The sequence below is a fragment of the Amblyomma mixtum genome, chromosome 9 (assembly GCF_055824585.1).
Source record: "Amblyomma mixtum isolate Tamu chromosome 9, ASM5582458v1, whole genome shotgun sequence".
Taxonomy (NCBI): domain Eukaryota; kingdom Metazoa; phylum Arthropoda; class Arachnida; order Ixodida; family Ixodidae; genus Amblyomma; species Amblyomma mixtum.
In genome coordinates, this window is record NC_143020.1 from 55,507,191 (window position 1) to 55,640,502 (window position 133,312).

At 46.8% G+C, this 133,312-nt stretch overlaps 2 protein-coding genes across 4 annotated transcripts; one reads left to right on the forward strand and one right to left on the reverse strand.

Moving 5' to 3' along the window:
- Nucleotides 1-29,741: 29,741 nt before the first annotated feature.
- Nucleotides 29,742-31,390, reverse strand: LOC149329105 (DNA repair protein RAD51 homolog 4-like). The gene has a single exon (XM_089560110.1). The coding sequence runs from the start codon at nt 31,230-31,232 to the stop codon at nt 30,204-30,206; it is 1,029 nt and encodes a 342-aa protein (XP_089416236.1). The 5' UTR covers nt 31,233-31,390; the 3' UTR covers nt 29,742-30,203.
- Nucleotides 31,391-32,260: 870 nt separating this feature from the next.
- Nucleotides 32,261-94,903, forward strand: LOC149329106 (uncharacterized). 3 transcript variants are annotated; one of them, XM_089560106.1, is made up of 21 exons: nt 32,262-32,434; nt 35,012-35,125; nt 47,307-47,375; nt 49,607-49,700; nt 51,630-51,709; nt 53,016-53,126; nt 55,354-55,637; nt 62,618-62,921; nt 65,055-65,127; nt 67,204-67,399; nt 68,696-68,843; nt 69,964-70,218; nt 71,749-72,039; nt 72,999-73,054; nt 74,341-74,604; nt 80,262-80,340; nt 81,268-81,288; nt 84,447-87,372; nt 88,100-88,243; nt 89,515-89,652; nt 90,190-94,903. In XM_089560106.1, the coding sequence occupies exons 1-21, from the start codon at nt 32,432-32,434 to the stop codon at nt 90,303-90,305; spliced, it is 5,766 nt and encodes a 1,921-aa protein (XP_089416232.1). In that variant the 5' UTR covers nt 32,262-32,431; the 3' UTR covers nt 90,306-94,903. The 3 variants fall into 3 exon arrangements, with proteins under 3 accessions (XP_089416235.1, XP_089416232.1, XP_089416233.1); XM_089560107.1 differs by having other exon boundaries at nt 69,967-70,218; XM_089560109.1 differs by lacking the exon at nt 74,341-74,604 and having other exon boundaries at nt 32,261-32,434.
- The last annotated feature ends 38,409 nt before the right edge of the window (nt 94,904-133,312 follow it).

Here is a 133,312-nt window from a genome sequence, read left to right on the forward strand (position 1 = left end):
ATGACGTCTTTAGCTAACAAGTGTCAAATGAGCGAACACAATGACGCATTTGACGTATGCGTAAAAAAAACAGAAGTAAATTGGAGTGCAGCCTCTCTGATTGCTTATTTGCTCCCCCACCTCATTTCGTCACTACTGACGTCACGGTCAAAAGAAAGAAGGATAAAAGAAATGTTACGAAATAGGGTCACTGAAATTGACACGCAGTCAATTGAAATCTTCCCTCAGCAACAGACTGGTTGCTGTTGTCACGTGTGCAAAGCAGACTCAGTTGTCGATGCAACAACAACTCTTAAAGAGGTGAGACATGAACCTCGCGCTGTTGCTGTATAACGAATAGCGCTTTCGACCACCTGCCACATCCTGTCGTTGAGGAAGCATCCGACAACATTGGTGTTGTCCGCTGCCACAATTCTTCATTACCCCATTTTTGAATGGACGAAATATGGGAGTACATATTGGATACTGCCATTTTGTTTTCATCATTGAACCCTTAAAGACCCTTGGGTGGTGGGGCATTACATAAGGGGGGGGGGGGGGGGGCGTTACATCACAATAATACAACAGGTCACAATCAGTGCCATATACATGTACTGGCAGGATATAAAGAAAAATGGCCTGGCTTAGCTTATGGTTAAGCCTAGGCGGCTATGGCCTAGGATGCGAAGCATTGTTTTGTGGTCTGGCGAGCCGCCCTCTCCCTGGCCGACATCTAGCTGCTCAACTGACTCAACGAGTGCGTCGCCTTTCGCGTGACGTCAGTATCTCCTAGCGGTAGGAGCGGGAGTTAGGCCGCCGGCGGAGGCTGCGCGTCCGCAAGCGAGCGCACGAGGCCCCAGCTTTCACAGCTGTTCTGACGTCATATCACGTGGTGCGCCGATGAAGGTCAAGTGGTAGCTCCGCGGCCGTGCGCGGCGCAGCAAGGAAGAGCTCGGTTGTGCGAGTAATATGCTTCGCATAAAAAATGTACTGAACCCATCACAGAGAATGGCCAAACATATATGAAAGGGTAGTGAAACACAAAGAGAAGAATAATCAACATCAGGGTTTTAGGTGTGACAGCAGCAATTTGCGGAACTTACATAGATCGCGTTCGATGACAGTAACGGAAAGAATTTCCGGTATTACGTTTGCTAGTGTTCGTGGTACGTTACTCGTCGGACGAGGGCATGACTCGCGGACCTCCCTAACGTGGGAAGTTCTCTCAACTTACACTATTCTATGACGACATGAAAATTCGGATGAAGGAAATGAGCGCGTGAGGTTAGGGCGCCACCTTCAAGGAAAGCGGGTGCGATGCAGTACACCTGTCCCTACGTCAAGACCTATGGGAGCACTACAGACAAGCTAGGTTGAAATTAGTTTTGTACATTGCAAGTGTTCGATCAAATAATCTTGCGCAGTAGAAATAAGTGCGAGTTATTAGTATTTGACAGGCATGCGACTTCAGTTTCTGGCTTGCATGTGTACTTTGAACACCCACATTAGGTGAAAATACATTCCCACAAGTAGCGCCGGTGTTACAATGTTGGAGGGGGGGGGGATGAATAGGCGTGAAACCATGAGAGGAGGTAGGAAGAAATGAAGCATCCTGTCTTTACTTCTCGCCATGTGGCGCTAGAATAGGGCGACAAAGCACAGGCGGGGGGGGGGGGGGGAGGCAGTGTCGTGCTGCCGTGCTTGTAGTGTGTGATGATTTGATATGTAGAAAAGACCGATATCACCACTTGCATAGGTTCACCACTCTGGCCGCCGTCCAGAAATGGCTAATGTACCAGGCCCCACATAAAGTTTACGCGTGTTGACTTCTGGACCAGTAGACCACCCAGGCGGTCTTTCCTTTTCCATTCATCCTTCATGACCAGTAAAACTATTTGAGGGCTGTGATTTTTCTCCTACCCCCTGCAGGTATAGTGAGGCTCGGGTATTGTAAATTCCGCGCTACATGACTCAAAAGCAGACTCTGTGGCCGGGGAACTTTTGAAGCAACCTGTACCATTCAAAGACCCTCTGTGCTTTTTTCTTTGCACTTGGCTCTCACAATCCCCTCTTTGATTTAACGCGAACAGTGTCTCACTGTTTCAGTCTGTGCAATCGTTAAGATTAATCGCATATCAATGGACCCTTTCAGGCGGGGTCTAATTTATCTCCCCTTATCTATGTTTGCTCAAGACCCGTTTTTAGCTTGGCCTTCGCCATCTTTCACGGGGCCTTACAGCTATATAGAGCTCTTCTTGCGACTCAACACCAGTTAACAGCACCGGTACATGGCGAATCGGGCGATACTTACACCAAGATTGAGTGAATATATATATATATATATAAAACAAATTGTTCGACTGGGAGATATCGCCCAATCTCGTACGCGCGTCGTCAACACATCTGCAGACGACAGGACACAAACGGAACTGCTGTCTCTGTATATAGGCCTGAGTCAATATATATATCTGTTGTCGCTGTGCATACATTGCCCCCCGGTGATGCCAGCAACCGGGACGTGTGTGGGTTTCTTTGCGTGGGATGTGTACGAAGCGGGGGACACTGAATCGATGAGAAAGGTTGCGTAACAACGCCGGGTATTTCGGCCCGCACAGAGAGCATATATAGCGGCGTGGGCGAGGTACGGCTGGTGAAAGCGTCTCTGGAGGAAACTTGTCTTCGGTCGTCTGCCTGGTGCAAAGTTAGTGCGCAACTGGCGTAGCAGCAAAATATCGACTGAGGCACAAAAGGTGCATAACTTATCGGGGCTTTGTATGTTCTGTCTGCCGTTGCCACATTGCTGGCTATATTGGACTACGCAGTCAGAAGCGGAACTATATGGTCCCGTAGAGGCCGCAACTTCAAAGTGCACGTCATTACTTGCCATACAGCCTCATTTTGCCATTTACTCCTCTCGTATAGTTTGGTTTGGTTACAGGGAAGCTAGAAGTAAACGCAAACACACACACACACACACACACACACATACACACACACACACACACACACATATATATATATATATATATATATATATATATATATATATATATATATATATATATATATATATATAAATTATGAGAGCATGAAGACCTTGACTGCTTAAAAGAGTATATAGCGAAGTGTGCGCTTCGTTAAAGTAAACATGTTTATTTGACTTTACGTTTCGATCGGCGGGCCGACCTTTTTTCATCTTGATCCTGAGATCATCAATCTTATTCAGGATCGGTCCTCCGATCGAAACGTCGAGTCAAATAAACATGTTTCCTCATTTAACGAAGCGTGTACTTCGCTATATATATATATATATAGAGAGAGAGAGACAAGGGAAGGGGGATGAGGGGCTCGTTATACATATGAGAGAAGCCAACAGCCACACAAACCAAGGAAACACAGGGTTTTTTTTTTTAATATTTATCTACTTTGTGGTGTTCACCAATGAGGAGTATTACTGAATATGTTATCGTTTAAATATAATTGATTGGTAGGGCACCGGACGCGTAATTCGGAGGTCGTGGGTTCGGTTACCCCCGGTGGCATGTGGTTGTTTTTTCATCTAGCAACCTGCCCACCCTGTCGGGATGCTGCTCGCGAGAAGCTGCTCGGGAAGTGCAACCTGGATGGCAACCCAACCCAAGGAAACCAAGTTAAAAAAGGCATCGCTTGACCGCTGCACCACTGTGCCAGGCATGGTATGAGACCTCCCATGGACCTATGAATGTAAAGGAGAGAATGAGCTAAATGGACATGAACCTATTATCGCTAACCGAACAACTGCCATCCGGGAACGCTGGATCTGAACACCGGAACGGAACTGAGGACCGAATTGCATCTAATACGCATTTGTCCTAACTACCGAAAACGACCATAATTTTTTTGTATTTCGTCGTTATCGAAACACGGCCTGCACGGCCGGGATCGAACCCGCGACCTTGGGATCAGCAGCCTATCTAAAGCCACTGAGCCACCGCGGCGAGTCTGCCGGAGTAACCAAGTAATCAATTAATAATTATGATTGATTGATTAGTTAGTTAGTTAGTTAGTTAGTTAGTTAGTTAGTTAGTTGGTTAGTTAGTTAGTTAGTTAGTTAGTTAGTTAGTTAGTTAGTTAGTTAGTTAGTTAGTTAGTTAGTTAGTTAGTTAGTTAGTTAGTTAGTTAGTTAGTTAGTTAGTTAGTTTACTGGAAGAGGTAGTTTAGAGTGAGACCCATTTTCAGCATCTCGATAGCCTTGAAGTGCCACTTGAGCTCCTCTCACCTGCGGGTCGTTTTTCTCGCTGCCGATGGCCAAACAATGAGGCGAAGAACTCATTTACTGGCCGCACGTAATTAGCTTCCCGGAATAAACTTGACGCACGAAGACGACCGGGGAGGCCTTGGCACCGAAAGCTGCTCCTGCCGCTCACTGATTGGCTCAGTCGCCGCCGAAAACAGAGACCCTTGATGTTGTAAAACTGACCTGCTTTGCGGGGCTATTTATAGCGACTCCTTTGTCCGAGGACGAACGAGTGTCTGAGCGTTTTCTTATTGTTGTTTTAGGCATGCTAATACCGCTTTCACTTCCAGCTCCCTCCTTCGTATACTTTCCGTCGACGACTTCACCGAGGCCTCTCTTCTGTGTCCCGCACCGAGGCTGATCGGGAAGTCGCCCCCATTGAAATGCAGACAGCTCGTGCCGACGACCAGGTGCGACTAATCTAAGTTTTGCTCATTGAGTTCCTCCGGGACATGCCATGCCTTTGCTTCAGGTGGCTTGAAGCATCAGAACGTCAGCATTTTAATACAGGAAAGAAAAAACTTTTTTGCCGTACACAGCAGTCAGGAACTGCTATCGATAGCACCAGAGACGTGCACAACCACATTAGACGTTTTTAGCATACCAGAGACCCGTTAGCGGAGACGTATACTCATTTACCATAGAGTTTCTTACTATTACCTAGAGGGAAAGCTGGCAGCCCGTCTATGGGAGTTTGCATGGCGACCCCTCGAGACCACTTCAGCCACCATGGGCGCTCAAAGCATCATGGGGCGGTGAGCTACTTGTTGCGGAACTGCAACTTTTGGCCAAAAAATAATAGAAAAATAAAGCTGTTTGATAACTACAAACGTCCTAACATTCAATATCTTGTCTAATGATTGCAACAAACGAGCAGAAAAGCATTTAAGTGCAAAGTTTGCCCAAAATAAGAGACGACTCGCTCTCCTATTGGCCGAGTGTTGAACACTATAAAAACTAATATTTCGTAATTAACAGGCGCACTTTTAAAAGTAAATATGTTTTCAAAAAAATGTTGTTGCTTAAACACTATAAAAGTGTTTTTAATGACATTTCGAAAAAGTGAAACCTTTTATTGGCGTCGTGTGCTATTGCGGTTTCTTTACTATGGTTTTTGCACACTGCGTTCGCGCCAAAGTCGTCTGCGCACACACGAACAGCGTTTTTGGAATGAAACGTCTTAGTAGTGCCACTCCGTGTTCCTGAAAAACTACGACTGTTCCGCAACAAGTAGCTCACCGCCCCATGATGCTTTGGGCGTCCACGGTGGCTGAAGGGCAGCGCCGCCAGCTTTCCCTCTAGGTAATAGTAAGAAACTCTATGTCATTTACGGATGCCACCAGCTCAGTCGCAGTGACCCCGCCTGGCCGCACCCATGTCGCTGCGCATGCACTGGTGGAGTACGGTAAACCGGTGTACGTCTTCAGTACGCTCAAAATAATTGCAGGAGGTACATAAGCTCCATCTTAAAGGGACTATGCAGTAAATTAATTGCGATTACGTAAACCATACGAGAGATAGGCATTCCTTCACTCGTCACCACAGCGCAAGAATTTTTTAGCTACCATCAATAAGACCGAAGTTACAGACGATTAAAAAAAATTACCGACGATTACGTTACTTCCTAATGCGAAATTTGAGCGCAGCAAATAAGCTGTTTCACCTTTTCGATAGATTGAGGCCAATTCGGCTGTACGCCTTGCTGGACGGTAAATTTATTTTTTGAGGAAAGGAAATGTATCTCTCTCGCATATCTGGGTGGACACCTGCACCTCGCCGTAAGGGAAAGGGGGAAGATGGGAGTGAACGAAGACGCCGTATTAGCTAGACGCGCCTTTGTTCATTCCAAACCATTCAGCTGGCATTACGGAGTGGCTAGCGTGCTCGTATCGCACTCCGGAGACCCTGGTTCGATTCCCCAACTCGACCAATTTCGTTCTCGGTTTTATTGATTTATGCGGTCTAACTAGAAAGGTTAATTAGGCTTTTCATATTTATATTCTTGTATTTCTATCCATCGTGTTCTGTCATTAACCTGTCAATTGTTGGAACTGTCTAGGATGTTCGACACAACGTATATGAAACGAGCAACGTCTTACTGAGTGGGGAAGTGCGTGGTGGTGGAGGGAACGCGGCTTCGTACTTATCAGTTTTTATCAGCAGCGTCTCCTTCCGCGGACGCTGTTGTCGCTGCGGCGCGCGTCTTTCTTTTCTTTTCTTCTGACCTCTTCATTCTCCTCTATATTAATTAGGCTAATTGATTAATTAAGCAATTAACTAAACTCAGTCCAACTTAGTTGCAGCATCACTATACGATCCCTTTGATTGGTTGCATGGTTACTAGCCAAAGTACAGTCGGGGACGAAAGTCTCCGGACCACGTGTTCCTCAAACGAAGCTTATAACTCTACTATCAGGCAGCGGCTGGAGACCGCACTTATGGAGATGAAAGAACAAAAAATTAATTTTTACCTCCACAAGTGTGGTCTCCAGCCGCCGACTGATAGCAGAGCTGTCGGCTTCGTTAGAGGAGCACGTGGTCCGGAGACTTTTGTCCCCGACTGTACAATTGGCCCCATTTGAAATTCGCGCACTGTGACGTCACGAGCATTTCGACCAATTGAAAAGCGTGACATTGGGGGCGGAGCTGGTTACGAGGCCGACGACGACGCGAAACCCAGGAACGGACGCCAAAGAGCTGCGCTCTAAAATCACGCTCCTCCTCTCCCCCCTCAATTCGTACGCGCGGAGCACCAAGAAAAAATAAAGAAAACAGCTCTGGGACTGGGTCCTGTCCATAAATACGTCATTCGCTGACGTTAAGTTTGCGACTTCCGGTTGTCGCACCCAGCACCCCTGCAGCAGTCGGCAGCGTCTCTCCGGTCTCTCTCCGCCTTCCTGGATCGCGGCGCACGTCGGATTTCTTTGCTTGTCACTGCGACAAAGGCACTGCGAGTGGTTCCCGAACTCCCGACCGAAAGAGGCGGCAGAGGTAAACTGAAAACGTATGCGTGAAGGCAATGCCCTGGCTCGCGCTTGCCCGAGGGGGTCGCGTGGCGGCACGAACAGACGATCTTCACGGCTACAGGAAGCGTACACGTGACGTGTCCCGGCTGCCGTGGCTCCAGCGAATGACAACGTGTGGTGGCCTGCCGACGTCACGGGACTATTGACGTCTATTTTCTCGATTTTAGTTTCAAAGTCGATCCCTACGAAGACACCAACAGGCCCGCGAATTTTAAAAAATGTGGTTTTTATAAATTCATAATAAATTGCCGGCTCAGTTCCGAAGAATCATACTTGGTGTGAATGCTTCTTAGCATCATTTCTAAGTATTGAAAACATTTGCCAGTGACTTTTAATTCCCTACATAGTCCCTTTAAGGGTATGACGGCCACCGCGGTGGCTCAGTGGTTATGGTGCTCGGCTGCTGACCCGAAAGACGCGGGTTCGATCCCGGCGCGGCGGTCGAATTTCTTTGGAGGAGAAATTCTAGAGGCCCGTGTACTGTGCGATGTCAGTGCACGTTAAAGAACCCCAGGTGGTCGAAATTTCCGGAGCCCTTCACTACGGCGTCCCTCATAGCCTGAGTCGCTTTGGGACGTTAAACCCTATAAACTAAACTAAGGTTATGACGTGACAGCGTATTGGGTTAATTGCCATGTATGCAGAAGATCATTATTCACTGTACATTCATAGATCCCTGAGAGTCGCCACAGCCCTCCTGGCGCAGTGGTGCAGCGGTTAAGTGATGTGCCACTCCCTTCGATCGCAGGTGCGCCCAGGAGTGGACCTTGTGCGGCGCAAGTTGCTCTTCCCAAAAGACCAATCGTTAATTTAACTGCCACCTGCAACAGAGGGCAGCTTGTTCACTATCCGGTGGGCAGGTTGTGATGATGCCGTAAGGTCACGTGACATAGATGGCCCACTTGTTCCCATGGTTGCTCTCTGCGCACCACCTATCAGAGTAATGCTCGTAATTTTTCGCTCTCAACACTGAAACGACGACGCCAGTTTTTCTGGGTAGCGAGGCCTTTAACACTGTCGCGTTAAAATGTCCATTATCTGCCCACTGCCCGTATCCTCCACAGCATTTTGTACACCTTGCATGATAACGGCGAATGCCTGTCAAAGCAAGCTCTCCAACTAGTGGCGTCGACCTATTTCCATGACGTCATGACCACCATCCTGCACCTTCCAGCAGGAGCACACTAGCAGGTGTTGCAAAACAGCTGACAGCAACGTCATAATAAAACGTCGACGCCATTGCCTGGAAGGCCTGCTTTGAGGGGAATTCGCCGCTTCATTATTGAGTTGTAACCGACTTTATACAGCAGAGCAAGTTACAAGCATACTTTACCGTACATATCACAATCGGCAGATGCTCTTACCGACAAGTTTCTTCCCCCTCGCACCATGCTGTCCCTTCTCAACCTGCTGCATTGGTAGGCCGTAGCCAGCAGCGAATACTTTTCTTATTAAGCTTTTCCGTTTTGCAGGCTCCAGAATTACAGCGCTCTGTCTTTCTCTTCTACAACGATAGCTAAGGCACTTTCTGCAGAGTAAAAACCATCGGCGTCGTAGGATGTCGTCCACAAAAACTACCCACGTTCCGTTTCTGGGTCTAAAGAAAGTGCTTTCCGTATAGGTCCGCCCTGGGACTCTGCGAACACTGCGAGCTTTCCTTCTCAATAAATGCCTATCCCCCATTGTCACCATATGAAATCTCAACGCGTCCACGTGACCACTCCAGGTAAAACACTCTTTTAGGCTCTTGAAAGCCACGCCCCCCTAGCTCGTTCCTTGTCGAACCAATGGTAGTATTTAAAAAAAAATTGTAGGCGGTCACGCGATAGACGCGGTAGCTCATGCGTTAGCATTAAAGCTCTCCATAGACGGAGCAGCCTCTGCCACTGGCGGATTCAGACCGTGCGAGCAGGTTGCGTGATCCAGTCCTTCAGTCACAGTGCGACACACGGTATCCCCTCTATTTTCCCTCACCCTGTCGTCTCCCACCCTCTCCCCTGCAAGCCACCCGACACTGGTCGCTTCCCACCCTCTTTTCGTCTTCTCTATCCTTCTTCATCCCCCTCTCAGCAAGTGGAGAGGAGAATTCCCTCTCTCTCCACTTTACCACCTACCATCCGAGGCTTCAGACAGACGTACAGATTTTTACAACATGTTACTAATGTTAACGCATTGAAAAGAAAAAATATTGGTGCTTGACACAGTTATCAACATTAAATCACTTTTGGGTTTGGTTTATGGGGTTTAACGTCCCAAAGCGACTCAGGCTATGAGAGACGCCGTAGTGAAGGGCTCCGGAAATTTCGACCCCCTGGGGTTCTTTAACGTGCACTGACATCGCACAGTACACGGGCCTCTAGAATTTCTCGTTCATAGAAATTCAACCGCCGCGGCCGGGATCGAACCCGCGTCTTTTGGGTCAGCAGCCGAGCACCATAACCACTGAGCCACCGCGGTGGCTTTTTAAACCATGTCAAGATGGTCTTGGAAACCTATTTTCAAGAAAAATGCAGCTCTTAATCTTCACTGATATGTTGGTTTTGATAATGGCTGCACTGTACGAATTTGTTATCATTTTTAAAATGTCTTTGACTCACCATTTTCTCATATTTGGTCTGAATTAACTTAGCTTTCACTAAAGTGTATTAAATTGGGCTAGAAGATTTCCTTCCAATCTGACGCTAAAATCTGCACCTCTCTCCAAGGTACTTCAAAGGTCATGTCTGAGGCCACTTCTCTTGCTAAAGGGGTTGAAATACCAGAATTTGAGGCTATAAAAAGCTTGTTATGATCTTCCTCTGTGTGGAAGGTCATCCATGGCAAATTATTAGATGCAAAAATGCTTAAAATGTATTTTAGCTCAGCTTCAGAGAGTCCTTAATTGCTCTTTCTCATGATCAAGACCCATCGCTAGCGCGGTAGTTGGTGACGTATAACCCTAGGGATATCAGCTAATATTAGTGACATCACAGCACAGTAACGTGATGTACCATATGACCGGCGGCATCGGCCAGGCGCTGCGTCGACGACTCTAGGCTGATAGGCAAATATATGCCGTCGTTGACGCACCAGCCGGCACCAGTATCGGCGACCGATCGAAACCTTCACGTCGATGAGACGACGACCTGACTAGTTGCTCATGTCTGTACCTTATCCGTATTAGAAATAAGCAAAACGAGCGACTACATATCATATTCACCCTTCGGCACTCACCAGCAGTACAAGTAGGCCTAGCGAGTCCGCAGGGTTTGTATGTGCAATGTCAACTACTGTGGAGAGTGAGTTAGCAAGGTTTAGCGAATAAAATGGTCGTCGAGCATAGTTTTCACAACAGTGGCCTGAAATCGACGATTACTTACATCTTGCTTAGGACACATACATTCATCGGGAAGCGTCACTGCTAAGCGGTGTGTGCCCCAGTCTGCTGACCAATGCTGCAGGCGCCCGGTAGCTAGCAGTCGTCGACGTCGCTTGTGGACAGCAAATTAAGCCATTTTATTTACTGCAAATGGGCGTAAAAAGCAGTTACAACGAGCGAGAAACACTGCATGGTCCTGCACGGTACGCGTCAACAACCCATGTTCAGTATGAAGCGTTCCCCAGGCTGGCGCTCGCATTCATCGGCGATTCTTGAAGAGTTTTCGCACTAAGTAAACAGGTAAACGTACAACTGGCGAAAATGAGAAGAGATTGTTCCTCCTAAGTAGAATGTAGCTTTCATTTCATGCCGAACGAACGCGAAGTTGCTGCCATATATGCAAACAAAAGCATCGCTGAGGTGGAGTCGTCGTTATGGACGCATTCCTGGGGGAATTACGTCCCTTGCATGTTCAAATGCCGAATCATATAGAATTAGCTTGAAGCATTCAATTATTAGGACAACCTATACCTGCTTGGCATAAAGTGCAAAAGAGTGGCAGCACAATGCAGGGAACTGTATCATTGTGGTACCTTCGTGGTGGAAAGCTTTTCCAATATTTGGCTATGTTTGGCAGCTTTGCCATATATTCGCTATGTCAAGCCAACTATAGCCCAAAATGCCACCTTAAAGAACGTTCAATATTACTTCGCGAAGTGCGATAGATGCAGTTTTTTAAGGGAGCATAGACATCTAATTTTGGTTGCATGTCTTCTTGTTTGTAATTATTCTTATTTGCAATGATCAGGACGCGGTATTCGCCTACGACCGCTGAATAATTTATAATCGAATTTTTTGTCTCATGCTGTTTCGGGTTCAAATGGAGTATGGGGTTAAAGGGATCCGTATAGGTCACGTTAGGTATGAAAAAAAAGGGCTATAAGCGCAGCTCCTCCATTCGTTGCCATTCCGCCTCGCGCTTTCTCTCCTCTTCACCCTTAACAATTTTTCTGCACCTCTCCTCCACCCTGCCGAGGTGTCTCAGAGGCTTTGGCGTTCGACTGCTGATCTCAAGGTAGCGAGATCGAATGCCGGCCACTGCGGCCTCATTTTCGATGGAGATGAAATGAAGGAACGCCGTCGTGCTGTGCGTTGTCAATACGGGTTAAAGAAGCTCAGGTGGCTTAAATTACGGTGTCCCAGTCGCTTCAGGACGTTAAACTTCATTGTTCACAGTTACATGTACCGTTCCTCCCTCTCTCCAGCGCGTAAGGTTGAGAAGGTGCTGGTGTTTGAGCTTTCTCATGCAGCCCTCACTGGCGGGCATTTGTATCGTTTGCCCCAGTTTACCGGAATCAAAGCGACTTCGTCGAGTCCGACCATGCGCTATAACCATCGAGTGTCGCCACCTGGTGAGGGTGGAATGAACGCTGCAAGTGCCCGGTTCTTTCGATTTCAATTCAAGCAGCGCTTTCTTGAAATGGTAGAGACAGCTGAGCGAGGTAATAAACGCACATTTCAAAGGCCGCAGACTGACGATAACAACTCAAGGGGCGCCTCCAGTGTGTATAATCCTCAGTATCCTATCTGCTTCGACCTGTCCGTGAACCTGTATCATATTCCACACCTCGGAGAGCGTGCTGTCTTTCTACGGAAAAGGGTTCCGAAATATGCTTTGATATCGAACCCTCTCCGTTGTCTCGTTTTGAACGTTTGAAATCCGAGGTTTCATCCTAAGTCGTATCGCTTTCATCGCGGTCAGTCAATCCCCTATAGCCCATGACAAATGCCACTTCCACTGATCACTCATGCCCTTCGCCCTCACCGGTCAGCTGACAGCCCCTCAATTAGAGCTAATTTCCTGATATCCTACCTGAATCTCTGCACAGCTCCCCTGCTAAGTTTTACTTCTCTTGGGATCCACTTTGTCACCATAACAGACTATCCACCGTGGCAGGTGACATTTCAGCTAGTGATTGGTCGCGAGAAGTTGCTCGGGAAGAGCAATCCGGGTCGCACCAGCCCCATCGGGGGCAGCACCTGCCAACGTAGGGCAGTGGCGCATCGCCTAGCCACCGCACTACTGCACCGGGAATGATATGAAGACTCCCAAGGATCAATAAATGTAAAGTAGAGAAAACCCATTAACTCTATCACGTCACACACTTAAAGGATTGTAGATGTTAATTCTGGTGACATGTTTTCTTCTTTGCAGTGATGAGTAAGACATAAATAGACCGCCAAGACGTACCGCTTGGCGGTGTAGGTGTACCAAGCCCACGACCGCTTAATAATTCATAATCGAATTTTTCTCTCATGCTGTTTCAGTTTCAACAGCTTTGTGACGTCAAAGCTGCGTTTACGTCATGTGAAGCAAGCCAGAACTATAATATAATCGCTGCTTCTTCATTCGTTGAAAATTAAAATTGGTTTTGAGGAAAGGAAATCACGCAGTAACTGTCTCACTATCTCGGTGAACACCCGAACCGCGCCGTAAGGGAAGGGATAAAGGAAGGAGAGAAAGAAGAAAGGAAGGAAGAGGTGCCGTAGTGGAGGTCTCCGGAATAATTTCGACCACCTTGGGATTTTTATAACGTGCACTGACATCGCACAGCACACGGGCGCCTTTTTCGCGTTGTCATTCCAGCTTTTGAGGTAGGCTGGCTGCAACGTCGAAATGAATTAAAACGACGAGGCAGCGATTATATCCCCGTTTCTTCATGCCTCGCGTGACCTATACGCAGCTTTGACGTCACAGCCACTGTTCGGCTCTTGAAACCCGAACAGTATGGGAGAGAAATTCGATTAAAAATTATGCAGTAGTTGTAGGCGAACGCCACGTGGCAATTCATGTACACGAATGCCTTGCAGACACTGAATTTTTCTGAGTGTATTTCTAATTCAGAATTATGCGTAAGACAAGCGTAAAAAATTCAGGGGGGCACTTTGTTGACCTAAAGTGCGGTGAGGCGGAAGCCTTAAGCGCGGTGTTGCTGCTTGTGTCACTGATGTGTGGTAAAGATGTTAAGCTTCGCTTCTAAGAGTGGAATGTGACAGCGTCTTGCAGCGCCGCCAGAGGGTCCACAGAACGCCATCGCCCGTTCAGCTCTACGCCTTGCTCGTCGGTAAATTGGTTTTTGAGGAAAGGAAATGTATCTGTCTCGCATATCTCGGTGAACACCTGAACCTCGCCGTGAGAGAAGTGAGGAAGATGGGAGTGAACGAAGACACTGTATTCACTAGACGCCCCTTTGTTTATTCGAAACCATCGAGCTAGCATGGCGGAGTGGTTAGCGTGCTGGTCTCGCACTCCGGAGACCCTGGTTCGATTGCCCAACTCGACCAATTTCCTATCCGGTTTTGTTTATTTATCTCATCTGGCTAGAAAGGTTAATTAGGCTAATTGGTAAATTACCTAATTGACTAAACTCAGTCCCACTTACTTGGAGCATCACTATACCATCCCTATAATTGGTTGCATGGTTACTAGCCATAGTACAATTGGCCCCGTTTGAAATTCGCGCACTGTGATGTCCCGACCATTTCGACAAATTGAAAAGCGTGACATATCTGTCGACAACTCCTGCTTACAATGAAGAGGCATTAAAGGCTTCCGCCTTAAAACATGGATCAGCGCGAGCAATGCTCCTAAGCATAATAAACAAATTATCATGGAATTACTGATCTATGCAGTTTCGGTTTCAGTCGCCGAGCGTTGGTTGCGATCGACGTAACAGATCCCGTGAGGCACGCAGAAATTTGAATAAAACAGGTATTCGTCCAGTCGCTGTCATTCCGGCTTCTGAAGCCGTTTAGAGAAATGGTTTGCGTGAATTAAAACGACAAAAAAGTGATTATATTGCACAGCTTTTGTATACCTCACATGATCTCATACTCACCTGTGACATCGCAACTATCGCTCGGCAACCTGAAGCAGAAACTGAAATCAGGGTAAAATACAATTTTATCACAAATTGTTTAGTAAGCTCTGGCGAATGCAATGTAGTGATTCGTTTTTACTACGCGTCATTCAAAAGGGTAAACGTACTATGTCCTGTGTTATTCCGCTTACCAATCGCTCCAGTAAGCGGAATCAGCTTTCTAATGTTTAAACGTAAAAAAGTTACGTTCTTGATTGGGTAAAAAAGCTTCTTGATTGGGTAAAAAAGTTCTAACGGACTACTGTTTTGTTGTGGAGGAATCCTATGCGGCGGTCCTGAATGTGTTCGGATCTTTACTGCAGTAGAATGTTTAGTCTCCACCCCTTTAAATGAACCATGAAACGATCTTTACTAAGGTATGCAAAAACGTACGAACGATTGGTATATTCCACCACTTAAAGCAGGCGAGTGCGTGCTTTCGACATTGTAATGAGGCGTAGGGCATTATTATACACGGATTACCACGTGGTATCTCCCTACGACCATACATAATTTATAATCGATTTTTTTTTTGTTCCGGTTTCGACAGCCGAGCGATGGCTGTGACGTCAAAGAGATAGGTCACGTGAGGCACAAAAACTGCAATATAATTGATGCTTCTACGTACGTTGTCATTTTGGCTCTTGAAGAAGGCTAGTTTCGGCACTGTAGTGAATTATAACTATGAAGAAGCAATTATATTTGTTTTTCTATGCCTCCCGTGACCTACAACCTCCCTCTGACGTCGCAGCCTTCGTTCGGCTGTCCAAACCGAAACCGAAACAACATGACAAAAAAAAATCGATTATAAATTATTTAGCGGCCATAGGCGAATACCACACGCTGATTCATGCATAGTAGTGTCTTCCGCATCATAATAGAGAACATGTCACCAAAATTAGGTGTTATATACTTCTTTAACAACCGAAAATGTTAAGGGTTAAAAATGATGCTCTTCCTCTCCCCTTCATCTCATAAATGTCGACGCTTCTGAAAAATAAAGATCGATCTATTCCTGCCTGCCAGCGTCACTTAGGAACGCCCACGAAATTTGCCCAAATTTCCCGCTCGACGTGAGAGGGGGAGCGGCGCGGCCAAGCATGGCTAAAACTCACTTTAGCGTTGCGGAGTCTCGCTTTAATCGGTTCCGAGGAGCAATTTCTGAAATTTATTTGGAAATTATAGTGTCCAATCAGAATCTTTAAATTTGACTCGAATACTCACCAAGCCCGCCTTGGCAGATTTGTTGCATTACAACATGATCGACTATCAAAATTATTTCGCGGTCCCCTGAAGCGCCCATAACCGATGGTACAGCTGTACATGCGGCCGTTTTGGTCGTAGAACGGCAGTTGCAAATTGTCACATTGGTCGAAAAGCAACAGTCGCAGACCATGATTGCGAGTTGCTAACCACTAACCAATATCAGCGGCGCCGTGGAAGTGAAGGGAAACTTGTTGAAGAATTGAAAAATGGTTTTTGAGAAAGGAAATGACGCGCAGTATCTGTCTATAGCATCATGACGGACACGTGAACCACGCCGTAAGGGGAGGGATATAAGCATGGAGTGAGAGAATAAGGGAAGAAAGAGGTGCCGGAGGGGAGGGTGCTCCAAAATAATTTCGATACCTGACGATCTCTAATGTGCACTCACATCACACAGCACACGGGCGCATTTTGCGTTTCGTCTCCATCGAAACGCGGCCGCCGTGGTCGCGGTTTCGAACTCGGTAACTCTAGATAAGTAGTCTGTAACTGAGCCACGGTAGCGGGTGGAAACGTGTTCCAGATCCCGCTTCTCGTCAAGGTCGACAACGCGGCACGCAGGTCTCTTTCAACGTTTGGTCTCTTTCTCAAAATGGTCTCGCTCCTGAAACGTGTTCCAGAACCAACTTCTCGTCAGGATCGACAGCTCTCGTTTGGAACGAGATCAGTTCGAGAAAGAGAGCTAGACGTGCCGCCCTTGCAAGCAACGTTAATGGAACTAAACTAAGTTGCCAAACTCTCCGCCTTCTCCATGCGGCTGAAGCGGCTCGCAAATTTTAGCGCGAGGGGGCGCTGCCGTCGAAACAGGCTCCCGCTGGCCGCCGCTAGCAGACGCCGCAGGCCCGGCCGCCCAGCGTCGTAGCATGCAGCCTTCAGGAATGTTGAGCAACTGGCGTCCCAAATATCGCACTTACCGATGTTTATCGTAAAGACACCAGTCAGTTCTGAACCCTGTGCGGCGAGTATGCCACATATCTTTGCTGCAGCAACTGGAGTGATAGATCATCGCTGCCTAGCCAATGCCACCGTTGGCCGAAACTGCGGGTGGTCATGATTTTTGAAAGGAGCGTGGTTATTAGAGTTTCTTCACCAAAGTAGCATATTAGACATCTACTTTAAAGGTGGAGATCAGATCATCGCAAGGCTCATCGTAAGTTCACCTAACAGCTTATCTAAACGCGAATCCTGCTACTGTGCGCGCATGTCGTAGAGTGCTTTCGCGACGCGATTGCTGCTGTGATCGTTGTCTCTGTGCTACGTGCGCTTGCATGCAGAGTTTCAGGTGCTGTATCTGCCATGCCGACGTGCTGTGCGCCGGGCTGCACAAGCGGCTACAGAAAAAACAAGACTGCGAGGAATTTTTTCGCGGCTCCTCGTGACGCGGATCTCCGTGCGGCATGGGATCGAGCCATTGCCCCGTGTTGTAAGAAAACTCTCCGAAAAATCACGGGTGTGCGACCTTCATTTTCACGAAGAAGACATACTGAAGACGTACACCCATGTTATTAATGGGGAAGCAGCAAAAATCGAGAGGAGTAAGTGGAGCCTCGTCGAGGGGTGCGTGCGCAAAATGTGTTGGGAACAAAATGTAAAAGTATTTCTGTATTTGTGTCCACCTGTAGTGCACTGCGTGAAGGATCGAAAAATATTGTTGGAACGGTAGCGCACGCTAGGATCAATACACGGAGAGCGGTAAACTCAAAATACTGAAATTGCTTTTCTGGAGTTGGCGTCAGGCATCCTCGCTGTTGCAGGGAAAGAGAAACTGACGACTCAGGAACCCGAGGAAGTTCACTGCCTTCGCAGCTCGGGTTGTGAGCAGCGCGCGGAGTCATTCACGAAGTGAACGCTGTGCGTAAAATCTGCTTATTTCGGAAAACTGCGCCACAGAAATCGTAGGTACTTGTGGTCTGCTTTCGAGTGCCATAAATGCGGGGCTTTGCGCTCTAAAGCTATTGTTAATTTATGTTTAAAACACACTGCACCAATGTCTGCCAGGCATTCGCGTTTAGATAAGCTGGTAAGTGAACTTACGATGAGCCTTGCGATGATCTGATCTCCACCTTTAAAGAATTGTCTAATATGCTTCTTTGGTGAAGAAACTCATATAACCACGCTCCTTTCAAAATGGAAATAAGATCGCACACGCGTGATTTGTCGGAGAGTTTTCTGTCAACACGGAATGGCTCGATCCCATGCCGCACGGAGATCCGCGAAAAAATGCCTCGCAGTCGTGTTGTTTCTGTAACCGCTCGTGCAGCCCGGCGCACAGCACGTCGGCATGGCAGATACAGCACCTGAAACTCTGCATGCAAGCTCACGAAACACAAAGACAACGATCACAGCAGCAATCGCGTCGCGAAAGCACTCTACGACATGCGCGCAGTACAGCAACTGATCGGACCGGCTGAAGCCTGGTACGACTGCAGCGCCACTCAAAGCAGCCAGTGGTGGCGGCGCCGCGAAACCGCTCTCGGTTTGGCAACTGAGTTTAGTTCCATGAACGTTGCTTGCAAGAGTGAACATAGTCGAGCCGCTGCCTGGTTGCAGTGACAGACGGTCGCACACCCTCATCAGCAGCCTTCAGCAACTTGAAAGTTTACAAATCATTTAATCATCTCGCACCACCGATAATATATGTGTGATTATGACGTCACCATTACGTGAGCAGTCACTGGCGTCATAGGACCGCAACATCACCGGATACAAGGAGCCGTCAGCTAGGGTGCGCTCCGCTCAGTTGTCGAGGGCTTTTCATCAGCGCCGTTGCTGAACCCTATCACATGACCACCTGTCTTTAGTCGCGGAGGCACTGGCCCCCGTCCCTTGAGCCTACACGCCGGGGGCAGGGAGTAGGAGGCCTTGGTGGAAAATAGAGTTCTTCTTCTCCTTCAGCGGTTAAAGCGCGTTTCGTTCACTGATCAGCGAACTGTACCCATATAAAAAAATTAGAAAAGGCAAATCAAAAAGGCATTCTATGATAACTCAAGAGGCGCCGCCCTACGCTTTGAAGCTAGGTCAAGATGTCTCAGGCTACAAAAAGAAATTTAATCAAGAAGATGACAAGTGTGCAGTAAATCTGCAGAAACAGTAGCACTTCTTATATGGAATGGGGCGCAGTATCCATACGGATGTTGTTGCAGGCACAGTGACTCTCCCTGAGGCTTTGGGATTTAGAGCTAGATAACGATAGTCATGTGAATGAATATGTGCAATACTAGATAGAAAAATGTGATTGGGAGATTGGTTGCTCAAAAGCAGGGTGGTGATATGAGGTTACAAGTCCATGATGAAAAATTGTATTTAAAGAAATGTAGTGAATTCACAGATAACACTGTTGACGGATACCTTAAAAAATATATAAAAAAAAGTCCGAGCATGATGGCAGCTGCCAATATAAAGTTTAAAAGGGGATGCTCCTATCTTCCACCCATCCATCGGCATGACTCGACGCTTCTGATTGGCCAACTATGACTGCCAACAATGAATTTAGTCATGATGATGACAGAAGGGGTCAGAACACACTAAAGGCGTTGGGCGTAATGGATGCCAGGATGACCCGACACATTTCACGCCACAAAAGCAAAATTGCTGAGGTATGCACCAGCTGTGCTGAACACTCATTAAAAGCATATAATCTAAGATGTGTTTTTCTTTCAACTGGTGCCTAAGACAGTTTTTTTTTTTTTTCCCGTGTAGTGTCAGTCTCAGTAGTTGAACGGTGGCTATACGATGTCGCACTGGGGTCAAAAGTAGCTGTTTATTTACTTGGTCATTCCAATTCCTAGGATAGCCTAGCACGACAGTCGGAGCAAATTTAAATTATGTAGTGACTATATTGAAATTTTTTTAAGCCTTATGTGAGCTAGCTCTACTCCTTACTTGCGTCTTCACAGCGATTGTTCATCTGCTGATCATAAATTATTTACCAGGCACAGGAGAACCTCACAAGGTGATCAATGTTCAAAAGAAAACAAAACAAAAAACCGTTGTCTCTACTTGAAGCACTGCGCGCTCATAGTCTTCGTATTTTACAAGCAAATTGCCGGTAAAGGATGGAGGAAGCAAGTTCTGCTACAGGCAATTATGAGCCACTAGTTGAAACAGCGTCGTGAGGGGTTGTGTTCTGGCCCATAGCCACTGTCGTGGCCGTAAAGATTGCGTGGAGTTCCAAATGACATCAATGGCTGTCTCTGCCTCCCCATCTACTGGATGCGGCACCATGTAGAGATTTTGTTGCGCTTTATTCCATATTTCATTTACAAAAAATGGCGGAAGAAACGACACATGCCATAGGTTCCATCCATCGCAATCAACGATGGCTAAACTCTTTCTATGATGGCTTCTTAATTTGGCCAGCTACATCAAGCAAGGCGTATAGTTCTATACAGCACCCTTCAGCTATACCTGGCTGGCATATGTCATGAAAATTACGGATGTGGCCCTTGTTGGGTGAGTTGGTGATTCATGACGGTAAAACAGCGCGTAACAAGACAGGACAAAAAAGGAACAACACTGGTGTCATCATGTGTTCCTTCTTTGTCCCATCTTGTTATGTACTGTTTCACCATAAAAACTATGAAGCGCCGTAACTCTGCCCTATTTCCTCCCACCCTTCACTTTTGGGTGTGAACTCCATCACTCAGCACCTGCACCACATTTTAGAGGTGAAGCATAATGGAAGCATTCCTGTATGAAAAATGCTGACTACATAGGGTAACTGGAGTAGCTAACAAATGGCCCAGTAACGCAATTTAACAATACTTTTATGCGAAGCATATTAACGTAGGTTTCAGGCCTTCGCGCGACGCCCGGCGGTGGCCACCATTGACCTTCAAGTGACCTTCAAGTAGGCCACGTGATATGATGTCACGTGATGACGTCACACCGGCTGCAGATGGGGCCTCATATCGCGCCGTCGGACGTCGCCCGGCGGAGGCCTCCACGCTTCGGTTCGCGCCGTCGCGCGCGACGGCGGCGCCACCATCGCTGCATCACGTGATATGTGACGTCACATGCTTCGCATCCACTGGGGCTTAACCTTGATAAGCCTCCAATTTTTTCTTTAGTTGGTGGACACTGCCTCATACTGTACACTATTTCTTACTAGTAGTATAATCTATCTCTGGCGCCATTGAAGCAGAGACACATGGTGAACGCCACCAATAAAAGACAACGTTGCCAGCTGAGGTATCAAACAGAAAGAATTTATTCAGTCATGACAACTATTAAATCCTTGCATAAAACACAAGCCTAACAATGATAAATATTCAATTTCTATTCAAAACATTAAACATTGGTTCACCCCTGCTATGCAGTCTGATAATACTTTCCATGAAAGTGATTTTGCAGGCAGTTCACCGAGTATTGCTACAAATTACACAAGTTTTGCGACTTCATGAACTAGAAGCAGTTAATTAAGCATGTTTCTACCATAAACTGCAATAAGTTGCCTGCAACTAAAACAAGTGACTAAGGTGCCGCAATCATGCTCCTAGCAAGACAACAGCACTATTCCAATATGTCCACTACCCCTTTCTTTATTGTATAGTAATAGACAATGTGCAACCAGGAAGCACACGAATCAAATATGGTGTTTTACACTATGTTACATCATGTATGCTTTTTTACATAAAATGTAAAAAAAGCATACATGATGTTCTATAGTTTTCTATGAATTGTGCTTTTTTTATTTTTCTTGTTATCAACTGCCCTTCCCCTCTGAAATGTACTCTGTACCCTGAGGGTATCACAAATAAATAAATAAATAAAATAAATAAAATGAGAAAAACAAATTTCTCACGTTCTCAAATTTCAAATCATGCTTTGGTCATTTGTTTAGGGTGCTAAGCAAGAAGGAGAATAGCAAGTAATGAGAAAAAAATAAAAGAGCAGAGCCAGTTGATGCATCCATGCAGTTTGATATATGAAAGAGGTCTAAGGGTAAATAAATACGAATGGCACATTGCTAACAAATACCAAAATCAGGATTTCTGTAGACTGAATAATGGTCCAGTTATAGTTCTCAAAAACATTATTCATCACACAGTGTAAGTCAAGACTAACTATACACTGTGTAACTGTCAACAACTAATGCATAACTGTGGGTGAACAAAATATGTATGAGATGATAAAAACGAACATAAAATTGAGAAGCCTAGCTTTACTTTATGTGGTTCAAAAAAATGTCATGGTTTCTGTTAACTTAAGGCGTTGCTTAGCCTATATGGACTGAAATTTTTCTACTATATTTACTCGCATAATGAACACACTTTCTCTCTCCAAACATCCCTAAAGGTTTGTGTGGCATGCATTCATTATCTGGGCAAAATGTTCAGAAAAAATCTGAAGAACTACAAACGGGACAAGGATTAGGGTGGTGGAATAAATACTTCATCCGGTACAACTCACCTTCAAAGTAAAACAAAACTTAGTCTTCAGCACAGTTAAGTGCTTCGATAGCAGTCAACAACTTACCTTAAATCCGCACTTATGACTTGCGTACCAGCCCACAATTGCACCCAAAGAGCACACAATGAATTTTCGCTGTAGCACAACTCACAGCAAGTTGCCACAATCCTCAACAAAGAAGAATAAAAAGAGAAACTCTTTGTGACTAGGTTTGGTTTCTACTGGTCCTGAGATCCCTCCGCTGAACATTCTTACTGTCTGTTAGTTCAGTGGGTGGGGTATGGCAATCATGACATTTGACAGACAGCGCTTATATTATCATGAAGTTGTTTTGTGTTGAAACAAATAACCTGCTAGCAATCAGTATCATTATCAGCAGATACAGATCCAAAAGAAAGGGGTATATTAATTAAGCAAGGGAAAAAAGATTGCACTTTCTGACAATCAAAACAAGAGGGTGCGTTCATTATGCAGGTAACTACGGCATATTTGTATATGTGTCCTAGTTGTTTAGTTGGCACTGTACCTGGCTATGGCAGCAATTCACAGCACAATTTCAAAAACCAACTGTGCCTCACATATTATGCTTTGAAGAGGTTAAACAAACAGAACAAAGCAAATAAGAACAGAAAAGCTACTTCGAAAGATTTCAGTTGATGCAGGTTGAATATTGGTGCAGCTAGCCGTTATTACTCTGTCTATAACAGCTTGAAGCACCAGTATTTAACCTCCATAGCCAATGTCCCTCCAATTTCGTGCTTTCATCTATGCTGTCACAATCATGTTTAACCAATCCGTGCCAACATATAGCCCACTATTTGAGCATGGCTGAGCGAAAGGCCGTAGTCATAAAAAGTAAGAAGGTTATCCATGAGCTATTCATTCACATCGCACAGACCATAAATGACTCAATGCAGCTTAAATTACCTAATACATGTTTTCATCACACAGCCACAAAAAGTTATCAGTAAATTCATTACACAACGCAAGGTACCAACCACTATACGACACCGCTGCCCTTCCACCTTCCTCCCTTCCCTTACAGCGTGGTTGAGGTGTCCGCCGAGATATGCGGGACAGATACTGCGCCATTTGCTTTCCTCAAAAACCAATTTACCAATTTTAAATTCATTACACTACATGGTGGCATTACAAGAATCAAGGTTCTGGCCGTAATTTGCCAACACTAAATGCTGAAATTCCATTTTCGAGCTGTTTAATATGGATAACAAACAACTCGCCCAACTTTCTGTTCTTTAAATCAAATCAAGCCAATTTTCTTCTTTACAGATATACAACAAATCCTGGAAGTCCTCTGAGGTAATAAAAGCTATGACCACCAGCTTGTAAAACGCAAAGAAGCCACAGCAAAATTAAACTGTATTCATTAGTTCATTTGCAAGAGAAATGACTGTATACAGGGAGGGGGTATTAGTTTCAATTCATCAGTGCAAGCGGCTTGAAAGCGCTTGGCTGTTAGCATAGAAATTTCTTCAATAGTTGCTGTACAGTATGCTAAATAAATGCAATCGCAGTATTCAGGCAAGTTGTTCTGGGGGGGGGGGGTTATGTCACTCTCATGCGACCCACCCTTTGGAACATGATCACACTGCCCATGCATGCAAAAATCAATTGATTATGCTCGAGAAGATGCGTCTACTGTGTTTACTGAAGAAAAGCAAGGGGTTGCTTCAGGTAAGAAACTTAAGGTTTGACAAATTGTTGCCTGGTCTGAGTGGTCTGCAGTAAATTTGTGTCACAACAGGTAAAAGGAATGGCAACCAAAGGTCGGGGTAAAAAAATATTTAGAGATTTTGGGTTCTGTTGGGAAGCCACCTTCCTGATGAAGGGAACAAGGCTTTTTTATACAAGCCAAAACATTTTAAAATTTTTGACACCAAGTTTTGGCTGGCACTCCATTTTTCTGTTGTGACATTGTTTCAGGTAAGCCATAAAAAGTGAAACCACATCACTAATGTATGCTGCATGCCTGCTATCAAATGAAACAAGTTGCAGTCATTAAAGTGACGAACAGATAGAGCGCCTTTTAAGATGTGTGACAAACGGTATATTCGTGTTTCTTTTGAGTAAAGAATACAATGTTGCATGAGACCAGTCTCGCTACAGACTTCTTGCTATGAGTGCAAGAGACATGAAGTCGGAGAATCTGTTCACTCTGAGACAAGGACAAAGACATCTGAGCTGTCGAGTCAAAGAATAGCAATCATGTTGGTATTGAATTCATTTCATTTCATTTATTTATGCTGTCATCCCTGATCACGGGCTATAACAATATCTATATCTATAACTTCAATATCGCAGAAAATCGAGGGTAACATGAATCCTCATGCAGAGATGATACTTGAGGATGATCAATCCAGGACACCCAGGTGAATTAAGCGAACAAAAGATGGATGGCAGCAAGTACCAGACATCTCTTTTTAGTCAATATGGACAGCTACCTGGATGAAACTGCTGCAAGCGAGATTATAAACAAGAATGTCAGAGAAACGTGAAATTTGTTGCAACAAGTGCTTGAAATTCAACCCCTTGCATTATCTTTGCACGTTTCGTGGGAGCTGCATAGTAACGACTAAATATAAGTTAGGTTAGGTGAGCCAATTAGCCAGAATATATGCTGTACGTAATGTTATTTCTAGTTCATCAGGCTTCTACATGCCTTCTACCACTTCACGCCCTGTTAGTCCTTTCCCTACCTATAATTAATCGTCACCACGCAGCACAATGCTTCCTTGGTCACAATTAACCCAAACGTAAAGTATACTTGATACACTTTGCCTCATGAAAGTTTTTTGTTGACATAAAAACATAGAGAGACCAGACAGTGAATGGACTGACATAAGATAAGTAGAAGATGTCAAATGCAAGGCAACCATTTACTGAAAGAGAAGTTGCAGCAGGGACATTACTGGAGATTCTACTCACCTAAAAGCTACTCATTGCAGATTTCTGCATTTTCGTGCGGTCACACTACACCACTAGCAATCCTGAAAAAGCCGATGGGTCTCTGAAGCCTCGACCTTTGAACCTCGACCTTTGAGATGAAATGACTTGAATACAGTGTGGCTAGGGGAAGCTCACATGGTACTAAAGTTTAAAAGAAGCGCTCTCGAAGAACAATGCAAGGCAATGTCTAGGCAAGGGTCAAGCACATTCAAAGGACAAGTTAAGGCAATGGTTAGGCAGTAGTCAAGCTAATTCAAAACTAAGTGTTTTCGCACATCATACTCAGTTGAACGGCATTAAAACTGTCATTTTTTTGCAGAACTGAGTGTTAGATTTCATGTTCATTATTCATGCTATTACTGTTAAGGACATCAATATGAATTATATTGGGAAAAAACTATTTTACTACAGTTATACGAATATAAAGCATGATGAAAATTTGAGAACTCAGGAGAATTTTAAAACAAATATTGTTACAGGTATAATGCAGTCTCAAACTATTCGAGCCAACCATAAGCCGAAGGTCCTCCAAAGAAATGTAGATGGCACGCTAAGGTACAGAAGCAGCGAATACAGTGATGTTATTTAAGAGGCAACGTTTCAGGTGTGCGCACCACAGTCAAGCAAAGCCAAGTCTCCGGTACTTTAACCCTTTCCGGCGTCACTTTTGTTTTGAGCGAAAACAGTTATTTTCCCACCGAAATAGTATATCAGTGCCTCAAGAACGAGAATTCGTTAGTTTTCCAGCTCGAAAACCAGGGTCGGATTGGTTAGGAACAGTAACATCGAAATGCCCAGATTTGTCGAGGAAGCCCCGTGGGATCGTGGAATCACTTCCGTGTTTCGAAAATGCACATTACTCTCGAAAGGGAGCGAAAACAGTCGACATTATCGCTCACAGCCAAATCTGTCTGCATCAAAACAATGACAACATGCTAACCAGCTCACTCTTTTGTGAAATATAATTTACTGCATTCAGCATATGTGGCAAAAAAGAGCTTATTAGCAAAAAGAATGCTAAAACTGAAACAATACAATCACTGCCAGGTGCAGCACACTCTCAAAAAAGCTGCATGTTAGTTGTGTATACAACTGTGTACAAAGTATCTGAAAGGGTTAATGCACTCAGCCTCCCCTGTGGAAACAGCCACTGTCTCCATCATGACCCCTTTACTCGATGTTAGACCTGGCTTCTCCTACTGGCTCCTAAGCCCGGTGGAGAAGGTTGTTTTAGCTACTTGGAAAGCTTTGTAAAAAAAAGAATAAAGAATTCAAACCACATCCGCATGTTGGTGCAGATTATGACGCAAGGTGTATTTTGAAGCATCATTGGATGTCTCACGCAGAATTTCACAGATTCCTTATTCTCAATTCACGAAATATAAAATACTTTGTCATAGGAAAGTTAAGGGCCTTAAACGTGTAATAGCGGGATGCTAGACATGAAGCTCATCCACCGATTAGCACTTTGGTTTGGGCGAGTTGGTCTATTCTAAAGAATGCATTTGTACTTCCGCAAAGAGAACACCTATATGCACACTTTAGTCTTTGTTAACAGAGCTCAAGGGGATTTGCTTCTGCTTCACGCCAAGTAGCTCGTTATGCACCAACACACAATTCCACATCTCTTGAATGTAAGAGGAGCTCTGGTTCTCCCCCCTCTCCGAAGGTAAGGATTTCCACAGATGTTGCTGGCGCCACACAGCACAAGTTAGAAGCAATCCCCCTTGAGCTCTAAACTTGTGACAAAGGCTCTACATGTTGTATGTGTTTCTTGTTTGTCCATGTCATCTTCGTACAAGTATGTGTTGTATCCATTGGTTTTGGTTTCGGATTGATGGACTGGCTATTTGCTTGTTTGTGTTTATGTGTACTTGTTGATTAGCTGTTTGTGTCCCGTGCTTGTTGTCTATAAATACTTGTATGTGTCCAATAAATTGAGTCTTGTCTCTTCGTACGGCCACCTCGGCTGATACTACAGTCTGTACTTTAAGAATGATCCACTGACCGCTACACTCCATCTCACAACTCGTTTGTAGCACTTTGGAAGGTGTGTGTCTCGTCCAATCAGGGCTGCCAGAACACAACCAACAGTTCCTCACGTATCTCAACAGTGTTGAGACAATTTTACAAACAATTATTGCAGTAACTGAAAAGGTGGTGTAGGATAGTGCTTTCAAAGTAGGGCAACTGTTTTGTTTACTGCCTAAATTAGCAGAGAAAGCCCGCATGAACACACCACTGTGAACGTCCGCTGCGAAGCGGTGCCCTGCCAATCGTAAGCATGATGCCCGCCGAGCTGGCCGACCCTTAACTGTGCAGCAGATGGACACTGGTGCTTTCTTTCACAGTGATGGAACCACCAGACTTGAAACGATGAAAGCGGAGGAACATAAAAGGACCACGTATTGTACCGATAGGCTAAGATTGCCATAGCCACCGCAGCACTGCAAACAACAACTTGTGAGATGGAGTATAGACCATAAGGCCAGAACCCTACCAACTGTATTATGAGCCCACTTTTGCCGCCATTTGTTCAAAGCAGTTGAGCTTCTAAAGTTGTCAAGAGAACAGAAATGTTTTTGAACATGTCTGTGAGGCAGAAGAGACACACAACTGGTCCTGGTGATAACTAAAACTGTTTGTGAGCTTTTCATGCTATTTTATTTGTGGCTAGAAAATAAGCTGAGTTTTTAGTATCTTGAAGACAAGGTAAGGGCAATTTCACACTGCTGAAAATATTTTGGACCCCCAAAGGATATGGTTTTGTGTACAAACCTAATATCTGGCTCCAAGTTTCAGTGTTGTCTTGAAATTTGAGCTCTGCTTACAAAAGACCAGCTAAACTACGGTCGGCTGGGATCCAGTTACAAAGCGTGGAAATTCAGGCAATAAGGGTAGTCATGATAAAAAAAACAGTGCAAAGCTCATGCACTGGACAATCTAACAACAACTTCCATACCGAGGCCTTGGGAAACACTGACCCAAGTGATTGTCTCTTGTCATCGATATGACGAACCGTTCCAGATGGTATAAATGTTCAGCAAAAATCCCAGCAAATTAACTAGCCCAACAGCCTCTAAACTGCAACAAATATCCCCCTGAACTGCAATAGACCTAAGCTTCATATATCACAAATGTGTCATCTAAGTTTGTGCTGAAATCTGTAAAGTTCATTCAAAAGTGGCTGACAAGAACATGCAGGCAACCTAACGGCACAAGCTAAATGTGAAGGCCATAGAAAAATGTAGCAGCTGTGTGTTACTAAACAGTTTGGCAGTGCAAAATCAGCCTGAATATATCAAGGATCTAACGAGCACATACCAGAACTACTCCTGCAGATGTACCTGGAATGAGCAGCAGCAAGAAATATGTGGAAAAGGAAGAATGTGGAGCACTGTAGATTGTGGGATGTCAATTATAGGTGGTTATCCGATACACTTAACGGTGAACACGTGAACGAGTAGCCGCCCTCTTCGGAGCGCCAGTGCATCTGATACAGCCACATATCAAAGCAAAGAGGAGCAGGCGAAGAGGGACCTGGACGTGGTGCTTCACGTTGCCTGCCACGTTGCTTCGATGTGTAGCTGTGTCGGACACACTGGCACCTTGCAGAGCGTAGCCATGCGCTCGCATGTTCACCCTAAGTGCGAACAACTCTGCCCAAGTGTGGATAGAAGAAAGGAAAGCATGTTCCTCTGTTCTGAGTACAGTTACGCCAGTTGTAATTGCACTGGGGGACACTGTGCTCATGCACAACCATCCTAACTATACCAGCTTAAAGGACTACAGAACCTAATTTTATTGTGTTTTCTTCTTTCAAAAAATGTGTTAGACATTAGAGTACATAGATTATCACGTGGTATTCACCTACGACCGCTAAATAATTTATAATCGAATTTCTTCTCTCGTGCTGTTTTTGGTTTCATCAGCCGAACGATGATGGTGACGTGTAGTTGGTGTTTAGGTCACGTGATGCACTAGAAAAGTGCTAATATAATTTCCTGGTTTTAATTCCCTAGTATTAATTAATTATAATTCCCTAGTAGTTTTAATTCCCTACAACAGTTAAGCCAGCCTCTTTCAATACCTGGAATCGCATAAAACGACCTATCAGCTAATATACAGCAGACTTTTTAATATCTCACGTGACCAAAACATCAACTACACGTCACAGCCATCGTTCAGCAGTTGAAACCGATACCGAAAGAGTGTCAAGAAATTCAATTATAAATTATTCAGCGGTAGTAGACAAATATCACGGTGTACTTAATGTATATCAATGTCTAACGCATTATTTAAAAGAAGAAATCATGCAAGCAAAAATTTGGTGTATATAGTCCTTTAAATTCATGTCATACCACCCAGTTTTCGCTAGGCGATGTGTCACAAAGAATAAAATGCCATGATGCACTCCATTTACATCTGTCCATGTATGTACTGAGAGCTCTCATAACCTCTCAGGATGTGTGAACACTGACCAGGCCACACAGTTGCCACATCTGAGAATAATCATCTCATTTCACCACCGCATATAATAGCACACAAGTCTAATTTATATGTCTTCCAGTGTGGTCTTGAGCAGCTAGCAAGTAACACAGTTCAGTGCTTCGACTGCAGCTTGTACATGCTAGAGGCCTTGTCTCCATAGTACATTCATATTTCGTACGTACCAAACATGCATAAAAACTAAGGAAGAAATAGTTACTACAAATTAAAACGAGCATTGAGCAGCACACATAAGGCACAGGTAGAAGCATGCGATAAAATATTTCTGTAAACTCTCTGTCTAACACATCAAGACAAACTGGCTTACAGTCCATTACGTGCATGAACAATGCACGATAACACAGAAGACAATCAGAATGGATATCACAAGTGCCGACATACAACAAGCTATGTCACCCAAGTTATCCCAACAACGGCACTTGTGGCATTCATTCTGAGTCTTGTCCTTGTTATTCTGTGCTGTAGATTCACTCCCCCATACACCAATCTAGTCACTGGTTAGATGAAGCAGCAGCAGAACTGTTCGCACCCGAAGTCACCCCAGCAGTAGTGATCCCCTTGAAGGCAATCCTAAACCTCACTGTCCTACCGAGGGCACTGTGATCATTGCTCTTGACCACCCTCAGTTCCCGTGTTTCCCCGGCGTCGAACAGATCGCCCAGAAGACGCAGTTCTAGCGAAAGCGACGGCACATCTTCCCAGTACTTCCCCAGGGCCGGTTTCATGACACCGGCTTCCCCAGCCACGAAGTCGTTGGTGACCACCACGGCGATCCTAAACCTCGTCGCCAGGTGCTGCAAGGTAATACATAAATGCGAGAGCAACGACAACCCGCCGACGTACTGGTCGCCGGTCAAAACCGGTGACGCGGCGGCTGTTAAAGAGTCGATGACCACCAACTTCACGTCCGACAGAGCGGAAGAACCGCCTTTCCCAGTCGATAGAGTATCGCGCACTTGGTCGACGACCTGAACGACCTCCAGAAGGTCGCAAGCGATGACGTGCCTTATCTTCGTGAGCGCGGCAGTTTCGGTTTTGACGTAGTCGCCGCCGGCTTTGCGCGACGCCGCGATGATCTGTCGTAATCGGTCGGCTGAAAAGCAGCACAGGGTGTCGACGTAGAGCACACCGAAGTGACTAGCAAGGGCGACGTTGGCGGCGAGACTGTGGCAAAGTTGCGTCTTGCCGCTGTTGCTGGCGCCGACGATCTCGGTGATGCGGCCGGTGTAGAAACCGCCACCAATTGCGTTGTCGACGTTGCTGCTCCCAGTACTAAAGATGGCCGTGCTCTCGAGGAGATGCTCGTACAACTCATTTCCAGTGCGCAACTTTGGGGCGTAGACAGCTTGCAGCGAACGCCGTACTCTTATCACATCGCTGTAGGGGAGGCCGGTTCGTTCGGCGATGGATTCACGCTCAGATGACAGGTAGTCGAGTACGGTTCTTATACCCGCAGCTAACAGCTTCTCGAGGATCGGTGCTGTTAGCTCTGGACAAAGTCCGACACGCAGAATTGTCATTCCGACAAGAAACGGCGTTTCCAGCGGTTACGATGTGGAAAGTAAAGGTTTGAAACTTGCACATTTCGGGTGGATTCGACTGCGCCACCGGCTTGTCGCAGCTTGATGTGACTTGCGGCGCCAACGATATGCTCAGATCACGGCGTTACAGTGCTCTAGAACCCCAAGGTTCTAGAGCACTGTAACGGCGTAAGTGGTTCCAAATGAATCTCTACAGAGTAGAATTTTTGCAGAAGTTTTACCTTTCGCATTTTACTGACTGAGTGAATCGAGATAAAACTGATAGTTTCGATACACCTAAACGCAAAACAAACAAAGAGCGAAACATACCAGAAAAGGCGCTGCCGCGTATCCGTGTGCTTGAGAATTACGCACGCAGAAATTGACCTAAAAGTTTGCTTTTTTGAACACTTGGTGCTTCAAAACTTAAATTTTTGTAAGAAAATTAATTTTTGTTGTGCTCTCACGACTTTCGGCGCAAGAAAACTAGGTAGTTTGCTAGCGGCGTTTGTCCGTGTCAAGCAGATCGTACCACCATTTCACATACCCGGCGTCAGCTGTGGATCAGCTGGAATAATAAAAAACAACACAAATAACTCCTGTCGGGCTTTTGACCTGCGATTTCGCAGATTTTAACTTTATCGTTGACACAATAAAGCGCTCCTACAGTTCCAAGGAGCTGTTTGGAAGACTAACCATGGCATTGTTTTTTTATAAACCACTTTTAAGTAAGCGGCATTTATTCTTAAATTTCACTCGCTGTCGCGGCGTAGCTCGCGCTTTGGTTTTCGAACGCGTGCACACAAGGTGATCGCTCAGAAAAATGGAGTCGTTATCTGAAACAGTTAAGCATCGTGACTGCACAAAGTGCACTACCGGCATTGTGCATGAAAAACAAACAGAAAACCTGCCGCTCTCGAGCCGCCCTTCGCATCTCGCAAAACGCACGCACGGCGGCGACGGCCACAAACAGACGCCCGTGCGGGGCCGGTCACGTGACCCCCCGGCGGCCAATCGCGAATAAGGCCATGGTGACAAGTTGTTGATGCGAGCCGTCTCCAATGCTGCGAGCAACCGAGTCTTGCGGAGCGGGGACATTTCTGGACAATTTCTAATATTTTTCGCCGCTTTCGAGCCCAGCTCGGACCGGGGACGATCCAGCGGGCGCCGGCGACGCCTGCGAGCGTGACAAGTCGGCAATGGTGAGCGAAACGTGCGCAACGCAGGCCCTGCGCCGATCCGTGATCCCCGTGTGTGTGTTTCTCCGTGTTGTGTACTACGCGCTGCCTAAGCCTAACGGGTGTCTGCAATCGCCGATCGCTCCGGGTGCTCGCGATGTGCGGCACCGATGACCGCTAGGTCTTGGCGCTAATTCTCTCGTGCCAGGGTTCACGCGCTCATTTGCCGTGTATGTACCGATCGGGCGCGCAAAGATGTCGCCGGACGCCGAGATGCCAGAAGCAACGGCGGCGATGGGGGGAAAAAGTAGCAAAAAAGAGAAGCGGATGCTACTTTTTTTTTCTGGGTCATGCCGCTAGCTGCCAGGTGAAAGGAGCATCTGGAAAACGCGACCGAGCGTTCAAACACCTTGACAGAAAAACTCCGACGGTCGTGCTCGTGAAGAGGGGGGCTTGCCCGAGTTTGGCGTGAAACGGGGTGAAAGCTTTTCCCGAGTGCGGCCATCATCGCCGCTCGTAACCCCCGGTACCGCGTAGCTCGCGAGGGGCCCTTCGTCTAGGTTCGCGGCGTCGGCAGGTTTTTATTTTTTTTTCATTTCTTCCTGGGCGGCGCTTTTTCCTCTTACAAGAAGTCGAGTCGCAACTTGGACGGCTCGCTCCTAATTTGCGATCGGGCCGTTATCTTAGTTTTGACTCGCACGGTGCGAACAGCTGTCAGAGGTGCCTTATTAGGATCGCTGGCTCGTACTGTATCCTCCCTAGACGGTGTTCGCAGCTGTTTAAGGCCCAGATGATGTGACGTGCGCATGAATCGCTGCTGACGTTGACCCTGCCGTGGCAGACTTTCGGGGGTTTCACCGTAACCCCCTCATGCTTAAGCATGCTGCTTTCGTGTCGGAACGGAACTCGACCACTGATGCCTACTTTTATTCTTAGCTTGACCTTCGCTCGTCCGTTTACGTGAACCTGTCAGAAGGTCTTTGACACTGAGAGTATCGAGTACGTTCACTGGTATGCCCCGAATTATAGTTTCTGCGATATGGTTCGACCTTTTTTGTTGTTAATTACTGCGACCCTGTGTCACGGTTGTGTGCGTTTGGGATCTGTGTTGCTTCGAGTTCAAATTGGGGAAGCTCAGCTGATCTATAGGCAAGGATTGAGGAAGGCAGGTGAAACAAGGTGCTTGTCCTAATCCCTTGCCCACAATCCAGCTGACGTTCTCCAATTTCAACACGTACCAACTAGCCGGTTCAAAACAGCTTCCAACTTGTCCACGCATGCAGATTTTACGAGCCTGTGCCTGTTCGATATGCTAATGGCTCTGCATATCAGGATTTGTGCCCCTGTACGTTTCATTGCTTAATCATCTTGGTGCAGCCATCCGTGGAAGGTATGCAGATTTATACCAGCTGCCTGCATTGATGCATGGCAGAGATACGTACGCGAGAACAAGCGTTGTCACGTAAGCAGCGTGTGATACATGTGTGGCATACCGTGTGGCCTCATCCGTCAAATGCGCAACTGTCTTGCCCTACTTATTCCGCTTTTGAAACTTTACACTTGTAAAAGAACTCGAAGATGGACCAGCATTCACCACGGTGTCGTTCTGACCATCGTTACATGAATGAAACTTTGGTTCTGTCACGAAAAGTTTTTAATTTGCAGTATCTTTTGTAAGTGCATTAATGTTTGCAAACTGACAACATGCCTTAACAAAAAACGGTGGTGTGGTCTCATCGCATTTTTACCACAGAACGTCAAGTGTCATTTGTTTTTATGGTGGAAAAAACAGCACAAACTAAGACAAAAAACACAGAACAAGAGGGGAGACACTACAGCGCTTGTAGTGTCTCCCCTCTTGTTCTGTGTTTTCTGTCTTAGTTTGCGCTGTTTTTTCCACCATGAATTCACACCAACTAGCCCAAATGTCTGTTTTGCTACGTCATTTGTTTTGCTGCTTGTGAACTGATGGCGTACTATCCGTTCTGTTCAGCTGTTATGAGTTATTTTTTCTTGATCAGCAGCGTATTGTGCAGGTCTTCATAGAGTTTGTGGTTTTGGCATTACACTTCGTCTCTGTGGTTTGCTCTGCTGACATTCTTTAATGTTGGTTGCATGGTGTTAAAGTTGTTACATTAACGACGAAGCCGTGACAGAACCGAATCATTGCCTTTATTTTTGGGTGTCATTTAAGTAAAGTTTAAGCCGAAGTCTTGATTTGGGATTGTGCTGAGGAGTGCTTGCACGCAGGCAAAATTCTAGAACCCCATGTACTACGCAATGTCAGTGCACGTTAAAGAACCCCAGGTAGTCAAAATTTCCGGAGCCCTTCACTACGGCGCCCCTCATAGCCTTGAGTCGCTTTGGGACGTTAAACCTCAATAAACCAAAGCCATGCCAACCTAAGCTTGTGCCAAAAGCTTCTGGTTGAAAGCAGCACGTGTTTTCTCCTATACGGAACATTTTAACATTTCATTTCGGAGACGGGGGCTGGGAAAAAATGCGAACACCAGGGAAAAAGGTTACGGCATAGAATTATAGAAGTTTGTGCAGAATTGAAAGGTAGTGCAGTGTGTACATTCTTTTCCTCTTCCCTTGCAGGCTTCGTCGGATGAACCCTTATACCTGACAGTGGGGACGGACGTGAGTGCCAAGTATCGTGGTGCCTTTTGCGAGGCCAAGATAAAGAAGGTGAACCGCATGGTGAAATGTCGGGTGAGTCCACAGAGTCATGCTGCTTCTCCATTGCGTTCAAGCGCTTTCGTGAAACTTGGTGCAGCGAAATGTGCCGCGAAAATTCTACGCTTGCTGGCGGACATCCTTCATTTTGGGTTCAGCTGACGTGTTTGTCAGCCGCCGTGGTACACTTTGTAATTAAGAGAAATAAGGCCACCTATTTTTTGTTTTTGTTTTTTTCTTTGGAGTGGTACTCAAGACATTAGTGCAGTTCATGGATCTGCACATAGAATTTCCATGCGCACGAAAAAAATTTAAATTGATTTGATCTCTTGTTTTGATTTCAGTTTCGCTAGCCATCTAGAAGCTATGACAAGCGAGTTGAGACAATGTTAAAGGGACTTTAAAAATATATATCAAACTAAGCAAGGCTCATAGATTGTTCTTCAGGGACACTACTGACATTTTTTTTTCGCTGAAAGCTGGCTGTGTTGCTGAGAAAACACAAATGAAAGTTCCGAAACCCTTCACACTCAAAGTATCTACAAAAAGTGAGCTGCCGTGACGTCGCTTTTATGATGTAGTTGCAGTGTAGCTCTCCAACCAATCAGAGGCGCCACTGCCAAAGACTGGAAACCGAAAGTCAACAGATAACTGGTCGCGGCGGCAAGGTGCAAGTCTAGGCTGCCTCCGTTGATCGCTATTTCGATGGGGACTCTCCTTTGCATCGCGTGAGACTGCGTGTCATTCTAACTTGCGTGTACGGCATAAATAGGCTGTGTGGGAATACGTGCTAAAGAAACTACTTAAGGGGGACACTGGTCTTGAAAAAAAAATTTTATTAATGAAGTCACAGTTACGAAATCTTCAGGGAATATGCATTTTTGTGTGCTGATTCTAAATATGTCATTTAATTCCATGTAAAACAATTCCTTGAGCACTTATGCAGTTTTTATGCTAGTAGTTTGCGGAGAGTCCTGAAGAAAATTTGCTGCGGGAAACTCGCTGAAATGTATGCCATTGGGTTCTCTTGACACCAAGGAATACAATAAGGGTGAAATTGTCTTTCTGCCTATCATAGAGCTTAAGTTATAGAGTTTTGAAGTTGTCGCTTCAGAAATGAGAAGGAAAGTGTGTATCCCTGTTTCTGAAGTGGCAGCTTCAGTACCCTATTACTCAAGTTCTATGAGAGCCAGGATGATAATTTCACCCTTATTGTATTCCTTGGTGTCAAGAGAACCCAATGGCATACATTTCAGCTAGTTTCCTGCAGCAAATTTTGTTCAAAACTCTCCGCAAAATACTTGCATAAAAAGTGCATAAGTGCACAAGGAATTGTTTTACATGCAATTAAATGACATATCTAGAATCAGCACGCAAAAATACATGTGCCCTGAAAATTTCATAACTATGACTAAATTAATAAAATTTTCTTTTCAAGACCAGTGTCCCCCCTTAAGCTATCGAGAACAGCCACAGACTGCAGAACAAACTGCTGATTGCGCTGACACGCATATATATCGGCGATGATAACGCCAGCGTGTGGCCTTTGGTGCGTTGTGTGGTGTCATGAAGTGTACACGTAAGCTTCAAGGGATCCTCAAAAGCATGCGAGCCACGGTCATGTTCTAACACATTTAATTCAACACCATATCTGAGTGAAAAATTGCGTGCGCAATTCTGATCGAACTGTGCACTGTGTTGTCGATTACTGCGTGTTTGTTGACCGACTATGCAGCAAGTACGATCGCAGTCAGCCCTTGTGATTGACTCTGCTCCAGTTGTATAGTCGGATAGAACTTAAAGGGGCCCAGAAACGCAATCTTAGTTAACTGTATTGCCTGTTGATTGCATACAGTGAGTTATAATGGTGCTATTAGCGTCGGTAATCCTGCATATATTCCGTTATTTAATATTTTAATGTCCTCCCAAAAACAACTTCATGGCTCTGATGGTGTCGCCACACAGTGGCGGGTTTTAGCAGCGGATATGACATCACCTGGCACGAGCTTGATGATCGGACAAACAGTAAATATACTTCAAATTGCGTGAATAAATAGAGACACATTTTGTCACCTCTCTGTGTTTTACATTAGATCAACAAAAACAACTTGTTTGTCTTAGATAAAAGCCCTGCAAAGCAAGTAAAATAAAAATACACCACCAGGGGCGCTCTGGCAGGGAAACAACACTGCCCGTCTCACAGAGAGCAGGCAACCATGGAGTACAAACTTCCGCGACGTGCTCTGGCTGGCTGTTTTGATTGGTTGCGCCAGGTGCCGTCATTGGGAGAGCGAAATAGGAGCGGGAAGCCCCGCCAAAATCGAGTTGAGGGCAGCGTTTTGTTTGCTTGTATTTTGAAATTTCTTCACTGAATAACTCCCGTTCCTGTGCATCGATTCCTGTAATTCTTTTTAAGTCAGCGTCTATGTGACATAAAGAACCCACCTGAAGTATAGCCGGTATCCCCCCAGGCAGTGTTTCGCAGCCCCTTTAACGAACGAAGCGGCTTTTCCCCGTCAAAGAACCCCCCTCCAGCCAATGGCGTCAGCTGATTCTCATTGTCCTGCTAACGTGACAATGCAGGGAGTGGCAGATGAAAGGGGATAGTCCCCTCCCTCCATAGTCGGGGATAGACCCCTCTCTCCACTGTGGCACCGCTCCCTGCATTGTCACCCTAGCAGGGTCATGAGAATTGGCCGACGCCATTGGATGGAAGGGGGGGGTCCTTTGACCCTTTGACGGCGAAAAGCCGCTTCTTTCTTAAGTTGTATCCGACTACAGAGATTTCTACGTTCGTTAATAGCTTTTGGCGGATTGTAATCAGCAATGAAGAGGAGTATGTTGCACCCAAATATAGTCCGCCGCCTGTTGGCTAAATTGTCTGCAGGGGATGCACAAATAATCTTGACAAACACTCATCAGCTGGTTAACTTTTTCTTGCGGAAAACGCTGCCTTTGCGTATGGTGCCTCACGTACTGTGCGCTTAATGACCCGCACTGGGAAACTTTTTGATGAGCCAGATGGGCGGTGATGGGGTCATACGTGCGGTACTTCTCAGACATTTTTTCAGTGCATCTAAAAGCATATCTGGTTTTCTACTGCGCAGAAAACATGGAAGACAACCCGCTGTCAGTGCGCTTCAATGTCGACAACATGCATACATTAGCGCATGCTGATAAAAAAAAAAACACTTTGCGATTTCATAATGCCTACAGCCTGCACAAAGCAGCCATTTCAGTGGTCGAAGTGAGAGCAAAACCACTTCAATCACCACCTAGCAAGCACACACAGTATGAATGTCATTGAGTGCATGCAGTTCTGAACTTACTGCATGCAACGGCTACATGCAGTCTCAGTGCACAGAATGCGAGATGAAAGATTTGACGCTAGTGTTTGCACCTAACCTTTCTCTCCATCGTCTCTTTTGGAGTTGTTTGAATTATGAGACCCCCTGCACTGTTAGCTATGCCTACTGTGCTGCTTTCGTCATATTTCAATGGTAATTGCCCATCGATGCGGTGAAATAGCGTCCCGCGAGAAAGCTCATGAACACACCTGTGCACCTGTCGCTGGTGTATGGATCTTCAAGTGGCGGTGTCACATGTACGTAGCTTTATTAAAATATTGTTTCTTGTAAAAGTGACGCATTTTCTTTCAGATGATGCCAACCTATCAGTCTAGCCTGACTGTATTCCCCTTTAGTGTCCCTTTAACGTTACGTGAGGCAAGTGAAACCTGCTATATAATTGACTGCTTCATTGTTTCACTCGACTAATCTCTTACACCAGCCTTCCCAGCCAGCAACAAACAGCTAATTTACATAGCTGTTTACACGTGCCTCACATGACCTTGACATTGCCTCAACTCGCCTGCGATGTCCTAGCCATTTGTTGACTTTTGAAATTGAAACCAGAACAGAGTGAGAGAGAAAGAAAATTGAACCGTAAGTTATTTACGGGGCTAAAGCAGGTTCGACATGGCAGTCCATGTTTACGGATGGATGTCTTGCACACCATTCGGAAGATGTGCTGACGAAATTTAGTAGTGTCTCTACTCCTTTCAAGTGTGGGATGACTTTGTTGTGTGGCTGAGGGAAAAGGCTTTGCTCATTCGAATCCGATCACTTTATTTTCCAGGGTGACATACCCTGGACGGTCTCCTGGACTGAAAGCTGTGGCGAGCAGCTTGACAAAAAGTCCAGGAGTCATTGTGTACAAGACAGTGGTTGACGTATGTGTGTAACGTCAAAACGCGCAAGAAAAAAAAAACAACTCATGTTTGAGTAGGTAGTGGTGGGAACACACATTCGCTGTGGGGACAGTTTTCAATCGCAACACATGAATGCGACGCAGGTATTCAAAAGAACCATTTACAGGTGCTGAAATTAACCTCGGAAGTGTTCGCTGTTTTTTGGGGACACCGAGGACTGATAAAGGTTGGCCTGTATCGATAGGTTATCGTGTTCTGATAGTTAAGAAGCTGCTCTGATTGGAAATGAAGCATCTTTTATTTCCACACGAACATCTACATGAGCCAGAGAGAACCAAGTAATTGATCTTATTGCCCCGCCGCGGTGGCTCAGTGGTTACGGTGCTCGGCTGCTGACCCAAAAGACGCGGGTTCGATCCCGGCCGCGGCGGCTGAATTTCGATGGAGGTGAAATTCTAGAGGCCCATGTTCTGTGCGATGTCAGTGCACGTTAAAGAACCCCAGGTGGTAGAAATTTCCTGAGCCCTCCACTACGGCGTCCCTCATAGCCTGAGTCGCTTTGGGACGTTAAACCCCGATAAACAGACAAACAAACAATTGATCTTTTTTAAAAACTAAAATCGTGCAAAGATGTCCTCAGTTGGCTTTTAATTGCAGCTGCAGTTTTATTGCCACTGTAGGGCATGGACTGGTCACTCACCGAGAGAAGCGGCAGTGTTAGGTAATACACAACCATGTGTAAAACACCTCCATCACGGCTTATCAGTTTGCACTGTGATACTAAAATAGTGGTCATCCGTTGTTATGGACAAGTCTAATCAGTTCTTTTGGAGCCCGAAATTTATCAGCGATATGGACAAGTTGAAAACGCAAGCATTCATTTGGGGTCCATGTATTTGATTTATGAAGTTGAGAGCGTGACAGGATCCTGTCTGGCCAGGCGGGTACATCTGAAACAAAGCAGAGATGCTGACCAGTGAAGAAGATCTTTGATGTTTCAGCTCCTAGCACAGGGAGCCTTGTTCGCAATGAAGACATCACTGGAAGTGGGTCGTTTTTAAATCGGCTTGAATAATCGCCGCAAAGGACTGTGTGTATATTGGGCTCAGATTTTTCTCGTTTCGGTTCATCGTGTGCGGTGTGGTATGTATGATTAGTAGGGGTGTGCGAATATCAAATTTTTCGAATACGAATCGAATACGAATACTTGGTTCCGAATATCGAATCAAATATCGAATAATCAAGGACAGACGCATTTAACCACTACAAAACATTTATTTGAGCTCCCAAGAACATCACAGTTCAACTATCAGTGATGAAATGAGCACAAAAGGTGTGTGTGGCTGCACAAAAAGTATCAAAGACTCGAACATTGTTTTTAGAAGAGTGGAAATATCAGAGAAGATGGCTAGTACACAGCATTGATCAAAGCTAGCTTGCCATAAGCACAAAAGTGCGTTGCTGGGATGAACATAAAAGATTGTCGTGAAGGAAAACCGGCTGCTCCACATGGTCAGGCAGAAGTAGTTTCCTTCTAGCTGAAACAACTTCTCCAGCCACAGAAAATGCCCTCTCAATAGGCACTGAACTGGCTCGTATTGCGAGGTATTTCGTGCACAGCTCCGACTATACCAGCTTCGCAGGTATAGCCACAAAGAAGCTCACCAGTGCAGTCAGCTACTGCATGGTCCAACGTTACTCATTGCTCTGGGCGCCGCCATGTTGTTATGTCTCTGTCGATAGGACTTGCGGACCGAAATGAACGCCGGTGCTTGCAATAGAATATTCGGCAAGATACGAATATTCGCGTCGTGTCGAATATTCAAAACAACACGAATACTTGGACTTCGAATCGAATACGAATACTAAAAATATAATATTCGAATTATATTAGAAAATTTCGAATATTCGCACACCCCTAATGATTAGGGATTCGGGATGCAGCCGTGATGCTGTCAGTTTTTTTCTCGCGACAATTCTTGCTTTGTCTTAGTCGGCCTCATGGCCATTCGCGACTGCATGCTCTAAGAAAGCCTTATTACATTTTTCTCTTTTGCATCATGAGTGTGCTTGCTGCAGTCGCATTTTTTGAAGTTTACATCTGTGAAACAGGAAGCTACAAAAGATGACAGTAGCAGCAGCATGCTTGCAATGTGAAAAAATTGGCAGTGACTTAGCTCTGGTTAAGCCTGGATATACAAGCGAAAAGCTGCAGTTATGCTTTGTTTGACGTCATGGCTGTCGCAGTTAGCGCACAGTGCACTGGGAGCACCACGATAACGGTGGCGGCAAGCGCGTTATATAACGCTCCTTCCGCATGCGCTGTAACTGTGGTAAACACGCGGCTGGAAGTAGCGTCATACGAGGAAGCCGAGCGCGCGCGCACTCGGAAAAAAACGCGCAGAGCACGTGAACGATGGCGAAGGTCGACCGGCGGAGCCGCGCTCGGCGGCTGCTCCGCCGACCATGTGCACCTCTCCAGTGACGTCGCGCAGCGAACTTGCGCATGCGCCGCTGTGGCTAAAATTGATCACGGCACACGGCAGACCCAGTGTTGACTAGCCTAACGAAGCGTTTCGCTTCAAAATGAAAAAGTTCTTAAGGCACTTCGTTCATGAAGATGTTTGTAAAATGAGTTAAAGTGCACTGCATACTTTTTCGCGATGCACTTCAGATTCCTTTTTGCCTAAATTCGGCTTCGCTGCGCACAGCTTTGGGCAGAACCACTCTCTAACCACAAGTTTTCTTTTTTTTTTTTGTTTCTCAGCGTTTCCTGATTCTCTTGCTTCTGCCATTCATCGTACTGTAGGGCTTGCCCTTTGAAAAATTCTTGGTCGGGAACTGAAGTGTCCACATTAGTGATACGTGACTGCACATCTTGCGCGGGCCTACTAAGGGTTGAATGGCAGGTTGGGATGATTGTTCGCAGTCCTACTGGTGAAACTGCACAAACCTGGGCGGGGGATGCATGGCGATGCAGATGAATTCCCATTTGTGTTGTTTTCAAAGAATTGCTGAACATTTAACTTGGAATTCATTTGGTGCAACGTTTGATGTCATATTTCAGATCCACTTGATGGCTACCCAGGGAAGAGTATCACAGTTTTTGGATGGGCGCCACCAGAAGAAGTTTCGTTTGCGTACGACCCCCCCCTTGCAGCAACACACTTTCTCCTTTCTAATAGCTACGCATAGCCTGAAATATGCTACACTCTAAAGCCCGGGATACATGTGATGTTTTTTTCAACGATATTCGCGCAGCAGAAAATGTCGTGGCGGCGCGACGCCCGGCTGGAGATACGCGGAGCGTAGAAGCGGCGTCGCGTCGCCGCAGTATCCCTTGATACGAAAGCAATTGTGATCAACAAGTGGCAAATACCACTCAGCAGTTAGGTCTGTGAGAGCAGCGACGCTGACTCTTCTGTTAAAAATCACGAAAGTGTTCACTTCGACACCAATGTACTTGCTTTAGCACGCGTGCATAAGTATCTATAAGAATTTCCATGCTCGAATGCATGGCATGGCAATGCATGGCCCGAATGCATGGCGCCCGCTCAGCCGCGGACACCATCGGCTGCGGTTTTCTTCGACACATTTGATACTGTAGGCATTTAGATTCAAGATTCAGCCGTGTTCTCCTTAAAAAGCGTCATTTCATGCCTGACGAAGCGTTTATTTTCACGACAATAACATTTCCCTGCCAAAATCACTGCGTGGCTTGGCGGCCATGTTGGCGGCAGCAGGCAGGGGCAGCCATACAGGAAGAGCGGGCTTTCTGCGCTGCTATTGGCTCGCTTCAGCTACCGCTCCCGGTCCTACCGGATGCGCATCAATATCTGGCGGGTCTAGATCGGCGGCGGCGGGTGTTTTTCTCGCCGCCGGGTGTCGAGTGCTCACCGTTGGGTGACAATCGCCAGCTTGCCGCCGTAAAGGCGCTCCATGTATTCCGGCCTTAACAGATGTGCCTGTATCGGAGTAAAAGGGGGTAAGTTGTCCTCTAGCACTTCCTTTTTTGAAAGGGAGAATGCTTATTCCCTTTTCACTCCTTTTTGTTTAGAGAGTACCTGTTGCTGCCAGTGCGCCAGCAACAAACTCCCTTTATTACGGTACATCTGTCGAATTAATGACATGATGTTCTCCGTTTAAGGAGAGACGGACTGTGATATAGCATTTTTTTTTTCTCTGCTGCCTGAGCTTTGATGTAATTATGACTCAGTGTCTTGTTTCCCTTGTTACAAGCGGTTTGCGAGATAGTTTGTGTGTGGGCAGCCAGAACCATGTGAAACGTGGTTAAATTTCCAATGGACACGTTGAAATGAGCATGGTGGCACGCTGTTTTGTGCGTTTTCAGTGCTAGCTACACTTGAGACCTGAGTCTTTCAATTTCCTGGCCGGTGTTAATTTTTTAATACTGTGATTTGTTTGTGTCAGGCTGGAATGAAATTGAGGCAGTTATATAAACTACAATGCATGCTTTCGTAGTTTCATGCTCGGTGGTGTGAGAAAGGTTGACTAACCAAGCTTCCACATGATTTTCTGTAGTTGGAAAAGTTATTTCAAACTTTGAAGTGGTTATCGGGTGCCATCTTCAAGAGGTGGTCATTGTTTTGATGTTAGCTAGGTGTTCATTGCCCCTACAAAACCGAACATGCAAGTGTCCTCAACACCGTGACTGTGATTTGCCGCACGGGAAAGTTTCATGAGTAGGGCTGTGTTCGTTCATGCTGCCGCTTTCTTATTGAGGTGAAAGATAAATTACTCCGTTTCAGCAATCTGCTGATTTTGTGTTTATGAAAATCGCTAAATGGGAACTTTGTGCAAAAGCCTGAAGCAGAATTCGCATGTGCATTGGTGTTTGTCGCTTTGGAGAGTTCAGTTTTGCTGTCTATATGCCATAGCATGTCATCCTCCTTGTTTTCCATCATATTTGAACTGTCGCACTTCAAAACTTGTGACAGATGCCGACCATGCCTTCACCTCATCCAGTGATGCACTCTTAAGCTTGTTGCTTGGTGCGAATGTGTGAGAGCCATTGATCAGCCATTTGTTGTGGAGTGCCCGAACATCATCTTTCACTGGCTTATTCACGGTGGCTCCAGTATGGGTGTCATTCAACCGGGTATCAGAGCCAGCTTGGTCATCATCATCATCAACCTGACTGCGCCCACTGCAGGGCAAAGGCCTCTCCCATGTCTCTCCAATTAACCCTGTCCTGTGCCAGTTGCGGCCACCGTATCCCCACAAATTTCTTAATCTCATCTGCCCACCTAACTTTCTGCTGCCCCCTGCTACGCTTGCCTTCTCTTGGAATCCACTCCGTTACCCTTAACAACTGTTGGTTATCTTGCGTCTGTATTACATGCCCTGCCCAAGCCCATTTCTTGATTTCGACTGGGATGTCATTAACCCGTATTGTTTCCTCACCAACACTGCCCTTTTCGTGACTGGGATGATACTTGGCATATGTTGAATTGGCTGGTTCCTAACCTGTTCTTGGTTTTGTATCCAATACTTTAATGTGTGTGCCGTATTGAGGGTGAATTTTTGGGGAGGGGGGGGGGGGTGGGAAGCTGCATTTTAGAATCGAGTAAAATGTGGTTTGTTTATAGTGATCAAGTTCTGTAGAATTCACTCTGTGTAGTCTTCATTGTGCAATGTAGTGAACCTTACCCCTGTCACAAGGGCACTTGCAAAGGCTATTGAGTCGAGAGCCTTCAATATTGTCCATCTCTTTTGAGCTCGAAGATGTTGTGCCGCTGCTGCATCGCAAACTCTGTCGCTGTCGTAGTGATTCCACCATCTCACACCAGCATGTTGTGGTTCTACCGTCACTACCAATAATTTTGCTGGCATGCTAGCAATCAGCCAACTAGTTTAGCCTGAGTAGGTTAAAAGGAATGTTTTTTTGTTGTGGTAATATTAATCACTCTTTCCTTTACGCCCATTGAGCATCGTTAGCTCTCGAACAATGTTATCCCATTCCGATTTTGGAACCTTTCACGTTGCTTACGACCTGCTTGTCTAGCTTGTAGTCAAAGAACCGAAGTTTTGTTTGTGCCATAGTTTTCTTTTTTCTCACGAATCTGCATTTTTTTAACGCTCTGCAAAGACGCCGTACTGCGCTCATTGCCTGCTAACGATGACTTCGCCGCTTCACTTCAGAGCCTTCCGCGCTGCTTATGGGCACACTGCGTCATCTGGCTTGTAGTTAGACAAATAGAATTTCTTCTTCAATGTAGCTCTATTTTTCTCGCCAGGCGGTATTTTCTGTTGAGGAAGCTGGCGTGGGTTGTTTTCATATCACTTTCAGCAATAGTATAATGCTTGCTGTAGTGTTTTGCAGCTCGGCCTGTGTTTTCATATCACTTTCAACAGTGGTATTATGCTTGCTGCAGTGTTTTGCAACTCGACCTGTTTTATTTATGCGCAAAATGAGTAGTATGCTTTCAAGTTCCCTCATTTTTTGGAGATGGTACTGCTGTGATTTTATTTGTGAGTGCACTGCTGCGAACGTTTCTGCATCTGAGACCGCACGCCACTGCCGTCGCTCGAAGGCCCCCGAAAGCTCGATAGAGTGACCGCACAGTTCCATTGACTCAATACGCTATTGACTCGATGGCCATTCAAACTGCCCGTGTAGCAGCATTCGACTGCCTTTGAGTCAATAGACTATCGGTTCGAGGGCCTTATACCCCTGTCACACGGGCATTTCAAAAGCCCTCGAACCGAGAGTCTATTGACTCAAAGGCAGTCGAATGCTGCTACACGGGCAGTTTGAATGGCCATTGAGTCAATAGTCTATCGAGTCAACGGAGCAACGCGGAACTCTATCGAGATTTGGAGGGCCTTCGAGCCGACGTTGCTTAGACCATTGCCCAATGTTGCTAGCATTGCTTCAAATGGTGCCAGCGCGCACTTTCGTGCATGGTATATAAGCTTGAACAAACATTATTCTATCAAACTTTAATGCAAGCACTAAACTTTTAGTCTGCACATTAACTTAAAAATTGTATCGATCTGGTTTAAAGCGCATTAATTTTATCCTCGCCATCGCAGAAGCCGAAAGCGTCAGCGTTGTCAGTGTTGCCAGAGCCTTGCAGTATTGCGACAGCAGGCCGTACAAAATGCAGAGTCTTTCAAGGCAACGTAGCTGGCCTTTAATAATAACTAGAAACCTACCATGACTGTAAAAAACAAGTGTATTTCAACATTTTATAGTTAGGCTTCATAAATATGTTTTGGTTATTTGCGCGAAACCGAACGTGGTGATTGTGGCGCCACACGAGCTTGTCGTGTAGTAGCGACGCACCTTCTTCGAGTTCGATAGCGATTGAGAATTTCGAAGGCTCTCGACTCGATAGCCATCGAAACTGGCCATATGGCAGGGGTATTAGAAATGACCATTTGATAGGGGTGTTAATTGTAGCCGCTGCGTTGCTTTCCCCCTTTTGGGCTGGGGCCCATTTATAGCGAAGCCGAGTCCTGCCATGCGTGCATTGCAGCTGTGCCGAGCGAACAGATGAGCGAATGCTTGCACTGTCGACTTGCAGACTGCCCCTGCAAAAGTGGCGGCAGCAGGACAACAGTGCGGCCGTCATCTGCCGGCGCGGCAGAAGCGACTGGTGGCGCCACCACCACCGTGGATGAGCGATGACGACGACGGGCCGCCACGCCTGCCGCGCTGCCGTTGACACGCTGCCGCTCCCATGTTACCCACGATGACCGCCCGCCCCGAAGACCTGTACGTCTCCGTGCCGACTTGCCAAACCCGGCTTCGAAGAGCGTATAGCGTGCTGTGCTGCTGCCGGTATTCCGCGTGAGCGAGCTGCGTGACTGCCCGTTGACGTTGACCCCTTCTTCTCGGCCGAGCTTTCAGGTCACGACATCGTTGGAAAAAAAAAAAAATCTTTTCTTCTAGGAAGAGCGCGCATTTCACAACGGGAGTCGCGAGGATTGTGGCGAGTGTCTTCTCTAAGTGCGGCCCTCCCGGTTTTGTTTCGTGCGCAGGTCACTTTCAAGAACAATCATGGCACTCATGTCATCCCGGACGACCACATCAAAGGGGGCACATTGCGGGTGAGCTGCCGTTGTTAATCTACTTTTCAATTCTCTTGCCCGCCGTGTCCGCCAGGAAAATTAGGAGTGAGGCTGAGTGGTGACCTGATTTGTTGACATGTTTTTACTGACTGTTTGTTGATTAAGCAAACAAGGGAGGGGGAATGAGGGGCTCGTTATAAATATGAAAGAAGCCAACAGCCACAGAAACCAAGGGGCACAGGGGATTTTTTTAAAATTAATTTAATTATTTTGTGGTGTTGATCAATTTAGAATATTACTGAATATGTTATCGCTTAAAGCTAATTGATTAGAAAAGCAGAAGAAAAACAACCACATGCCGCCGGTGGGATCCGAACCCACGACCTCCGAATTACGCGTCCGGTGTAGAGATGTGAAGGCCTGAAAAAAAACACTGCAATTTTGGAAAAAAACCGTTTTTTTTCGTTTTTTTCAGACGAGAAAAACTGTAAAGAAACATCGAAAATTTCACAATGCAATTTCAAGGTCTTATGATTGCTTGCTTTCAGTTTAGGTTTTTGTTTTTCCTTTGATAACCATTACAGTGTGCATCGTTGAACGATTGGAGAGCAGTCGTCATCGCCGGTGCCAGGTAGTGCTTTTAAAATGTTCGTGCTGCGAGTACGCGGGTTGAAGGCCAGGTCACATATAAGATCCAGGCTTGACTTAAAAACACACTAATACTTGAACTCACGGCTGAAGTAGAACAAAATGGCTGCAAATTTTACAGCGCGACACACACAGCATAAATAAGATAGGCTGCTGTGCACGTAAGCGGTTTTAGCCAAATACAAGCCTAGCTTCTTGATTTCCAACGTAGCAGAGTACAGGATATCCGCAGGAATTTGATCCAGGACAGGGGTCTGGGACTCAGCGAAGCACGTGGCCCCATCTACCTGGCGGCAAGGCCTTTGCACCAACCAGCCGCTAACTCGTATGGCTTGCTGACTGCTGCAGATGCCACAATCAAACGCCAGCTGCGAACGAAACTGGTCACGTTTCGGAAACGTGCGAACAAGGATTCGCAACAGGCTTTCAGGGGAACGCGTTCGAAAGCTCGTGTATGTGCAGTCGAACCTAGCCGTGGACACAACTTCAATCCATGCTGCTGCGCGTAGTGCCGCATCCAGCGACAGTGACTATGAGTCCGATATGGAGTGACTTATAGATCAGTTTTCATGTTCCCTTTCTCGGTGCAATAGAACAAGAAATTCGTTCCACAAATATGATATTTAGATCTCCATATTCGCCTGAAGTGCAAATAATTATTTATCTTCTCGGTGCAATAGAACAAGTTCGTTTCACAATATGTCATCTATAACTGCATATTTGACTGAACTTCTGAGCATTATTATTGACCGTTACGCTGTTGCAAATAAATCTGTTTTTGACATGTTTTGCAAAATTTCCAATTTTTCATGAAAAAAACCCTGAAAAGAATGGTTTTTTTCATGCCATTCAAAATTTCTTGAAATTCTACATCTCTAGTCCGGTGCTCTACCTCTGAGCTACGGCGACGGCTGTCCAATCTTCTGCTTCGGGGGGTATTTATGTTTTACAGCTTCCACCCTCTCCGTTCGATGACGTTCTACATCACACCTGCGGTAACTCGAAACGTACTACGTCCGCCGCTTATGAACGTGGGTGGCGCTGATGAACACTCTCAAGGTTAGGTTACTTGTAAAACATAAATACCCCCCGAAGCAGAAGATTGGACAGCCGTCGCCGTAGCTCAGAGGTAGAGCACCGGACGCGTAATTCGGAGGTCGTGGGTTCGGATCCCACCGGCGGCATGTGGTTGTTTTTTCTTCTGCTTTTCTAATCAATTAGCTTTAAGTGATAACATATTCAGTAATATTCTAAATTGATCAACACCACAAAATAATTAAATTAATTAAAAAAATCCCCTGTGCCCCTTGGTTTCTGTGGCTGTTGGCTTCTTTCAGGTTTGTTGATTAGTTGACTGTGTGTTTAACTGTGGCAACGAAATTTGAAGCCTTAAATTTGTTGCAGTGACTTGCACCAGTGTGGTAACTTCAGAGCAAGGGACAGAACATGATGAGCGTATAAATAGTAGCGCTAAACAGAGAGAGGTTTATTTGCAGGTAAAGGTGGGAAGTTCGGAACTAAAGCTTTCACGCTTTAATATGCTTGCTAAGCATATATGGGCCGTTTTCGCTTTCATGAAGTGGCATTTTTCTTTTTTCTCGTTTTGAACAACGAAATTACAGGTTGGTGCCCATGTGGAAGCCAAACACCCGGACAAGAACCAATACATTGAGGCTGTCATTGCCAAGCTCCTGGATTACAGCCAGTACACAGTTGGTGAGTGTGCACAAATATGTCAGAGGGTCTGTGATCAGATGAAAAGAGAAACAGTCATGCAGGACGACAGAGACCGTGTACTTTTGGTGCGCTTTTGAATGTCCTGCTTTAATTTGTTTGCGAGGTTTTGCCTCATCGTTGTAAGCAGGAGTTGTCGACAGAAATGTCACGCTTTTCAATAGGTCGAAATGGTCGTGACGTCGCAGTGCGCGAATTTCAAACGGGCCAATTGACTTTGGCTGGTAACCATGCAACCAATTAAAGGGATGGCATAGTGATGCTCCGAGTAAGTGGGAGTGAGGTTAGTTAATTGCTTAATTAACCAAGTAGCCTAATTAACCTTTCTAGTCAGACCAGATAAATAAATAAAACCGAATAGGAAATTGGTCGCGTTGGGGAATCAAACCAGGGCTTCCGGAGTGCGAGACGAGCACGCTACCACTCCGCCATGCCAGCTCGATGGTTTGGAATGAACAAAGGCGCGTCTAGTGAATACGGTGTCTTCGCTCACTGCCATCCTCCTCCCTTCCCTTCAGGCGAGGTTTAGGTGTCCACCGAGATATGTGAGACATATACATTTCCTTTCCTCAAAAACCAGTTTACCGATGAGCAAGGCGTAGAGCCGAATGGGCGATGGCGTTCTGTGGACTCCCTGGCAGCGTTGCAGGACGCTATCGCGTTCCACTCTTAGAGGCGAAGCTTAACATCTTAACCACACATCAGTGACACAAGCAGCAACACCGCGCTTAAGGCTTCCGCTTCACCGCACTTTAGGTCAACAAAGTGCCCCCTGAATTTTTGTTGTACCTACTAGGCCTGTGGAAGCGCTTGCCGGATGAAAGTAAAAAAAAAAAAAAGAGCTGCTGGTAACAACTGCAGCAGTAAACCGAGTCGCAGCAGTGAATGAAATCAGAAGCGTGTGTATCAAAATTCTTGAACTCATAATTCCATCTTCCGATTAGCTTTTGGTTCAGGTAACTAGAAAAGCTTTAACAATGGACTAGTATTTGCTTGTTATGAAGAAACAGTGAGTTGCAGTTGTGAACATTAGCGGAGCTTTACTGTGGACTTTCAGCTTCTTTTAGAAGCCTTTTCGTTGTCTTCCTGTCTGCTGGACTGCGGTTACCACTGCATGAGAATATTGAACCAGCAACTCGCTGACATTACAGATCATAAAGGAATGATAATATAAAAAGCTTAGACTTTACTTTGTATTTTAGGGGGGGGGGGGGGGGTGCAGGATGTTTTGGGCAGTTTGAAAGCCTAGAAAAAGAGATGTGAAGTGAAATTTCAATGCGAAGTGGAAAATATCCGTGCCTGTTTTGGATACCATAGGGAAAAAAGAAAGTCAAGCTAGTCTAATGTATATTGAAATTTTTGTGATCCGAATAAGAGAAAAATGGCTTCAAATATCGAATTGAATATCTGTTTGGTGAGGAAAATATATTTCAGAAAAAGATAAACTGCAAATGTTGTTGCCCTTACGTATTTCTTTTTTCTCTCAAAATAGTGTAAGGTCTTTGAGACTGAATAGACTGACTGAGCGTCATATAAGAAAACGTGATGTGCACAGCGATGTATACTACTTGATTGGAAAGCGTATAACAGATGCAGCCTGTAATGTGGTCATGCAAAATGAAGCAGCCCATGAAATGACGCATGACTGGCTACTAAAAATAGCACTGTGCCTAGAAAAGCCTTATTAATCAAAATTTCAAGTGACCACAAAAACTGAAAAGAAGCAGTGAAAGTGAACAAAAACCAATAAGAATAACGCTAAGGGTGACACTTTCCATTCCGCTTCAAACTTCCGTGTGTTTGATGGAGTGATTCTTTTTGAGGAAACATGCGGCCTTTCACTGCGCACGAAGTCGTTCCGTAATTTGTTGACGTCGTCCCTGTGCCTTTCTTTTTTCCCCCATTTCCCAGTGTTCGACGATGGTGACGAGACAACGCTTCGGCGGACATCGCTCTGCCTCAAGAGCGGCCGACACTTCGCAGAGAGCGAGGTTTGTTTCCCTCCTTTTTTGGCCAATGATTCGCTCCACCTAAGCAGTAGCGTGACTGTTTAAGCCACTTTTTATCATAGTTGAAGCCATTGCAGGCCAAACCATGTTTGTGGTGTGTGATTGTCTTAAAACATGCTTAACGTTAATCCTTGTTAGGGGTTACGTAGTCAGGGCCATATTAATATTGAGCACGCTTTGAGGACCGAACACCTCCGACTCTTTGCGGTGAAAGCTTAGAGTTGCTTCGTACATATGCTAGTAAATGCTACTTGTCCTGTTGCGTGTAAATCCAAGTAAACTTCATATTTTCTCTACGTTAGGGCTTGCGAAGTTGTTCAAACGCAAACTCCTGCTCCATATTGTTTTAGCCACACCTGTGCGTGTTACATGTTTGTGTGAAGTCTTCCCCATCTTCTAAAAACAGTAGTCAAGCCCACTTATAACAATACTGGTTATAACAGTATATCGGATATAACAATGGTCAGTCATGGCACCATCAGCTTTGCCATGTGTTCTATGGTAAAATAAACTGCTTATAGCAATGCTGTAAAGGCACATTATTGGTTATAACAATTAAATCTGGTAATTGAGCGTCAACCATTATAGAAAAAAAAAAGAAGGGAATGCTACAACCACACCAGCAAAACCGTGCTTACAACACAAAAGCGTGCACGTGTGGGGCCGACCAATGGACTAAGCTGGCGCAGCAACGCCACGAAAGCAAAAGAGGCAGGCGTCATCGCGTCAGGAGAGCTGCTGCATTGCTGCATTGGCTACGCACGCCATGCGTACTCCTAATCAGTCAGTGCAGCGCGCGTGCGTGCAGCCAGCGTGGTTTTTCTCTTCTCAGCTGTCACCGCACCCTTAGTTCCTTAGTTCTGCATGCTTCTTGAATTTCCCGTAAGAATCACTTCCGGAAAGCCGGCTTGATTCCTGTGACACGGAGGTGCGCGAAACTCCCGGTGGTGCAGTGATGGCGGTGCTTTGGTCATCGGTGAATGGTGAACATTGTTCCGGTCCCCTGAAGTTCGAATTAACGAGCTTTTACAGGCATTAGAACAATCAAACCCCTCCGGATATTTACTGTCAATAAATGCTCTGAAGTTTGTCATCTTTTCTTTTTTTTGCACAACCCTGTTATAACAATTATTGGCTATAACAATGGTATTTCCATGGCACTTGAATATTGTTATAAGTGGGCTTGACTGTACAATAGTGATGTTTGTGTGGCACACCAGCCACAAATGACGGCCACTTGTGCCAATAGGAATTGGATGTGTAGTGTTGGCGTTTTAATTTTTTGCAGACTTTGGATCAGCTTCCCCTGACCAACCCTGAGCACTTTGGCACCCCCGTCATGGGCTCCAAGATGAAGCGCAAGCGCCGATCTATGCTCTCGGCCATTGCCACCATGCAAGTTTTCCTTCTCTTTTCCTTTCTCTCTCTCTTTTTCTTGTTTGTTTCTCTCTAAAAGTCTCTCTTCTTAAAGGTGCACCAAAGAGGAATTTTAACTCGTCTTTTTACTGCGGGAACTCGATCTACACGTTCCGAGCATTCTTAGAAACCTCCAATTATTGTCCTGTGCGGCCGATTTCCTTAATTTAAAACGGATTAACGTCTCGGCTCCTGCATTTTTTTGAATTCCCCACAGACGATAGGAGGAGTCAACCAACCTTTCAGACAATCCGTTGGCGGCTTATCGCTCTGCTATCGGCGGAGTGGTACGTTGCGATCGGCGAAAGCGAAGAGGCCGCACGCATTTTTATTTCCGTGGGCCTAATTTTGCAGCTGGATCTATTTATTTACAGAAACCTAAAGAAAAAACAAAATAAGAGCAAAAGCGAAGCCACCAGGCGACTGCCAGAAAGGCACTCCGCACGTTAGTTGACTCTGTATGACTCTGTACCTTCTGACTCTGTACCTTCCACAACGAGTCCAAAAAAAAAGGCGGGAGCCGGGATGTTTAATCCGATTTAAATTGCGGAAATCAGCACCACAGGACAATACTTCGAAGTTTCTAAGAATTCTCGGAACGTGTAGATAGAGTTTTAGCGGTGAAAAGACGAGTTCAGATTCCCCTTTAGTACACCTTTAATAGTCAATTTATCGTTGCCAGGTCGCCGTATCGGTGTTTTTTCAATGAAGGCATACTTGGTGGCTGAAGTGACTGAGCTCACAAGTGGGCTTCGATACCGGCTGCGGCGGTTGTATTTCTATGGAAGCGAAATTCCAGAGGCCCGTGTATACTGTGCAGTGTAGTACAGTGAAAGCTCGTTAATTCTAACCTCGATAATTCGAATTTTCGGATAATTCGAACTGCACTACTCGGTCCGGCCAAGCTCCATAGAGATCTGTGTATAAAAAAGCCCGTTAATTCGAAAGCGAGTCGGTTTCGCTACGGATAATTAGAACTACGCGCCGCCGTGTCTGGGCCTGGGCGGCTTGGCACACAACACGTGGCCAAAAAAAAAAAAAACATCTCCGTATAGTTAGAGGCTGCGCATGTCGTAAATGGGGACAGAAGATGGAACTAGATAAAACCGTGGAAGAGTTGGTAAAGCTTAAATGGCACCATCACCGGCGCGGCGGCCGGCGGCACCAGAGGGTAGGGGTTGGCGTCCGCGGTGGTGGCTGCCTGCACTCTTTTCCGCTCAACCTCCGGAACTCGCAACTAAATACTTGCAAATTTTAGACCTGTCAATTCTGAAGTATGGATAAGTACTGTCAGCGCGGTCCCAGCCAACGCCCGTGAAGGCTATGACTTCAGACAAGCGCTACAAATTACGTGCGTAAAAACTTTTTTTTTTTTCTTCGCGAGTGTCCTCCATCCTTCCACGCATCAGTTGCCAACGGAAACGCGCGGCCAGCCGTGATCATGATGCCGGCTTTTAGCATCGGTCGCTGCAAAAAGCGTTCCTGCTATCACGCGTTCCAATGATTGAGTGGCAGTAGATGGCGTCCACTCGAATCGCCCATGGCATGATAAGGCGAATATACTGAAAACGAGGCTTGCACAGCCAGACAGGCTCTGGCGCTCTGCCAAAGTTCCCTTCCCCCTTTTATAGAGCTAGCGTTAGAGGGAAGAGTTAACGACTGACGCTTTTTATTTCTTTTCAAATTCTTAGGCAAAAATCGGGGTGGGTGGGTTCATTATGTGAGGGGGTTCGTTACGTGAGTAAATACGGTATATATATACCGTAATGCAAATGGTTCTTGTCAGTTTTTTTGCGGCCATTCGATAATTCGAACATCAGATAATTCGAAGTTTTTTCCCGGTCCCTTGCAGTTCGAATTAACGAGCTTTTACTGTACACGTTAGAGAACCCCAGGTGGTCGAAATTTAGAGAGCCCTTCACTACTGTGTCTCTCATAACCTGAGTCGCTTTGGAACGTCAAACCCCATAATCCAACCAACTTCTTCTAGCGAGACCTTCTTTTTGTTAATTTTCTATGACTGGGTGGTTCGTTGAGGCTCTTGAGTTGAGGCACCAACAACTTGCAAAGTTTGCATCTTTCTTTGTCAGTGGTTATCGTTGATGCCGTTGTCGCCTTACATGTTCACTTACATCCTTTACTTTACTCACACCTTCACTTGTTGACTTACATCTTTGTGTGTGCAAACTCTGCGGTGTGGCCACAGGGAGGAAGACAGCAGTGACGAGGAGTCGGTGCCCACCCCTCCCCCGGCCCCGACCCCCCCTCGCCGGGGCACGCCCACCTCTGGGGGTTCGAGGGGCAGAGCCACGACCCCATCTTCCGACTGGCGCATTGGCCGCGTGGCGAGCCTGGACACGGGGGACAAGCGCAAGAGAGACTCGTGGGCCCCCGTGCTGGTCGTGAATCCGGCGGCGGCCGCAGCGCAGCCCAGCATCAGCACCCCGCTGCCCCGGGACGACGTGGTCGTGCGCTCCTTCAGGGACGCCAAGTTGTAAGTGGCCCTCACTCTCTGACTGGCGTCGTGCGCTACCACATTTCGCTTAAGGGGGGGCGAGGGTTTTAAAACTAACTTTTTTTATTTATGGCTAGAATCTCATGAAATTTTGCACACAGATGTGTTTTTCTCTTCAGATTCCAAAAATGTAGTCATAATTGACCTGGTGGTCTTAGATCTTGCAAAGTCTAGAGTGTAATTAGGTTATTTCGTAAGCAGCTTTAATGAGCTTTCTCATTGCATTTTGTTGCTTTCATTTACATGAATTGTTAGCCAGAGAGTTCCCATACCCGGTGACATTCTTCAATTTTCTCTGAAGGGATGTCATCCTGACATACTATGTCAAGAGTAAAAGGTCACAGTATTGACACTGCAACTTGTTAAGCTAATTGTAAATTGCTCTCTATATGTGGCCTAAACAAAGAAAGTAAGAATGTCATCGGGTATGGGAATTTGCTAGCTATCAATTCATGTAATTAAAAGCAACAAAATGCAGTGAGAAAGTTCATTAAACCTGAGTAAGAAATTACCTAATTACACTCTAGAATTAGAGATAACTTTTGATCTAAGACCACCAGCTCGATTATGGCTACATTTTTGAAACCAGAAGAGAAAAACACATCTGTGTGCAAAATTCCATCAGATTCTAGCCACAAATAAAAAGGTCAGTTTTAAGACCCTCATCCCCCCTTAACAGTGCAATCAGAACTGTAACGCGACTGTCTCCTTTGTCGGCGCTGGACAGGAAAACGTGCGCTTTCTCTCTCGTGTTCAGAGGTAGACGTAAGCGTGAAATGCTTTGCAGTACTCGTGTAGCACATTCCGGAGACTGAATGTCATTGCAAGACAAGGTGTAGTCTCAGGCGCGTACTGCCATCTGTTTGCAGTGTCGCTTGGGGCAAAGAGTGTAACGTCCAGGACCACTACTTTTCACAGCGTTTACTGTTTACGGCGGGCTCTGTGCCGCGCCAAAGGATGGTGCCATGGCTCCTGCACGAGATAGGGTGCTTATGAGTTCTATGCCGCACAAAAGGCTGGTGCCGTAGTTCCGCAAGAAGTAGGGTGCTTCATGTCCGTGTCTCCGCTTGAGCCGAGTAGCTGGCAGGCTTGCGAATTATGCGTGGTGCTCTCCTTTGGCTCATATGTGGCAAGGACTGCGCGTGCGCCGCTCGCGCTGTGAGACAGAGTGGAGGCTCCTTTGCACCATGTATTTGATTTTTCCATCATGGAACTAAGAAGGCACTGTTGATGAAATACACATTTGCTGCTCCACTGTTTCTTCTGGCTCTGTTGTGTCCCCTTATTGCTTTTGTGTGTGTGCGCCCCCTCCTAACGACCACTCAATCCTCCTCCTAACGACCACTCGCATCCCCTCCTAACGACCGCTTGCCCCTCGTCGCACGCTGTCGCCGGATGCCCCCCCACGGTGCGCCCCCGCACCCTCCTCCTGTTCTGGGAAGCCACTCCCTGCCGTGGACGCTTCTCCACTCCCTCCTTTCTTCGGGCGGCCAGTTCGGCTCCTGCCTCGGTCGACGCTGGTCGCACCCTCATCAGCTTTAAATAAACAAAGTCTTAAAAGTACCGTGTGCGTCTTTCGCTGCATTCAACACAGCGACCGGACACGACAGTGGCGACGAGAAAGTGGATTCGACCCGCGCTACGCAACGCTATTGACAAGCCATGGCTACGCGAGGGTTTCCCAATCAGATACCAGAATTCAACGGCTCATCGTGGTCATCGTGGGTTGGACGCCTTCAGTTCTACTTTGAAGCTAACAACATCACAGACCCAGCCTTGAAGAGGGCCAACCTGCTGACGCTGTGCGGGGAGCAGACCTACGATACTGTCTGCGCCCTTATTCAGCCAAGCACACCAGCGGCAGTGTCTTACGACGACATCGTAAAAGCGCTGCAAAAGCACTACGACCCAAGGCCATCCGAGGTCTACAGCCGGGCTCGCTTCCAACGACGAGATCAACTGGGAGGAGAAACTGTGAGCGCCTACGTAGCCGCGCTCAAGAAGCTCGCTGCCGACTGCAATTTTGGAACGCTGTCGACAACAGCTACCGGGCAGGAGGGAGACGCAGCTTCTTCTGCTAACACCACCATGCTTCCCTTGGACGTGATGTTACGCGACAGATTTGTGTGCGGACTGAGTGACGAGTCACTGCAGCAGCGCCTGTTCGCTGAGAAGGACCTCACATTCAGCAAAGCTTACGACATCGCCGTTCGAGCGGAGAGCGCCGGTCACCAGCAGAGAGGGATTCGCCGGAACACCGAGCCGGTACACCAGACAAGCAACCAGGTGCGCAAGCCTTCTGTTGTAAAATCGGTCAAAAAGGCACAACGCTGCTGGCGGTGTGACGACCAACACAACCCCCAGGGATGTCGATTCCAGTCAGCCACGTGTAATTTTTGCCACAAGCGAGGGCATATCGAAAGAGCATGCATTACGAAACGGAGACTTGCCAAGATAAAGTCACCTTCCCAGCCTAATCACAGCGTCAACGCCTCAGAGAATACGCCGCTATCTGATCTCCATGGAACAACATCAGCAACACCATCTGTGTTGTACGACCTGAACACCATGAATCTCGGCACGCGACCGAAGATTTTTACAGAAGTAAGCGTACATCACCAGCTGATTAAGTTCGAGGTGGACTCCGGCGCAGCCTGTACTCTGATCAGTGAGGACACGTTCCGAACTTCATGGCCATCTGACGCACCCGCCCTGCAACAAGACGACACGCACCTGCGAACGTGGTCAGGACAGAATCTGCCACTATTGGGCTCTGCCAACGTGCAGGTTAACTACAACGGCCAGACCCATACGCTACCTCTGCTTGTTGTGAAGGGCACAGGATCAAGCCTTCTAGGGAGAAACTGGTTTTCTCCACTAGGCGTGATGATATGCGGCAAACATCAAAACGCCGATGCGCTAAGCCGTCTGCCACTAAACGCAACTGTTGACGAACCATTTCCACCAGGAGACGTTCTGATGTTCGAAGCACTGCCAGAACCTCCGCTTACAGCAGGCACAGTTGCAGCATCTACGCAGAAGTGCGCAGCTCTCCGGCTAGTTTACACAGCTGTTCAACAAGGCAACGTGCATAGACTCAAAGGGGACAACTTCGACGCTTACCGCAGGCGAGCTACAGAGTTGAGCACCCATCGCGGCTGCATCATATTTGGGTCCCGAGTTGTGATGCCGAGAGAACTACGCGCACAAGCTATGTCTCTCATCCACGCCGGACATCGGGGCATCGTTGCAATGAAAAAGTGTGCCAGAAGCTACATGTGGTGGCCTGGCATTGACAACGACATCGAAACAGTGGTGCGAGAATGCAAGCCTTGCCAGAGCAGCCGGAGCGCCCCGCCGAAAGCTCCTGTCCCAGAATGGGAAAAGCCAGACACACCATGGCACACACTGCACATTGATTTTGCAGGACCAATTGAGGGCTGCACTTTCCTTGTGGTCGTAGATGCCTACACAAAGTGGCTTGAGATAAGGCAAATGGGACAGACGACTTCGGCAGCAGTCATTGACAACCTCCGATCACTATTTGCAACGTTCGGCCTGCCGCGCAAGGTAGTGTCGGACAACGGAACACCGTTTGTGTCTGCGGAGATCCTCAAGTTTTATCGCGACAACGGGATCTCATCAGTTACATCGGCCCCCTACCACCCAGCGACAAACGGACAAGCCGAGCGCTACGTAGCCGAGCTAAAACGCGCCCTTGAAAGAGATCAGACAGGCTCGCTGCAGCGCCGCCTTGCGCGCTTTCTCTTCAAGCAGCACACGACGGTTCAGAGCACAACAGGCGAGACCCCCTCGAAAATGATGTTCGAGCGTGAAATGCGAACCCAGCTCACAGCCATCCTCCCCGAGCCAAAGGCAGAGACGTTCCGGGAAGAAAAAGCAATTCCGCGCTGCGGCACGCTTAATGAGGGGCAGCGCGTCCTCGCCCGACAGTTTCTGAAAAAGCCACGCTGGGAGGAAGCTACAATTGTCAGACGCATAGGCCTGCGCTCTTGGCTCGTCAACATACATGGCACAGTAGCACGCCGACATCTCAACCAGCTGCGTAGATTTACGACGCCGTCTGAGAGCTGTCCGCCAGCGGAGAGAACACGTGCACCACCTTCCCACATAGCCTGGCACCTCTTCCCGGAAGAAGAGACTTCGCCCAGGACAGACCTAGGAGACACAGCGAACAACAGCCAGCCTACAAGTGTTTCTCCCCCGAACGCACAAAGCCAGCGCGCCTCCACGCGTGAGCGCCGACCCCCTGCACGATACCAGGCAACTTTCTAAGGGGGAAGGAAGTGTTGTGTCCCCTTATTGCTTTTGTGTGTGTGTGCCCCCTCCTAACGACCACTCAATCCTCCTCCTAACGACCACTCGCATCCCCTCCTAACGACCGCTTGCCCCTCGTCGCACGCTGTCGCCGGATGCCCCCCCACGGTGCGCCCCCGCACCCTCCTCCTGTTCTGGGAAGCCACTCCCTGCCGTGGACGCTTCTCCACTCCCTCCTTTCTTCGGGCGGCCAGTTCGGCTCCTGCCTCGGTCGACGCTGGTCGCACCCTCATCAGCTTTAAATAAACAAAGTCTTAAAAGTACCGTGTGCGTCTTTCGCTGCATTCAACACAGCGACCGGACACGACAGGCTCCAAGTCCACAAGCGGCGCGCCGACAGCAGGAGCTAGAAATGTTTTGGGTTTTAAAAGGGTTCAGTTGTTACAGAAGTTTCAAGTATTTTTCAGCCTTGAAGAACCCCAAGAGCTTTTCAGAAGGTGCCAAGGAACCGTGTGTGTTGTGGCTTCGGCCCCTTCCTACTAGGCTCGCAGGAAAAAAAGGGCACAGAGGTGCATAGCCTGTTGAAATGTGTCCAAGTTCAGTTAATTTAATGGCTGGCTGAAGATTGAAAAGTTTGCAATGAGCAATTAATGTATACCCTGTCCCTTGACATGGTGGTGGAAAAGAAAGATGGGGGCTGTGAAATGCATGGATCTGGGTGCGCAGTGAAGCCAAAAAAGCCCTTATAAAAGACCCATTTGGAGATCCGCTAAATTATTCAGTAATATTGATTCAGTTATTGCGTTAGGAGTGACTTCTCACTTCTGATATCTGTTAAAAACTCTCGTTGTATTCGAGTTGATGTAGTATGCTTTGCACTGAATGGGTTGCTGTGTGAAAAAGTCTTTGTGGGTGGGTAACATTTGAAGCAACTCATCAGCTGTCGGGAGAAGTGAAACTGTCACCGCGTTCCATTTGTCCTGGCCTGACGAACCACCAGAGTGCGACAGGCAGATTATGCCAGAGCACAGGTGTGGGAAGTGTTTGAATCCTGGCTTCACGACTCCCCGGAACAGTAAAAGGGGCAGATTTCCTTTATGGCATATGGGAGAGCATCAACAGGCAGCTTACACCATCTGTCAATGTGTAGTAGGAAATTTTTTTCCTTGTAGTCTTTTTTTTTTTTTTTGGAGGTGCTGCTGAAATCACTTCTCACAATGAAGCCTACATCTGTGCATGCCACAGAGGCTATTTTCAATAGCTATCTTTCTCTTTCTGTGTTCTAAAGTAATGAAGTGCAATTCGAATAGTCTGTTATTTTCATTCCCATCTGGGTGGCTGTATCGTCAGAATTCTAAACACTGCCTGTAAGGGCGAGGAACAAGTGTCTTTTATTAACAAGTTTCGATGTTGTGTGGCACGATGTCCACTCGTGGTATCCTGATAAAAGTCCACAGTGCAATGTTAAGGGGGGTAGCCTGGTCTTGAAACAAAAATTTTTATTAATAATGTCACTGATTCTAAATATGTCATTTAATTTCTTGCAAAACAATTCCTTGAACACGTATGTAATTTTTATGCATGTATCTTGTGAAGAGCTTTGAAAAAATTTGTTGTGGGAAACTTGCTGATATGTATGCCATTGGATTCTCTTGACGCCAAGGAATACAATAAGGGTAAAATTATCATCCTGGCTATCAAGTTCTATGATAGCCAGGATGATAATTTTACCCTTATTGCATTCCTTGGTGTCAAGAGAACCCAATGGCACACATTTCAGCGAATTTCCCGCAGCAAATTTTCTTCAGAACTCTCCGCAAAATACTAGCATAAAAGGTGCATAAGTGTTCAAGGAATTGTTTTATATGAAATTAAATGACATATTTAGAATCAGTACACAAAAATACATATTCCCCTGAAGATTTCCTAACTGTGACTTCATTAGTAAAAATTTTTTTTTCAAGACCAGTGTCCCCCCTTAAAGGTGCAGTGAAGAGGAATCTGAACTCATCTTTTTGCCGTGGGAACTCAATCTACACGTTCCGAGCATTCTTAGAAACTTCGACTTATTGCCCTGTGTGGCCGATTTCCCTAATTAAATAGGATTAATGTCTGGCTCCCGCCTTTTTTTTTTTTTTTTGAATTCTCCCCGTAGGGTGGTCTGAGTCGACCAATGCGTGGAGTGCCTTTCAGCCAGCTCCATGGAGGCTTGCCGCTCTACGGAGTAATACGTAGTAATCCGTAGTAGCAAATAGTCCGCGCGTATATTTATTTCTGTGGGCTTATTTTGCGGCTATGTTATCTGTGAATAAAACTATTTATTCACAGAAACCTAAAAAACAAAATAAAGCAAAAGCAAAGCCTCCACGGAGCTGGCTGAAAGGCACTCCACGCGTTGGTCGACTCCGCCCACCGTATGGGGAGAATTAAAAAAATAAAGGCGGGAGCCGGATGTTTAATCGTATTGAAATTAGGGAAATCAGCCACACAGGGCAATAAGTCGAGGTTTCTCAGAATGCTCGGAACGTGTAGATAGAGTTCCCGTGGCAAAAAGACGAGTTCAGATTCCTCTTCACTGCACCTTTAACGAATGTAAAAGAACAAAGTTGCTCTGAGTCGCCATCCAACAACTGTTCACAACCCTTCTGATTGCCTGGCCTCCTCTTCTCGTATATGTGCAGCCTACAAGTTTCCAAGCGTGACCTCCGCGAGTTCTCGCGCGAGGTTGGCCTGCGGGCCGAGAGCAATGCGCTGCGCCTGGCGGTCGACCGGGCGGTGGCCTTCCTCGACCGGGGCGAACTGCCCACGGGCTGGCAGGGCGACTCCCTCCTGCTGCTCCGCAGCGGCAGCGTGCCTCCTCCGCCATCTCGCTCAACGGCAGGCTCGACGGGCTCTGCGTCGCCCGCATCGTCTTCCGCGGATGCCGGCAGCAATTCCGCCTCCGCACCCGACGACGACGACGGGGGCCACGACTCGCAGTCTGACGTGAGTGGGGAGGGGCTGCGGGTGGATTTGATTTTGAGCTGCCTGTGCACTTTCCTTTTCAAACTACAGTCCAACCTTGTTATAACAAAGCGGTTTATAAAAAACAAAATTACAGATCACTGCGGCAACCCGCATTGGCAGAATGCGAAAGCATTGACACTTCCTCAGCACTTGTCACCTCTCTTTATCGTTTTATTTTTGCTTGTTAATTAACTTATCTACTGCATCAGCATAATTACCTTATGCTTTAATTAAAGATCAATTTATTTACTCCGGTTATACCTTCTTCTATCTCAGTCAACCATTTTGGTTTTTCAAATTTGCGCCTTCGTTGCTTTCCCGTTCACTTACTATATCCCTGTCCAGCCTATTCAACCGTCCAGTGGCTTTTTCTGATAATTAACTAATTAATCTATGTAAACTGAAATTTTTTGTTCAGTGTCACTGATCAAATACACTTCATTTAAACTTTATTTCACTCTTGGCTATTTTTTCACTATTGTGCCATCCACAGCTGTTTTCTCATCCACTCACTTTATCGATGTCAGTGCTATTTTGACATTTCTTCGACATTTTTCGCTCTAATTAATCAACCAAACATGCTATCGACGTTGTTTTTTTTTTTTCCCCGCAGCATCCTCACATCATCCTCTTTCGATTACAACCACCTGTTTGAAGCTATCTCTTCTGAGAACGTCACAACTGCTGTGGACACGTTTCAATGATATGATCCGCTGACTTAGCCTGGAAATGTTTCCCATTAATAATGGATGCTACGAAGGAATGCGATTCCCTTTGGAGGTTCTGTCAACACAGGCTACATCGAGATAATCGCTGGGCCCCTTCAGTTTTGTTATAACGACGTTCAACTGCATTGCCTTTGAGGATACTGCTTTCGTTGTACGACGTCTGGCTTAAAAACTGGTGGAACCATGAAAGATAGAGAACTTTCATGTGAACCCACTTTGTGTTAAGCACCACGCTGTGCGGCGACAAGAAGTGCATTGATGTAGATCCCTGAGTGAATATACTTCCAGAGGCTTTTTTGTTAACAGATAGTCACTTTTGTGTGAGTGGAGAGTGCTTCCGGTTTTGCTCAGCTAATGAGGTTGGGGTTGTGAATTATAGCTGCTTCAACCCATCTAATAACTCATTTACTTTAACCACTTTCAGAGCTGATATCATGCTCACTGCACTCGTGTTCACGTGCTCTGTTGATTGCATTAGTTGATAAGTGCAAGTGAAAACTGTGCAACATTACGCAAGGTCCTTTTGGTGGTTAGGCCTTGCATCTCATGTTACTCCGTGTGAATGGGAAGGCAGTATTGAAGATGATTATTTATGGGGAGAATATGTGTCATAGTAGCATACCCTGTGAATATCCTGTCAATTGCTTATGAGTGCTATCAACGGTAAACTTGCGGAGGTACGGTGAGGTTTATTAGGAGCCAAGGCTGCCGTCCAGTTTTTGCTTTCGATTCCTTTGAGAGTGGCAAAGTATTTCATGAAGTCAGAAAGATTCTTGACGATCTTCATAGTGAATAAATTGCGATTTTCTCATCAGATTGAGCAAAATCAAATACACGATATTGGATATTGTTCACCGGGTATTGTCTAAGGAAAACGTGTAGATTGCTGTCATTCAATGGTTTATACGACATATGATGCAGTTACCGTACATATACCTGAGTACAGTGTAGTTGTGACCACGGTTGTGACATCAAGTTGGTCTTTTTGGTGCGGTGGGTGCGGAGCAGTGAAAGAAATGATTCAGTTAGTATAACTCGAGGGTGACTTCGTCTTCTGTCATCAGTAAATAATAACTATGTTGTATTTGTACAAATACGGCATGTTAGTCACTATTTTGATCGAGGCGAAATTCTAGAGGCCCGTGTACTGTGCGATGTCAGTGCACGTCAAAGAACCCCGGGTGGTCGAAATTTCTGGAGCCCTCCACTACGGCGCGCTCCTCATAGCCTGAGTTGCTTTGGGATGTTAAACCCCCTATAAACCAAACTTTTTGAGTGTGTATTCTGGAGTAGGGGTTGCTTCAATCCCTTTCAAGTGTGGCTTTTTTTTTTTTGCAACTTGATAATGTCACCTAATTATGCCTTCATGTTGCTTGACCTGCAGGTGTCTGACGATGAGCCAAGTGAAGAGAAGGACCGTTTTGTGGCACAGCTGTACAAGTTCATGGATGAACGCGGTACGTGTTTTCCCTCTCACATTGTTCGCACTGTTTTAAGGGTCTTGAAAAGACAATTTTATTAATCTAGTCACAGTTATGTAATTTTCAGTGCACATGTATTTTTGTGCGCTGATTCTAAATATGCCATTTAACTTTATGTAAAACAATTCCTTGAGCACTTATGCAATTTTTATGCAAATATTTTGCGAAGGGTTCTCAAGAAAATTTGCTGCGAGAAACTCACTAAAATGTATGCCATTGCGTTCTCTTGACACCAAGGAATTCAATAAGGGTAAAATTATCAGCCTGGCTATGATACAACTTGATTTATAGGCTACTGAAGCCGCCACTTCAGAAACAGGAATATACACTTTTCTTGTCATTTCTGAAGCGCCAACTTCAAAACCCTATAACTTAAGTTTTATGATAGGCAGGAAGACAGTTTTACCCTTATTGCATTCCTTGGTGTCAAGAGAACCCAATGGCATAATATATCAGCAAGTTTCCCAGAAGAAATTTTTTTTCAAAGCTCTTCACAAAACACGTGCATAAATACAGTCGAACCCGGATATATCGAACCCGCATATTTCGAATTATTGGCTATATCGAACACACAGATTACCCCCTTGAAAATACTATGTAAAAGTATAGGACAGTTGCGTTGTATATCGAATTCCATTTTCGCCGGACATTGGATATATCGAACGCCGCGCCGCGCCGCGCCCCTGGAAGGTGCGCTTTCCCCAAAGACATTCCTGTCCGGTCCTCAGCCGCCTCAGCGGAGAACATTTCCGCAGTCAGCAGGCGCGGGGCCCTTTTTTTTTTTTTTGTTCCCCGTTTTTGCGCCCCACCGGCGCGAGCTTTCCCGCTCCTCCTCTCCTCCTGTACTGCCGGCGTGTGCTCCGTCAAGGTCATTGGAGATCAGCGAAGAGAGAGCGCCGCATGGAGACGCGCGGCGACCACGCTTCTTGGGGAAAGAGAGAGAGAGAAAACGGTCGCTCGTGGGCACATCGTGGGTCTGGGGAAAAGAGAGAGCTCAGAAAAAAAAAAAAAATGAATCCCAGAGCGCCGATCTTTCTCCCTGCTCTTTCTTTTCCCTCTGTCGTTCCTTCGCAGCCGCGTTGACTGCCGCTCGCATAGGCTTCGCTCTTATCGCTCCATCTGCGCCTCGCGTGTTTTTTTTTTGTGTGTGTGCCTGTGTTTCAACGCGCGACGTGAAGCAGGCCCCAGTAGCCAACTGTTTTGGCAAGGCAGGCCTTGAAGTGGCCGGAGATTAATGTCCGGAAGATTTAGATGACGATGAGTGCTTGGACGACGCGTTTCGCGACTTGTCCAATTTTCTCGGCGCCGTTCCGTCCGAAGTGACTGTTGAGGACTTTAACGCTGACAGCGAAGTTCAAGCGGTAGCTGGCGTTCAAGACGCCGACTCCAGCGACGACGAGGGCAACTGTGTTGTCGAAGAAACGCGTCCGTGCGCAGCCACTGAACTGGCGTCAGCGTTAGCCTGATTCGGCGCTGTTGCGGCGGAATGGAAGGCACTGTGCTCTCGCACCTGGACAGTCTCGAGAAGATCGAGGCCAGTGTTTTGAACTTCGTTTCCCAGGGGAAAAAGCAGCCCAAAATTAGTGATCTTTTTTTCCGCGAAATAAAGCGCTTTCACATTGCGCGCCCATACTATGTGATTCGCGGCTGTTCCAAACGGTAAGCCACAATTTGTTATGATCGGGAGTGCAGTTTTAGCCTATATCTGTATATCGAATTTTCGCTATATCGAACTATTTTCCGATCCCCTTCGAATTCGATATATCCGGGTTCGACTGTATCGCATAAGTGCTCAAGGAATTGTTTTACATGAAATTAAGTGAGATGTTTAGAATTGACACACAGAAATACATATTCACTGAAGATTTCTCAACTGTGACTTCATTCGTAATTTTTTTTTTTTTTTTCATTACCAGGCTCCTCCCTTAGCATTGTTCGCACTGTTTTATGGAGCAGTTCGCACGTGGCACGTCCGGGCAGTGGATAACCGGTCACAGAGTCCCAGCGTGTAATCACATGCTGCCTGTTTCTCCCCCGTACTGTACCATACAGGGACGCCCATCAACAAGGGCCCTGCCATGGGGGGCCGTGACCTGAACCTGTACCGGCTGTTCCGGGTGGTGGACAAACTGGGTGGCTGCAACCGGGTCACCAACCACAACCAGTGGAAGCAGGTCTACTCCCGACTGGGCCTGCCCACCCCGGCCACCCAGGCCAACGCAAATCACCTGCGGGGGGCCTACAAGAAGTGAGTCATCCTCGCCTTTTTCTTTCTCTCGTTGGCTAGTGCAGTGGATGGGATTGAAGGGAAGGGGCTTTACTGGCCTTTGACATTTTAAAGACGATGTGGACGTCAAAGAAGTAAAACCCCTGAAAAAGGCTTCGCTTGTGCAATGAAAAGCAAATGCTACACGGGTTTGGTGACACTTCAGCATAATGATTGCACATGGAAGCAGCCAGTTTACAGTACAGTCACTGACCGATGTTTTGGACTTTGCGGGACCCAAAAAATGGTTTGATTAGTCGAACAGTCCGAAAAATCTGTGAACTTAAAGAAGTAAACTTTTCTGCGATAAACCGGTTTTTCAAAATCGCGAAAATCGCCTCTCCCCTTGTTCTGCCTATAAGTGATAATATTAGACGCTATCTGAGTCATAGCCCTTTCTTCATGTCTGCACCCTATCACATCATGATACCATATAGTGCGACGTGGCCATGGTCATGGCACGAATGAATGTACTCGCTGCGCGAAGCAAGAACAGTGAATTTGCATGGGGTAATGACTTTCGCGAAGACCAAGAGGTAACCCACAGGAAAACGTGAGCAGAAACGCGCCTCCGAATGCAGTTCCCTCCCTCCCCCCGTCTACCGTGTTTGCTGCCCCGCACCACGGGGTGCGTCGTCTAAGCCGCGGTGGATGCAGCAGCTGTTCCGCTGTACCGTTTTCAATGTGATTGCGCGCCCTTTGTAGGCCATCTCGATGGCGATGGAGAGCATCTCATTATCTCGAATGGCAATCATGGAGAACAAATAGCCAAGCCTATACAAGCCAGTCCAATTGTGCCTGCCAAGCCAATTTGGTTTAAATCCAAGATGGAGCATTTCACAGTGGCGGCAAATGGTTTGGTAGTGACAGCGATGCCCGCTCATGTCTATATTAGGCCGAAATTACAAACTTTCAGTTGAAAAACGATCACCACAATATTGTTGGCGTCTATTTTAGTCCAAAAATTCGAACTTATAGACTGCAAAGTCCTAAATATCGGTTGTGAAAATATACACGTTCCTAGCAGGTGTGCGACGGTTCCTCAGCAAAGTCCGAAATATGGCGCTAGTCCGAATTATTGGAGTCCAAAATATCAGTTGGCTACTGTAGTCATGTGATGCATTTGTGAGGTCACACGGTGGCAGTTGCATACACGTAGGGAAGCATGATGGAAGCACGTTGAACGTCCAGCGATCTCTTGGAAGTCTGGACTCCCTGCGCATCCCGGAGTCGCGGAACCCTAACCGCGTGTGGGTGGTTTTCCTCCTCCCTGCCCAGGTACCTGCAGAGCTTTGAGGACTTCTACCGCAAGCTGGGCTGCACCATGTCCAACCCCCAGTCGGGGAGGGTGCGCCACCGGTCGGACCGCATCATGACCCGCAACCAGGACCGGGGGCTCACCCTGTTCGGCCGCAAGGACAAGGAGGTGGGCCACTTGAAGCTTTGTTTGGGCAGTCGCTATGGAAGCGGAGTGCAAAGGTTCAGTCCTGCAAACACTGTGGTACAGTTCATCGTGTGTCCTTAATGGACATGAATGTGTGGATAACAGCAACTTTTCTTGGCAATGTAGCCAAAGCTGTAGAGCCGAAACAAGCCTCCTTTTCCTGTGCAGCACGAGATGGTCTCCAATTGTAGTTGGTGGTTTTGTCTTGATACATACTTCTTTTTCTTTGAAACTAAGTCTGCAAAAGCGCGCATAAATTTCGTGTACATGTCCTTAAAAACTCTACAAAGATCTTAACGCACCATATGTACCTTATATTGCCACCTGTACATCGATCTCCCTACTTGCACTTCTCGCTGACTAAAAAAGAAGGCGCATGACCCCTCTCCCATGCCACCCCATGTTATGTAGTTCCTTGCACGGTGTCATGACCGCGCATGTGCAGCTTGAAGCAATAAACACACAGAACGGTACAATTGCAAAGGCAGCCATCGGAGGCAATTGGGGATAAAAGATGATAAAACGGTGCTCTCGCATGTAGCCCGGCTGTCTAGTGGCAAACCGAACATCAAATGGTTTGGTAGTTTCAGATTGCGGTGTGTGCCGGAGCAGAAGTTTTCTCTCGCAATTGTTTATCCAGGCAAACTGCAGGCTAACGGCCTGCAGTTCGTCCTCATACCGCTCACATGTATTGGTGTTGCGTACAGCAACGCAGCTACATCAGTTTTGCCAAACCTACATGCCGTGTGCACACTTGCATGCGTGCCGGGGCTCTGGTGAAGCAGGGATCGTGAAATGTGCGAGTAAAAGTTCTTTTTGTATGAACAAACCCGGGTAATAAATCAGGGGTGCGCAAGTTACGCGAGGGCTCAAATTGCTGGAGTAAATGCGGTACGTTGGTTGGAGAGTTGTGCCAAAAAACATTTTCTTTGATTACAACAAATCATTTTGAGGTGTCTGGTGACAGAGCTCAGCCACTTCAGAGCGAGCAGCATGCCAGGTGGCCATTCTGCGGCCGAACTATCGGCGGAATGACGCAGCTAGTGGAAGCTCCGCCCTTATCCTTTCCCCCCCCCCTTCCCTCTCTCTGCTTTGTCCTCAGCAGAAGAAGAAAGAGGAGAAGGCCAAAGAGAAGGAGGAGGAGAAGGAGAGCAGAGAGGAGGAGAAGAAGGCCAAGGAGAAGCCGGCCGCAGCCGCAACTCCCCCGGTCGTGGTGAAAGAGGAGCCGCCCCCCGAGAAGCCCAGGCCGTCCCGGACGTCCAGGGCCAAGCAGGACGAGGACAGCGCCACACCGACCCCGTCTCCAGCCGCCAAGCCGTCGGCGACTGCGGCCACGGCTAGCCAGGAGGATGTCAAGGTCGGTGGGAGGGCACTGCTGCAATGGCCCCGGCACCACGGGTGATTGGCCCGATATTGGAAATACGCCGCCGCGGTGGCTCAGTGGTTATGGTGCTCAGCTGCTGACCCGAAAGACGCGGGTTCGATCCCGGCCGCAGCGGTTGAATTTCTTTGGAGGAGAAATTCTAGAGGCCCGTGTACTGTGCGATGTCAGTGCACGTTAAAGGACCCCAGGTGGTCGCAATTTCCGGAGCCCTCCACTACGGCGTCCCCCATAGCCTTAATCGCTTTGGGGCGTTAAACCCCATAAACCAAACCAAACCATTATTGGTAACGTATTGGCAAAAGCCGGCCCTACAAAGGACCACAGTGAAACCATCCATTGCCAATATTGGGCCAACTACCTGTGTTGCTTGGGTATGTATGAGTTGAGGTGGCCGGAAGTAGTGCATGGTTACTGGGTGGGAATTTGGGAAAGCGAGTGGCCTACTGGGGGAGCATGCAGCATGACAGTAGTACTGCACTTGCTTAGTAAACGTGCATCCCAAAGTAACGCAGTCGAACCTCATTATAATGAAACTGTTTATAATGAAATAATGGATATAACGAAGGAGTGGCGATTTCCCTTGGAAGCTTGGTCAGCACGGGCTATAACGAAGCTGCGGCTATTGTGAAGTAATCGCTGGGCCCTTTCAACTTCATTGTAACGAGGTTCAGCTGTGTAGGTATTTATTTTTTTGTAGATAGTAGGTCCATTATGCAATTAAATATGGTTCTAAGCTTGTTAGGAAAAAAAAGAAATGCGTACAAGGCCTGCTGAAGCCACATAGGGCTTGTATGTCACGGTCTGGGTTTGCACGCACCACATGTGCAAGCAGTACAGTGTGTGAATATCATGTGACATGAAATGTGGATGGTGATGCAGGCGATGTCTTCATATTGGAAAGTTTGAGGCTGGGCTATGGGTGTGCATATAGAAATGATTACAACACACAATCCATTGTAGGGTAGGAGAGCATAGACTTTTGATAAGGATGTTGACAAGAGGCGTTGGATAACAGGAACAGAGGTGATGCACATGATTGGCATGGGGATTTTAGTGTGTGGCTTATGGCTAAAGATGTCCACGTAGCATTTCGATGCAGGCAAAATGCGAGATATCCGTGTACTATGCGATGCCGGTGTCAGAACCCCAGGCGATCAGAAAAGATTGTAACTGTGTGGGACATTTCCATTGCTCGCAGTTTTGAGTGTATGAACCAGGAATGTATTAACAAGGTTCTGCTGTACACATGCATATCTGAGTTGTCAACGTTGCATGTTTAAAAGAAATGAACACCAGAAATCATATCTCACAAGAAGCAGTTGATAACAGAGCATGGAACGCAGTAGGCATAACTTTTGGGCCATTTATTCACATTTGGCTTGTATCTTCAATATATGGGGGAGTAAAGGTAGGCTCTTGCCGAAAGTTCAGTGTTGATATATCATCACACCCCCCCCCCCCCCCCCCTTCTCATTCGCTGTATTCATTTGTGACACGAAACAGGTGCGAACCAGGGAGGACAGCCGTCGCGAGAAGCACGACAGTCCCGACAAACGCGACAGCAAGGTGGCGGCCGCGGCAGCCCCAACTCCTCCGCCATGCAAGAGCAACATCGAAGCCACCACCAGCGACTGTGCAGATGTGGAACCTTCGAGCTCAAAGGAGCCGGCCGTCGTCTCGACACCGCCCCCGGCTGCGGAGAAGTCACGCTCATCATCCAAGGCTGCCACTTCTAAGGACTCCAAGGACTCCAAGGATGGGGAGACAACTCCGACGACCACCCCAAAGCGACAGGTAGTGTGCTGCTTGTGGTGGTCGTGCATTTTTCGGTTTCAGCCTCAGTTTGCTGTCCGGGTTTTGGAGAAATTTCATCCGCTTACCCTCGTTATGATCAGGGATCAACAGTAGCTGGTTTTAGAATACAATGATAATGCCATGCCTGATTGCCGCTGGCAATGAACAAACTCGAATAGCTGCAGTAGCCTATGAACAACTAGAGCACTTGAGTTGCTAAGGGAAAGTGTCCTCGGCATCGATGTTTCGGATAGGGCCTGGGACTCTTTTCCTTGCCCCAGGTGGTCTTTACTGGTGGGTGGAGTCTAGGTAGAGTGGCATTAGGGTGGCCGCTCCTGAGCCAGCAGCTTTTTACATGCACATACAGTTGTCTATCTTTTTACATGTAGATGGACGCCGCCGACGCAGATACCTTGGGAAGTAGATTATACAGCCGGTGCTGTAAAGTATGTTGTGCTCCCTTTCAGTCCACTTAGAGTGGTGTAGTGGGTGTGGTTATGGGCCGCAAGGTGTTTTTTTTTGGTTTTTGAGTTGAATCCTGCGTGGTGGTGCAGGCGAAATGCTGAAACAGTTGTGTGCCGAGATCTTTGCACTCCATATAAGCCTATTGTGAAAAATGATAAACTTTTGCTTGTACCATTGAGGAGAGTTATTTCCAGACAAAACAGTGGTGTTTACAAATTGGAGAATAAAGGATGCTACTTCGCTGTAGCATTCTATCTGCAGCCCATTATGTATCATCGGTGTGCGCAAGTTTTATCGGGGAGCTTTTCCTGAGCCCCTATTTGAACAAAAAGGGTATAAACGGCTGTTGAATGCGTCCGAATAGGCGATATGCGTAAGCTAGTTGCTTTCCAGAAGTTCTCACAGCCCCAGTAAAAGAAACGATAATAGCAACAAAGTGTTTTTTTAAGAATGATGTTTGCAAGGTTTTTCCTCTTCCCCTCCTCTTTCTGCAGCCAAAAAAGGCCAAAGTAGAAGACCAGGCTGACAAGGACAAGATTGACGATACGAAGTACGTAGCTTTGAAGTTCTTTTCCCCTGCAGAAATCTACGTACGCATGCAGGAGAGTCTGTGGATAATTTCTTGCATCTTGGGCTTTAGCGCATTAGCAGTGCATACGTGGTGTGTTCTGTTTACTTTACCCTAGGGGCCTCCTTTTTTTTTCTTCTAGAAACCCAGTTGTCTAAACGGCTAGAAAGTGGCATCGTTTCATTCCCAGAGTCATATGACTGCAGTTTTACCATTCGTATGCCTGCGAGGCATGCTCACGGCTGGTGCCTTGCAAAGGTGAAAGGCTCCCTTATAACTTGAATTTCGTCTGTTCGATCAAGTTTTTAACCTCAATTGCAGTTTGAATGAGGATGTTCCGCTGTACACATTGTTTGGTGGCTTAGGTATTGGTGGCGAGCGCAAACGAGGTCCTCGGATCTTGACGCCGCGACATTGGCTCTATGGGCCATGTCTTAAGGCCGGGATGCATGCGACGTTTTTTTTGACGACATTCGCGCGGCAGAAAATGTCGTGGCGGCGCGATGCCCGGCTGGAGATACATGGAGCGTTGAAGCGGCGGCGCGCTGCCGCGTATCCCTTGACGCGAAAGCAAATGTGATCAACAAGTGGCAAACACCACTGTGCAAGGAGGTCTGTGTGAACAGCGACACTGACCATTCTGTTAAAATCAGGAAAGTCACTTTGACAACATTGTACAAATTCACGCGCGCTTAAGCATCTATACAGATTTGCGTGCTCGAATGCATGCCGTCGCGTACCTTTGGACGCCCGCTCAGCCGCGGACACCAGCGGCTGCGGTTTTCTTCTGCACATTCGCTTCAGGGAGGGAGCGCAGGCATTCCGATCCAAGATTCGGCCGTGTTCTCCAAAAAAAGCGACATTTCAAGTCTGATGAAGCGTTTATTTTCACGACAATAACATTTCCGTGCCAAAACACGGCGCAGCTCGACGGCCATGGCGGCCATGTTGGCGGCAGCAGGGAGAGGGCCGGAAGAGCGGGCTTGCTGCGCTGCTATTGGCTCGCTTCAGCCGCCGCTTCCGGTCTCACCGGACGCCGCGCGTCAAAATCTAGCCGGTCCTGATCGGCGGCGGCGGGCGTTTTTCTCGACGCCGGCCGCCAAAACTGCGCCGTCGGGCGAAAATCGACGACTCGCCGCGGTAAAAACGCTCCATGTATTCCGGCCTTTAGTGCCGCGAAGAAGTCCAAATAATCGAGCGTGTCCGAAAAATCGGGGGGTCCGAGTTTCCGGTCGGAGACTCACAGGGTTGCTTGGTTGCTGCTGCAGGGCAGGCAGTGCCCCGTCCGAGCCCGAGCCGAAGCCGAAGCCGGCACCCCAGCCGCCGCGCTCCGAGAGTGCTGGCGGCAGCGGGGAGCCGACGCGGCGCTGCTCGCTGGACATGAGCATCGACGTGGGCGACCGAGTGAAGGTGAAGTACGGGCGTGCCCGCCAGCTCAAAATCTACGAGGCTAAAGTGCTTCGCATCGAGGAGGAGAGCAGCGAGAAGAAGGAGAAGAGGTTCTTTGTCCACTACACGGGCTGGAACATGAGGCGAGTGGCCGCTTGGGCTGTGTGCTATGAAATACCACATGTACACCCGGCCAAATCTTTAAGGGGGGACCCTGGTCTTGAAAAGAAAATTTTATTGATCTAGATATAGTAATGAAATTTTCAGGCCACATGTATTTTTGTGCACTGATTGTAGATATGTCATTTAATTTCATGTAAAACAATTCCTTGAGCACTTGTGCAACCTTTATGCAAGTATTTTGGGAAAAGTTTTGCAGAAAATTTGCTGCTAGAAACTCGCTGATATGCATGCCATTGGGTTCTCTTGACACCAGGGAATACAATAAGGGTAAAGTTATCATCCTGGCTATCACAGAACTTGAGTTATAGAGTTTTGAAGTTGTCGCTTCAGAAATGAGAAGAAAAGTGCGTATTCCTGTTTGTGAAGTGGCAGCTTCAGTACCCTGTAACTCAAGTTCTATGATAGCCAGGATGATAATTTTACCCTTATTGCATTCCTTGGTGTCAAGAGAGCCCAATGGCATGCATTTCAGCAAGTTTCCTGGAGCAAATTTTCTGATATGCTCTCTCCAAAAGACTTTCATAAAAATTGCACAAGTGCTCAAGGAATTGTTTTACACAAAATTAAATGACATATCTAAAATCAGCACACAAAAATACATGTGGCCTGAAAATTTCATTACTATATCTAGATCAATAAAATTTTCTTTTCAAGACCAGGGACCCCCCTTCCCCCACTGGTCTTGAAAAGAAAATTTTATTAATTTAGTCATAGTAATGAAATTTTCAGGCCACATGTATTTTTGTGTGCTGATTTTAGATATGTCATTTAATTTTGTGTAAAACGATTCCTTGAGCACTTGTGCAATTTTTATGCAAGTATTTTGGGAAAAGTTCTGCAGAAAATTTGCTGCAGGAAACTCGCTGAAATGCATGCCATTGGGTTCTCTTGACACCAAGGAATGCAATAAGGGTAAAGTTATCATCCTGGCTATCATAGAACTTGAGTTATAGGGTACTGAAGCTGCCACTTCTGAAACAGGAATACACATTTTCCTTCTCATTTCTGAAGCGACACCTTCAAAACTCTATAACTTAAGTTCTATGATAGGCAGGAAGACAATTCCACCCTTATTGTATTCCTTGGTGTCAGGAGAACCCAATGGCATACATTTCAGCGAGTTTCCTGCAGCAAATTTTCTTCAAAACTCTCCACAAAATACTAGCATAAAAATTGCATAAGTGCTCAAGGAATTGTTTTACATGAAATTAAATGACATATTTAGAATCAGCACACAAAAATACATATGCCCTGAAGATTTCGTAACTGTGACTTCATTAATAAAAATTTTTTTTTCAAGACCAGGTTCCCCCCCCTTAACTGGCTCAGGTGTTGCATCGATAAATGCGCCTTGCAAAAGGTTCTTTTTGGCTACACCGCTGGCGTTTCATGCTGCAATTTGATGCGTGAGGTGGCATTTGGGGGGGTCTTTTTTTTTTCAACTGATATTCGAGTGGAGTGCTTGCCTGCTTGAAAACAAAAATTATTAGAAATCCGAATCGTTTGCATCTACAAAAAGCCGAAACAAGCGGAATACGCCGCAATGGTTCTGGTCCATATGGCCTCCTCCTCTGGGTAAACTACCGTATTTATTCGAATCTAGGCCGATAGTTTTTTCAAAAAAACGAGATGTAGAACTCTTATGTCGGCTTAGATTTGAGGATTTCGTTTCGAGGTTTCGTATTCGTAAAATACGAATAATGTGGCGCCCCCACAAAACGCCAACGAAAGACAGCACTGTAGCCGTTGCTATCCGTAGCCGTTGCTATCCGTAGCCGATACTGATCAAAGCACACATGAGCACTGGCTGCCATTTTGGCCTTGTTCTGTTCTCGTGCGGTGGCGTGAGCACATTCGCAGCAGTGAAGTTTTCGTGCGTGGTTTTTATCACCAACACCATGGCACCAAACAGGCGGTGCCATTATAGTGCCGCCTTCAGGCGGAAAGTTATACTCGCTGCAGAGCAGTCGTCAAATCTTCAAGCCGGGCGGGACTTCGGCGGCTGATCCCGGGCTGGCGTTGCATATGTCTCCTCGCCCAAACGCCAGCCCGGGATCAGCCTGAGCGGGTTCCTGGCAATAAATGTCGTTTGCGTGCTGTACCTCTTGTTCGCAGTTCTTTTTTCGGCCGGCCTACAATCGAGGTAAGTTTTTTTTTTTTCTGTGCCCTTCAACTTTCGGGTCTCGGCTTAGAATCGTGGCCGGCCTAGATTCGAGTAAATACGGTACCACTCCTTTCATGGCAGACAAGTTGTTTACCCAGAGTGAGCGCAAATGCACCACCAGAACCATTGCTGCATATTCCGCTTGTTTCGGCTCTTCGTAGTGGCAACTTCGTACTGACGACTTTGATGATCTAAGCACGCAAGTACTCCACTCAAACATTACATGAACAAAAATAAACCATGAAAGGCCATCTCACGCGTCAAATTACAGCATGGATATGCCACTGGTATAGACGAAAAGAACCTTTTCCAAGCTGCATTTAGCTATGCAACACCCGTGCCAGTTAAAGATTTGGCCGGGTGTACTACTCGTGTAATGAACCCACTATTCTTTTTTCCCCTGAGAAGTTGATATCAATTTGTCGAGAAGGCTCCACATGGGGGCAGAAAAGGTTTCGATGGAATTTTTTTTGCGCTGGCCAGTTGTGCCAAGATAAAGCGAACATGCTGAATGCCGGTCCTGAAGGTCAGGCGCGCATTTTTTTGTGCAAGGTTAAATAAAAAGTAAATTCTCAGGAACCAAAGGGGGGGTTGAGTGGGTTCATTACACAAGTAAATACAGTAGCCGACGGGTAATTCGGACTCCAATAATTCGGACTTGTAGGATATTTCGGACTTCAGTGATGCACCGTCAGTCACCCCATAGAAGTGCATACATATTCGCGACGGATATTTCGGACTTTGAAAGTCCGAAAGTTCGATTTTTCGGACTAATTTCGGTGGCCTGCAGGCCAAAATCTGCCATCTTATTGGCTTTTCGCCGACGCAACAGGCGCCATCTTGGATTGAGGTGGATTGGCTCAGCAGTTGGATTGGCTTGACATGGTTTCGGTGCCCCATTTTTGCCAGTAGAGGTCCCTGCAATCTCTGCCGCTTCGAGGTGGCAGTCGGATTGTCATCGCCGTCAACCTGCTTTTGTCGGCAACGCCGACGCGGGCAGCTATCGCTTTGTGCTTTGTCTCATACGTTCGCCATTCGCCGTGTTGTCACATGAGTTTCTCCGACCGCGTCTACCGAGTGGCGCTCCGTCAATCCTTTGGCCGTTTTGTGATTGCATCCAGCGGTTCCACCGCTCTGAACGAAAAGTGCTTCGTTTTTGCGTGTTTTGCGTGAAAAAGGCAGCGATCATTAAGCTAGTGCTGAGTGGGCGAATGCAAGCTGACGTGGCCAAGGGGTTCGCACTGTCGAAGCAAACGATTTCGGATTACATGAAAAATAAGGAGATTTTTTCCGCCTTTGAGGCGTCCCACAGCAGCAGCCAGAAGAACGACGGGAAAGGCGACCACCCCGAATTGGAGAAGGCCTTGCTACTCTGGCTTAAAGCTGCTTTAGCGAAAAACCTTCCAGTGTCAGGCGACACGTTGAAGGAAAAGGCAGGGACCCTGGCCGTGAAAATGAGGATTGAAAAATTCAAGTTCACGGACGGATGGTTCCGCGGTTTTAAGAAGATGTGCGGGGAGAGCGGAGCCGCCAACCCAGCCACGGTAGCTGACTACCGTCAGACGAAGTTGAAGCCTTTGTTGAGCCAGTACAGCCCGGAGGACACCTTCAACTGTGACGGGACCGGCCTCTTTTTCAAGATGTTGCCTGACCGCACCCTCTCTTTTTCGGGTGACTCCTGTTCAGGGGGCCGCCACAGCAAGGAAAGGATTACAGTTATGGTAGGTGCAAGTGCCACTGGCACTGAGAAGCTGCCACTTCTTGTGATAGGCAAGTCCAAGAATCCTAGGTGTTTTAAGGGTGCGAAGAACTTTCCCGTGCTGTACTGCAGCAACTCCAAGGCATGGATCACTCATGCATTGTTTGAAGATTACGTGCGTCGACTCAACCGAAGTTTCGAGCGGCAGGGGCGACAAGTTATTATTTTTGTTGATAACTGCGCGGCTCACGCATGGCACCATCGACAACCTGAAAGCCATTTGGCTCGAATACCTGCCGCCAAACACCACCAGCGTGCTCCAGCCAATGGACCAGGGGGTGATCAAAAACCTTAAGGTGCATTATCGGACCCGTCTTCTGCGGCGCACAGTCCGTTGTTTTGACAATGGGAAAAAGTACGCCACGGATCTTTTTGCGGCGGTTAGCATGCTGGCTGACGCGTGGAAGGCAGTCAGAGCGGAAACAATTGCCAGTTGCTTTAGGCATGCTGGATTCTCCGCCGATGAAGTCGATGTCGTAGAAGACTGCAACGATTCTGAGGATTTGACTGCAGACAGTGGTGAAGACCTCATCGTTGACCTTCGCGGGAACGGAATGGACATTCCAACGGGCTCCACGTTTCGCGAGTTTGTTGAAGTGGACGATGGCCTCGATATGTGTGCGGACCTCACGGACGACGAACTTGTAAGCCAGGCTCTTCAACCTGAAGACGAGTCGGACTCCGACGACGACTCGGGCGGCCAACCACAGCCATCGGTTGCACAAATCACAAACGCCGTGCACTTGCTGTCTAGCGTGTACAGCGAAACCACAGCTTTGGCGCAAATACAAGTGCAAATCGTCGCCCGCAAAAGAAATTTGCCGCAAGGTAAAATCAGCGACTTTTTTAAAGGGGGACACTGGTCTTGAAAAGAAAATTTTATTAATTTAGTCATAGTTATGAAATTTTCAGTGCACATGTATTTTTGTGTGCTGATTCTAGGTATGTCATTTAATTTCATGTAGAACAATTCCTTGAGCACTTATGCACTTTTTATGCTAGTATTCTGCAGAGAGTTTTGAAGAAAATTTGCTGCGGGAAACTCGCTGAAATGCATGCCATTGGCTTCTCTTGAGACCAAGGAATACAATAAGGGTAAAATTATCATCCTGGCTCTCATAGAACTTGAGTAATAGGGTACTGAAGCTGCCACTTCAGAAACAGCAATACACATTTTCCTTCTCATTTCTGAAGCGACAACTTCAAAACTCTATAACTCAAGTTCTATGATAGGCAGGAAGACAATTTCACCCTTATTGTATTCCTTGGTGTCAAGAGAACCCAGTGGTATACATTTGAGCGAGTTTCCCGCAGCAAATTTTCTTCAAAACTCTCCGCAAAATACTAGCATAAAAAGTGCATAAGTGCTGAAGGAATTGTTTTACATGAAATTAAATGACATATTTAGAATCAGCACACAAAAATGCATATGCCCTGAAGATTTCGTAACTGTGACTTCATTAATAAAAATTTTTTTTTCAAGACCAGTGTCCCCCCTTAAGCCGCTTTCCTCTGAATAAAGTGATTTTTTTGTATTTCACAGATTTTTCGGACTGTTCGATTATTCGGACCATTTTTCGGGACCCTTCAAGTCTGAAAAAACGGTCGGCGACTGTACAGTGGTGGTTAGGATGATGATGACGACCATGTCTACACATGCGAGTGTTTTGACAGCTGACAATGCTTTGCTTCAGGTACGACGAGTGGGTCACAAAGAACCGCATCGTCGAGAACGTCACTGACAAGACGTCGAGGCGCAAGCGGCTGCAGAAGGTGAGTGAGCTCCACTGCCTCTTTACTCTTCCTGCCGCCCTGTGTATTTTCTCATTCGTTTTGTGCTCAGTGGAAAAAATTTAGCAAAATCAAATGATGGTTAACCCTTTGAGGGTCGAATTATTTTGAAGAAAACTTTGAAGAAAATTTTGAAGAAAAAGGTGGTCAAATTACTTTATTGCGGATCTTGAATCTACAAAATGTATATAATCGAGAATAAATAGTAAAAAAAAATTAGGAACAGTACTTTGGTGACAGCATCACTCACAACTGGAAAATGTTCAATAGAATAGAATAGCAACGGTGACAAGCAAGCTAAGAGCAGCACCAATAAAGATAGAAATCAACTTTCACCGCTTCTGCAAAACAGTACCCACAAACAGAAAACACGTTTCGCGCGACTCCGTTGCGATCCTGCGGCGGAATCGAAACCGCATAGGCGCGTTGCCACAGAGGGCGAGAATACCTCGCGAGCAACGGTGATAAGCAAGCTAAGAGCAGCGCCAATAAAGATAGAAATCAACTTCGGCAGCCCCTGCAAGATAGTGCTGACAAAAAGAAAACTCAAATTTCGCGCGACTCTGTTGCGATCACGCGGCAAAACCAAAACTACAAAAGGGGTGTTGCCGCAGTCTGTGCCGCGGCGCTAAAGCTAGACATAAGTTCTGCTTATCTCCGTAACAAGGCAGCACAAAATTCAAACACTTCTTGTAAGTCCTAATAGGTGGCAGCACCCCCCAGTGAGCACGCATTGTTCTTTTGGCGCAAAATTTCAAACGGAAGATCGAAACCGTACCCGTACGGCAAAGACCTTGCGGGACAGAAAACCGCCGCCGTACATGTACGGCAAAAACCTTCAAAGGGTTATGCAGGATTTTCACACTACTACTGTGCTCAGTATTAAGCAGTTATTTTTCTCTCTTTCAGGAGAAGCAGTCGGATGCATCGGTGAGCTCATCTTATGCTTTCTTCTTTCTTTCTTTTTTTGACCATAATTATTCTCTTGCGCCCTCTCCTATGTTTGATGCTTGGTGGGCAGTTCAAATTGACATACCATTAGTGACTCGATTGAGAGTGTTCTTTGCCGTCGTATAGAAGGGTGGAGTTTTGTTGTGTGTTTAGCTGTGGCTGAATGACTGACTGCCTTGGGCTGGGAGGTCGCACTGCAAGCAGGCTTCCTTTTTGAAAGGAAAAATGGTGCACAGTCGTCGCAGCAGGGAAGCTGACTAACAGGGTTGCTGTTGGGAATTTTTCAAAAAGAGCCAGAACTGAAGCTAAAAGTAGCCAAAAGTAGCCACGCCACCTGATCTTGGCACCAAATTTGTAGCCAAGCAGAAAAGAACCATTATTATTAGCAACTTTTATTAATGAACAATAAATAATATCATTTTGAATCAATACAAAAACACAGAGTAAATAAAGAGCACGGGATTTTGGGCCTCTTGCTCGGCCTTCAAGTATCAGGTACGTTGCAAATAAATAACAGTTCAGTCCGCGTAATTTATCTATTTTTTTATAGAGTAGATAGTATTCTTGCCGGAGTAAATTTGGCACATTCTACTCCACAACTCAGCAGGAACGTTAAACGATGGTGCTGTTTTTTTCTTGGAATCGTAGCCCAAATTTGATTCACGGAATCGCCATAAGCAAGTCCAGCTTCATTTTGTTACGGATCTCTGTTTTCGTCAAGTTCACGCAAGAGAACACGCGCTCTGCGTCAGCATTAGAAATTGGAAGGGTCAAAATTTTCAGTGCTCCTTGCGCCAGGTGTTGAAAAGGGCATTCGCCGCAAGTGTCCTTGTACGATGCCGCTGCGTGCCAGAAAGTCAAACATGATGTGCGATCAAGTGCACCGCTAATTTTCTGCTGCTGGCGTATTTCAGACTCCAGTTCGTTGGAGGAATATATGCGTCGAGGACGCGCGCGCGCATCAAGGTGACCAGGACATCAATGAGGACAGCAAAGCTTGGAAATAATTGCTATTTTCTGTTCTTGCTTGCTATTGTATATGCAATTGCAAAAAAATATGGCTAGTAAATGCGCCAAAATAGAAGTTCAAAGTAGCCAGAAAGTAGCCAAGGAGCCAGCGTGAAATTTTCATCGCCAGACGGGGTCGAAAAGTAGCCAATTTGGCGCAAAGTAGCCACCAACGGCAACCCTGCTGACTAATACCCCTGTCAAGCGGGCAAGTTAAGTGCACTTACGGGGAGTGCGCTTCGGCATCCCGAGTGACACTTTGGGCTACGCGGTGCTAAACGGGAAAGCAAAGTGCACTCATAGTAAAAAAAATGGCGACAGAGAATGAGCGGAATTTCTGAACAGCACGATGGAAAAGAAAAAAATACTTATAATATTTGATTGCTTAACTTGATAGCACAAATAAAACGAGGCTGAACAGTTTTTAACGATGAAAAAAAATGAAAATAGCAGAAAAGCCAAGACTATCCAGAATTTCGACAACAAACAAGATGGCGGCGGGCAGTGATGTTGCATCTGCTCACGTTTACTTGTTTTGTTGCTTACCTTGTAGCTATAACCAACGAACTTTTTTTCTGAAAACAGTGTCATAACACGTAAAATAAAGTTGTAAGTATTTTTTATGCATTATAAATTTTGTACCATTGGAACCGCTGGCGTCGAGGCTACGCACTCGGCCAGCAAAGTGGGGTCCGTGAACGCACTCCCAGCGGAGTGCACTTTCCCGCGAGTGACACTCACTTGCGTCGTTTAGATGCGGCAAAGTGTACTTACAGTGATGTACACTCTCCTTAAGTGCACTTAACTTGCCCGCTTGACAGGGGTATAACAGTCATCAGCATCTTTTGAAAGCCATGCGTTCCAGTCAAGCGCACTTGCAGTTGCTTGCAGAGCAAACTCTGCCTTGTTTCAAAGGATGCTGAGTTGACCATCGCAGTGTCTCTTAGACCTGTGGCGCTTGAGTCCTGTGTCGAACCAAGAGCCATCAACCCTAGTTTTTTTTTTTCAGCATTGTTGCAGAGAGAGTGCAAACTGTTAAAGTTTCATTCACCACATTCCACTGTGGGCAGAAGCAAGAGACCCTTCTTCATTCCCCAGTGTATGCTGGACAATGCTGCACTGCATGAGGCACGGCTCAAAATGCGTTGGGCGTGCTCTTGTGGCGTTGCTCATGACTGCCCATCCACACAGCACGTCTGTTCTGCTTGTCCACTTAAAGGTGCACTGAAGAGGATTCTGAACATGTCTTTTTGCCGCGGGAACTCCATCCACACTTTCCTAGCATTCTTAGAAACAGTGACTTATTGCCCTGTGTGGCCGATTTCTCCAATTAAAACGAGTTAACGTCCGGCTCCCGCCTTTTTTTTTTTTAATTCAGCCTCGTACGGTGGGCGGAGTCGACCAACGCATGGAGCGCCTTTCACCCAGTCCCGTGGAGGCTTTGCTTTCGCTTTATTTTCTTTTTTAGGTTTCCATGAATAAATAGTTTCATTCGCAGATAATATAGCCGCAAAATAAGCCCGAAGAAATAAAAATACGCGCGGACTATTTGCTACTACGGACTACTACGTATTACTCCGCCGCTGGCAGAGCGGCAAGCCGCCACGGGACTGGGTGAAAGGCGCTCCACGTGTTGGCCGACTCCGCCCACCGTACGAGGCAGAATTAAAAAAAAAAGGCGGGAGCCGGACGTTAATTCGATTTAATTGGGGAAATGGGCCACACAGGGCAGTAAATCGCAGTTTCTAAGAAAGCTCGGAACGTGTAGATCGAGTTCCCGCGGCAAAAAGACAAGTTCAGATTCCTCTTCAGTGCACCTTTAAGCCAGATCCCATGGATATTCATTCTCTCCAAGGCCTAGTGCAGCAGCCCTAATGTACATAGCGACAGTTGCGTCACACTCTCTCTTAATAACCACACTTTTGTTACATTTGGGCTCTGCTGTATATGGCTAGCTTTGGCCACCTTTGACTTTTCGTCGTACCTTCAGTTCAGAAATCTTAACTCTAAGGATGGCTCGGGATCGCTGAGGGTGACGGATTGATGGCAGTATTTTCTGACCAGTGAAGACAAGGCAGTGTCTTCGTCAGTTGGGCACTGTTGAGCTAACACTTTTCTTACATTTCCAGCCGCAGCAAAAAGCACAGACCGGACCCAACGGCAGCCAGCCGCCGGCAGCTGCAACACAAAGCTCGGCCAGTTCCACCGGCTCGTCCGACTCGCCAACCTCCAGCAGCAAGAAGACGGTGCGCCGAGGTCGTCCCCCCAGTGTTTCATCCAATCGAGGCAGGGCCCTGTCGGCAACTCCGCCCCCCGGAAAGTCTTCATCCGTGCCCACGACTCGGACCATGCGGTCGGAGCGCACCCCGACCTCCGGACCGGCATTTGCCGGCGGCCTCGAACCCCGCCGACGCAGCCGCCGGAAGTCGGGGACGCACTCGCCGCCATGTCTGGACGACGACGAGGGCTCCGGAGATGACGACGTAGCCTCGGAGAAAAGCCACGTGTCCATCAAGATTGAGACCGAGCCATTGGACGACATGGAGAAGACGACGTCGGCCACGACCGACTCGAGCGAGGATGCCCCGCTGCTCCCGAGCAGTCCGGAGCCCAAGCTTGAAATCTTGGATCGCGAGGTCGCGGTTAAGGAGGAGCCACAGGAGGAGGAGGAACCAGAGGAGAAGATGGACGGAGACGATGAGGACACGGACATTGATGAGAGCTCGGCTACGGCTCTGGCTTTCCCATTGACTCCGCGAGCTCAGGGCAAGGAGGATATGCAGATGAGTGTCGGTGAAGAAGGAGGTGGGGATGAAGAAAGTGAAGCCGAGCTGACCATGCAGGTTGAGGAGGAAACGACAAAGATTGGGGAAGTTGAGGAAGTGCTCGATACGGTCGCTGACGAGGAAGACAGCTTGCTGGAAGAAGGCAGTCTGGTCATCTTCGAGGACGACAAGGCCGATGACGACGCTGCTGACGACGACGAACCGGTGTCCGTCGAACCGGAGGTGGCGGCAGCCGCTGCAGCCATCTCTGCTGTCAAGCATGATGAAGTTGCCGTTGTTGAGGAGACGGCTGAAGCCAACGAGGATGAGCCAAAACAGGCGGAAGAGCCCGAGGTCGTTCCACCGCCTATTGAGATCAGCCAGCCGCCAGTTATTGCTGCCACACGAGTGATCACCATCTTCCCGCCAGCACTTGAACAAGAAGTGCCGAAGCATGGTGAGTGGCTGAAACACGAAGAGGTGCCTACTAAGAACGAGGTTGAAGAGAAAGATGAGGAGATGGAGGTGGAGGAAGCTGCTGATGAACAGGAAGCTGCCGGTCCGCCGTCGCCTCCTGGCGAGAATGACGACAACGTGGAGGAGCTCGCAGCGGAGAGCATCAGCGACGTGCTTCTCCTACCCCCTTCGCTTGTAGCCAAGGAGGGTCCTGAGAGGGACGCCCTGCTCGCGCCCGAGCACTCCCTCCCGGCGTCAGAGTTCGACGTCTGCAAGGACGAGGAAGATGATGAGGAAGAGGAAGAGCACAGGGAGGAAGATGAGGACGAGGACAACATTCCGAGCAGCCCCACCGACAATGCCGACAGGGAGCCAGCCAGCACTGTGGACCGCATCGAGTTCGTCAAGGAGGAGTCGGAGTCCGCCTCCACCCAGGACTTCTACAAGGTGGCGCTGTCGCTCAGCGATGACGGCAGCAACTCCAACGCCCTCAAGGTGGAAGAGGAAGGCACGAAGAGCGCCGACGAGCCTGTCGAATTCCCGCCGGTCGGCGGCGAGACGGTGGTGTCAGCGGCAGAAGTTGAAGTGGGTCCTCCTGAAGGCGAACCCTCGACAAAACGAGTAATCAAGCGGAAGAAGTTCAAAGGCACCAAGACGAAATTTGGCGCCGAGGGGAAGCTCAAAGGCCGCAAGAAACTGAAGGGCCAGCTGTTGCCCGACGGCACGACTGCAAAGGCACCGCGCATGAAGAAGTGCCGCAAGGTCGACGGGGAGCAGCGCGTGGTGAAGAAGCGCAAGAAGCTGAAAGGGGTGGTGACCGGTGACGAGCCGGAGATGGCTGGTGTGAAGAAGGCGAAGCGCAAGATGCGCAAAGCCAACAAGGACCACCCCGAGACCGCGAAGAAGGGCAAGCGGAAGAAGTTTTCTTCCGCTGCCACCTACGAGGACTCTGACGAGGCGGTGGGTGATGTTGAGAGAACCTTCACGGGCAAGATCAAACGCGAAAAGCGCAAGGCGGTGCGCCCCTCGCCACCGTTCCACCACGACTATCTGTCCACGCTCGCCGAGGTGTGCGGACAGGAAGTGGAGATGAAGACGACGGAGCCGCAGGCCGAGTCGGCTGAGTCCCTGTTCCTGTTGTGCGAGGAGAAAGTTCCGGCGAGTCCGACCAGAGAAGGAGAGGAGGATGCTGAAGCTCAACATCACCAGGCTCATGGGCACCACCATCACCACCACCATCACCATCAGCATCACCACCATCAACATGTCCATCACCCGCATCCTCACCACCACCATCATCATCAGCAGCAGCAGCCTTCGCATTCGCAACAGCAGCAGGGCCCAACGAAGATGGACATCTTCACCTCGGTTGCCGAAGCGGCTCTCGCTGGGCCGTCGACCTCGGATCCCTCGTCGGCTGTCCTCGACAACACACCCCCGACGACGCCCGACGACAGCGGCGGCGCGGAGAATGACTCGCCATCGTCGTCGCTGGCTGGCTCGCCCCGGCGAGACGGCGACGGGTTCCACGTCATCGATGGAGAGAGCACCATGTCGGCGGACTCTGAGAACAGCCGAGGCTCCGCAGACGGCGCGGTGGGTTACAAGGCAGCTGGCGAAGATGACTCGTCATCTTCACGCACGACGGACAGTGCGTCATCCGCAGAGCGGCACAAGTTGCTGGCTGGGATGAAGCGGCCCCCGTCGCATGACGATGAGGCACTCATGAGTCATGGGAAGAGGGCGAGAAAAGCAGCGCGGAAGGCGATGCTCTCCGCGGCGCACGGAGACTCGAAAGGGAAGACGCATCGGACGAGCGGACGAAGTGCGAGGGGTAAGCATTTGTTGCGTAATTTCTGTTTGATTGAACAAAGCGCGGAATCAAATCGTTGTAGAGAGCGTTGCTTATCCTAAAGTTGTCAGGTGCTCTAAATAAAGTTGACTCTGTACAGTTTGATTAAGGGCCGCAAAAAATTTGTTCACATTATGCAGAGTTTGATTTAAGTGCAGTCTTTATACGAATACAAAGTTTGTGTTGATGTTACTAAAGTGCAAAATGATTAAACAGGAAGTTGAAATTGAGCCGGGATGCAGGGCAAAATTGCGATTTTTTTTTTTATTAAACAGCAGTTTTCTGGGTTTTTGTTTTACTGAATTGTTCTCCTAATAATGAACTTTGTTCTGCTAATAATGGACTTAGCTTCCAAGTTCGGTCGTTTTAGGAGCCGAAGAAAAAGTTTTTTTCCTTCTTTGCATGTTCTTTACTCAAATCTAGAAGCGGAGGATCATTCCAACACCGGAGAATGATTCGCGACTGAAGGGGGGGCTATTGCTGGGCTTGAGAAAAATGAATGATGTGATTGAAGTTGAACAGAACTTTTCAGAATTTGCGGCTATAGCACGATAACTAGCTGTCAGAGAGTGGTAGGTTGCATTTTTTAGCTCACATTTTAAAACAGCGGTCACTGGTCATTGGTCATTGCTACCTGAGGGTGTGTTCAGGAAAGAGTTGAAGCTCTGTGCTCAGTTTGTTTGCTTTTTTCGTTTCCTGTCCTTTGCAGATTCTTCTGGGCTGATGTCCATGGTGGACAGCGGTTCTTGCACGCCAACGTCCATGGCGGCTTCGTGCACGGTGACAGCTTTGGGCAGCACCAACACTGGCAGCTGCCACCGGCCGTCCAAGTTCAACTTTGACCTTCCTTTGGGTGGGTGGATCATCTTGATGTTGTCTGCTTTTTAAACGTGTTAGGATTTAGAAGGGTCTGTGCAAGCGAAAATGGCGACTGCCGCCTGTCAGTAATTTTAGAGCGTTATACCCGTGCCAAACGGACAGATTTAATGCCATTAAGTGCTTACTGCCTTAAGTTTTAATGGCATTAGCCTTACTGCCGTTCGCGACCTACTGAGTGCGCCACAACTCATTCACCCGTGCAATGTGTACTCTCGTTCTCATTCCACACGCAGAAAAGCATGCAGCTTTCTTAGTAACAACTTCCTAACCAGTAGGAAATGGTTAATTCTTAACTTTCAGTCAGATTAGGCATCAATACCGCATTTTCGATGCGAACAGCGCCATTTTTAACCAGCCTTATTGACTGGTACTCTCGACTTATGTGCTGACATGCGAGTTTATGGCTACTTTTTCGACTTGTAAAGCAGGAACAGCTGCATTTTCTGGAAAAGCGTTTTTACATTACATTTGAACAACATTCCCGATATATTGTGCTCATTAGGAATGTTTATATTCAGATGAAACTTTTGACTACCTTGCAAGCGTTATCGTCATTGTCACTTTTGATAATGGCATTAAATGTGGACGTGCAGCACCAACTCCGAAAATAATGGCATTAACAGACTTAAGGCCTTAAGCATTTACTACCATTTCTTGTGCGCGTGTGGAATGGGTATTAAGCTCTACTTCTTGCGTTTCGGGTCTCAGCGTTGGGCGTTGTGACGCAAATCGTAACCCAGTGGTTGCCATGGTATCCGAGGTGGTTGCATAATGGAGTAGAATGACGACAGGCTGCTGTGTGATGCCCGAGTCTGGCAGGCATCAAAGTGGGGCCACTTAGTCCCGACATTCGTGTAAACTTTGTGGGTCCAGTGTTTTCTGCAGAATGTTCTGGGTGATGTCATACGATTCAGCGTTCCGTGCAGCATAAACTTACTAGTTAAGTTAGAGCCTAGCTCAAGGCAGGGATTCGAATCGACGACCAGTGTACCCCCATTCTACGTCTTTACGAATCTTCATATGGACATTGCGGCTCAGCTGTTTGTCACAGAGTATTCAGGGTTCTGTGCAGCATGAACTTGCTTGTTAAGTTAGAGCCTAGCTTGCGGCAGGGATTCGAACCAACGACCTATGTAAGATGCCTTAAGGCTCTACATTCGATCGCTGCCTCAGCAGCTGCTCTTGTTTTGACTATGGATTTCATTTGTTTCGTTTATTTACTTGTATTTTTTCCTTTTCTTGCAGATGATAGCATGGATGCTGAAAAACGGATAGCCGTCATTCAGGACCGGCTGACTGAGCTGCGGAAGGTCTACATGCAGCTCAAGGCTGAGGTGGCAGTGATAGACCGGCGGCGCAAGCGTGCGAAGAAAAAAGAGTCAAGTGAGTGAAAACACTTGAGTTAATTCACTCTCTTGAAGCACCTTTTTGTGGCATTACTTAAATGCGAGTGTGCACAGAAAGAAAAAAGGGGAAGTCTAGCATGTGAAGGTCGCCCAGAAGTGTTCTGTGGACTTTTTTCACAGCCTCAAAGTATGTTTTCTTCTTTTTTTTTGCATTCTAGATTTGTAGCATAAGTGTTACACTAAATGGCTTACTATAGGCAGTGGCTAGGAACACCTTTTATAGCGCACGGTGTTCAGATTAGCTCAGATTGCTGCAGCCCTCACAGCGCTGCAAACAGCTTGTGGACACGTTGTCACACGGTGTTGCAGCTGTCTGGTGTCCGAGGCCACACAACCAACCAGTCTCCATGCGCGAAAAGTCATCAAGAGAGAGCTGTTAGGAGAAGCGCCACTTGCAGGGGGTGTGGTATGCTGGGTTGTTATGTTGAATGTTCTGCTGAACAGGGCAGGTATGGCTTTGAATTGCAAGGCGTAAGCATGCCTGACACGTGTCATGGTGGAATTTTCTTTCCAGGTGCGCCTGTGCTGTCGAGCGGCTCCTCCTCAGTGGCCCCCATCTCTCAACCGGCCGCCTGCCCCTCCTCGCCACCGAGCTTGCCGTGCCCCGTCGAAGTGCAGTGCTCATCATAACGGCACAGCCCCGTGTCCCCCTCTCTCTTTCTCTCCCATCATCATCCTCTCCATTTCTCCCTGACTCTGTCCTCGACGACGAGTGTGTGTCGTGGTTGCTCCGCCTCCTCCTCCGCGGAATCCATCACCACCAGCAGCATCCGCGAGGAGGAACCGGACTGAAGCCACCGTTGTCCGCCATCGTCACAACTGTCCGCAGGTCTTGTCGAGGCCGTGTGTCACGCCTCCGGTGTGCATTTTTTCTGTTCTTTTTGTTGTGTTTTCATGACACCTTGCGTACTGTGTTGCAATGCTCTCTAGATCACGCGAGCCGAGAAATTCGGGGAGCGTTTTCCGACATGCACAGAAGTAGCGTGGGCTTTGAGATTCCCAGTTTTTCACGAAACCCGTCCTCCTCAGCTGCCTTGAAAAGCACTGGATAAGGGGGCCAATGAAGGCAGTTGTTTTTTTGGGAAGGCCGGGTAAAAATGAGTTAATCGTGGACAAATAGTGCTCTAAACGAGGTTCTCTGTGGAAATGAAAACAGCGCATGGGCCCCGGTGGGGGGGGAGACAGTTTGGATGGAACGACAACTGGCAAACTTCAAGTTACACTGCCACAACCTGCAATTGCTTACCAGAGTGAACCATCTGAGGCTTTGCATTTTTTTAGAGTGACGTTCGGGGTTCCTGTCGGGTGTGCTGAGGCTTATACAACTGTCCACAGTCGTGTGTTTTCTGACGCAGGCGTGCACAGTCAGTATTGTCTAGGTGTTTGAGTGAATGCGAGCTAAATGAAATTATGGTAGCTTCCAAGCCTATGATGAGAGAGGAATCATCGCCGAGTTGTCCGGGGCCATGATGTGCAAGTGTGGGCAGAGTCTCGAGTAGCCTTTTTGTATGTGTTTCTTTCTTTTTCTTTAATAGTGGCGAAAATTTAGGAAAAGCCTGGCTTCCATGTTTGTATCTCGTGTAACAACCCGGTCTGGTTGCCACGCAGTCTTTGAGAGTTTTTTGTGCGCTTGTTTTAGTCGCGAGAAATGGTGCAGAGGGAGATGTGCCTCCCTTCGAAGTCATTGGTTGCTGGTTGCCACAGTGACTGCTGTTTCAGATGTCTCTCCTTCGAAGTTACGACGTTTAGTCAACGTTGACGTGATCTCGGAAACGGTCACAAAACTGTCGTGACATGTGACAAGGGATAGTTCTGCTACTGCTGGTATTAGTGCTGGTACTTGTGCCGGTGCTGATGCTGCTGGTACTATGCCACCACGATATCGTGCGTGCAGTTTTGTGCGGTTACGGTTAGTTCACGTCGAGCAGTGTTTTGTGTGGCAGTTCAGATCGGAGAGGTTATGCACTGTCGGATACATGCTTCAGTTAAGGGGACACTGGTCTTGAAAAAAAATTTTTTATTAATGAAGTCACAGTTACGAAATCTTCAGGGCATATGTATTTTTGTGTGCTGATTCTAAATATGTCATTTAATTTCATGTAAACCAATTCCTTGAGCACTTAAGCAATTTTTATGCTAGTATTTTGCGGAGAGTTTTGAAGAAAATTTGCTGTAGGAAACTCGCTGAAATGTATGCTATATTGGGTTCTCTTGACACCATGGAATACAATAGGGGTGAAATTGTCTTCTTGCCTATCATAGAACTTAAGTTATAGAGTTTTGAAGTTGTCGCTTCAGAAATGAGAAGGAAAATGTGTATTCCTGTGTGTGAAGTGGCAGTTTCAGTACCCTATTACTCAAGTTCTATGAGAGCCAGGATGATAATTTTACCCTTATTGTATTCCTTGGTGTCAAGAGAACCCAATGGCATACATTTCCACGAGTTTCCTGCAGCAAATTTTCTTCAGAACTCTCCGCAAAATAGTTGCATAAAATGTGCACAAGTGCTCAAGGAATTGTTTTACATGAAATTAAATGACATAATCTAGAATCAGCACACAAAAATACATGTGCCCTGAAAATTTCATAACTATGACTAAATTAATAAAATTTTCTTTTCAAGACCAGTGTCCCCCCTTAATGCACTCGTGACATGCCTACTACCCCATTTGTGGAGACTCGAAACTCGGGTTTTGGGTGGCTAAATTTTCTGAACTTCATTTTTGAACAAATCCTTGTTTTCGGAAGAAGAATCGCTCCTTTGGCTTTTTTGGAAGTGGGAACCACATTGTAGCTCTGCGGGGCTCCTGAAATAATTTCCAGGCCATTTTGTGGATGGGTGACTAGCTAGGACTTCCGAGTCAAGTGGTGAAACTTTTCATCATGTTTTTTGTTGTTATTGTGAGGCTCTCACATCCTGTATGCTATGCACACACCAGTGTTTCCACATTGGCTGCAGTCGCGTTATTACAATATAAATTGTGCTCTTGCTGCATATGAACTCAAGAAACGTTGACATTTTTGCTACGGAACATGTGAGAATCATTCAAGCTTTGAAGTGTATTATTTTGGCCGTACCTGTACATGACAGTCATTGTTCTGGGCAGATCTTGTTCATGATGGCCTTTATACTTTTAAGGTGTACTGTGCAGCTGCTGTTCTTTTTTTTTTTTAATTTCTTTGCATCAGAGTATCATCTAAGTGTGCTGTCATGGCCTTGTAGTTGTGCCCGGGGATGTGGTCAGACCATGCCTCTTCAAGTGACAACTGCTCTCTGTGTTGAGGTTTCTGTAGCTACGATGTGGCATTGTGACATCTTGTATTGAAGCTTGACGCTGCCAGCTTTGTCATTCTGTCTTTATTTTTGTCAAGGAATTCTTAACTTGAGAATCCTGTGCAGTTCTCGCACGTTGTTTTTCATTTTGCCGACAGACATTGTTATCACCACTGTGTATCGCTCTGGAGCACTGGCTGTCCACGTCTTGACTACAGTGTCTACTTCTTCACGAGCCCTCAGCGCTGTGTGGAACCTTCTTTGCGTGCCGTTTCTGTTCAGTATCTTTGTGTCTGCTGCAACGTGAGGAACACTTGAAGTTAATTTTAAGAGCAGCGTTTTCCTCTGCCCTGAAACAGGAATAACCCAATATATGCCAACATGTCCCCCCAACCTCCCCAAGCAGTGTAATTAATCGGCCCGATATTGGAAATCCACTGGCAAATGCCGGTCCAACAAAGGCCCAATATTTGAAATATTGGGCCAATTACATGTGCTGCTTGTGTCCCTTTTCATCAGTTTTTTTGGGAACGGGACCAATTAATAAGTGGGTTACTGTGCTTTCTCATGGCAGCAACCGAAGGCGCAAACGCGAGGTCTCTTGTTAACACAGAGCAATAACCACATCCAGTTTTGTGGCGGTGTTGTCCGCAGAGAGAGCGAGGCTAGAGTTTTTAACGAGCTTTTTTTATTTATTAGCTTTTAAGCACGTTTTAATACCACTGTCTCTCTCTGTAGCTGCACACAGCCTCTTAACCCCCCCCCCCCCCCCCTTGTTCTGCCCTCCCCACATTTTCATGTTTGCACAGGCAGCCATCTTTATTTCTTTTTTTGCATTTTTTTGTGAAGTGTTACTTTCACCAGTTTAGCAGGCTGGTGCCATCGTGATGGGTATCCTTTACCCCTTCTTTTTTTTGTAATATTGACCTCATGCTAAGTTATTTGTTCATTTCAAGAACTTACCTTCTAGGGAGCGCACGGGAAGGAACCACTTTCTGTCTTACAGCTGTTTTTTTTTTTTATTTCATCTGATTGTGGAAGACTCTCTCTGAAGTTTTGCTATAAAGGCCATCTGGAGGCCTCGTCTTGCAAGGGCCTTCTAAAGGCCACGTTAACAGGCCAAGGTCAGCATTGCTCCTGAGAACAAGCGTCGGTTCCAAGATGATTGTTCTCTTGCACGGTTCAGTTTGTTGATGAGTGGCCATTATGAGAGCCGATATTTGTTTTGCTAGCGAGAGTTATCTGAGCCGATGTCATCCTAGAGCGCCGCTACATTGTAGTTCACTTCGCAGCGTGATGATTGTGTCGGGGCGCATGTCTTGCTCCTCCGGCGTTTTTGGGATGTGCTTGGGACGTGCTTGGGACGTGTGCCAAAGCTCAGAGAAGATGCCGGTGCTGAGGACACCACCTCTGAAAACTCTCATGCCTTTCGTTGTTTTTTTTTGTTGTTGTTCACTCTTTTCTTGTACATAAGTTGTAAAAATAGGGAAAGATGCTGGTGCAATGACATTGGAACTGCCGCCGATGATGCTCATGACAGTGATGATCTGTGTGCGTTCTTTTACCGACATGGTCGACTTGGAGCGGGAGTTGTGCTGTGTACTGACGGTCTCGGCACGCATGTTGACACAAGGCTGCCACTATGCTCGTGCTGCATGACGATGGTGTCTAATTTTTTTCTTATGCAGCCGACGCATTCCAATTCTTGGAGAGATGGAATCGCTGTGCCACTGTTTTAATTTATGTTTCCTGTTGGATCTTGTGAGCACTGTGGCAAACGCTTACACTGATGTGTTAGTATGGAAAAGTGCATGTACAGCTCCCCATATAAAGGCACTTTTGCATGACTTTTAGATGTAATTACTATAGGCATGCGATTTACTTGTGTCGACCCGTGACGATAATGGACCGCCTGCGTAGTAAACCAGCAAAATAAATGTTTATCCTACTCGTACGTCTGTCTGCTTGAACTTTTTTTTTTTTTTTTGAATATTTGTTCAGTAAGTATCCGATTGTGTGAGTAGTGTGCAGTTAGCATGACATGTTTGCAGAACATCGTGCTTGTGCGTGCGTGTCTGTGAGCGAGGGCATTGAGATGCTATGCAAAGAGTTGTGAAGTATTTAAAGAAAACAAAAATTATAGCTTATGGCTGCAGGAATTTTCACGCTACTTGAGCGATGTTGGTCTTAGGTAAGTAAAGATACGGAAACGTGCAGAGATTCGAGGACGTTACCGTGCAGTCTTGGTAAATTGGAGAACATTTCAGAGAAGGACGTTCTGAGGATGTTGAAAGGAGATACGGAGGCAAGGGATGAAAGTTTTGAATCGAGATTGCTAATGTTTTTAATAGTAGTGTTTCAGTTCAGTGTGGCTGCATAACCTTTATCTGCCATAGAGGCGAATGACAAGATTTGGAGTAGCTTTGTCTCGGCGGTGAGTGAGTGAGTGAAGAAACTTTATTTCCGCCAGAAGAAGACCCGTGCCCCTCCGGGTCCGCACGCAGGCGTCCGGGGAGGGGCAGCGTCGCAGCTGGAAGACTAGCAACGGTATCGTTGTATGCTAAGGTCGGCACTTCTGAGTATGGTCTCCCATTCCTCTGCATTATTGATTCTGCCATATCCTGGGGCACTGGGGCATCTCCATAGTATGTGTTCGAGTGTAGCGGTATGCCCGCAGAACTCGCACACCTCCGCATCCTCCCTCGTGTCACCTCCTGTCCAGCTCCAGAGCGGGGATGCGAAGTTTCTAGCTTGGAGTCTTCTCCAGTCATAGGCCTCAGCCGAGCTAAGCGATCTATCCGGAGGAGGATAGATCCTTTTGTTCTTTTTCAGAATGTCTGTGATGCTATTAAAGGTATTGGTTTCCTCTTTAGTGCTGAATTCGTATGAGGTGTCCACGGCTCCCCGGGGTAAAGAGGAGCGGGCGAGCCTGTGGGCGGCCTCGTTTCCAACCAGACCCGAGTGGGCTGGGGTCCAGATAATTAGAATATTGTGGGCTGGGATAAAGTCTTTTAGATATTTAGCCGCCATTTCGCGGATGCGTCCGTTGCTGTAATTTCTAATTGCGGCTTTGCAGTCGCTTACTACGTATTTGGTACCTGGCTGAGTTAGAGCGATCGCTATTGCAACCTCCTCCGCCACAAGGGGTTTTAAGTCAAGGTGTCTTACAACGCGTAACGTTCTGCCTGAGTCCCCGACGGCTACGGAGACTGTGTCTCCTAGCGTGCCTACCGCGGCATCAGTGTAGGCCACGGTTCCCAGTGGCATCTTGCCTAGCTTAGCAGCCAGCTGTGCGACCCTGCTTTTCCTTCTGCCTTTGCCGTGGGTGGGATGCATGTTTCTAGGTATGGGAGCGATAATAAGATGCTCTCTTATTTCTCTTCCCAGATCTGTTCTGGTGTTCACTGTGCTATCTACGGTTACCCATTTCACTAGCTCTAGGTATTGCCTTCCTGCGGGTGTGGATGTTAGCCTTTCGATTTGCGATGTTCTAACCGCTTCAGTCAGTTCTCTCCAATTGTTATGCAGGCCAATTTTCTCCAGTATATCATTGGACGTGGAAATGGGCAGCCCTAGCGCTCGTTTGACACATTTTCTGATGATTGTGTCTAATGTGTCTAATGCCTGTCTCGGCAGTGAGCGAGAGCGTGGTAGGAACGGAACACAAGCGAGACTATGCAGGATCGCAAGTTTCTGTGCTGCTTTTAAACCAACGCGCTTTAAATCCACAACTGAGACGGACGATCCTGTGAGCATCGTAGAACATAATTTTTCGGTGCCGGTGTTATATCCCGTGATATCTGACCGGTGGTCCTAGGGATTGTTTCGCTTTACGACTCTCTAAATAGCTATTTGGCCACGCGATTTGGGCACTTATGTTCTGTTATGAGGCGCCAGAGTTCATTAATAGTGTTTTTTTCTTAATTTTCGGGAACCAATTTAGAGTACGATGCCATAAATAAGTGACAAACAGCATGCGTGTTCACGCAATGCATGAACGAGACTTGCCCCATGGCGTCCGAACAGCTGTGTGAAGGACTTCCGTGGTTGCTCTTTTCCAGTTGAAAATTATTATTCGGCGTATGCAACGTTATTCTTAAAATTTGACGCCACGCCGGTAGTGAATAACGCTCAAACGGAACAGCTTACGAAACTTTCTTCTACGCTTTATTCGAACATAAACAGAACATGGCGGCTTCCATGATTGTGGTCAACTGCTGATCGTAGGTATCGTAGGTGGAAAACTTCATCGCCGTCGCTGCATTCTCGTTTTGAACAATGACGGAGGACGGAGTAAAATGCAGCGTGCCAACATGCAACAACAGAGACGTAGAAGGCGGTGACAAAGTGTTTCACAGGTGAGAGAAGTGACAAGTCGCGCGGTAAAGTGAAGTCGGTTTCCAAGGTTTCCGATTACACCAAAGTGCGCACTTAACTGCGCGGTTTTTGCATTTTGTGTAAAAGCTCCTCATTTGCTACGTTAATTTCACTAGCATGCAGGAGTTTCAGGTCAGGTCAGCACTGTGTCGATGCTTAAACAGGATTTCACTCGTTCTCCAAGCTGTTACGACTTTCCGGACCATTGGTCGCCCAAATGTCAACCAAGCCCGGGAATGGTATAGATTTGCAACCTTCACGTGTTCTCAGAGGTTAATATTTCTCAACCAGCGCTACACAAAGCGACGTGGGAGTGGACGGCTTTGCTTAGCACACAAACCTATTTTCCTGGGACACTCGGGCTGAACTTGCGGACATAAACACGCGGGGCAAACTCAGAGCTGCCTCATCTTTCTGCGAATATGCGTGCTGCTAACACCCAGATGACGCGTTGACACCTCAGGGATACTGACTGCGGTAACTAACACTGCGTAAAGAAGGAATATTTCGTTAAGCTATTGATAGTCGTGAGGTTACTACGATGCTTCCAGGGTGAGCACATTTGTTCGAAAAAGTGCTTAGGTTGATGATGAAACAACTTTATTGGCACCCGTCAAGGAATCAGAGGGCGAAAAAGACGAGTCTTGACCGCCGTCATCTTCCTCCCCTTTCAGCAGGCTGGGATCCCTTGGGATTCAGCGGTGTCCAGGGCCAGACGGATGACTTCTTTTTGTTCTTCTTCTTTCTGGCTGGCCATTAAAGAAGAATTTTCTTTAGTAATTCCTTGCAGTGTTATTACTCTGATTGCCTTGAAGTCAGTAGAGTGTTGTCTCACTCTGGTTGGTGCACACCCAGTGAGGAAGGAAATTATATATATTAAAAAAAGAACTACGTGGGAGCAGTGGTGCAAAACAATAAAAACACGTCCGAGCTAGCGAACTGCTGTGATCTTTACTGATCATAAAAGTCACACTTATGCAGGTGACAGCAAGCTAGGAATATAGCATCAAAACAAGTTTGTTTACATCTCCACACTCTGTCATTGTTTTATTGCCTATTCATGCCTGTAAATGTACAGGCACAGTTTTTACAAATAGGCTTTTTTAGTTAGAAGAGTGCTTTTTCGACATAGCACTGTTAGTGGTGTAGTACATCAGAGCACAGCTAAGACGTGCTAACTAGCAGGCTGGTTAAGTAATATTAAATAGTTGACTTTTTAACTATTACTTCTAGGCTCCTTAATTATTGAGAGACGTGTAGACCACCGTAAGTAATATCTATATCAGTTTTTAGAATTTCGAAAACGCAGTTACCCTCGGCACTGTGGCCCAAAGCATTTTGGCTATTTCGATCTGCACTGGAGAGGTTGCTTTGTCTGCAAGCTTCTTGAAACCGCATGTATTTTGGCGCGCTGTTGCCAAAATTGGTTGGGCCACAGAGCTGAGGGTAACCCCTTTTTTGAAATTCTATAAACTGATATGGATATTACTTAGGGTGGGCAACACTTCTCTCAATAATTAAGTAGCCTAAAAAAAAGTTGACTATTCAATATTAGTTAACCATCCTGTTAGTTAGAACGTACTAACTGTATTCTGTTGTACTAGACCTCTGACAATGCTATGCCGAGAAAATCTCTCACCTAACTCGAAAAGCCGATTTGTAAAAAATTGTGTAAAGTCTTAGGTGAAACACCCTGCATGTGCCTAACCTCCTTGACGAATCGTGGTTTCTGCTCAGTGTTATATATGCTTCCCTCTTAGGCCTCATTTTTCCTGTGAGAGTTTTATTTTTCATTTGCTAGTTCAAGATTGTCTGCTTTGTTCAGTAAGCTTACCATTGCACTGCCGAGTAGTGTTGACCTTAAAAACTGCTTGCCACCCCGTCGAAAACCCTCGTTTTCTGATGCAACGCCGCAGGTTCCCAATTTCGCGACCAATCATAATGAAAAAGTGGCTGCTACAGCTTCAGCGCGAGGACTGGAAGCCTACCAAGGAGGACCGAGTCTGCAACGACCACTTTGATGCTCGCTTCTTCAGCAGCAAGGGTGACAAACCGAATGTGCTTCGCTGGCAAGCAGTGCCGACCATCAATGTGCCCGGGCCTAGACTCGATGATGAGGCCAGTCCTGTTCTCTTGTATTTTCTTGCTGCGAAAGCAACACTACTGGAGCCCAGCTCAGCTCATCGCGTATGCTCGTGGCGGTGCGGCTACCAAACAACCTTGAGTCGCCATTGCCTAGCAACCGCTTCAGCTGCGCTCCAATAGATGGCGCCGCGCCGCTGCCGCCTGTCGCCTACACACCCAGAGGGCACCACTCTCGCACAGCCGCTGGGTTGCACAGCTCATGATGGCGTCGTTCCGGCTTCCTGGCCGGCAGAAGCTAAACCACACGCTTAACCACAAGCTAACACCGCAAGCGTATTGGCAGAAACGGCACGTACGACCTTGTCCCGTTGCCTAGCAACCCGAGTTACTACCCGAGCTTACTCGAGTTATACCCCTGTCAGAGGAGCAAGTTTAGTGTCATTTTCAACGAGTGACACTCGCCTGTAGTGTCATTCGCATCGTGTCACACGATGAACTTTAATGACACTCGCTGCTGAACGCACTCGGCAAGAAGTGAGTTTGAGGAACTCACTTCACTTTTCCCGAGGGGCGAAGTGTATAGCCTCGGTAGCAGAGTTTCGAAATTAGAATACAACGTCGGCAATAAAAATGGTGTTTTATTGAACGCAGCTAATTTCTTTTTCCCTCTTGTTCATGTAAACTTATTTGCGTTGCCATTAAATATATATACTGCACATATTCCGACATTCTTGTTTTCAGCTGCAATAATTTTTTAGGCAGCTGCAGCGGTATGGCTATGGCGGCTAGCATGGCGACCGTAACAACCATGGTAGCAACCATCTGCAACCGTTTCGGTGTGATGGTGCAGCAGTCACAATATTGCACAAAGCTCCTTGAAAATCATAAAAAAGTGCTTGCAGTTTGCAATCTACTGTACATTAACTGTACATTAAAACTTTGAAGGGTGAAAAGTAATATTTTTTGTGCCTTACTTGAAAAGCCATCATCACCACCATCAATTCCGAATGACACTTTATTTTTCCATGTAGCAGCACGCCCCGAAAGTGTCACTCGTTCTGGAGAAGTGCACTTCGTTAAAGTGTCACTAAACTTGCCCGTGTGACAGGGGTATAATACATGCTCAAAAGACACTCTCGCATTAACCTCTTTTGTAGAGTGTCTTATCACAACTCATCCCCATATCCTATGTCGATTCTGCCTGCACTTTTCTTTCTACTCGTCAAAGTCATCTTTAAAAGGTCAGCATCCCCATCTGCGGTACTTCATAAAACCTGCAGTTTTTCTTCTGAGAAACTTTTAAAATTTGGACATGTTCCATGTTATCCGCACAAGTTCGATGTAATGAGCTGAAACTCGGGGAATGCAATGTAAAGGGCTTCTGTGCTTTGACTGCATGCATGAAACCAGGCAGCTTGCAGTGTAGTGGGTGCCTTGCTTCGCTTTTATGTGTCCAGTAGTGAGTCTACGTGGCCTACTTTCGTTGAGATTATGTCAGGGTCATGAATGGCGACTAATGAAAGAAAGTTGCAAATGTGCTATTATGTTTATGAGGACAACACGTTTTTGCTCTTTAGCGTGTGTATTTTGATCTGAAAAATGAAAATGCCTGAAATCGATGGTTACCTTCAGTACAAGCTGAAGTTGCCAGTGTCCACACTTGTACCACAGACAGTAACTTAGCATTGGATGATTCCTTATTGTTAGTTTCACCTTGAGTACCAGTGTTAGTTTTGCTCATAGTTTAAGGGGGGACATGGGTCTTAGAAAATTTTTTTTATTTACAGACCAAAGGCTATGAAACTGCACAGCCTTATTCAGTTTTTTGTGCTGATTTCAAATATGCAATTTGTACATTTCTAGGCCAATTAGTTCCTGAGATATTAATATATATCATGCTATTGTCTGCTGAAACAATAGAAAAAAAATGGGCTACCAGAAATTTAATTTTAATATGTGGGTAGATACTACACTGTGTGAGGAATGCAATGCTGGAACCAGTTTTCAGTTTTTTGTCCATGTGGACAAATGGGCTTATAGTTAGTTTCATGTGTGTCGTGTGTTTTCTGGCACTGTATGTCTGGTTAACTCCTTGAAAACTAACTACTAAGCCCATTTGTCCACACGGATAAAAAAGTGAAAACTGCTTCCAGCGTTGCATTCCTCACACATCGTAGTGTCTACCCACACATTAAAATTAAATTTCTGGTGGCCCATTTCTTTTCTATTGTTTGAACAGACAATGGCATGATATATATTAATATCTCAGGAACTAATTGGCCTAGAAATAAACAAATTGCATATTTGAAATCAGCAGAAAAAACCTGAATAAGTCTGTGCAGTTTCATTCCAATAAAAAAAATTTCTCTAAGACCCATGTCCCCCCTTAAGTGAGCAAATAGATCACCCATGCCCCTTGACTGATCATCGATCTTCAAGTGACCGAAATCTGCCTTTTGCGGTAAAGCCCATTGTGACCCATTTACTGCACAAGGGGTCCTTCACGGATCGGCAGTCTATCAGAGGGTCGGAAGTGTTGACCAATGACCCGTTTCCCAAGCATTTTATCCCTGTGAGAGCCGAGCACCAGGCAAGAAAAGCCAGGGCCCATTAGAAACTTGTCCAAGTTTCATATGCTTAATTCATTCAGTAATTTTGTCACGATCTCGGCAATGCTCTTCACTGCCTGCTTACAGGAGGTATTCCGGGGACTGGAATGGGAACAGTTGGGGATAAGAGTTAATGGAGAATACCTGAGTAATTTGCGATTCGCTGATGACATTGCCTTGCTAAGCCACTCAGGACAAGAACTGCAAAGCATGATCAATCAGTTAGACAGGCAGAGCAGAACGGTGGGGCTAGGAATTAACATGCAGAAAACCAAAGTAATGTTCAACAGCCTAGCAAGGGAACAGCAGTTCGCCATTGGTAGCGAGGTGCTGGAAGTAGTAAGAGAATATGTCTCTTTAGGGCAGGTAGTGACAGCAGATCCGGATCATGAGAGGGAAATAACTAGAAGAATAAGAATAGGGTGGAGAGCGTATGGCAGGTTCTCTCAGATCATGAATGGTAGCTTACCAATATCCCTGAAGAGAAAAGTATACAACAGCTGTATCCTACCGGTACTCACTTATGGGGCAGTAACGTAGAGGCTAACAAAGAGGGTTCAGCTTAAGTTAAGAACAACACAGCGAGCTATGGAAAGGAAAATGATAGGTGTAATGTTACGAGATCGGAAGAGGGCGGAGTGGGTGAGGGAACAAACGCGGGTTATTGACATCTTAGTTGAAATCAAGAGGAAGAAATGGGCTTGGGCAGGGCATGTAATGCGAAGGCAAGATAACCGCTGGTCCTTGAGGGTAACGGAGTAGATTCCAAGAGAAAGCAAACGTAGCAGGGGACGGCAGAAAGTTAGGTGGGCGGATGAGATTAAGAAGCTTGCGGGGATACAGTGGCGGCAACTGGCAAAGGACAGGGTTAATTGGAGAGACATGGAAGAGGCCTTTGCCCTGCATTGGGTGTAGTCAGGCTGATGACGATGATGATGAATTTTGTCATATCAGTGCTGAAGTTTTCTTTTAAGGTACGTTGTTGGGCGAGTTGGTGACTGAACATTGTGAAGGAACACAGCACAAAAGAATGGGACAGAAGATTGCAGACACACATGCTCTGTTCTTTCATAATGAAGTTTTGTTATTTCTCCTTTCTACACTAACATTAGTTTGGTCTGATGGTTTAAGCCTGCTTTTTTTTGCTTTCATAGTAGGGGGAACATGCTGACATAAAGTGGCAGATTCACTGACGGTTTGGTCCCGCTATACTTCTCAACTTTCTACTAGCTGCTCTTGGGGACAAACTCGGGAAAAAGTGGCCGAAATGGCACATATTTCCTGGAGACATTTTGGGTATTCTCGCGACATCTTGTGTTTGCTAATGACTGCTTGTTTATAGCAGTGTTTTCTAATATCTCTGGGTGTTGTGGGAGGTTACTTGGATTTTGCTTTAATAGTACAGCAGCTTCTCATCGTTATTGTTATAGTGTTCTCGATTGTTATTGAAGTGTGGTGTACTTTTTTGGAGGAGCTTCTTTTTTTTTTCGTAGTTCACTTACCCTAATGCATGGCGTCCTTCTCGAACAGGACGAGTCTGAGGACGGAGTTCCAAGACGGCGGTCGGTATATCCACCACGAAAACGTCGAACAATGTGTGTTGGTTATCTCCTACCTGACGTCCATTTCGAGGTACTTGACACTCTCAACTCTTGTTTCTGGGTGCCATCTATGTTTGCAGTGAAGCTGTAGAGTCATCATCTGCTAATACGTGCTCATAGTGTTAGATGTGCTGTCCGTGACCGCGTTGCTGAGAATAAGCTTGTGATGTGCGTGCCTGCTAATCAAGTAAAGCTTTGAATTTAGTATCTTTGATGCATTTTACAGCTTCAAAAAATCTCACAACAGTCTTGGTCCACTTGATACGCGGAAAACTGCTGCTTCAGTGTGTTATCATGTTAATGGCATGCACCATTTCAAAAGTGTCAAATGCTTATACCGCATTTTTGTTCGCAAACTTTCTCTCGGTGATTTTCAGTATTAAGTTACCGTTGTGTCAAAAAGTCCAGAGGCTTTGTTCGTCAGTTTTAGTTCAGCACAAGAATAAGACAGATGCAAACCAGCATTATATCAGGCACTTTTGATCTAATAATTGGGATTCATCATTTTCATTGCCAGGAGCCCATTAAGCAAATCAGGGGACTGAGAAAAGTTTGTCGAGCCAAGCTTACTGGCTTAGCGCATTTAATCAATGAAAGCTGTGACAGCTTTGGTTTAGCCATTTTTTTGTTTAGCACTTTCCCATTTTACGTTGAGCCATATACGTTTAGCTCTTTCCCATTTTACGTTTATCCATTTATGTTTACCACTTTTCATTTAGCATCCACATAGCTTTTTCCCTCCCCCTACTCTCTCCCAAGCATGGAGATGGGGATTTCTGTCTCGACACTTAGTCAGCTACCACGATTGGCAGGTGGTTGGCATTTCGTTAAATTGAATTTAGTTAAGTTAAATGAATTGACTGAGTAATTAAAGGTCTTACGGCTGAAGCTTAGATTTTGAAGTAGAGTGCAGGTCCATATGACTAAACCAAAGCTATAACAGCTTTTGTGGTAAGAAGGAGATGTGTGCATTGGGTCTTTTATCATTTTACTACACTCTCATGGGATGTGTGGTACAACTAAACCATCGCGTTTTTGCCCAGAGAGAAACTCGGCAAATTCACAGAATTGAAACAGCAGGCACGGGAACAGACAGGACTGGCACTACTGCACTCCTACCTTACTTTTTTTTGACGTTTTAAGGTTGCGCTTTTATGCTGTAAATCATTGTGGCCTTGTGCATTGTACTGTGTCTCCGTGACGTCTACAAGCTTTGTCGGGGTCTTACAGGGCGCGCCCCAGAGGTCTTACCTAGACAGGCCGAAACCGACTCAGGAAGAGAGTGACGCATCGAAGGAGCCCTCCGCTCCCCGAACATACCTCAAGAAAACCAAGCAGCCGCAGGATTTCTCACCTGTCCCACCTGCCAAGAGACCGCCTTCTCCAAGCACCCTTGTCATGCGAAAGCCCGTTGATTCGCTCCAGGACATCGTCGATGGTCTCAGGGAATCGGGAAAGCTCACTCCGCTGCTGTGCAGCCTGCTGGAAAAAGTGTGTTCGTCCACGTCCAAGGACGAAATGGAGCGCATCCTCCGGGACTACAGGGTGTACAACGCCAAGACGGCTGTGACGACCGCCGGCTACCCCATCGCACTGCGCAGTTTCGCACTAACTCTGCTCTGCTTCTCGACGGAGGCGTACGAAGATGTCCAGAAGCTGTATGAAGTCGCCCTGCCACCTGTGCCCATAGCGCGGGACTGGATGAGCAACACGACGTGCGGGCCGGGCTTTCCGGGCGTTGTGTACGACAACCTCAGGGACAGGGCCGCGGTGGCCGACGGCGGCAAGCTGATGTGCACGCTCATCGTGGACGACATGTCCATCCGTAAGGAGATCTCGCACGACGGCCGCAACGTTCGCGGCTACATCGACTTCGGCACATCCGTCGAAGACGACAGCTTGCCGGCCGCCCGGAACGTCCTGGTCTTCATGGCCGTTGGCCTGGAGCTGGACTGGAAGGCTCCTTGCGCCTACTTCTTCGTCGACGCCCTCTCGGACAAGGACCTGGCCAGCCTCATTCGGCTGTGCATCTCTAAGCTTCACGACGCCCACACGCAGGTCTTGTCGGTGACCTTTGGCGGACCTACGTTCAACGCGGGCCTCCTCCGCGAACTAGGTGCCAACCCCAGTCCAGAGGCTATGCAGCCGTGGTTCCCGCACCCGGAGTGTCCCCAGTCCAGTGTTTACGTTGCGTTCGATGCGCGCCAGATGCATGCCCTCATCAAGACGTCTCTGGCCCTCCTGCATAGGTTGTGCGACAGCACGGCCTCCGAGATCCGATGGAACTACGTGATGGAGCTGCACCGGGCACAGGCCTTTGTCTACCCGCCGGGCCACAAGTTCGCGGGCGTTGACTGGGACGCGATGGGCATGCGCATCCGCCTGTCGGAGCCGACGCTGGGCCCAAACTTTGCCAACGGCATCGAGTTCTGCGGCCGATCTCTGCAGATGCCGCAGTTCCGGGGCTGCGAGGCGACCATCCGCTTCATCAAGACCTTTGACCAGCTCACCAAGACGCTCAGGTGTGCTGAGGTCGGCGAGGTCAAGGTGCAGGTGATTGTAATTTGAAGTTTTCCTTTTCTTTACGCTACTAGCATTGGAGCCATGTCTATTAGGAGTCATCTAGCCACTTTATTCCATTTGTCGAAACTTTTAGCCATGCTTTGCAGCGCATACATGCCACGCTCAATTCGTGTTGAGCATGGTCATTAATGACATTTTAAGCACATCTGGATGATGTCAGTTCAACCCTCACACTTGTCATCTGCTTCATTGTGCATACTACTATGTGCAGCTTATTCATTTTCATTCGTTCAAATTTAAGCAGCGCTAACATTTAGGACGAATACACAGAGGACATGACAGGACGGGCACCTGTCCTGTCATGTCCTCTGTGTATTCGTCCTAAAAGTTAGCGCTGCTTAAATTTGAACGAATGAAAATGCATAACCAACTAGCCCCGCAGTGTTTTACTAAGTCAGCTTATTCATCTCTCACTGAAGTATACTGGTGTGTGGAGTGTTATTAATGTATAGCTCAGTCTCATGAAAAGCCTAGCCGGTGAGTGTGTTTGTGTGAATGACTTACACAAGAGAGATATCAAATTATCATGCATAAAGCAGTTAGCATGTCCATGTTTTATAGTGCACTATTGTATTGTATAGAGCAGTATAGTGTTGTAGAGGCAAGGTTCAAGGGTATGCATTTTTGCAAAAGGTGCAAAAACAAATAGGAAGATGTTTCTGGCAAAAGAAAGAAAAAAATGCAGTAGTTAGGTCAAATGTACTCATCAAACTTGATGTGAAATACCAATCTTTCTAATTGTGTGGTTATAGCGTCGATCTGACTGCCATATGCCGCCAGCTTATATGTCTGGCATTGAGCCTCTTCAAGTGGCCTTGATGCTGTGCTGTTGCATTGCAGAATGGGATTTCTCTCAGTTCCATTCCTGTAATTCTTCCTTGGTTACACTGTAGCCAGAGTACTGAACCAAAATCTATGCTATTGTCCTCATTCTTCTGTAACTCAGGCCCTGGAAGAGAGTGGCTTGCCAAGGAGGGAAATGGGAGAGGGCATGTGGAGGCTATTCCTGGAGGACTGCAAGGCATACATCTCCAACCTGACCAACACCAAGGGTATCCCACTCACAAGCACCAACCGGAAGACACCTTACCTGGCCTTCCTGATGACCATCGAGAGTGTGCTGTCGATGTGTTCTCCACTGTTGCTGGAAGAGGACTGTCCGCCTCTGCGCGACCTTCTCAACGGCTGCATGAACCAGGACCACGCAGAGCAACTCTTCGCCGCCGTCCGCAGGGCGGTGCGGAAAGAAAGGCTGAATGTAACTGAGTTCAGAACGGCCATCAAGAAGGTCTTGGCCTTTAACGAGGGAGCCGAAAAGCGTTTGAAGAAGAAACCCGTGAGGCGGGGGGTGCTTTTCGCGCTGGAGAAGTTCTGCGAGAGGTACAAGCTCTCCACAGCCGCCGCAAATTGAAGGTGTTGTACGTTTCAGGAGGACGTGTTAAGTGACGTTTGTAGGACGCGCTGTTCCATCGCTTCTGGTGGAGTGCAGGACCTTCACTTCACCAGGCGAAACTGTTTGTGTGTGCTGTAAAGATGAAAAGAATCCCATAGAAGCGGAATTTGGTGGTTCATTTTGTTTGCGCTAATGGCTTGTTTTGTCCGAGACAAACCAAAGTGTGCAGTCAACTGTGGCAGTGCCAAACCAAAGCAAAAATATTGATGCCATGTTCACTGCAATATACAGCGAAATTCAAGATAGCTGAGGCACAACTAGAATGCAGGAAAGTTAGCTGTCAGAAATGCCTTTGCAGCGTAGAGTGGCAACCAAGTGGTAGTGTCGTAGAGTGTTTGCGGAGCTGCAGAAAATCATGCACAGGGCAACTGCGGTTGAACCACTGTGGTTGAAAGCCTGGCAAAGAACGGTATCACAGCTGCATGTGGCTTTAAACTCAGCTTCATTGCTCTGGCAGTAATGCGCAAGACGTTGCTCACATCTGTGTCAGATTAGATAGGCAAGGATATCGCAAACATCATAAACAAACGGAACCACCAAATGCCAACAGTGTGTGCAGTTTGAACACAAACTAGCTGGCAGTTAAGCCTGAACAAAAAATGAAACAAATATACCGGTCTTGGAAGGAAGGCAACAGAGCTATTTATATACAAGTGGACAGTGTTTCGTGTTAGCAGTGCAAGTTCTAACTTGACGCACCTTACCACTGCTATTTTAAGTGGTCTGCAACATGCTACTTGCCGCTTTTCCCACCAAACGGCGTTATCGTGCGGCCAGCGAGCAACTGCTTCCTGCCCTGTACACTGTAATGTAAGTACCATTAAAGGAACACCAAAGGGACGCACCAAGTCAAGTAGACCGAGAGTACTGTTCCAAGTGAGTGAGTGTTGGCCATTTTATTTACGACATCCTACGTGCGGGTTGTCAAAAACCTGGTGGGCTACAGAGGAGCCCAGGAAGGTGCAGTGCCTCCTGTAGGGCCCATGGCGTGAGCAATATGTGTCGTATGGACGAGGCCTGAGAACAGGGTGAAGTTTTGTTTGCGGGCGGCCCAGCTGTCCCACTGCATAAAAACACTGAGAGGAAGTGTGACTATTGTTGGACATGAGAACGAGTGTCACATCGTGATCAAGGATAGCCACGACAGACCTGACAAGGGGAAATTCCAGATCAGTTAATAACATGATGTTATTTACCACGTGGAAGTCGAAGGTTCTGTGCCTGGAGTATGTACGGTCCTCTGCATGTGAAGGCAGCCGTCAGGGCCAGAAGGATCCCAGGCGACTCAGACATCCTGAGTATGACTTCAGGATGTCCGCGTCAGGATGTTCAGATGTCAGGTTGTCTCTGACTGGTCCTCAAGCAGTTCTACTGGAATCTAGTTGTCCATCCATTGTGCAACTCTGGATGTCTTGAGCATCATGTTTGGGGATGTTTTCAGTACTACTTTAGGATTTGTTTCAAGACCTGTTTTTCATGGGAGTGCCGTATCCAAAGCTAAGTGAAGGTAACCAGAATAAGCAGCTCTCTGGAGTTGAATTCGCTGCCTGAATAGAAAAGATCAGTGGCCCAAAAATCTGAACAGTCCAACCCCATCAGAAGGATGTGATGCATAAGAAAAGGTGTAAAAGCAAAAGTACTTAACATATCTCCTCAAGGCATACAATTTTTGGGGTCACAATAGTTTCCTTCATTAGATCATTATTGTACACACATATTGTTTAATAGACCTGCAGTTTTTAATTAATGGGAGCTGAGTGCGAAAGATGACGCTGGCTTGGTCTCGGTTCTGTTCCACAGTACTATCCTGTGATAGGACGTTTGAGGAATTTCATCCTTGGGGCATCCAGTAAAGCACAAACTGAGGACATTTAGCCATTTGAGGGCATTGATGCACTAAAAAGGTATTCAGAATCTCCTGTACGGGATGAGGACGTTCTGATCATTTGAGGACACTTGGTGTTGTTTGGGATGCGACGGTTCAGGCAAAGATTTTTGCGATATTACTTTGATTTGGGCTACTTGGTACGTTTTGGAATGTAAAGTGCCGCAGCAGGAACAAAGACATCAAAACGGGACTGACGCCAGTTCTGCGTTGTGTGGAGCGTCGCAGTGTAGTCCTCTTTCGGCGGAAAATTCGTGGTGTGTGTTTGTGAGCGTCGGTACAAATTTGGCTGGTGGTTTATTATCGCTAAGCATGAAATATTGTGCGAAAGCACGCGCAATTTTTTTGCAGGAGGACACTACCGTCGCGTACCTGAAAGCGTGATTGAGGTGTTCACGGACGACGATGATGATGATGCATGTCCTCGGGCTGAATGGCACATACCCACGGCGGGGGATTGGCCAGGGTGCATAGCGGATACAAACGCACTCATGTACAGGGAATGGAGTATATTTAAGGAAACCAGTTGCGCTTCTTCAACTTTTTCATCGGCAATGCCAATTCATCCAGTGAATGCGAGCCAAGGTCAATTGTGCGAGCAGCCTATGCTTCAGTGCCGCGTTTCGGCACCAATGCTGCCAACTCCAACGTGTATTGGTTTCTGCCACAACGTTCTCCACGCCAACACGCATGCAGCACACATATTTCCATCACTAACGCCACATAGCTCAAAGCGCGAATATTACTTTGATAGTAGTATTATTTGACGAAGAAGGCGATGTGCAATGCACTGCGCAAGAGAATGTTGCAGATTAACACGAGGCGTGATCGGCTGCGGCGATAGCTTATATACAGTGCTCTCGTGCCTTGGCCAGCGAAGCTGATCTGTTCGCGCCGCCGTGGGCTCGAACCCAAGTCGTCGTCGTTGCGACTGTAAGAAGGATGAAAGGGAAAGTGCACGGACCAATGGGCTGAGCCACACACGCTGCCACGTGCAGACAGAAGAGTTGAAAGATTGAAAGAAAAATACGCGCGGCGCAACAAGCGCGTCCGCCGAAGCGACGACGTCGGCTGTAACGGCTACCCCCCCCCCCCCCCCCCCTTTGCCCGAACCCAAGTAACGGCCGTTTATAGATATTTATGGTTTCCCAAGGTTGCCCTCAAGGTCAAGCTTCACATAAACCGCTGAGCCGATTTGGCCTCGTGAAGTAGTGCTTACGCACACAAATGCACCTCCTACTTACGAACCTCCACGCTTTATTGTAAAGCTCTAAAGAAATACATAGAAATCTAAAATAAATGTGAGAGGAAGCCCGCACCAGAGTTATCGCAGGCAAAAACAATTGGAAAATAAAAGAAAAGGGGTCGACGCCCAAGAAAAAATTCCCCCTCCAAAAAACCACAACGAAAGAAAAATTCAAAGACGCTGTGGGAGGCGAAAAATGTAAAAACGAAATGTGCTAATAATGCTGCTATACCCACCGCGGTGGCTCAGTCAGGGCTGTGGCATGTTGCAAGTTGCGCGTCCGCGCCGAGGGTGGCGCCACGGTCGAAACGATTGCAGCGATCCTGGTATCGGCGGTAAACGCGGCTGCAGTTAAGCCTAATAAAAGTGAAATTTTTCGACCACTATCAATAATAAAAACATGCTTATGAACTAAATTATAACCAGCCCTAGGTATTAAAAATAAGACATCAAAGAAATTAGTTCCGAAGATGACGACGCGGGTAACGCGGCAGCAGACGACACGCAGACGACGCCCGGTCAGCCGCGCAAGCGAAAACGGCGACGTCGGCGACATTCGCACTGCAGCAGCGTCATTGGCGTCATGTCGAGTCACACAGTGAGCTTTTCTTGGAGTCTTTATACTAAGAACTAATACTGCAGCGTATTATGTAGTCCCTAACCCAATGCAATGTGATTTCTTCTGCAAGAGTCCAAGGTTGAAAATTTTCGCTGCCTTTCTCTGCGTGTGTTTATTCATAGCCACTGACTGATGCGTTTCGATACATGTCAGATGTTTTACTTCCCTGCTATTTACCTAAATCTCTTACAAAGTCGCGTACAAACCTATATTCAGTCATGTAGCATTTTATTATGTATACTGTACCTACCTTGATACCTTTTTTTTATCCCCTATATATTCTCTGTGCGCTCATGTCTTCTAGGTTTACATAATGGCGTTTTTTATTTTGATTTTTAGGATGCCTATTACTGATACTGCAATGTCACTGATGCCTAAAATCACTTTTTGAACATCGACTGTCACTGCTGATGTTCTTTTAATAAATTGTTCTTTGTACAAAACCATTTGCGCTTTTCGTTCTCGAGCGAGCGCAGCTGCTAAGCAGTCGCGCCGCTCGCCACCATTCACCATAGGCTACATCAACAGACACATCGAAATACAAAAACGAGTGAGCAGATTTCGTAAGTACTTAGGAAATCAAGCGTGAATGCAGCGCGGGAGCAGTTAATCACCAGTATTTACAAAGCTTGGATCGAGCTAGCAGCCGCCAGCATCAGGAACGCGCGAGTACAGTGCACTGTAGCGCGAGTAACCGGCCAGAACCAGCCGCCTAAACGCGCGCCGCCATATTGGATTTTTGATGCGTTTACCGCCTCTCCCAGGTGCCGCCACCATCGCCTTCGAAAAAAAACGTCCCCATTGGCTCTATGAGAGTGTCACACCCTTGGCTCAGTGGTTACGGCGCTCGGCTGCTGACCCGAAAGACGCGGGTTCGATCGCGGCCGCGGCAACCGAATTTTGATGAATGCGAAATTCTAGAGGCCCGTGTGCTGTGCGATGTCAGTGCACGTTAACGAACCCCAGGTGGTCGACAAGAGCGAGCGCTGCGCCACTGCAACCTAGTTGGGCGTCAGAACGCCACAACTACCAGAACCACGACGCTGCTTACGAAGTGAAAACAAAACCGAAACTTCTTTGAGTCACTAGACAGCCTTACAGCCATTAAAAGTGACGCCATGTCACGTGATCATTTTTGGCTGTTTGCGTAATCGAAAGTGCAGTGTACTAGATTAAATATGAGCGAAGCTTCTCTGCATGCTTCTCTGAGTCGCTTCCCAGACGCCAGGCAACACATAGCAGTAGTGCAGCCGACGGAAGTGACATCACATCACGTGATCACACTTTTAGGCGTCGTCTGCTGTAGTGCGCCTCATGGTGCGCCTGCGAGATTGACGGGACATGGATTGGCAAAAAGCGGCCGGGAGCACTTCGCAATTTCTCGATAACAGCTAGTAGGCGCTCTCTGCCTCGGGCCGTAAGTGCGGCCAATCGCTATTATTGCGGTTTGGCGTCAGAGGTATAGCAGAGGGATTCAGCCAGGATTTGTACGAGTAAGAAACGAAAATCGTAGTTACGTAAAGACACAGGAGTGACTCGGGTGCAAGATAAATTTTTTGGTTGAAGAACCTCATTGCTCTCCATATGCGGCGCCCATTTCTCGCCGAGAGAACAGGGGGTACGTTCTACATCATAAAAACGACGTAGAATATTTTTTGTGTTGCGTGTGAAAGTAATTTGGGCATGAAATCGGGGAATTCGTTAACGCAGAAAGAGCGTTAGTAGAATTCCCGAACTAGAATCTGCGAGTCTACTGCAACGGACGAATTCAACCTTCGAGCACTAATTTGGCTAATTGCAGTGTGCTTTCAATTTCGCTTCGGCCGCCTCAGCAGCTAGCTTGTCTCGTATTCTAGAAGTTTCCACATAGTGGAAATGCCGGAATGGATATGGCTAAAAATGGGTGCATTTTATTGCTAAAGAAAGCGAACGCTGCAGTCGCAGTTTTGAATAGCGTTAAAATCGAGCACTGCCCCGCTTGCGCTTTCGAAGACTTTATAGAAAGATGAACACCATGCTAAATTTCTACAGCTAAATCTGCTTAATCTGTCGCTAATCGGTTTCTCGAGAGAAAGCTGCACATGCGCAGATGGTCTTGAGGGGCGCGCTCTCTCTAATATAAATCGTAAGTATTCATAGCACAGGTTTTTGTAATATTCGCTCTTTCACTACCGCTATTCTTGCAATAGCACGCGCAGTTTCGGCCCAGGTGACATAACCGGAAAGACGGGCCGACTGTGGTCACGCGATTGTCACTCGGCATTTGAGCCTCCAGCCAACAGGCGCGGATACGGAGTACGGGCTTCTGTGGTACATGGGGTCTACATGAGAGAAAGCCACTCTCTATCGCCTGCATGCCAGCACGCCGATATGACCGCTTGTACCGTTGTGGGACCGGCGTTTTTGTTGTAATGTAGCATGTTTTCGTAGTGAGCATGACACACTGCTGGGCAACCTGGAAAGAAGGGTGCATGGTTGCAAGGCTGCGTTTGAAGCTTTTAGAAGACACTGGGCTTCGGGGCTAGTGGTAGGATGTGCAAACATTTTCGACTATGACACACAAAGCCGGCATGATTAAAGGGGCTCTGAAAGACCTTCCGAAGAGAGCACGTCAACTCACTCAATCACTGCATTGTGTCGTCATGAAAACCTGAGCCAAATAAAACATTTCTACACGCAGCAGCAGATAATCCACAATCACGCACGAAAGTTGGCGAGCCCTTCTCGACGACTTTTTCATGCTTGCACCCTCCTCCGTCGCTCGCACCTGCGTATACAAGTTGAGAGGTTGCTATTGGCTAGATTCTTTCAGACGTCAGGCAGCTACCGTGGCCGCGGCCAATAAGCCGCGCACTCTGGCGGCCGGGAAGCTCCAGCCCCAGAGGTGGGGCCAGCAGAGGAGCGCCGACCTTCCAGCGTGCAAAAAGTGATGAGAGGAGAGGGAAAGACGCGAAGACGCTGAAATTGAAATTTTGACAGCTAACCAAGCGTATTAAAAAAATTTTCGCTGAATATTCGGGAAGCGGCGCGCTTTAACATCCCAGACATGCCGCAACTTTATGAGAGCCCCTTTCAGAACCCCTTTAATGCCAGGTTAATCCTCCCTGGACATCCCAATCCCATATGCCAGGGACTTCTTGTAAATGGGATATTCGGAGACGCTCTCAATGCCCTGCTACCGCAGCGGACTTGCGAGAGACACCGTGGGGCTGTCCAGTCCGGGACATCCCCTAAAGAAGAGCTCGGGGACGTCCTCTCTGGCTCTTTTTCGGCACAACAGACTCGTGGCTACCGCGCTTGCTTGACTTCGATATCACTGTAGTTATTGCAGAGTGAAGTAAAATGTTCATTAACTGTCAGTAATCATCAGGTGCTCACGCTTAAAGGGATACTAACGGGAAGTATAGCAACGAGTTATAATGACTGTTGGGGTGGTTATCTCAGGTAAAGGCTTGGAAATTTATTCATCATCATAATCATCAGCCTGACTACGCCCACTGCAGGGCAAAGGCCTCTCCTATGTCTCTCCAATTAGCCCTTTCCGTCGCCAGTTGAGGCCACCGTATTCCTGCAAACTTCTTAATCTCATCCGCCCACCTAACTTTCTGCCGCCCCCTACTACGCTTGCTTTCTCTTGGAATCCACTCTGTTACCCCCAGAGACGTGGGAGTTTCCTCTGCGTACTTACGAGCCAGCAGACCAAAGCCGGCTTATCCGGCGCGCGGTGGAGGCCGCGACATCCCAAGGGATCCCCGCCGACCTCCTCTAAGCCAGCGAAACCCGTCCTTGGACTGGTGCCCTGTTTTTGAGCGTAATAAAAGAGTGCATCAACACCACCACCTTAAAGACCAGCGGGTGTTTTGCCTTCGCATTACATGCCCTGCCCAAGCCCATTTCTTCCTCTTGATTTCGAATAGGATGTCATTAACCAACGTTTGTTCCCTCACCCATTCGGCCAGCTTCCCATCTCTTAACGTTACACCTATCATTTTTCTTTCCAAAGCTCACTGCGTTGTCCTTAACTTAAGCTGAACCCTGGGAAATTATTTGACAATAAATCAATCATTACTGTCCCCTTGTCTTAATCACCATTGCATGTAACGAAGCCGTGGTGTTATAGAAATCAACGCCATGCTTGATAACAAGTGTCATTAGGTTCGTTACTTATTGAGGTCCTTTATATTCTTGTGGTTGTTGCATGCTTTAAGGTTTATTGGTTTGTTGAGGTTTAACGTCCCAAAGCCACTCAGACAATGAGAGACGCCGTAGTGAAGGGCTCCGGAAATTTCGACCGTCTGGGGTTCTTTAACGTGCACTGACATCGCACAGTACACGGGCCTCTAGAATTTCGCCTCCTTTGAAATTCGACCGCCGCGGCCGGGATCCAACCCGCATCTTTAAGAATTTTTATTCCCCTGATGAGGGGTCTCAAGTGCGAAAAGGAGGTTGTGCTAATCCATAAAGTTTTACATCGATAACTGATTATAATTACGGTGCAAAGCAATCTCTGTGCGTTGCGTTCTTCCATATGCGTTGACTAGCTTGACAGCTCTTAGGTCTTAGCAAGTCAGGGGAGGGAGCCAGTATAAAAAGGGCGGAAAGTCTCTACCCCATCAGTAACAGGGACCTTTCCATACCTAACTGCGTACGTGAGCACATACGGTGCCAGTATAGAAATGGCGGAAAGTCCCTACCACATCAGTAACAGGGACCTTTCCATACCTAACTGCGTACGTGAGCACATACGGAGCCAGTATAGAAATGGCGGAAAGTCTCTACCCCATCAGTAACAGGGACCTTTCCATGCCTAACTGCGTACGTGAGCACATACGGTGCCAGTATAGAAATGGCGGAAAGTCCCTACCACATCAGTAACAGGGACTTTTCCATGCCTAACTGCGTACGTGAGCACATACATGACGGGGCGCAATGCGCGCAGGGGTAGGGATGGATGTCGGGCCAGTTCTCGACAAGCGGATCCAGAAAACGCGCACTCTTTCGCCGCGCTCGTTCTGCTTCAAAATGGCGGCCACTTGGTCCGAGCCATTTACCGAGAGAGCTGAAGCTCACTCGACCGGCGTTTTCCTTCACTCTAACCATACAGGTTTGCTGCGTAAGCGATCTTGCTATAACGACGGTTCTACCGGCGTAATAAACAAAACAAAGCAAAAGACGCCGCCAGCTTCAGCAGTCAGCTGGCCGGTTTTCCAGCGCACATTTTGTACCTTGCCGGCGGGCACGAATTTTCTTACGGAAATGGCGTACGGACGCTGTGTGCAGCACAGTTCGCGTAGAAAGCGACAGCGCCACCCGATTTTCGCTCGCCCGCCACCAATACGCCCAACTTTGAGCCTTTTTTTTTGTATTCTTGTCGGCTCGCTCCCGCTCTTGGTCATCGACGTATACGCCCCCTGGAGCGCGCCGCGAAGGAGTGAAATTGAGCGTGTCCGTCCAACACGCTCCGGTTGGCCGACTCTCGGACTGGCGCGTTGTAACCACTCGCCCGCTTTTTTGGAAAGGTACTGTATATACTCGATTCTAACGCGCACCCTTTATCTTTTTTTCCGTGAAAGTTGAACTTCAAATCTGCGCGCTCGTTACATTCGATCCCGGCCGCGGCTTCCGAATTTCGATGAAGGCTAAATTCTAGAGGCCCGTGTACTGCGCGATGTCAGTGCACGTTAAAGAACCCCAGGTGGTCGAAATTTCCGAGCCCTTCACTACGGCGTCCCTCATAGCCTGAGCTGCTTCGGAACGTTAAACTCATATAAACGAAACAATCGTATAAAAAACTGAAACCACGCTATAGTAGGATACAACTTAAAGAAACTGCAGTTGTTCACACTGGGCAACGGTCCGCGGCGTACTGTATTACTCCGCTAGCTAGTAACAAAAGTAAACGAAATCACTTTTTTATAATCATTAATTTTATTAAACGAACGAGGTATTAAAATTCTAGAGGTTATAACATCTTTCTTGCGATTAACTTATTGTTTAGGTGACAAGAAAGATTTCAGCAACGGACGACTTTTTTGTCGTGGAGGAATTCTGTATGGCGACCGCGAATGTGGGCGGAGCTTCACTGTAGACTTAAGCTGTATCTGGCTGTAGAAGTAACTCGGCCCAGTGACGTTGCGGCCGCAAGATGGCGGTTACCACTTCTAACGCGATAGCATTAAAAGCCTAATCGGGAATAAAATGTGTCGTCAGTCATAAAATTCGCCCATTGGCTGGAGGAAGTGACGTTACCAGGGCGGATAATTTTCATTGTCTGGAGGCGAATTTGGAGGCTAATGGGAATGGGAGGCCAATGAGAAACTATTATAGACTGGAAACGGCTGTCTTCTACAATCGCAACTGAAATCAATCCAGCATCATTTCATGAACTTAAAAAAAATGAAATAAAAACGATGTGTAGTTATTCTTGTAGTTCGGTTGTGTTCACCGTAATGCGTATGATTTTTATTTTTGGTACTGTTTACTGTGTTGCCAGTATGTTCAGTTTCGGTGCTATGGTTCCTCCACATTCTGATACTTGTTGCCTGTTCATTTATTCCGCTTTTTTAGTTTTGTTTACTGCTAAATTAATCATGATAGATATTCGCTGTCATGTCTGCATTTTTTCCACCCCCTGTGTAAAGTCCTCGTAATGAGGGCCTTTAGTGGTTTCTGGAAATAATGAAGGAATTCACGCCACTCCAATTCTGGCAAAGGCTTGAACCGCTCCTACGGCTGTTGCATTGTCAACACACAAGACAAATAGGTGTCAGTGTGAATGCTTTCAGTTGGCAGTTTTCATTTTGCTGGTGACGTCAGACGGGGGTTCGATCACCAGACCCACCGGATGAGGAGTACAAGCATTACTCTTTCCTGGTGCTGGGGTACTGAGCTGTTTGAGGGAGTTTCTTCTGTATTCGATTGCCTTAAGCTCGCGATATCTCTCTTATGCATGGTATATGTCCGCTTTTATTTTAATGCGAAAGCACTACTTCACGAGGCCAAACCGGCTCACTGAGTCTGTGTGAAGCTTGACCTTGGCGGTGACCTTGCCTAACCATAAATATATCAATAAATGAAATAAATATGGTCGCGACTGTGATTTGAACCCGTGGCAGCGCGAACAGATCAGCTTCGCTGGCCACTGCACGAGAGCACTATGCTATCGCCGCAGTCGATCACACCTCATATGTTATACCCCTGTCACAAGGACGTTTCGAAGGCCCTCGAACCGATAGCCTATAGACTCAAAGGCAACACACTGCCGCACTGTGCATTACACATCATCGTCTTCATCAACTATAGTAGTATACAACTTAAAAAAGTAGCAGTTGCTAACACTGGGCCTCGGTCCGCGGCGTCCTGTATTACTCCGCTGGCCAAACGCAACTGTAAACAATATCAGCGTTTTAATGTTTGACTATATCAAGCATATCCACGCATCAAAATTCTAGAGCTCACAACTTTTTTCTTGTGATAAGCTTCTTGTTTACATAACAAGAAACCTTTAGGCAGCGGACTACTTTATTTTTTTGTCGTGGAAGAATTCTGTGCGCGGAGGCTGAATGTGGGCGGAGATTTACTGCAGACTTAAGTTGTATCCGACTGTAATACTGCTATCGAACTAATATACGCATTGTCGCGCCGTGCATTGCAAATCGTCGTCTTCATCAACTATTATAATACTACAGTCGACTAATATACACACTCTCGCGTCGTGCATTGCTCATCGTCGTCTTCTTAAACTAATACTACAATCGAACTAATATAGTCGCCAGATGTGCCGACGACCCAGCAAAGCAAAACCATGAGCCAACCAGGCTAAACGCATGCTTTGGCTCGCCTACTCGGTTTAAATAAGTTAAAACCATACAAATTTTTGACTTTTCTGCTCGTAGAGTCCTAAACGATGAATAAACTGCTTGACAAAATGATGCTTGACAAAATGATGCTTGACAAAATGATGCTGCTTGACAAAATGACTCTGCTGTTTGGTGATACTGCATCTACTCTATTAAAACGAAATATTCATCATCAGACATTGGGCCTAACCAGACCGCCGTTCTTTTCGCGTTTTTCCCTCGCCGTTATTCATTGCTACATAGCGTACTGGACATCCTCGCTGCTTTTCAAGAGCGAAAATGTATCTGGCGTCTGCGAAAGCTAGTCTTCTTTTTTTTACGAGTCTGGCTTCGAAACAAAGGTCATTTATTCGCTTACACAGAGCCACTTCACGTGTCTTAGTGTGCTGGAAACGTGTGTTCGGAATCGGAAAAAGGAGAATAAAATGTTTGAAAGCCTTTTAAGGGAAACGAGCAAAGAAGTATACTTGCTTCAGGCTTGGCACAAATTTGGCGTTTTTTTTTCTGTTTTCGCCGCCGCTTGCAACGGCAGACCTGTACAGAAGCGACAAGCAACTTACGAGGACGCAGAAATAAACGTCGCTTCAATGTTTTCACAAATTTTTAGTTTTTTGTTTTGTTTTCAGGAGCACTTCTGAATCGGGGGCGCGTTAGAATCGGGTAATTACGGTACTTTTTGCAGCGCGTCTTTACCGTCTTGCTTTTTTTTTTGTCTGTCTGGCTCTCTCCGTCAAAACGCCGTGCGGTCAGCGCTAGCGTACTGGAATGGCGGTGTTTTCGTCGGCACGGTCCAGCTTCGTGGTGGGCGAAAAAGCCGTCGGCCTGTTTTTTTTTTGCTTTCTGTCATTTTACGTTTGGAGCCGCGTCGTGTTCTTTCGAGTAACTTTGGAAATGCCGGCTTTCAAGTCTGTGCCGGAGGCGAGACAGGTTTTATAATAACATGAGAGCTTTCGGAAACTATACACGGTTTGGGAACTTGTGCCTTCCTTTTGTTAATAACCGAAAGCCCGTCTTGAAAAGAAAATATAAATGTACGAGACAGAGAGAGCACGTGGGGCCTCGTTTAACAACCACAGAAAAATGCACCCTTTTGATTATCTTACGCATTTTCTTTTTTTTTTTTTTGACGTTGTGCGCTCCAAGGCCGGTCATGGCTTTCCAGCGTTTTTGTGTTCGGTACAAAAGTCTCGCCTATATACAGGGGCACATTGAAACCAGAATGGAGACCGAGGGGGGATGGCGTTCTTTTTCGCTGCTGTTGTTTCTGATATTACCTTGTTTTCGGCGGAGAAGGCACTCACGTCTGCTGCAAGGCTTAACTTTATTTCTCCGAAACGCGCCAATTTTTTTTTTTTCAATGACGACACGTGCTGAAAAGCGAAGGCAAAACGAGGCGCTTTCCGAAACCGCTTCAGGTTTCGATGCGCTCATGATAATTCTGTGTCACCTTTCTTAACGCAAGACACGTGCGCGAGGACGTGCACGGACGTCTTGTGTAAGTAATTAAAAACGGCACTAAGGTTTTCAGTACATGAGAAAACTATAACTTAACTCACTTTTCTCCTTACTAACGATACCCAAACATATTGCCCCAGGGTGGTCGAAATTTCCGGAGTCCTTCACTACGGCGTCCCTCACAGCCTGAGTCGCGTTGGCACGTTAAACTCCATAAAGCATAAAGCAAAGCGTAAAGCACCAAACATGTTGCTTCGCGAAGTGTATGGTCTAGGGCTGAGCAAACTGTATTTTATCGAAAACGGATGGATTATGATTACTGTGCGATGTCAGCGCACGTTAAAGAACCCCAGGTGGTCGAAATTTCCGGAGCCCTCCACTACGGCGTCCCTCATAGCCCGAGTCGCTTTGGGGCGTTTGACTCCGATAACCCATCCTTATCAAAAACGAATCGAATACGAATACAGATAGTAGACGAGTCCTTTAGAGAGTACTCCCCGCTCCACATATGTACCGCGGGTAATAGTCGAACCTCGTTATAACGAAAGGTTTATTACGAAATGACGGATATAACGAAGGAATGACGATTCCCCTTGGAAGCTCGGTCGACGCGGGCAATAGCGAAGCTGCGGCTATAACGAAGTAATCACAGGAGCCTTCAACTTCGTTAAAGAGAGGTTCAGCTGTAGTTTGCCTATAAACCGAATCGAATAGTGAAAGAAGCGAATGGAATACGAATCGAATATTTTGTATTATTATTCACTACTTGTGCGAATATTCGTACAGAACGAATACTGAAGTGAAACAGAGAAGAGGTAGCAGCAACGCTGCAACGCATGGAATTGAAAGCTGTACCTATCGAAAGGCGCAGAGTGATATTCAATTTGAGGCACGTAAGACGAAGTCGAAGTCAGTATATCAACTCTATGATGGTCCAAAGTTTTTTGGGAATCCCCCGCGGTGGCTCAGTGGTTATGGTGCTCGGCTGCTGACCCGAAAGATGCGGGTTCGATCCCGGCCGCGGCGGTCGAATTTCTTTCGAGGAGAAATTCTAGAGGCCCGTGTACTGTGCGATGTCAGTGCACGTTAAAGAACCCCAGGTGGTCGAAATTTCCGGAGCCCTCCACTACGGCGTCTCTCATAGCCTTAGTCGGTCTGGGAGGTTAAACCCCATAAACCAAACCAAACCAAACCAAACCAAACCAAACCAAACCAAACCAAGGTGGAGTAGATTTGTAATAAGGGAGTATACTCATATACATCCAACCAAGCGCAGCCATACGGCTACAAAGGAAAGTTATACCGCTTTCACGGAAACTTTGTAGTTGAAGAAAAATTCGCCCTCGTCCAAGGTTCGAATCTGGGACCACCGCTTCACCGGAGCAGTCGCCTTTGTAGCCGTATGACTGCTTGGGTGAACGTTAACGAGTCATTACTCCATATAATGAACTCTGTGAGTGCCATTTTATGAGCCTGGGAAAATTACCTTTTGCTACTGTTGTATACGTCTGGTCTCTGCTAGCCAGCAGAGCCAGCTGGTTAGGAGTAGTCATCGTATAACTCGAGAGGAGAGCAACTGTTTTCAATTCGCACAGATGCCACAATTTTTCAGGGCCATATTCTGTCTTTGCTTCTTCAAATCTTAATTTTAATGCGCTATGAACTGTCCGGTACCTTCAGTAAACCAGCGCCACTCCCTAACACTGTCGGTGCCATCAAAGTTCCAGAGCAAGGGACTGCTTAATGCTGCCACTTATAACGCTATTGGGCATACTATTCAATTCAATTCAATTTTATTCAACACCTTGAGGATATTGGATGCGCCGACAAAAAGCCAGAGAAAAGGCTTGACAGAGGTCGACGCACCACACAATAACTTGACAGCAGCACCAGAATGGCATACAGCATGTGGCTTACATTCATAACAGTATCGCCGAGATACATGAATAGGGAAATAAAGCGGCATGTGAGTGCGCAAGAAAAAAATACAAATCACAAGTACAAATCTCAGTGACACGAAGCGCCGACGGTACCTAAGCGTACGTCAATTTAGATGCCTTATTTAACGAGCATGAAGGAGTTCAAGAAAGCATTTGGCGACCGTAATTCGTTCGTGTTTTCGGCACGAACCATCTGAAACCGATATGGGTACCATACTTCCGTTGTGCAGATTTTGAGTGCCACAGGTGCACCATAAATGGATTATTGTTAGTCGCCCTTGGAAGCGCTGTACAACAAGAAGAAAAACGTGACTCGAACGGCATGCACAAAGTAAAGTATGGCCTGCCTCTAATGCGAAGAAAACTTCGGATTCACTCTCTGCTATACAGAGTGACCCATATACCCCGATATATCTCGAAACTGCCTTCGGCTTGTCCCTCCCTTTCGGTTCTTTGCTGCTATTCAACAATTCCTCGATCACTCTCGATCTCTATCGTCCGTTTGTTCCATCGGACCTGTCAATAAACCGAGCGCTTTCTCCGTACAGGCCGCCAAACTTCCTAGGCGAGACTGTAATAACAGCTTCGGCGACGCACACGGCGAAGTGTGTATAGGACGAGGAAGTAGTGCATCCAGGCCAGTGCCGACAACGAGCGGTGCCATTGCAAGCTTGGCTGAATTCGGACGAAGAAAAGCAGCGCTTGGGCGACGTTGTTTAACGTCGCGCTCGAGAGCAATTCGCGATCCCCTGGATTTAGACTGCCTGCAAGTCTTTGTGCTGCGGTCCGCAGGACTAATCTTTTGCTGTTGTTGTTATCTCTGCGGTTGCCGTTTCTCTCAGGCGTTTATTTTCATTTAATGCCGGTGTTAGTACGCGTAAGTCGAAGGAGGAAGCGACACGATTGGGCCACGTGACTCAGTCACGTGGCTTCCAGTGCTCCCGTTAGGATATCGCGAGCACTTATAAAGCGGAAAAGAGGGCTCGGGTTGCGAGACTCGCATCTTCTCTCCATTGGATATACTCCAGGCGTCACTTTCTCAGAAGCTTCGAAGAAGGAGCGACGATGAGGACCCTCGTAAGTGCTGTTGGTCCGTGTTGTGTACGCGCGCCTAAGGAAACGTGTTTGGAAGTTACTAAATCTAACGATCTTGCTGCCACTTCGTATTTAGACATCTAAGAAGACCTCTGTTTTCACGGTTCTAAGACGCAGTTGAGCTGACGAACCAACAATCCCTGGCGTCTTTGAGGCTTTGATTTACGCCGTTTCAACCAGCTGTCTCTTGTGATAGGGACTTGGGTGGTTAGAAAAATAGGATCAGGACAGATTTTTCTAGGAGAACAGTCGATTGAGACTATATTTTTTACGCTGTGTCAATAATAACATATAAACACGCTCTAGTTTATCGGAACCTTGTTTTCTCAGCGACTGCATGTGGTCGCGGGAAAAAAAAAATTGAGGAGTTTCGACAGCTTAAAATTCGGTTTGTGTTTGAGATTAGAACAAATCAAGGACAGTCGAAAGATGAATGCACATTAGACTGCAATATAGCAGTTCGTGAGACGGCGGATTAGGAACTTTCCGACCGTCACGATCCATAGCTGCTGGAGTTAATGAATGTGTTCCGATGAGTTGCTTCTTGTATACGTGCCAACGTACAGAGCAATAATTCGCTAAGATCACAACTAGGGCTATTTGGTGACGCATATTTTGATGTGGTTAGCGCGAAATATATACGGCGAAGGCACAAACAATGCACGCAGTAGTAATAGTGAAGTGGTAATGGTAAAGCACGTACAGTCTTTGTCAAAAGTAACCAGGCTGCGTGGTTTGCTTCTAGCTCGTACAGTGGAGCCCTTACAGCTTCCCTGAAGCTGAAATGGTCGTTAAAGGCGAGGACTGGGGGTCTTCTTGCCTTCCAACACGTTTTGATCTTTACGAAAGCCACAAGGGCTCCACTATACAAGCAAGAAGCGAACCATGCAGCCTGGTTACTTTTGACAAAGACGGTACATCAATGTTTTAGTAACGCCGTACTTTGGTGGCATGCTTGTTAAGTGGCTCGCGCTGGTTGTGTTGCTACATGGTTATCAGAAAAGCCAGTCGAAACAAACAACAGATATCATGTCCGATATACTTGGACAAAATTTTTCAGTATTGAAAAACTGCAAGGTACTGGTATAGAAGTATTGAAGGTTGTGGTATATTGTTGGGATGCGTAGCGAAATATTTCTTTTGAAGTGTTTTTATCGATCGCATTGAACAGTTAACACTCCCATAGAAAACCAATGGGGAACACTTCTGACGATAACAAAAACGTCAATAGCAAAAAAATTCAAGCCTGCCGACGGGAGATTGTGGATGTATTGATTGTTATAGTGAAATCTTACAATATAGGAAAAAAATTGCGCTCGTAAATTTGTCCCGTTCAAAAATGCTTTTGTCCAGAATTGTTGGGTATGAGTCGGGAGGCGATCGTTTGTTAAGATGTTTGAACGGCTGTTGTAACTGAATTTGGTCTCCAGCACCTTTTCGGGTTAGCTATCGACTCGACTCGTGAAATTTCATTGCGCAAAAGCACACGTGATGTGGTGTTGCGTTGAATCTCGAGACCTTCTGCTCTTTTCTTGCTTGAGGTTATTTATAACAAAATGTCACAGTTGCCATTGTCAGTGTTTCAAGCAGTGGAATTGAAGCGGCGTTTTTTAAAAACCTTGGGATCACTGCGTCAACCCACACTGGAGCAATGCGAAGGCAAAATGTCCACATACTTCGGAGCAATAGCGCAAACAGGACAAGGGACAAAAGAACGAGTAGACACAGACAGCGCTAACTTCCAACAACTTTATTAGAAACCAAAGCACAAGAATTTATACATGCATTTTTACCGTATCATCCCAAACCATGCGCAAAATCACTGTGAGCATAGGTAATCTACTTCTTTTTTTGAGAGTCTGAAAGAAGGAGTGCTTACACAGGCACTTCCTAACCTGCCTATCTTTTCTGCTTCGATAATTTCACGAGTGCGCTTGTCATTACTTTTCCCAACTAAAAAACATTTGTCAAGTAGCGGTTTGCACTTTACACATGCGTTGCGATGTTTCACGAGTTCTCCATCGTTTTCATTCTTATTACTTACATTGCGATTATGCTCGCGGAGGCGGTCATTCAGGCAGCGACCAGTTTGACCGACATACTGTCGTCCACATGAGAGCGGTATCTGGTACACATACTATTTTCGACGTCTGTGGCTGTCGTGACGTCCATGCACTATATCGACGTACATGGTTATTTCGACGTCTAAGCGTAATTTTTCGCGTTTAATTAATTAGCTGATTACGCCTCATAAATATTTTTCCCATGGCAATATTTTATCACACTATCACAATCACTCTTTCACACATTTCAGAGAACTACGTCATCGTGCGGACACGTTTTGCTGACGCGAGAGAGCCGTATAATGCTCTCGCATTAATAATTGCTGTCGTTTCAGGCACTTTCAACTGAGATTTAGCGTTGTTTCTTCTTCCGTATGCTGTGCACATGAAAGAGCAATCCATATGAATCTTGCCTGCTCAATGTGTCCACGGTGCGCTGAAAATTCGTAGGCCAAGAAGAAAAAAGAAACGTTAAGATATCTTTTCTATTTATTCTAAAAGCAATGTGTGACTTCCTCAAGCTGTTGGCTAGTCACCCGAAACGAGGCAGCAGCAATTCGCTATTGGCGAAGTTCACATAGATATTTTGCTCCCTTATACGCTCAGAAGCGCAGTTTTCACAGCCGTAACTCTCGAGAGGAGCGCTGGCGGTGTACTAAGTTCTCCGCGCAGCAAATGTGAACGTATAATTTATCGGACTTTTTTCTTTTACATTGATGGCAAACATACTAACTCTTTTTTTTCTTCTTTCTCTTTCCTCTTTTCTAATTCTTTCAATTCTTTCTTTCGGTACTAGTCCGTTTTAATTTATTTCTCCCATTTCCATTTCTTCATTTCCTTCTACCCGCGGTACTTATGTGGAGCGGGGAGTCCTCTCTAAAGGACTCATCTACACTCTGTGTCTGGAGTTAGCGAATCCTTTAACTTGTCGCCACGAATTCTAGAGAGCTCGCTGTCATGAATTGGTCCAGTAAATATCGTAAAACACATAACCTTTTTGTCAGTTTCAATGATATATTAATGTTTGTAGCATTTTACATGTTTTTTGCAATAGATTTTTAAGAACAGTTTGATAACTCTCCAGAATTAGCGGGGTCTGAAATTTTTTTGACCGCCCTAAGCACCTGCGCCAACTCCTCGAGGTCCTGATTTAGTGAGAAAGTAACTATAATTGGCTTTCTTTTTTCTTTCAAGTCAATGTAATTTGTTCCTCCTCACTTGGTTCTGCAACTTTGAATCGACATCATTTGCTATTTCACACTGGAATGAAGAAACGAGATTTCTTCATTCAGGCGCATATAGAGAGCCCATGATTGAAACGCCTTAAACAGCTAATCATTCAAACGCCTTAAAAGCTAATCAGTTATCGCAGCAAGCATAGTGCAGCAAGATTCTTAATTTAAGCATGGACGAATTCCGTGCGCGTTCTTCAGTTTGATAGTCAGCTACACACACAAAAAAAGAAAAACAATGAAGGGAAATAACATTGATTCGAATAAATTTGCAGTATTGTTGACTAGAAAATTTTTAATATGCAGACAAGTGAGCGGCCTATGGGTAAAGAAGTGGTCTTAGCAATGTGGCGATTACGGCTAGTTTGTAGTAAATGCCTATGTATTCGACGTGTTACCGCCGGGAACAAAACAAGCGAGCTTGTCTTGTGATCGTTGTTTCGTCTCTTGTTCACAGTGGTAGCGCGTGCAATCTAACAGAAGTGGTCTTCTTTCACAAGAGTTTCAGCTGACACTAAAATCTTCATATTTTTCTGCTATGATGCCGTTTATGCCTTCGTGTTCCCATTCGAACGGTTAATTGCGTAATAAAACACGTCCTTATCCATGTAATTTTATCAAGCCAGCTATACCAAGGCCTGCATTTTGTTTATTACACTGTATACTATGCCTCAGAAGCAGTCTGTGGTGATATCGCAATAATTCTGAGACAGCAAAAGCATTTTCTATTGCGAAGCAATACTACTTCAGCTACCACCTCAGCCCGCTCCAGCGCGAGGCGGTGGTAGGCACCACTTGACCTTTGGCATGACCTTTGGCATGACGTCATACTATCTGTGTAAAAACGGGGCCCCATCTCGCGCCGTCGCAGCGCGAGGCTGGCAGGCACCAACGCCGGTTCGCTCCTCTCGTCAAGCCTGTCAGATGCCGCGTCAAGCAAGCAAGACACTTCGGCAGAATGCAAAGAGGAAGCATCAGCGAGCTACGGAGACGGCAGAAGAACGAGAAGAACGACTTTCCAAGCGGCGTGCTCAATATGCAGCCCGACGAAAACGGTCGATGTCTTCGGTAGAAACAACGTCAGAACCTATCGTATTGCTTCGCAATTACCAGGCTTAACCAAGCTAAGCCACAGCCAGATTTTTTTTTTGTCTCACCACTAGCAATGCTCTGTCGTGAAAGTAGTATAAATATAATAAATACGTCTCCTGTCGCTAGCTTCATTACAAGAATCTTCACTATGTTTTGACAAGCCAGTGCTTTGCGTCGCTGGAGAGTCGGCGTTCTCTACAAAAACGCAAAGCAGCAGCAAAGAGCGCGAACAAAACTAAAGGAATTCGGACCCCCTCTGACCCGCGTGCTTCTTCTTGCCTTCTGATCTTATCTCGTGCTAATAATCAAGCCTTTTCTATTCGCGAGACGAACCAACTTGCCGATGAGCTACAGCTACAGCCGTTCAGGCTCTCAGCCCAAATTGTAACCTCATTGATCTCGTGAGGTAACAACATTGTATAATATTAAGGCGAAAGCCTTTAATGACTCACACTGTCGTCCGTTAACAAAGCGTGTCACTTGCGTTTAACTCGGGAACTAAAAAAGATAGAATTAAACCAATGGTTGCTTCAGATAGTGGAGGAAAAAGTGAACCTAGAAGCCAAGTTTGAAGACTGTATATTAATTAGTTAATTGAAGGCAAAAATATCGAAGTTGCGTCGAAATAGCGCGGACGTTGATATAGCCATGGGAACAATGTGACGTCACATCCACCGATAGTCGCCACGGCATACTGAAAATTGTCACAGATTGGTAGGAAAAACGCCGGATTTGTGTCAAATTAGATGAAAAAATGTGCAATTAAGCGTAATTAACACTTAAGATCCGCGGAAGATGTAAAATTTAGGAATCGATATAGCCACGGGAACGGTGTGACGTCCACATCCACCGGAAGTCGTCACGGCATAGTGTCCTCGGCTTTCGCCTCTCAACACTTTAGTTGCCAAAGTGTCCTCGCAATTTTTTGTCTCCATTCCAGCTGGTAACTTTTCTCGTGGTGCTGGCCTTCGCGGCTGTGTGCCAAGCGGGATATCACGGGCACGGGCACGGTGGCTACACCTTCAGCCACGGATACACCAAGTTCTTCGACAACCAGCGTACCCACCACGGCTACGGCGGAGGATACGGCGGGGGCTACGGAGGAGGCGGCGGCGGCGGCGGTTACGGACACGGCCACTACGGCTGATCACCGGAAGCCGCTGACTGGTCATCACGGGTGATAGAGGTACGACAACCTTCTCTTGCCGAAGGGGTTTACGTTGAGCGGGCCTGTGGCTTCACTTCGCTGCTAATATCTTCGTTCCATGATCAGAAAATATCAACTAGAATAAGAACAGGAGAGAGTGCATTTGGCGCGTATGTAGTACTCTCGCCTCACGAATAGCCGCTTAGCTCATTAGGAAAGTATGTAAAAAAATTCAGGAGGGGGGGGGGGGGGGCACTTTGTTGACCTAAAGTGCAGTGAGGCGAAAGCCTTTCGCGCGGTGTTGCTGCTTGTGTCACTGATGTGTGGTTAAGATGCTAATTAAGTACACAATTGTTTGTGAATCTTAAACGCTGGAGACGCTGGAGGGCGTTTGGGAGGCATCCGTCCGATTCGACGCCTTTCTGCAAACACTCTCCAGCGTCCTAGACCAGGAGAACTACATATGCGTTGGCAGGAAGTAGCGTAGCCATTAGCACGCTCGGCTGCGGAACGGAAGGATGGTGGTTCGAATCCCATCGTGCACTAAGTTTTTTTTCTGGTCTGACTAGAAAAAGCGGAACACCTCTGCCGACAACCTTATGCTGACAACCTTCGGTCGACAACGATGGGGCATTGAAGGCTTTCGCCTTAAAATTTGTACCTGCCAATATTCATCATTTCGCCGAAATTGGGCGGCTAAAAGAAAGGCTTGAATTTAAACTGAGTACATTTCTGTACATTCCCCATCAGCACTCCGTGGAAGAAAAACTCGCCCGCAAGGAGGCGGTAAAGGCTTAGTGTTTCAGTGTTACCGCATACCTCGACATGGCTCAATAAATAGTCCTAATGTAGTCACCGAATAAAGTTAAAAAAGAAATATGGCTGCCGTTTTCGAAAACACGCCAACCTCGCATAGTGCACCAGGTGTTGCTTTTGAAGGACGTGTTCTTGTTTACCTCGTCCGAACAAACGAATACTTCGGGGAAAAGGAAAAAATACAAGATGCATCCACGTAATGTGACAAGAGTTGCCGTGCACTCTAAACAGGAATACGCCTGTATGGGAGTAAAAAGAGAGTAAGTTCTCCTCTAGTGCACTATATTTTATAAAAGGGAGTGCGCTAGAAAAGAGTTTATTCCCTTTTTACTCCTTTCTGTTCATAGTGAGCCAGCTCAAAGTGTAAAGGGGCCACAACTGAAAGATTGTGACAAGGAAGAATGTTTGGTTTGGTTCTGTGGGGTTTAACGTCCCAAAGCGACTCAGGCTATGAGGGATGCCGTAGTGAGGAACTCCAGAAATTTCGACCACCTGGGGTTCTTTAATGTGCACTGACATCGAACAGTACACGAGCCTGTAAGAAACATTGTGACAATCGGTCACACGACCAATGAATCATGTTACTTTGCCATGTGAGGATGTCATTTCATGAAGTTAACGACCACATCATCTAGGGTAGGGGATGGTGTACGGGTGTACTCTGCCTTCACCACCTCCAGGTGTAAAACCGCATTGGTATTGCAAGCTACTCTCATCTTCGGGTAAACGTGTTTCTTACGAAAAACAATATTTCCCTCTTTCCACTTTACTCTCTCTCATTTTGCCTTCCAGAACTGCGATCTTGCAAAAGGGCAGAAAGGTGGAAGACGTGGAAGACAAATGCCAAAAACGGGGATGATTCTTCAACGAAAACACAATCAACAACAAGGATTCTCCAACACCTGGCATGTTAAACGTGAATCGTCCTCTTGTTGTTGTCAATCACTTGCTTTCTCATTGATTGTTTATCGAAATTTCACGCACAATAAACTCGCACAAAAAGACCTCGTTTTTGTGCTACTTGAAGACCCTTCGGCGACTTTCGGCTAGCAAACTGCATTTTAAAACAACTTTCTTTTATCAGAGCCCGTCAGTACTTGGAGCTTTGTACGCTGCCTTAGGCGACCGCGCCGCGGCGCCAGGTCCCGTCTAAGAGCCATCATCATCAGCATCAGACTGACTACGCCCAGTGCAAAGACGACTTTCATATATCTCCAATTAACCCAGTCCTGTGCCAGCTGCGGCCTCTCTATCTATTTATTTATTTATTTATTGTTTCCCAAAGGTCCCATTCGGGACATTACAGGAGGGGTGGGGATAACACGGCAGAAATATTATACATTATTGCAAAATGCACAAAAATTACATTGATGAATAGGCTTCCTCGATAGTGGACTTGAATAGTCAATGATTCATGATGGTGGCCACTTCAGCAGAGAGGTCATTCCAGTCACGGGCAGTCTTTAAGAAAAATGATTGCTGGAATGTTGTGGTATGTGCACGTTGAGGGTAAACAGCGTTCGGGTGGTTATGGCGGGAAATGCGATGCGCACTTGGAATTAATCGGTTGGCTTCTGGAATGCTGTGAAAGAGCTTGCGAAATAAGCAGAGACGTGCTGTGTTACGACGGGTTACTAGCGCAGGTAACTGCAATCGTGATTTCAGCCCTTAGATGCTAGATGATAGGAGTAGTCAGATGAGATGAACCTGGCGGCACGATTCTCAACTAACTCAATGGTATTAATTAGGTTGGTCTGATGGAGATCCCAGACAGAATTAGCATATTCAAGTTTAGGTCTAACGAAAGTCTTGTAGGCGAGCGATTTGAGAAAACTTGGTGCTAGAGCAAGGTTGCGCCGAAGATACCCAAAGACACTATCCCCGCAAACTCCTTAATCTCATGCACCCATCTAGCTTTCTGCCGCCCCCTGCTACGCTTGCCTTCTCTTGGAATCCACTCCGTTACCCTTAAGGACCAGCGATTTTCTTGCCTTCGTCCAATGGTAAAGTATCTCAACTTAAGGGCACCGATCCAACGGAAGGGAAGGCAGTCGCCGTTGTCATTCAGTCATGTCGTGAAGAACTGGCACATAGCTTCTCCCTTGAATTCTGCGTGCTGCGACTGTTGTGCTGTGTCAGAGTGTCGCGGAGGATGCCAAACACCTGCTGTCTACCTGGATGCTGTTCCGGCCAGATAGAGGAGGGGGATCATAAGGAGGAAAAACTTGATTTAAGGCCAGCAGTAATGGTGGCAGGGTGGCTGGGGACTTTCATGTAGATACAGTGAAAAACAGGAATTTCTTACCACTTATGCGGGAGAGCATGCCGATCCCCTCGCTAGTATCGATCCGTGCGGTACGATCCTGTTGTTTTACCTTTTTTTGTCTCATTGTACGGAGCCGGGTCCCTAGTGTGCCTTTGTAATTATTTATGTACTGTAGTGATTCGTTTGTAGACAAATAAATTCTCTTTGTGTAGTAACGCCTCCCATGGCTGTGACAACCTCGTGAAATACTTGCGCAGACCTCGTCTTTGAGAGCCAGGCATTGGTGCAGCAATTCGAGCATACATACATCTATTTTTCCAACCACAAAGCTTCCTTCCTGAGCGAGACTGACTGCGGCACTAACACCTTCAATTATATTAAACACTTTCTCACGGATCTGCAGGCCTTCGTCCGCATCCGGGACGAAGAGCACGGCCCGTACAGTATGGGCAGTAGGGGTACACCACAAGGCGCTGTACTGTCCCCTCTGCTCTTTAACTTAGCAATGCTTCACCTACCCTCTAAATTGGCCGATGTCGAAGGCATCCAGCATGCGCTGTATGCCGACGACATCACTATTTGGGCCACCCAAGGTAACGTGGGTCACATGGAGGAATGCCTGCAAGCAGCCTCTGACATAGTAGACAACTATGCGGCGTACTGCGGCCTCCAGTGCTCCCCACAGAAATCAGAATTCGTGCATATTCGGCTATCGCCGAAGTGTGCAATCCCCATTTCCCTCTCCCTCGCCAGCGGCCCCATCCGTGAGGCATCGGAGATCAGTGTTCTCGGACTCTTTATGAGTAGAACACGTCGCGCAGACACAACACTGGCCAAGCTGCGTAAGGTTGGAGACCAGGTGGGCCGCATTGTCCGTCGGGTCTCCAAAACGCGGAGGTCTACGAAGCACACATGCGTTGCGACTCGCACATGCTTTCGT

Excerpts from the sequence above, each read along its gene's own strand:
- LOC149329105 (XM_089560110.1), bottom strand. The coding sequence starts at position 31,232 with ATGACAATTCTGCGTGTCGGACTTTGTCCAGAGCTAACAGCACCGATC.
- LOC149329106 (XM_089560106.1), top strand. Across the intron at positions 55,638-62,617 it reads TCCTTCAGGGACGCCAAGTT|CCTACAAGTTTCCAAGCGTG; the intron begins GTAAGTGGCCCT and ends GTATATGTGCAG. Across the intron at positions 67,400-68,695 it reads CTGCGGGGGGCCTACAAGAA|GTACCTGCAGAGCTTTGAGG; the intron begins GTGAGTCATCCT and ends CTCCCTGCCCAG.